General features: G+C 40.2%; 3 protein-coding genes across 4 annotated transcripts in view; 1 reads left to right on the top strand and 2 right to left on the bottom strand.

Annotated features, from left to right (window-relative positions):
- The first annotated feature begins 8,122 nt into the window (after positions 1-8,122).
- Positions 8,123-31,720, top strand: LOC127646741 (C-Jun-amino-terminal kinase-interacting protein 1-like). 2 transcript variants are annotated; one of them, XM_052130601.1, is made up of 12 exons: positions 8,123-8,504; positions 12,685-12,790; positions 16,726-16,971; positions 20,349-20,430; positions 21,517-22,461; positions 24,005-24,080; positions 24,294-24,466; positions 27,436-27,539; positions 27,698-27,805; positions 28,084-28,154; positions 28,258-28,356; positions 30,004-31,720. In XM_052130601.1, the coding sequence occupies exons 1-12, from the start codon at positions 8,449-8,451 to the stop codon at positions 30,074-30,076; spliced, it is 2,139 nt and encodes a 712-aa protein (XP_051986561.1). In that variant the 5' UTR covers positions 8,123-8,448; the 3' UTR covers positions 30,077-31,720. The 2 variants fall into 2 exon arrangements, with proteins under 2 accessions (XP_051986561.1, XP_051986569.1); XM_052130609.1 differs by having other exon boundaries at positions 27,698-27,799.
- A 5,025-nt stretch (positions 31,721-36,745) lies between these two features.
- Positions 36,746-121,630, bottom strand: LOC127646638 (probable E3 ubiquitin-protein ligase HECTD4). The gene is made up of 76 exons (XM_052130406.1): positions 121,481-121,630; positions 111,487-112,079; positions 108,045-108,134; positions 107,484-107,611; positions 104,771-104,879; positions 104,273-104,411; positions 101,804-101,974; positions 101,220-101,412; positions 100,499-100,660; positions 99,940-100,053; positions 98,307-98,447; positions 96,771-97,000; positions 96,388-96,530; positions 94,043-94,113; positions 93,852-93,957; positions 93,578-93,698; positions 93,093-93,221; positions 91,595-91,719; positions 91,326-91,479; positions 89,558-89,658; positions 89,226-89,430; positions 88,608-88,727; positions 88,249-88,353; positions 86,469-86,632; positions 84,412-84,657; positions 83,991-84,183; positions 83,768-83,872; positions 81,823-81,911; positions 81,274-81,443; positions 81,030-81,165; positions 79,293-79,437; positions 76,541-76,707; positions 76,250-76,396; positions 73,991-74,175; positions 73,757-73,910; positions 72,391-72,671; positions 71,987-72,176; positions 71,791-71,872; positions 71,509-71,711; positions 70,644-70,779; positions 68,846-69,028; positions 68,577-68,741; positions 68,267-68,436; positions 65,654-65,769; positions 63,549-63,652; positions 62,988-63,149; positions 60,150-60,298; positions 59,954-60,033; positions 59,600-59,763; positions 58,865-59,102; positions 58,605-58,741; positions 57,451-57,577; positions 55,760-55,897; positions 55,469-55,605; positions 54,722-54,882; positions 54,359-54,540; positions 53,961-54,166; positions 52,529-52,659; positions 52,015-52,220; positions 51,604-51,783; positions 50,145-51,487; positions 49,357-49,564; positions 48,958-49,181; positions 47,538-47,683; positions 47,222-47,325; positions 46,714-46,837; positions 46,375-46,565; positions 46,144-46,290; positions 44,650-44,769; positions 44,371-44,526; positions 44,103-44,206; positions 43,784-44,005; positions 41,134-41,300; positions 40,767-40,962; positions 40,398-40,620; positions 36,746-40,268 (listed from the first exon to the last, which is right to left on the bottom strand). Exons 1-76 carry the CDS (start codon positions 121,625-121,627, stop codon positions 40,132-40,134), a joined length of 13,338 nt encoding a protein of 4,445 aa, XP_051986366.1. The 5' UTR covers positions 121,628-121,630; the 3' UTR covers positions 36,746-40,131.
- An 11,640-nt stretch (positions 121,631-133,270) lies between these two features.
- LOC127650613 (uncharacterized) overlaps positions 133,271-144,179 on the bottom strand; it is a 16,249-nt gene continuing 5,340 nt past the window's right edge. The window contains exons 2-4 of the mRNA XM_052136132.1: positions 137,544-137,676; positions 137,192-137,326; positions 133,271-134,136 (exon numbers count right to left, since the gene is read on the bottom strand). Of these exons, the coding sequence (XP_051992092.1) occupies positions 133,506-134,136; positions 137,192-137,326; positions 137,544-137,676 (899 nt within the window). The 3' untranslated portion in view covers positions 133,271-133,505. The remainder of the gene's footprint in view (positions 134,137-137,191; positions 137,327-137,543; positions 137,677-144,179) is intronic.

The following is a 144,179-nucleotide window of genomic DNA, read 5'->3' on the forward strand; positions in this document are numbered from 1 at the left end:
TTGCTTCTGTCTCTTTATGTAATCTCAGACTGACACGATGTTCATCATTTTTTCCTATCGACATACTAAAGTAGCAGATATAAATAACCATCTTAAGACAAATGCTTTTGTGAAATCAACAAAAGCTTTTGCACAGTACTGTATGTATGTACATGGGGTTTATTTCTAAAACAAAAATTAGAAAAATTTTAGTCCATAGTATGTGCGAATGGTGAGCTTTTAAATTTTAGAGTTAAAAACTTGCAGGTGGAAGCCCAAAAATGCCTTTTTTTTTTACTATAAATGCTCCTCCCTGCCCAGTAGGTGGCGATATGCACAAAGAATGCGAAGAATGCGGAGAGAAGAGTGTTTAGGAGGGCTGTTTGACAGGGGTGATTTATAGTAAAAAGGACAGCAATATTGATCTGTTTCTAACCCACACTTATCATATCGCGTCAGAAGACATGGGTTAAACCACTGGTGTTTTATGGATTACTTTTATGCTGACTTTGTGCTTTTTTTGAGCTTCAAAGTTTGGGTCACCATTCACTTGCATTATATAAACCCACAGAACTGAAATATTTTTCAAAAAATCTTAATTTGTGTTCAGCAGATGAAAGGAAGTCATCTGGGATGGCATGAGGGTGAATAAATGATGATAGAATGTTTTATTTTGGGGTGAACTGTCCCTTTAAAGAGTGTGCGAACTGATAAATGTGCTGTTTGCTGACCTCTACTGGTTATGATTTGATAGTGCCCTCTACTTCCAGTGTACAACACCAATGCTTTCATATACATAAATGCTCAGAAATGCATTTGAACTGCAATGCAAGTGTACAGCGAAACATGTTTTACTTATGTGATGTGTATTACTTTTTCTTAGGGAGAAAAAAAGAGATTTTGAAAAAGTATTTGTGTGATTATGTAAAAGTCGAGTATCTAAACAAAAAAAAAAATACAAATAGCAAATATGAAGATTTTACCCTGTCTGCTACAGTAGTTGCAGAAAGATCCCATTTAGGTTTTAATGGTGGCGTCCATTCTGTCCTGTTCTTTTATGCCTGCAGAGGGCGCCCTGTGGTTATATATTACAACTTAACTTCTGTCAATTTGTTTTCTTTTTTTTTCTTGAGTAGGCTCTGTGTAGTATTCAAGTTGGCTATTGACTTCAAAGGCATTTCTAAATGACTTCACCTGACACAGCACAAGTTGCCTCTAATAAAAGCTTTGTTTCAATGGATTGTAGGCAGAGCCGTTGCTAGGTTAGGTTTTTTTTTAATTATTATTATTATTTTTATTTATTTATTAATGCATATGAGCATTTCATTTGGGGGTATTGAAGGATTCAGAGAAAATAATTTTGATTCTAGCTCATAGTGTTATTAGCAAAACCGAGTGACCTAGCTTGCTTTAAAATTACTTTGATTCAATATTTTCAGTAAAAGTATACGAAATTAAATATTGTTGTTCATCCAATGTTATACTGGAGCATGTAAATCAAAATCACGAAATATTTAATCTTATGTTCATATAGTGAAAAACAGCCAGGAAATATTGCCTTTATTATTTTTTAAAAGATAAACATTTAAAATATGAAACATTTCTTGGTTCCTCTGCCATTGCTTGCCATTCCAATGCAAAATACATAAATATCATGAGATATATTTAAATATTAGGACTGCACCATTATATTGGCCACCGATATTAATTGGCCAAATTAAAAGCACTGACATGTTGTTATAAGCATGAAAACGGCGATATGAAAAACTGATGGCTAATTTATAATTAATTATCATCACACTTTGAGTTCAAATGTACAATCCAGAAATAATGATTGTGCAGAATAATGCCACAGAATGTAGAAGGGTCGGCACTCCTAAGAACATGTAATATTTGACTTTTATTCTTTCTCATTCTGACATTAATGAGGAAAAACCACCATAAACGGACGTGACTGTTGTGAAAGCGGCACTTACCTATACATGATGAGTTAAAAACATCCAAAACACTTTGAAACCTGCAGATTTTGACTTTTGAGACATTAATATGTATCCAATTAGGCTGCATGATTAATTGAGTTAAGATTGAAATCACAATATGGTCTTGCGTGATTACTGAACCTTGAAAGGCTTTAACAATAGACCGCATTCAGCGCTTCTGTCAGCGCTGCGTGAGCAAGCGGCGCCCTCTAGCGGTTGCATTATCCTTGATCTATTGTACCACGAAAGAACATAAAAGGCAGTTTTGTTCCTTCGGTAACTTTATTTTTCTATGATGTGGTTGACATTTTCGTGGAATTGTCCAACATATGCATAATATATATTTGTGATGTTCTATTAAATACAGTACAAACGTGTCAAATGTGCGTTCTTTTGTTGTGAAATGCAAAAACAAATGGAAAGTTGTTTTGGAAGTATAATCATCATGCTTTGATATCAAGTCATTTTCCAAATCTCTTAATTATCTCTTTCATTGTGGCTCAAAATTTTGGCCTGTCATGTGTTGAACAGATCCAATCCATGTTCAATGGAAAATATTATCAGCATCATTTATATTAATCCCTATTAAATATCATCAGGGGATCGTCACGTGACCCAGAGTGAGATGGCTGCCTGAGTTCTTTGCTCCGCTCAAATTTTCAAATAATTAATATTTTTTTCCTCCAAATTCTCATTTTTTCTCATCGAACAGATTTATAACCATGTCAGACACAACTTCTGACAAAGGTTTTCCTATTTTTGGCACGATGCGCTCGCAGAAGGCTAAAGAAAAAGATAAGAAGTCGTCTACTCACAACGCGTCTTCGGCTGAATCTGAGGTTAACTGATTTTTTCAGAAATAAAGGCCAACGGATCGAGGCTCGATGGAATTACTTGTCATCTGGATGGGATAGCCAGTTCACTGTCTTGCCTTCAGAATTCATTCGCCGCACTCACCGAGAGAGTAACGGGCGCTGAAACTCGCCTGGAAGAATCTGAACGGAGGATTTCGGCTGTCGAAGATTCGGCAGCAACTACTGAAGGGCAGCTGGCAAGTTTGAAGTTGATGGTGGATCAAATGCAGACAAAGATAGACGATCTTGAAAACAGAGGTCGCCGCAAGAATCTGAAATAGTGGGTCTGCCAGAGAAAGCTGAGGGCTCCGGACCGCTCTCGGCGTATTTGCGTGACATGATTCCGAAATGGTTAGATTTGTCTGCTGACTTTCCTGCACTGGACATCGAGAGGGCCCACAGATCTCCCACCTTCGCATCTAACAACCCGAATTCAGCTCCGAGAAGTATTTTAGTTCGGTTTCTACGGTTCACTGATAAGGATGTAATTCTGAGGGTGGCACTTAAGAAGACGGTTAGGTTGCACAATGGCTCAGAGCTTCGATTCTACTCAGATTTGCCAGCGGGCCTGCTGCAGAAACGCCATGAGTTCGCGACCGTGAGTAAAGCTTTGGCTGCCCGCGGTCTGTACCGTGGGTTCGCTTATCCGGCCAGGCTCAGGTGTCTGCATAACGGAAAGATTCACTTGTCCGATGACCCGAAGTCAGCCAAGGCTTTTTTGGATTCCCTGGTCCACTAATTTTGACTTCGGTTTGAAATCTAGCTACACCCTGGTTTCTGGAGGAAAAATTCTGTTGATTCCATTGGACATGTATGATAAGTTACCCTTTAAGGCAATATCCAAAATGTTATTACTACCCACGCAGGTTTACAACTTTTCATATACCTTGTATACCTGGCTGGTATGAAAGGGAAGGTATTTTATTTTATTTCAAATGTTTATTTGTTTATTTTAATAATTATTATCTCAATGGTTTCTTGTATTTCCGTTATATGTTTATAGTACATAGTTTAGTGGAGCGGGCCGTGACGGGGCTGTATAACTTGGTGGTAGTTTGTTATCAGCTGTTTCAAGGTTTCTTATGTTATTTTGTGACTTTTTGACATTATCTGTGCCTCATCGTTTGGGGATGGGGCCTTGGGGGGAGGGTTTTACAGGTTCGTTATGTGTTTTACTTGTGGTACACTTTTGTTCATATTTGGTATCTCATACTGACATCATTTATTGTATGTCGTTGCATGCTATCATTCTTTTGACTTCATCTTGTTTTTCTGTATGCAGAACGTTCTTAAATTAGTAACTTGGAATGTGAAGGGCATAGGTCATGTAATTAAGAGGAAGAAAATTCTAAGGTTCCTTAAAAAGGAACGTGCATCTATAGCGCTATTACAGGAAACTCATTATCTGATAAGGAACATATGAAGTTGAAAAGAGACTGGGTTGGTCAGATTTATTTTTCTTCATTCTCATCAAATAGTAGGGGTACTGCAATTCTTATTCATAAAAATATTCCATTCATTCTCGAACATGCAGAATATGACTCTGATGGAAGATTCGTGTTGATTTCTGGTTTTATTCTTGGAAGACATATCACTGTAGGGAATGTATACGCTCCAAATATAGATTGCCCCAATTTTATGTCATATGTGGTCTTAAAGTTTAATCAGCTTTGCAAGAACACTGGATTTTTGGGAGGTGATTTCAATTGCGTACTTGATGGAAATTTAGATAAATCCTCACCCCGGGTTTTAATTGGTTGTAAATCCTCGCATATTTTGCGTAATACTTGTATGGATCTTGGTCTGGTGGATATTTGGAGAGAGCTGCATCCAAAAGACAGGGATTATACTTTCTACTCTCACTCTCACAACTCTTGTTCTAGACTGGATTATTTTTTCATACATTCTGAGTGTATACATTGTGTGAGTTCTTGTCATGTTGGCCCTATTGGGTCATCCGATCATGGCCCCGTTTATTTAAATATTGATATTAGTATATCAGTCCAGAAATCAACCTACTGGAAATTCAACACTTCATTTTTAAGCAATACCGATTTTTGCTCTGATTTTAGACAGAAGGTAATTCAATACTGGCAGGATAATCAGAATTCGCCTGTTTCCGCCGCAATAAAATGGGACGCTGCCAAAGCCACAATGCGAGGCCACCTTATTGCTCATGCTTCTCTGATGAAGAAACTTAGAACCCAGAAAAGGGAAGAATTGGAAGCTGAAGTAAATTTGCTGGAAAAACAACATAAAAGATTCCCAAATCAAGATAATTGGATTTTGTTAAATAATGCCAGAGCCAAGCTTAATCTAGATCATACAGAACATGTTAAAAAGTTATTATTTTTTAGCAAACAGCGGTACTACGAATTTGGAAACAAGCCAAGTTGCCTTCTGGCCTTCCAGTTAAAAAAAGAGCAGAACGAAAGAACCATAAAAGCAAATAAGACGTCTGAAGGCAGAATGACCTTTGATCCCCAGGACATTAACACCATTTTCTCTGATTTTTTCAGAACTCTTTATACAACTGGGTACAGTGGCTCCAGTGAGGATTTGCTGAATTTTCTGCATGAGATTCCTCTTCCTAGTATTTCGGAAGATGCTAGGGCCTTTTTAAATTCCCCTTTTACCAAGGAAGAAATCTGGCAATCTATACAATCAATGCCAAATGGTAAAGCTCCCGGCCCAGACGGGTTTCCCTTAGGATTTTATAAGCAATTCTGGCCCGAGCTTTGTCCAATTTTAATATATAAGCAATAAATAGTCTTTTAGATTCAAATTCGATGCCTGAATCCTGGTCATTGGCGGTTATCAGCCTGCTTCTGAAAAAAGACAAAGACCCAGTGAAATGCTCCTCTTATCGCCCAATTAGCTTACTAAATGTGGATTATAAAATTGTAGCAAAATCTTTAGCTCGGCGGCTTGAAACTGTTTTACCCTGCATTGTCCACCCAGATCAAACAGGTTTCGTGAAGTCCAGATACGGCACTGATAATATTCGAAGAGTGCTGAATATTATAGATTATTTAAATGTTTCCAAGGACCCTGCCTTCATTATATCCCTTGATGCCGAAAAGGCATTTGATAGGGTGGAGTGGCCTTTTCTTTTTGCAGTATTATAGAAAGTAGAACTAGGATCTAATTTTATCAGTTTAGTTAAACTTTTATATTCTAATCCTATGGCTCAAGTTAACACTAACAAAGTGTTGTCTGACAGGTTTTCAGTTAGCAGAGGCTGTCGTCAAGGCTGCCCACTCTCCCCATTGCTATTCTCTTTGGTTATTGAACCACTGGCTGTTGCTGTGAGAATTAATGCTAACATACATGGTATTAAAATAGGTCCAGGATATAAGATTTTTCAGGATATAAGATTAATTTGGACAAATCTCAAGCTCTGTACATGCATGTTCCCTGCGAAGCTGTTTCAAATTCCCCCTTTCATTTAGCAGGTTCTGGATTTCAATATTTGGGAATCAATATCACACCTGATGTGGAAAATCTGTTTAAAGCCAATTATCCTCAGTTAATTACAAAAATTAATCAGATTAATTAAATTAATCAGATTGGTCAACGCTTCCAAATTCTTTTTTTGGCAGGATTAATGTTATAAGAATGAATATTCTTCCGAGATTGAACTTTCTGTTCCAAAACTTGCCATGCTACTTAACTACAGATTTTTTTTAAATGATTCATTCTTCGGTTTCAAGGTATATTTGGAATCATAAAAAACCCAGACTCAAACTTTCGGTTTTGATGAAACCAAGGGAATTAGGTGGGGCTTCGCTCCCCAATTTTCAGTTATATTTTTACTCTGCCAAGTTAAACACGTGTTAAATTGGTTTCTTAATAGATCCGATTCGCGCTGGACTGGGATTGAATCTTCAAGATGTTTTTCTAAATTGTTATGCTCTCTGCCATTTATTCATAATATACAAAAAAATTGAATCTCTGACTAATATTTTCACTGTGACTAATACTCTTTTGATGTGGAAGGATGTTAAGAAATATCTAGCTATTCCAAATAAGCTGTCTCTCAAGTCTCCTATCGCACTCAATCCTGATCTTCCCCAACCCATACAGAATATTGGTCTTCTGACCTGGAGGTTGAGAGGAGTGTCGGAGCTTGGTCATTTATTTGATAATGGTCATTTGAGGTCATTTCAGTCATTAAGGCAGGAATTTAACCTTCCCAGTAATGATTTTTATAAATTTCTTCAATTATGGCACTTTTTAGAGTCACACTTAAAAGAAGGCAATATACGATTTTATTTGACTGAAATGGAAAAGCAGCTTTTCTCTTCATTTACACTTAAGAAGAAGATCTCGGAGTTATATGCATTGCTGTCTAATGTTTGTCCTTCAACTTTTGACTCTTTGAGGGTAATATGGGAAAAGGACTTAGGATCTAATTTCAGTGACGAGGAGTGGTTATCTGTTTGCACATGTGTTTTCCCTAAAGGTGTTTCAATTTCGGCCCATGAACAAAATTATAAATTTATTCACAGGACATATCTAACTCCAGTTCACCTTCATAAAATGTTCCCCAATTCTTCTCAATTATGTTTCAAATGCAGGGCAGACACTGGTACGGTGATGCATGTGTTTTGGGATTGTGATAAAATTAAAGTTTACTGGAAGGAGATCCACAAAATTACTCAAAAGATTACTGGAAAGATGTTTGCACTGTCTCCAAATGTATATCTTCTGAACTGTAAAGCTGGTCTGTGCCTTGATGGTGACAAAGAAACTGTACTGAATTTTTGTTTATATTTAGCAAGAAAATGTATTTTACTTCTATGGTAAACTCCTCAGACACCCTCAGTCAATATGTGGAGTCAGGCCGCTACTCTTCTACCTCTAGAGAAACTAACATATGATCTGCATCAAAGGTCTGATGTTTTCTAGCGCACATGGTCTTCTCTGTGGAACTGTTGTGTTATTGTAAAAAAAAAAATTAAATATCATCAAATCACTGATACATTATTAGATATAATCTTTTAGGTATATCGTCCAGCCCTGATCACAACAAATCATCCATGTCCTGAATAGTGTAATCTCTTTATTACCATTAATAGTCACTCTATGTTTTCTCTTGTTTTCTTTCCACGGTTACCACATTGGAGGTATTGAACAGATTTAAGCAGCACCCACACAGATACAACACAATCCTCCACATCTCGCTCAAGAGCAGAGAGAGAGAGAGAGAGAGAGAGATGCAGGGGGACGGGGGATGCTGGAGAAAAGGAGAGAGGAGGGGAGATGTGATGCTATTGGCTGGACTGCATGATATGCAGGAAGGCACCATCCATGACAACACTGACTCTGCAAGCATTTATTTTCACATTACTGTTTCTGTTCATTTCCTATTCTAAATCCTATAGCGATGTAGTTGAACACATAATGAGGGGAGAGAGATAGAGTAATAAAAAAATGCAGGATTTGTCAAGTGGACGAGGATAATATACGTCACATTTGTTTACTGGTAAACAGTGAAGGGAAAATACTGAAACTGCATGTGCTGTTGTCATCTGAATTTCATCTGAACTAACATACGTATTTGAGTGGCTCACATGGCCAGCACAGAAATATGACAATCTGTCAGCACAAATCCATGCTGCATTGCACACGGAATGGACTCCAATGGTGATGAAAATCAGGAATGGACAGAGGACCAATGGGAGAAATGGTAGGAGATTGTTTTGTTGATCTTCAAGTTTGAAATTCAGGAGTAGAATACATTGTGCCAGAAAGAAATTGCAGCGTTAGTGTCTGTATTATGGTTAGTACCATATGCATCGTCTAATGCTATAGTGGAAGAGCATGGTGATAAACAGTGTGCCTTAAGGTCATTGAATCTGCATACACACTGCAAAGTTTTGGGAGGGACAACTGCTTTAAAATCAGGTGGAATCCCCTAAATAATAATTCCTTGTGTCCATGTGTACACTGCAGCAAAATGCAGCTATATTATGTTTAATCTTGATCTGTATGCACAGTTTGGTTATTTACAAGACTGAAATCCACATTCTAAACCCGAATTCTCTCCTAAGAAATCCAGGTAATGACAACCTCATTTTAGTTAAATCAACATACATTTATGAGTCATTTAGCAGATGCTTTTATCCAAAGCGACTTACAAATGAGATACATGACAAGCAATTTGCCATTCAAAACTCAGCAATATCTTCAGTATCGCACTGCCAAGTTCTCAGAGTGGCTGTAGTAGATGCTAGTGCAGAAGAAAGACACAGACAAGAATTATTTTGTAATTGTTAAAATTAGTAGTATTTACCAGAGACTAAAAACTAAATGTTCATCAGCAACATGATCTGGAAAAGCAATCCCAAAATGAGCCACTTAGCAATTAATCTTTTTCCCAGTGTGGTGGATTTATCGGCATTGAAATCATAACAAGCAGGTAATTAACAGTTAAGTATAATTTTAATTACAGATTTGGAACGGATGAGGATGATGATCTGAGAACCCAAGTGCAGTTTATTCATAAATCCTCAACATGAATCCTACAAACATGACATAGACAACCAATGACGAGATTAAACTAATGAATATAACACCACTAATAAACAGGAACCAATAATAAATATGATAAAAAGATAACAAGACACATGAAACTCACATGACAGGAACAAATGAGGGGAACAGGAAGTCACATGACCAGAAACAGGGACAGGAGGTTAACTAATTTCAAAATAAAGGCATGAACAAAACATGAACAAAAACACATTTAAACATGACAATTAGCTGTAGTAAATATACATAGTAAAAAGGTCTTCATTCATAGAATGTGACATACACAACGGGAAGTTAAGCAAAGAAATGTACGATGCTCTGGTACGGACAAGGCTTCAAGAACTGGCTTGTTGACCGTGGCAGGCATGGACGCCGGCTCGTGGACCGTGGCGGGAGTGGACGCCGGCTCGTGGAACGTGGCGGGAGTGGACGCCGGCTCGTGGAACGTGGCAGGCATGGACGCCGGCTCGTGGACCGTGGCAGCCGTGGACGCCGGCTCGTGGACCGTGGCAGGCGTGGACGCCAGCTCGTGGACCGTGGCAGGTGTGGACGCCGGCTCGTGGACCGTGGCAGGAGTGGACGCCGGCTCGTGGACCGTGGCAGGCCTGGACGCCGGCTCGTGGACCGTGGCAGGAGTGGACGCCGGCTCGTGGACCGTGGCAGGCGTGGACGCCGGCTCGTGGACCGTGGCAGGTGTGGACGCCGGCTCGTGGACGTGGCAGGAGTGGACGCCGGCTCGTGGACCGTGGCAGGCCTGGACGCCGGCTCGTGGACCGTGGCAGGAGTGGACGCCGGCTCGTGGACCGTGGCAGGCGTGGACGCCGGCTCGTGGACCGTGGCAGGAGTGGACGCCGGCTCGTGGACCGTGGCAGGCCTGGACGCCGGCTCGTGGACCGTGGCAGGAGTGGACGCCGGCTAGTGGACCGTGGCAGGAGTGGACGCCGGCTAGTGGACCGTGGCAGGAGTGGACGCCGGCTCGTGGACCGTGGCAGGCGTGGACGCCGGCTCGTGGACCGTGGCAGGCGTGGATGCCGGCTCGTGGACAATGGCAGGTGTGGACGCCGGCTCGTGGACCGTGGAAGGAGTGGACGCTGGCTCGTGGACTGTGGCAGAAGACTCAGATGTGGCATCCATCATGGGAGTGCCGAGTCCCTCATCATCCACTCTCACAGTGAAAGACGAACCGGTCAGCACCAGGGCATAGTCCAAGAACTGAGCCAGAGTCTATTGAATTTTGAGCATAGAAGCTCATTTAAGCCTAAACGAAAACAGTCCTTGAGAGCTAAATAACTGAAAGCCACATGCTCGCATAGTCCACAAAAATAGACTACAAAGTCTTCAATGGAACGAATCCCTTGACATAAATGCAGAAGTTTAACTGCTGGGTTCATTCTGGCGGTCGTGTATTCTGTAGCATCTTGGCAGGACAGGAACGGACGAGGATGATGATGTGAGAACAGAGTGCAGATTATTCATAAAACCATGAACCAAACAAATGTGAACATACAAAAGAAAACCACGAACCAAACAAACCAAAACAAGAACCATGAACTTGAATTATGACGAGGAATTGACAAGAATAAAAAGTACCAAAATGTAACAACAACGTTACAGGCAATACACGACAAGAGACAATGGCAAAAAGTAGGGCTTAAATACATGGACATGGGTAACCACATGACATAGACAACCAATGATGGGACTAGACTAATGAATATAACAAGACTAATAAACACGAACCAATAATAAAACAGAACTGATAATGAGATAAGTCACACAAAACCAGATTCTCACATGACAAGAACAAATGAGGAGAACAGGAAATCACTTCCTTTCTACGTCTGTTGACCGTTGGACCATTCCAAGTTCTCTCATTCATTTCAATAGAAGTGACCCATCTCTGATAACATTCCCATTCATCCTAATTGCATGCTGCCATCTTTGCCAATCTCCACAGCTGTACTGTAAATGTCATGTTCTCTCTGGAGCTGCAAGACATCCTGACAGCTCTGGTTGACACCACAGAAATGTGCAAATGGTGCATATAAGTCATCGTTGAATGATCGTATTTACGAGTTGAGCGCAAATGAATGCCAAATGTTACAAAAAATCTAGAGTTGCCACAAACTTGCAGCAAATTCACGCATTGAAATGAACTATACAGCAAACTCTTCATTGTCGCCAAAGTTTTGCTGCAGGTTCACCAAGAGCTGCAAACTTCTGGCAACCATTTCCAGAGAATCACAATCTCATTTGCATGTGAAAGTATCGAGCGGCGAATTTGCGGCAAGTTTGCAGCACATTTACGGCAATTCAAGGTAAAAAAAAATCGTAATTATCAGTGGTAAACTCTGGATTTTCTATGAGCCAGACTTTCGGAGTTGGGAGCGTGTCGATCAAGAATCATGGCGATGGCAAATTGGCAAAAACTCTAGAGTTCTGGCAAACTTGCCACAAATGCGGCACTCATTCTTTTCACATGAGATGAGCTTGCTATTCGCTGCAAATGTTTGCTAGAAGTTTGCAGCTCTTAACCGGTAGTGGTGAACCTGCAGCAAACCTTTGGCGACAAGGAAGAGTCGAAGAGAACGATGAGTGCCGAATATGTGTCAAGTTTGTGGCAACTTGATTTTTTGTTAGGGATAGTGTGTGCAACAAAACTATATTTGTCAACATCATGCATGGAGGCATGAGAACAATAAAATAGATAAAGCATTAATTACACACTTAATGATGGATTTGCGCTTCATGTTGTTGCATCGGTGCTAAAAAACCTCAGCCGATCCGAATGAAATTTTCATTAAAAGGGGTGTTGTAGACCTAAAACAATCTGTTAAATTGAAGAATAGTAAACCTTTGAATCTGACTACGTTCGCAATTGGATTCAAAAAGTGCTTTTATGAGTTCCAAGTTGATTGGAAATTACACTATTCTTGCCACAAAAACCGAATTCATGCAAACCAATGACAACACGCATTATTAAGGGTATCGCACTGTATATTTGGGCTCATATGTTCTTTCATGACATCCCATAAATCAAAAAATAATATAACATTATCGAATTTGGTTCGATGCTCGCGGTGACTTTCTTTGTTTCTTCAATATGAGACGATTGACGCTCTTCGCATACGCATGCGCTACGAACGCACATCACATCAAATGTTCAACTTCATAAGTACGAACGTCCCAGGAGGACTGGAATGCAGCAACAGTCCCAAACTCTTGACTAGCAACGACGGGAATCGTAAAATTGTCTCTAGTATTGACTATCGTTGTAACCTGAGTTTTGAAGTATGTACTGTATAACCGTGAATATGTTTTTACTCTGTCGACAGGCTGACTCATGACATCGGTTTGGATGAATTCGAAGATGAGGATCTGTCAGAAATAACAGAAATCACTGATGAGTTTGTGCTCAGGGGGCGCAGCTGCTACATCAAAGTGAGGAAATGGTTTCTTAAAGAGATAGCTCACCAATAAATAATATTATTCCAGAACTTCCTGTAATAACCATTAGGGGTCACTGTGTCTCACCTTGTACCTCTGGTAATCGAGGAAACTGGGCCAGATTTTTAACACACCCTGTGCTGCATTCCTCTTACCTCTAAATACAGTATCTCTTGGTTTTATGCATCCACATTGCCATTATATTGAGGGAGAAACTAACATCTATCTTGAACTGTCTCATGAGGTAAATTGTGGCCCATGTCTTTGGGAAAGCCAAAGTTGTGAAGTAATTGGTATTAACCTACAACTGTTTCCTGGAAAATAATGAACAGGGAATCTGTTTGGGAGAGCCATGGTTTAATGAGACTTCAGAAGCTTCTACCTCAACCACAAAAAGGTTTATTGGGAGCATGACACTACTCATTGGGGATATGGGTAAACAAGGCTTTGATTGTTTTTATGAAGTTTTTCTAAATGCTTTCTCTGACTTTCTGTAAATGGGATTATCAGAGATAATCACCGATCTGCAGCACCGATCTGACCTATTAAACATCCGTTTCATTTTATCTGAAGAGGAAATCAAAATATTATAAGACAATTACATCCTTGTTAATCAGATCTCTGAGTATCTTGTTCATGAGGGCTTAAAAACACTCACTGATACGCCTCTATAAGAGTCAGATATGTACGGTGGCCCAGGGGTGCACACACATATTAGACAAGACAATTAGTGAAGCGAACAAAAGTTGAAAACAAAATGGAAATAAACCACAGCAAAGCGAAATTGAGCCAAAACAAAATGGAAATCAGACACAATGCAACCAAATTAATCCTCTGTGTTGTGGCCTAATTTGATTGTGTTGTAGTTCATCTCCAATATGTTGTGTCTTCTGTTGTGTTTTGGCTTATCTCCAATGTGTTGTGTCTTCTGTTGTGTTTTGGCTTATCTCCAATGTGTTGTGTCTTCTGTTGTGTTTTGGCTCATCTCCAATGTGTTGTGTCTTCTGTTGTGTTTTGGCTCATCTCCAATGTGTTGTGTCTTCTGTTGTGTTTTGACTTTTCTCCAATATGTTGTGTCTTCTGTTGTGTTTTGGCTTATCTCCAATGTGTTGTGTCTTCTGTTGTGTTTTGGCTCATCTCCAATGTGTTGTGTCTTCTGTTGTGTTTTGACTTTTCTCCAATGTGTTGTGTCTTCTGTTGTGTTTTGGCTGATCTCCAATGTGTTGTGTCTTCTGTTGTGTTTTGGCTGATCTCCAATGTGTTGTGTCTTCTGTTGTGTTTTGACTTTTCTCCAATGTGTTGTGTCTTCTGTTGTGTTTTGGCTCATCTCCAATGTGTTGTGTCTTCTGTTGTGTTTTGGCTGATCTCCAATGTGTTGTGTCTTCTGTTGTGTTTTGGCTGATCTCCAATGTGTTGTGTCTTCTGTTGTGTTTTGGCTGATCTCCAATGTGTTGTGTCTTCTGTTGTGTTTTGGCTCATCTCCAATGTGTTGTGTCTTCTGTTGTGTTTTGGCTGATCTCCAATGTGTTGTGTCTTCTGTTGTGTTTTGGCTCATCTCCAATGTGTTGTGTCTTCTGTTGTGTTTTGGCTGATCTCCAATGTGTTGTGTCTTCTGTTGTGTTTTGGCTGATCTCCAATGTGTTGTGTCTTCTGTTGTGTTTTGGCTGATCTCCAATGTGTTGTGTCTTCTGTTGTGTTTTGGCTGATCTCCAATGTGTTGTGTCTTCTGTTGTGTTTTGGATTTCTCCAATGTGTTGTGTCTTCTGTTGTGTTTTGGCTGATCTCCAATGTGTTGTGTCTTCTGTTGTGTTTTGGCTGATCTCCAATGTGTTGTGTCTTCTGTTGTGTTTTGGCTGATCTCCAATGTGTTGTGTCTTCTGTTGTGTTTTGGCTCATCTCCAATGTGTTGTGTCTTCTGTTGTGGTTTGACTTTTCTCCAATGTGTTGTGTCTTCTGTTGTGTTTTGGCTGATCTCCAATGTGTTGTGTCTTCTGTTGTGTTTTGGCTCATCTCCAATGTGTTGTGTCTTCTGCTGTGTTTTGGCTTTTCTCCAATGTGTTGTGTCTTCTGCTGTGTTTTGGCTTTTCTCCAATGTGTTGTGTCTTCTGCTGTGTTTTGGCTTTTCTCCAATGTGTTGTGTCTTCTGCTGTGTTTTGGCTTTTCTCCAATGTGTTGTGTCTTCTGCTGTGTTTTGGCTTTTCTCCAATGTGTTGTGTCTTCTGTTGTGTTTTGGCTCATCTCCAATGTGTTGTGTCTTCTGCTGTGTTTTGGCTTTTCTCCAATGTGTTGTGTCTTCTGCTGTGTTTTGGCTTTTCTCCAATGTGTTGTGTCTTCTGCTGTGTTTTGGCTCATCTCCAATGTGTTGTGTCTTCTGCTGTGTTTTGGCTTTTCTCCAATGTGTTGTGTCTTCTGTTGTGTTTTGGCTCATCTCCAATGTGTTGTGTCTTCTGTTGTGGTTTGGCTTATCTCCAATGTGTTGTGTCTTCTGTTGTGGTTTGGCTTATCTCCAATATGTTGTGTCTTCTGTTGTGTTTTGGCTGATCTCCAATGTGTTGTGTCTTCTGTTGTGTTTTGGCTCATCTCCAATGTGTTGTGTCTTCTGTTGTGGTTTGGCTTATCTCCAATATGTTGTGTCTTCTGTTGTGTTTTGGCTCATCTCCAATGTGTTGTATCTTCTGTTGTGTTTTGGCTCATCTCCAATGTGTTGTGTCTTCTGTTGTGTTTTGGCTGATCTCCAATGTGTTGTGTCTTCTGTTGTGTTGTGTCTTTTCTCCAATGTGAAAATTCTTATTCAAAGTTATGGCCAGCATCGTCCAATCACTGCCAAGCATGTTAAAATAAAATTAAACATTATACAATTCTGAATCTATGTACTGATTATCATTGCCCCATGTCTGCCAAACATGTTGAGTGGCCCAAACATCATCTGCAGCCTGAAACTGAACTTTTGATGGGATTTTAGGAGTGAATGCACTTAACTACATAGAGAGCTATAGGATGCACCCTTGTTCCCTACGTAGTGAATGACTTAACCTCCAGTGTGCTGTCTCCAGTATGCTGTCTGAAATGCACCTTATTTTCATCCTAACTCCATATAAACTCTCTGAAAGCAAAATGTTTCAGCTTTTGGATGAAGCCATTTATTCTCAATGTGAAAATGCACTGTAAATAAAGGGTTTCTAAGGAAAAACACGCCAACGTACACATTAGTGTACATTGTGTTTAGCAGCGTGACGTTTCATGATAAATCGCTCAAATGTTCAAAAAGGGCATATAGGATGAAACTAGAGACTTCAATCTTTTGACTCATACAGGTTTCAATGTAAAACCTGAATTAGGTTTCTCCACTGTGTTCAGCGCCATGTTGTTTTGTCACATGACTCAAAAGTTTAACCCTTCACTGACAGCCCAGAGTGTCCTGAACTCAGATCAATTGGTTTAAATTTAATTCAAATTATGCGTTGCGTATAGGGAAGCCAAAACACAATGTCCACGCATGTGTACGCGGGGTTAATATCTTGTTAAATAATGCATTTTCAAATGTGATTTAAGTCCCAAATACTTTTTAGGGCCAAGTGTTGATTCTAAAAGGGCCAAAATGTTTCTTGTTATTGAAAACATCGACAGTGAACAAACTTATATTTGACTTATTTAGCAAAGAGTTGCACACGACTGAAGCTGAACTCAGTCAGAGCTGCATGTGTTAGTGTGTCTCATTGTGATGCAGTGTGTAAACAGGCAACATGAATAGTCTTTGTATCACACCCCTCCCCCTGTCTCTTGTTCTCTCAGCTGAGCTGGCACTGAAAATCCCACCGCCTGATGTCATCTCTGGTTCTAATGGTTCACTCAGTGGCCCCCAGTCTGTCCTCTTGCTTTATCATTCACTCTCTTGTTTGGTTGACAACCCATCTGTCCAATCCTTGTAGGATCATGTGAAGAAGGCGCCCAGTAGTGGTCTGGAGGAGATGGAGGCGGGAGCAGTGGCTCAGATCCAGTCAGAGGAACAGCCCATACATCTCATTGACGCTGTGGACAGGACTCAGAGAGGGGCCTGTCAACACGACAGCAAAGCACCTGCTATGGATTCACCTGCTCTTCCTGTCACCATGGATACCTACCGTCCAAAAAGACCCACCACTCTCAACTTATTCCCGCAGGTACCCCGCACGCAGGTAATGAACACTGGCGGACAAGTGTGTACACTTGGGGGCAATGATATTTTTGAACCTAAAATCTTGATGTTGATTTAAAAAAAAGTTCATGGACATGCTATTAGAGGTAGACTGATATATTAGTTTTACCGATTAATCGGTGCCGATAGTTGCTTGTTGGAACTATCGCTTATCTGCAAAAATATTTACATTTCTGCATTTGGCAGACGCTTTTATCCAAAGTGACTTACAGTGCACTTATTACAGGGACAATCCCCCCGGAGCAACCTGGAGTTAAGTGCCTTGCTCAAGGACACAATGGTGGTGGCTGTGGGGATCCAACCAGCAACCTTCTGATTACCAGTTATGTGCTTTAGCCCACTACGCCACCACAACCACTCCTGCAAAATTATGTGATGATATTTCGACAAAAACAAAACCGTGTGGCCAACGCTGGTAGATATTAGCTATAACAGCTTGGTTCTACAGTAGAACATCGGTCTTCAGAGGTGAAATAAAACAATAATTACTGACACCTCATGGTGGTTATCCTACTTCCCAGTTCTGAAGTGGTAATTACGAGTACATCGCGTTCACAAGCTTTGATGTCGGAAAGAACAGGAAGCATGGACGATGCCAGGTTCACACCATAATACATATCACTTAGTTATCTTGCAGACGATAATGTAATTGTGGTCAAATACAAGCTATTTTCATGGTGTAAAAACGTACAACACGCATAGAACGGTTGCTGTTATACATAACTGAATATGACCAAAACAGTAAGCATTAACAATTAACTGTATTTAGAAAAATGACCAAAACCTGTCTTACATACAATTGAAGCAAGGGCATGCAAAGGACAATGTGACTTCATATGTCTCTGTGATGAGGAGGAGGGCGTGGCTGGGCTGAATCAGCTGATCAGCGGGAGAGCGAGATAAAGGGGAGCCAGAGGCGCCAGTTTGAAAGAGAGTGAGACGCATGTGGCCGCGCTGCATGTGTGTCTATTTTTGTTTTGTTTGTTTTATGTTGAGTTTTTCATTAAACTTTTATGTTGACCATTCAACCGGTTCCCGCCACCTCCTTCCCAATCCCTTACCCTGTTACATTGGTGCCGAAACCCAGGAGGGATAAAAAAAATGCAGGACGGGCCTTGATTTTATCCTTACGGAATTCCATACCAGAAATTTAGATTGCAGTCAATTGTGAAGTGTATGGACATTTTTGTTCCAGGAACCGCGCCATATTTATTTGAGCATTTTAGAGGTATTCCAATGGTAAAGTGTTTTTAATTTGCTATTATTGCCATAACATTTATAACATTAACATTGAATTGCATTGTTAAGAATTGGCAACATTTTTGAAAAGCCTGCATTATGTTCAACAATAGCCTAAAACAACGCCAAAATAGCTATTTGTCTACTAGGGCTCTATTTTTGTGAGTGTACAAAGCGCGGCGCTACACGCAACAACGATACACCTTAGCAACAATGCTAATTCTAAGCACAATTTCCGCTCCTTCACAACAAGTGTGTTCGTGCTATCTGTGGGTGTATGTGCGCAAACTGTGGCTACATTGTATCTTAATGAAGTGGCACAAAGCACAATTTGCTATTTTCCAGAGAAATCATTCATTGCGCTAAGACATTCCAAAAGCAGGCCTGTTTTCAGTGTAAAGTCTGAAATCAGTTCCTGCATTTGCAGTTTGGAGATTCCACCAGTGTGTGGTAATAAAGTTCATGTCCAAACTCTGAAAACTGAAGAACCACAGAATTAAATTGCACTTGACCCAGACCGTAGCGCATCGCCAAACCCATTTGCGCCTAGACTTAAAGCATACTTGCACGACAATACAAAAACTTCATGGCCATGTCAGTTGACTTCGTGCTTATGACGCAAAGCACAGCGCCTCGCTTAGCTCTAGCGCTTTTAAAACAGGGGACTTAGTTTATATTATCTAATAGCTTGCATGGCCTAGGTGACATCAGGAAGTAGTTTTCAGACGCAGAGCAAGTTATTACATTTTGATGAAATATTACAAAGACAAACTTTTTATTCTTTGTAATAATGTGCTCTAACAAATAGAAAAAGACGTGGAATGCCTGTTAAGAAAATAAATCGGGTCAATTTTGATTTCATGGTTACTTCAAATTGATGCAACAAATTTCAAGGTTTTTTGGCCTTGAGATACTTTAAGAGGTACTGGTGGAGAAAGGGCTATTTACAGATATAAAGAGAGAGGGTATAAGAGTGTGAGAAAGGGAGAGTTTGCAGGGTGGCATGGGTCTTTAAATGCAACACACACACACACACACGGCACAGACAAAACACTGCTGTTTTCCACTGGTTTGTGCTCAGTTTTGTGTGCCTTATTTAAAGCTGAAGTGTGTGACTTTTTCAGTGTTAAAATACATTCTCCAATCGCATCTTAACATGCAGAGACAACAAATAGTACTGCAACCCGCTCATTTTCTTGAAAACTGTAAATACTGTGTCTCTGTGGCGCTATAAAAATTCCTTTGTTTTGATCGACCAGTCATAAGAGAGACGATAACATTGACTCGACCAATGGCGTGGGTTGGGGGCGGGACTATCTCTTTGTTTGACCAATGGTAGATGGAGGGCATATTCAGAATGTGGTAACACTTTATAATAATGGCACGGTATAAAGTATTTGTAAAGTATTAGTTTATAATTAATTCATTATTTATAATTCATTGTTCCTGCATTGTTTATACATTATTAGACTTTATTAGACATGGAGACTGCAATGGCAAGCTGTACAGTGAAACATTTTATGGACCTACAGAGCTGAGATATTCTTCTAAAAATCTTCATTTGTGTTAAGAAGTTAAGATAGTCCCGCACAAAATTCATGCCATTGGTTGAGCCAATGTTGTTGTGCTGGGCTGGACGGGCAGCCCAAAAATATGTTCTAATAGCACCACAGAAACACAGTGTTTACAGTTTTTGGGGAAATCAACATAAAAAATGGCTCACTAATAGCTATCTCTAGATCAGTCCCTGCGCAGTCTGCTTAGGGCAACAACTCCCTAGGGGGCACCATCTTACCCTAGGAGGGCACCAGAAAGTCCACCGGCTGCCCTTACTCACATGTTATACTTTATTCAAGGACCCGAAAGCACAGATGATCACTTCACGCTCATATCACACCATCCATCTAGAACTCTGCATAGGGCATCGATTTGGCCAGCCGTGGCCATGCTCTAGATATTAAGCTGGGATACGAGAAAGCATTTTTTAACCTAAAATATTTACACATTTCATTTCTCTCTTTTCCACTTAACCAAGTAGTTAAATTGCTCTTTCTTTTACAGGTGTTTGATTTTATTCCCTTACATCATTGCTCAATGTCTGTTGTGTCTCCTTTACAGGACACTTTAAACAACAACTCATTTGCAAAGAAGTTCAGTTGGCAGGAGAAAATCTCTCAGTCCTCATCGCCCCTAAAAACAGGTGAATGTAGCGTGTCCCTGTTCACTTTGCAAACCTTTATTCTCATCAGAAAAGTTGACATGACAGCAGTGTGACATGAAATACTCCATCTAAAATTATATATTATTATATTTTAAACAGCATTTGTTATTATTATGTTGGCTTGACCAAGTCAACATACTGTTTTTCTGCAGACTTGGTTTAGGGTTTTCCCAAAATCCCTAAACCAAGATGAAAATTATCCATTGTAACTCCTTATAGAGCTTTCAAGCTACATTCTCCAAATTTGGTACAAACCTTCAGACTGTTCTGACATGGGTTGCTGTCTCTTTTCTAACTGATTGGACTAATGGCTTTTCTGTAACAGAAAATCAAATATCCCATAGAATGGGAATATGGGCCAAAACTCCAACTGACTCTAAGAACACCCTTGCAACACCTAGCAACCAGCCAGAACACACTAGCAATCAGCTAGAAAAGCCTAGCAACGCATAGCAACAACTAGAACAGTCTGGTAATGCCTAGCAACCAACCAGAGCACCCTAGCAACCGCTTAGTAATGCAGTGTAAGGCCTTTATAACCTTTAAACTTAAAACTTTTGAACCTACTCAAAACAAGGTTTATCAAGCCAACATCAAAGTTTGTCTTGAAAAAACATAACTTTACCAATATAGTTATAATATGGTGGCCAGTTACAAAATACATACAATATACATTATTCCTATATATATATTCATAGAAATGTTTGACCTAAAATCTTGATGTAAAAAAGGCTTTGTCATTTATAATAGTTTAGTTGAATATAATTCACTCATGACAATTATACTAACTGTACAGTATGGTTGCATGACATGATTTGTTTATAGTGACTGAAGGATAGTTTGGCACAGGACGTGAGCTTGATTCAGCATATTCAAACTTTCACTCACTCCGTTGTCTAAATGGCAAAAGGCCAGCCATGTTTGGCTGCCAACTACAGTCATGTGAATTTGATTTAGCCCAGTCATCAACAAATGTTTGAATCCATCTAGAATCCATGTAGCCAAACAATGGATCACCACAATAATGCATATTGATGTTTTTTCCCTCAATTCTGTATAATCCAGGAGAGTTGACGCCATCTCGCGAGCACATCTGTCTGAGTGATGACGAGAAGCTCCAGCAGCTCAGCAGTGGAAGTCGAGTTCATCTGAAAGACTGTGGCACCTCGACTGACAAGCCACCCATCAGCTACTCCTCCAAAAAGACTCTTTCTTCTGCCCCACCTTGTAAAGCCAGCGTTCACCGAGAGGCAGGCCACTGCGAGCGGATTCGTTACCACAACGATGTTCGTCTTGAAGCTACAGAAGAAATATATCTGACACCAATACAGCGCTGCACAGAGGCTGTGGAACACGAGAGAACCTCTGCGCTCACCCAGGTCATCGAGCAAAGGCCGACGTCTGACAATGAAGCACCACCACCGTATGAGCCCCCTTTCCATGAGCAGATGATTCCCTCTGTCAGAGAACAAGAGGAGATGCTTCAACCGCCTTCGTATTCCTCATGCGTGGAAGCGTTGGCAACTCGAGATCCTGACAGCAGTGGTGAAGAAGTCATCGGAGATCTGTGTTACAGAGATTGTGGTGCTGGAGAGACTCATGCGCCTCACGAGAGCATGCCAGGACCTCTGATACACTCCGGTACACTTCGGACGTCTGTGAGCAACTCGGATGCAAGTGGACTGTCCTATGATTCTGTGAAGTACACATTGGTTGTGGACGAACACGATCAGTTGGAGCTGGTCAGCTTGAAACAGTGTTACCGTGGCTACAGCAATGACAGCGATTCTGCGACGCTCTACGATAACTGCGTGTCCTCTCCGTACGAGTCGGCGCTAGAGAAAGAGGATGAGGATGAAGAGGATGAGGATGAAGTCAAGGGAAGAAAACCATGTGGGATCCAATGCAAAGCTTCAAGCTGCCCTTCAGAGGACTCCACACATGAAGCCGACATTCAATTTTCTCGGAAATTTGTTAATGTTTTCATGAACGGCTACTCACGCTCTTCCAGTAGGTGTTTTGTTGCATTGCAAATACATTTTGTCCTTTTGATATCCTTTGAAAAAGCCATGGAAAATCATGGAAAATCAAAATATATCAATGAATTTATCGTTTGTTCAGATTACTGGATACATAGTTGCCAAGCTCATGAAAAACCTGGAAATGTCTGAAAATTTGTAGGCCTGGAAATGTCACGGAAATTAGTTCAATCATAAAAAGACATGGAAAGGTTTTGGAAATTCCTTTTTAGTGAATATGCATTTTTGTAGTTGAAATAGCTCCTTGGCAAAAATTGCTCTTCATTAGTGCGATTTCTGTAAATCCTTATCCAGTAATGTGAACAATGGAACGATCATGGAAAAGCCATGGCAATATCATGAAAACATGCAGTATGTGACAAAACGTGAACCCTGTGGATGAGGATTTTTAGAAAATAACTTTATAGAGATCACACACACAATGAGAAATTTCCAGCAAATTCAATATTTTAGAGCAAAGCATGACAAAAAAGATAATTGTATTCACTATACATATTTGCATGATGTTTCCATGACATTTTGAGATACCATGTCTTTCTCAGGCCTTGAAACAACATGATCTCATGAAAAGTTGACATGTTGCTTACGGTTCCCTGCCAAGTTCATGCAATTTTGGATCAATTCAAGCATAAACAATTTTCCCTCTAGTGCTCCCTCGAGACACTGGTTTTGGGATCGTGGGAACCAGGAAGTAATCACGTTGCATAGTCAGTGACGAGCTCGATTCGGAGGTTACATTTTTTTCCACTGACGGTTAGGTTTAGGGTTGAGGTTTGGATTAGCCTGTTTGGTTAATAAAACGTGCATTCCTGCTGACTGTATTACAGCATTTACAACTAAAAATACAGCTTGTGTTTTGGCGCCAAACTGTGGACATTTACATTTACATTTACGCATTTGGCAGACACTTTTATCCAAAGCGACTTACAGTGCACTTATTACAGGGAAAATCCCTCCGGAGCAACCTGGAGTTAAGTGCCTTGCTCAAGGACAAAATGGTGGTGGCTGTGGGGATCGAACCAGCAACCTTCTGATTACCAGTTATGTGCTTTAGCCCACTATGCCACCACCACTTCATTTCACCTGGAAACTGGAGGTCACTCATACCCATATGTTCAACAACACTTCCAGCTTTAGCCACTGGGGGCAGTGATTCAAATTTCTGTAAGCACAGACCGATTTCAGCAGCAAAACGTTTAACCTACAGCAGGGACGCATTACCATCCGGGCCAATAGGGCCAGTGCCCAGGGGTCCTTGACTGCCCGGGGGTGCCCTAGGCTTTAAGGCTGCGCGATCTAGTGTGGTGATCCCACCCGCTTGAAAACCATTTTGGGCATAAACCACGAACCCCCTGTCTACATCCCCCAAGAATGTCGATTTTCCACGTGATCATGTTGAACTGTCCCCTACTACACTGTTTGTAGAATACACTTTTATCACAATAAGAAAGCCGTCTGTTGAGTATGTGAAATTACACTGACTTATACGTTGTCGATGCCTTTGATCATTGCAGGTACAGAATCGTTTGGTTTATTTTCTTGCACAATTAATGGGCAGGAGAGGGAACAGACACACAGAGCTGTCTACAGGTAATACTGAACATTGGCAAACCAAGTTTTCACTTAAATATACTAATACTGTATGTTTAGATGATCGTCAAATAGATAGAAAGTCCTGACTGGTGGATGAATGCAAGGCCACTGGAGACTGACACACAAAAGCTCTTTTATTTGAGCTTATGTTTTTCCATGGTGTGAAAGGGCACAATCATTTCCTCAGGACTCGCTGTTTGTTTTTGTCAGATTTGTTCCTCGTCATGAAGACGAGCTGGAGCTGGATGTTAATGACCCTCTGTTGGTGGAGGTAGAGGATGAGGATTATTGGTATGAAGGCTACAACATGAGAACAGGAGCACGCGGCATCTTTCCTGCTTATTACGCCATTGAGGTCTTCAAGGAGCCAGAGCATTTAAAAGGTAAAGTGGTGGACGACCAAAAAATATATTTTCTATTAAGTCATGCATACTGCCGCGGTCGCTTGGCTAGCCATCACTGGATGATATATTGTATATATGTGTCTTGCATATCGCCTACAAGAAGTATTTTCCATTGCAAGTAGGGCTGGGAATTGCCACAGACCTCCAGATTCAATATTTACAACAATATTTACTGGTTAAAAGGTACCAATTTAAAACTACTAATTGACCGGTTTTCGCATTGTCTGAGCTACTAGTCGACTAATCAGTGTTAAGGAACCCAAATATAAGGCTTCATTATGTCCATGTTACCCTATCAGAAGTGTTTCGTAAGGATATATGGATGCTAAGAACAACCCTTTAACAAGGTAACTGATGGATATTGTACAATTAAATAGGCTAATTAACTATAACTTCTTATCCAGCAAAACTATTGAAGCAAAGAGACACAAAATGCTCCAATACAAAAATAAATTTCATTGGAGACAATTTTAAAATCGTTTGTCTCAAGAATCGCGATTTGTAACAGAATTGCTTTTTTAGCCCCACCCCTAGTTACAAGTATGTCTTTTTGTGGTTTGACAGCTTTAATGAAATCTATTCAAGGCTACTTAATAAACGTCCCTATTTCTAATTGTTCAGTTTGCACATTTGCACATGTTTCATACACTAACCTGCACATTCAACGTCACTTTGTTCGTTCTTTAAGAAGTGCAAAAACGTTTTTGGCCGTTGTGTGTTTGGTGACTAGATTCATAAGTTTGGACTTCCACCCGCACCGCATTGAAATTGCCTTTAGTAGAAAGTACAGTACATGTTATATCGCCCCCTTGTGGACTCCCAAAGCTATTACGCCAGACGACACTAAACGGAAGACTGACTGACATTGAATTAGAAAGCACACAAATTAGTCTTCAAATTTAAATGTCAGCTAATGTTAATATACTGATGCCTTAAAACTTTATCGAGAAAATATCATGCTGATCAGTATATGTACAGTGTATATACTGCATATATACACACTGGTGGCCAAATGTTTGGAGTAATGTACAGATTTTGCTCTTGTGGAAAGAAATTGGTAGTTTTATTCACCAAAGTTGCATTCAACTGATCACAATGTATAATGTGAAACATTACTATTACATGTTCAGAACTTCTTAAACTACTTCAAATAATCCTCCATGTGCTGCAATGACAGCTTTGCAGATGCTTGTTATTCTAGCGGTCAGTTTCTCCAGATACTCAGGTGACCTTTCACCCCACACTTCCTGTAGCACGTGACCTTTCACCCCACACTTCCTGTAGCACTTGTCATAGATGTGTCTGTCTTGTCGGGCACTTCTCACACACCTTACAGTCTAACTGATCCCACAAAAGCTCAATGGGGTTCAGATCCGTAACACTCTTTTCCAACTATCTGTTGTCCGATGTCTGTGTTTCTTTGCCCACTCAAACCTTTTCTTTTTGTTTTTCTGTTTCAAAAGTGTCTTTTTCTTTGCAATTCTTCCCATAAGTCCTCCTGAGTCTTCTCTTTACTGTTGTACATGAAACTGGTGTTGAGCGGGTAGAATTCAATGAAGCTGTCAGCGGAGGACATGTGAGGCGTCTATTTCTCAAACTAGAGACTCTGATGTACTTATCCTCTTGTTTAGTTGCACATCTGGTCTTCCACATCTCTTTCTGTCCTTGTTAGAGACAGTTGTGCTTTGCCTTTGAAGACTGTAATGTAAAATCTTCAGTTTTTTGGTAGTTTCAAGCATTGTATCGCCTTCATTCCTCAAAACATTGATTGACTGACGAGTTTCTAGAGAAAGACGTTTCTTAATTGACCTAATACTGACCTTAAAACCTGCCAGTCTATTGCATACTGTGGCAACTCAAAAACAAACACAAAGACAATGTTCAGCTTCATTTAATGAACCAAATATCTTTCAGCTGTGTTTGATATAATGGCGAGTGATTTTCTAGCACCAAATGATCAGTTTATCATGATTACTCAAGGATAAGGTGTTGCAGTGATGCTGCTGTCTAGATTTGATCAAAATTACTTTTTTCAAATAGTGATGCTGTTTTACATCAGTGATGTCCCGACTATTGTTTGTGATCAGTTGAATGCCATTTTGGTGAATTAAAGTACCAATTTCCTTCCGAAACAGCAAAATCTGTAAATTATTCCAAAATTGAATAATTGTTAATTATTAATCAGAAAGTTCACAGTTAATACTATTAAAAATGTAGGATAAAGATTTTACTGAAACATCCACACAAGAAATGTTTGTTTTGAAACGCATTAATTTTGCTACATTAACACCCCTCACACACACTAGAACGGCCTTTTCCTCCACCAAAAACAGAGCGTTTCAAAAACACTCTCCAATACTGCATACTTTGGAAAACAATCGTGTTATAAAACTTAAAGCAGAGTTTTTAAAAATGAAAACAGATTAGTGTGGACGTGGCCTTAATTTGCTGCGTGCCATTCAGTCTCGAGCACAAGCGAGCACTCGTGGTTTCTAAGTTCACTCTTCTGATCACGAGCACATACGGACGCAATCGACTGCTTTGTGATGCTCTTTTAGCACAATAAACATCAGGCGTTTGAGCAGAAGATGTCTAAAAAAACTGGGCAGCACACAGACAATCCGCGAGTATCGTGCTAACAAGGAAATTACGTGTCACGAGCATTGCGCATGAAACGTAGCGACATGTGGAAAACCGAAGTGCACAGGCCTTTAAAACGTGAACGTGTTCATCATAAACATGCTTAATCATTTTTAGAAATTGAGTAACTTAATGACCCTAGAATAAGTGTTATAAACATAGTAAAGTTTATTATAAATCTGGAAATATTGCATGATAACCTTGTTATGTATGCAACTTCAAAGCCATTCTTGAATCCAGTCTTCTAGTAATTTAACTTTCATATCTGTTTACATTCTCTCTCTCTCTCTCTCTCTTGTTTTCATTAGTAATAAGTTCTCAGTGGGTTCAGCAGTACAGACTGAAATTTCTTGGCTCGGTCCAAGTGTTGCATCACAAAGGCAGTGATGTGCTGTGTGCAGCTATGCAGAAGGTTTGTATAAGATATACACAGACTGAAAGTTAACCTCAACTCTCCCGTTCTTTATAGGAAACAACTGGGATATTACCGAAGCATGCATTAATCCTTACAATGATGACATTCAAATATTCTTCTCAGGACTTAAAATGACTCTTAATAATTGGTTCCAGATCGCGATCAACAGGAGGCTGATGGTACACTATAATCCACCTTCATCTTGTGTGCTGGAGATTAATGTCAAGGGACTGAAGCTCACAGTGCAGGACGATTATGTAAGAGTAAGAAAACACACAATCACATTTATACAAATGAAACTCTCTGATGAAAGTAGTGCAAAATACTTCAACTATAATGTTAATTTACAATAGGGAAGTAAACAATCTGACAAACATACTGTGCATACTGCTGGTATCTATATAGCTTTGCCTTTAATTAGTCTCAATAATTACTGTATTATGAAATTAATTAATGCATTAATTAATAATATGGGCATGTTTGTGAATATATAATGCAAAAATGGTCATTTTTATAAATGTGTGTTTATTTGTCTCCACAGAGCCGCCAGTTTAGTCACTTTTTTCATTTGAAAAATGTGTCATTTTGTGGCTACCATCCCAAAAACAGAAAGTAAGTCAAGCATGTTCTCGCATCCTTTGAATTTAGGAATCTGACTTTAACTTATTACCGTTACGATTATTGTTCTGATTATTTTCTTTCATTGTTTCTGCAGGTATTTTGGTTTCATCACAAAACACCCCTCTGATGAGCGATTCGCCTGTCACGTGTTTGTGTCTGAGAACTCCACTAAACCGCTGGCAGAGTCTGTGAGGTAAGATGTCATTTTTGTTAGTAAAAGGGCCAAAAAAAAGAGCTTTTAAAGGGATAGTCAATGGTGAACGAAACTTTGAAGCTCCATAAATCACATAATGGAAGCATAAAAGTAATCCATGAGACTCCAGTGGTTAAATCCATGTCTTCAGAAGAGATATGATAGATGTGAGTGAGAAACAGATCAATATTTAACCCTTGTGTGACCTTCGGGACATTTACACTGTAATAGTTACACAAAATAGTCACACTCGGGACCTTCAGGGCAAAAATGTCCCCATTGAAACTGCAATATTTGATCCCAGTGTCATTAAAGCATAACATCATGAATTCTGTGATATTGTGCTTTCATTACAGAGGCTTCACATGTGGCTTCAAAATTAAATATTATTTTCCACCAGATGGCGCCATTTTTACATGTTTAGCCTATGGAGCAAATACAAGCTTTTCCCCTATTCTCAGTTTGATGTATTATAGAGCACAGCAGGACAACTGAATAAATGCAGCTAACATTGTGTGTATGTGTTGGTATGAATGTCAGAGTGTGTTTTGTGTGTGGGTGTATTGAGAAATGTGTGTGTGTGTGTGTGAAAAACATCAGTGTCATTATGTAAACAAACTGGCATTTAAAGGGTTAAAATCCTGAAAATGAATGAATATTTGGTAGTTATGATCAGGACTGATGTTGGTTAAAGGTGAAGTCATTGAAAGTGGCAAATAATATTAATATAAAATATTTTTATCGCAGTATTTTGACGATGACAAGTCCTGAGTGTGTGTTTTTTTTTTTTTCATAAATCTGACACAGCACGAAAAATAATAATGCATCAAAATCAAGGTTGTTGCTAATCACTGACATATCCCAGACTGTGATAATTCCCCCCAAAATTTCCCCTTAGCATTTAGTTTATGGGAAATAATTTTTTTTTTTTGTGTTTTTGTTTTCATAAAAAACAATGGTGGCATTATGTAAACAAACTGCCATTTAAAGGGTTAAAATACTGAAAATGAATTAATATTTGAGTTATGATCGGGACTGATGTTGGTTAAAAAAATAACTCAAAATAATATTAATATTTAATATTATTATGGCAGTTTTTTAAACACGGACATATTAGTCCTCTAAGGTCCTCCGAGTAACTTTTTGTAAATTGACGCACAATGGTTGAGTCCTTTTTTACTATAAATCTCCACCTTTGGGCAGACCGACCAGTAGGTGGCGACATGCAGGAAGACTGAATCACCAAAAAACAAAAGACGACGAGCATGGACGTGAAAGTGGAGATTTATAGTTTGTTTGAAGCGACTTTCCTTTTCCGATGACATCACCAGGTCCAAACTGCTATTCAGGCATAGTTTTAGGTTACTGTTGTAGCTAACGCAGCCTTCAGATGAAAGTTTACGGCAATAATTGCAAGTAGCGATATATTTGAGAAACGCTCTCGGGGGGTAAAATTGACCTCCACGTCCTGGATAAAAAGCCCCCTCAAAATAATTTCACATTGAACATTGCGGCTCATTCAGAATGGGGACAGAACGTCTGAGATCAATAGAGAAAATGCTTTTATTTTGTCTGTGCAAAGCTACTTAACATGCCTTTAAAAGTGTGTTTTATTCACATCGGTTTATTCTCTGTCTTCATAAACAGGAAGGCGTTCCACTTATACTACAAAGAGTTCGTGGAGGTCACGTGTCCCACTGAAGATATCTACCTGGAATAAACACCATCACCTCCCCACTGCAATGAGCTGCACAGCGATGTATATAATAACTACACTACAGGAATATATGAGACATAATATCAGAAGTTAATCAAAGACTAATATGAGGAAGAGAGATTATATGCACTTATGAATTGATGGATTTAAGGAATTTATCCTCTGATCAAGGCACAAGAACTTCAGGAGAACTAAAAAAGAAATATGATACGATGTTAAAGAGGTTATTTCCCAGAATGCCGAGGATTTCCGAATGGTTTGCGAGAGTGATTTTACTGCTTTTGCTCGCGTGTGTTGTGGCTCTGTATTTGCTTCAAGCTTAACATATCGAGATTTTTAATAGCACAAAATACACTGTGTAAAACACTACAAAACTCATTAATGTTAACCAGTTGAGATAGTCGAACCAAAACCATCTTGTGATGTCTACGGTACTTTACAGGTTTACCAGCATAAATCATTTCTGCCTGTAAATGTACAACCGATTTATGTCCATGATTATTATTTTGAAATGCCGAAAAACTTTTTCTGCTCTAGTTGGTCACCAAATAAAAAGATTTAATAAATAAATAATACTTATATATATATATATATTATATATTGTGACATGATTAAGAAGTATTTAAAATTCGGCTCTATTTCTAGGTCACTAATGCATTAATGCACGCTGTCATTAAAAGAATATTCCGGGTTTAATACAAGTTAAGCTTAATTTGTGGAATAATGTTAAATAACCAAAAATACAGGGGGTCTGGGTACCTCAGCAAGTATTGACGCTGACTATCAACCCTGGAGTCGTGAGTTTTAATCCAAGGCGTGCTGAGTGACTCCAGCCAGGTCTCCTAAGCAACCAAATTGGCCCGGTTGCTAGGGAGGATAGCGTCACATGGGGTAACCTCCTCGTGGTCGTGATTAGTGGTTCTCGCTCTCAATGGGGCGTGTGGTGAGTTGTGCGTGGATTGCGAAGATTGGATGAGTCTCCACATGCTGTGAGTCTCCGCTGTGTCATGCACAACGAGTCACGTGATAAGATGTGCAGATTGACGGTCTCAGAAGCGGAGGCAACTGAGACTTGTCCTCCACCACCCGGATTGAGGCGAGTAACCGCACCACGAGGACCTACTAAGTAGTGGGAACCCGGAATACTCCTTTAAGACTCTTCAATATTTTGGTACCTAAACGAAATAAGCTCATTTGTGACATGTGTCAATGCTCAATATACATGTTTTCACAGGTGGATTCAGATTTTGAATGGCGGATATACTGAATAATTCAGGAAATACATCATTCAAATACAAGTCTCAAATATCACCACATGCTAACAGGTGTAAAGCAATTTTCCTTTATCGTGTTACTGTGTGCATGGTCAAGTATCAGATCAAGTCATTTACAGTTGCCGCTTACGTCCCTCTCCCATTCATAATTACAATGGTAATTGTTACCAAATCCAGAAGACACCACAGTGCCATGAAGTTCCCTCTGAAACTCTGAGTGACTCGGAGTAATACATGTTCTCCAGTAGAGATGCCTCTTCACCGTTGAGCTGTGTGAGGTCACCAGAGACTCTTATCCTGAGGTCATTCTTGTAAAAGCAAGTTTTGAGCTTGAGTTATGTGCAAATAATGTGTGCTCATTAAAGGCTTGTTCAATGGAATTTTTGAATGTTGGACGTTAATTCAACTAAATACAGATATTCCCCCACCTCAACCCAAAATCCATTGCCAACACCTTTGACCTAAAGCTCCTCACACAGTCAGAACATTAAGGCATGCATTATGTCAATCCATGGTTCAACACCCTACACAGATCATCTTAAATCATCCTTCACGGTCAATTAACGTGAGCGGGATTTGTTCTGTTTGGAGTATGAAAGCGTGGCTTTGCATTGTGGTGTGGCTGGACGTTATTCGTTTTTGGTTTGTCAATCCTGATTCTTTGAGCCGGAAAAAGTCAACTGGCTGTTCTCTGATTGTCAGGTGTTGTTTGTTGTGTCCGATAAGTGAGTGTGATTGCACGTTATTCTTACACCGATTACTTAATAAACCGACAACATGTGCACGGTCATGCAAACACATATAACGGATTTCCTTATCGGTCATAAATGGCGAAATAATACACCAATTGACATTGGTAGATCTTTGCCCATCACAGTCAATCCATGCACTACCAGTCAAAAGTTCAAACACACCACATTATAATTATAATTACAAAAATAAAAATAATAGAATAACAGACCCTTCGATCTTAAGATATATATATATACACATACAGCCGTGGCCAAAAGTATTGGGAGTGACATAAATGTTGTGTTTCTGCGTCAGTTGTTGTGGTGTTGATTCACATTGCAGCCTCGATTATTTTGCAGAGTGATCAGATGCATTTTAAATAATTGCAAAAAGCTTCATCGGCCAAAAAATTTTACTTTATCACAAAAACCCAGATTTCACAGTTTTTTGGCCGTGGCACAAAATGACCAGCTAACATCATTTCACTAATCATATCAGCAGCACCTGGGAAAGTGTGAACGAGTACTAGTCAGGTGACATCACTCGATCATTCTGATTGGATTATAAGAGCAGACTGATGCTATAAAAGGAGGGAAGAAGTGCTTCCAATACTTGTGTTCTTGTTAGCAATGGTTATCTCTAAAGATAGACGTGCAGCCATCATCGCTTTGCATTAAAATGACCACACATGCAAGGAAATTGCTGCAAAGAATATTGCACCTGAAAGAACCATTTACAGGATTATCAAGAACTTCAAGGAGAGAGATTCAACTGTAGTGAAGAAGGCTTCAGGACATCCCAGAGTGTCCAGCAGGCGCCAGGACCGTCTCCTCCTGAGGAGTCAGCTACGGAATCGAGTCACCACCAGTGCAGAGTTGCTCAATAGTGGCAGCAGGTTGGTGTGAGTGCATCTGCACGCACAGTGAGGCGAAGACTTTTGGACAATGGCCTGGTGTCAAGAAGGGCAGCAAAGAAGCCACTTCTCTCCAAGAAAAACATTAAATACAGACTGAAATTCTGCAGGAAGTACAAGGATTGGACAGCATAAGACTGGTGCAAAGACATTTTCTCTTATGAAGCCCCCTTCTGACTGTTTGGGACATCTGGGAAATCGATAGTCTGGAGAAGAAAAGGTGAGCACTACCATGAGTCCTGTGTCGTGCCAACAGTGCAGCATCCTGAGACCATCCATGTGTGGGGTTGCCAAAAATAAATGTTTTTTTTTTTTTTTAGGTCCTGGCACAAAATGACCATCTAACATCATTTCACTAATCATATCAGCCACACCTGGGTGTGAACGTGCACCAGTCTTCTGCACCAGTCTTCTGCTGTCCAATCCTTGAAACTTCCTGCAGAATTTAAGTCTGTGTTTGATGTTGTTCTTGGAGAAAAGTGGCTTCTTTGCTGCCCTTCTTGACACCAGGCCATTGTCCATCCATGTGTGGGGTTGCTCTTCATCACAGGGAGTGGGCTCTCTCACAATTCTGCCCAAAACACTGCCATGAATAAAGAATGGCATCAAAACGTCCTGCAAGTGCAACTTCTCCCAACGATCCAGGAGCAATTTGGTGATGATACGTGCATTTTCCAGCACGATGGAGCACCACATCACAAGGCAAGAGTGATAATGAAGTGGCTCGGAGATCATTACATTGACAGTTTGGATCCGTGGCCAGGCAACTCCCCAGATCTTAATCCCATAGAGAACCTGTGTTCGTACATGCCTAAATCCGCCAATATTTGTGACCATCAGCTGGAGGAGATAATGGTGGTGAACTTTAAGAGATTATTATCTTTTGAGACAATTAAATTAAATAGAAACAATAATATAATGTTCATCTGAAACAACGTGCTATTAGTTAAGTCTTATATGTGTGACTTTCCTTTTTAGGTAAATAAAGTTGAATGAACAGATACACTTGTGTATATCGAACAGGTTTTCTTAAAATGACCATAAGTTGAATTTACCTTAAAAAGCATGATGCAAAAATGCTACATATATATTTTAAGTAAATCCAACTCATTTTATCCTCAGTGCAGGAAAGTGTGTACAGGTCTGAAGTTAGCACAAATATTGCTAAAGTTTACTTCTTTCACTGACATATAAATATACTTCATCCACGATTCATCTTCTTACGCCAGCGAGTCTGATGTGTGATTGAAGTTACAAATGTTTTAGGATTGTTTTCTGCTCTGATTTGGTCACAATATTACAAAAATGTCTGTGATGATCCCGTCAGTATGAATGTAAGAGCTGCTTTTAACTCAACCGAGACATTTCTATTAGTGTATATGACTAATATGTTTCCATTGTAGTCTGGTGGTGTGAATAAAGTCTGCTTCATAATATGACGACGTGTTTTTTATTGACTAACATTAGAATACACATTATATAGGACTGTTCATTGATGTGCTAGTGCTTTTATTTATGAACCTTTATACAGTCAGGGTGTATTGAATTTAACATCGCCCTATGTGCATTTCCAGTTTAATTGCATCCCAATCTTTTATATTCTAAATATAAATGACACGTGTACAGATAAGAGACATGTCTGGTGACATGATATTGCTCTGGTAAGTATAAAGCTGCATCACTTCTTCAATATATAGAAATCTCAATGAGTCAATCGCTCAATAAGATACTGAAAGACATAGTTTAGCTTTCTAAAGTTAAAAGTTATTTATCGTGCAGTACACGTGATGAGTGTCGAACTTTGGCAACACTTCAATGTAGGAAGCAAACATCCTGTGAAGTATAACACATTACAGCTTGAACCGCATTTAATCCAGCCTGTTATCAACCTGTTATCAACACTGTTCACTCAGTTATCTTAATAACAGGGTTGAACTACATCTAATTCAGTAGAGACATCTATCCTTAGTCCTTATAGCCAGATAGTATGTGAAATAACCAATGTACACAGTAATAAAGGATCAGAAAGGAGTGGAAAAAACAGCCTGTGTTTTGGGACATTGTAGCAGGTTTAAGCTGGTCATGAGCTGGTCATGAGCTGGTCCCGAGCTGGTCCAAGCTGGTGATGAGCTAGTCATGAGCTGGTCCAAGCTGGTGATGAGCTAGTCATGAGAGGTCCAAGCTGGTCCTGAGCTAGTCATGAGCTGGTCCAAGCTGATCATTAGCTGGTCATAAACTGATAGAAGCTGGTCATTAGCTCGTCCAAGCTGGCCAAAAGCTGGTAATGAGCTAATAATTAGCTGGTCATGAGCTGGTCCAAGCTGGTCATGAGCTAGTCACATATATATATATATATATATATATATATATACATATATATCCTATAGATCGATCAGTTGTGCAAATAAATAAATACTATGTGTAAGTGCTCTTTTATTGCAAAAGGCCAATCTCAAAATGCTATTTTATTTGGCATGATTTGACCTCTTTAAAAGGTGCACTCAGTAATATTTATGTGTGGAGTTTACTACGAATTTATTTTGTAAGTGAAGACGCTGACAATTTTGCGACAGTTGGGTGTCGGTATACGGCTCTCTCCATTCATTTGTATGGTATCCGCAAACGGTGACTTACTGTCGTAACATGCGTGAACAGGCAAAGGTTGTCATCGCGGTATACAAAGATCTGATTGAATGTAGGTCAAGTTGAGAATGTGCATTAACTGAACCAGCCAGTCAATTAGCGTTTTTTTTTTTTACAAGCTAAAGACGCACAATTTATGATCCCATTGTGTCAGATTTTACTGCTGATTTGGAATTTGTTCATTGATCATAATCTTTGCCAACCGTCTTTCCCCATTCACGTCGAGAGGAGTTGTACTTATATGACGCTTGTTTACTTAGAAAACAGCAGCCTCGACCGTTCCAAAACGGAGTGAATTGACTCGCCTTAAAAGAGCTTTGTTCAACCACTTTTGAATTCCAGCAGGAGGCGCTCAAATGAAACACGTGTTTTAAATGACGTTCTGTGTCCTTTTTTCCCTCCTCCGTTAATTCTATATCCATTTATAAACGGCATGGTTTGAAATAGGGTTAATTTTCAAGCATATTTTAATTTGGAGTGGTGACATTCAATATGCATTCATACAAAGATTTGCCAAAACTTGCAATGACCCTACAATACATGGACTTGTCAGTAAATGCACAGTCAGAATGAGCAGATCTATATATTGTCAACTGCACACCAACATAGAGGTAAAAAAACAGGAGCTGATATTAAAAATAGCTTTACATATTTAACACCGATCTAGTAATCTGCTTAAATTGGCAAAAACAAGCCATTAAACTATTTACCTCAGATATAATGTAAAAAGCATGACTAAATGAAGACTCATGCGCTGATATAAACATACAATGTGTTTTTTTCTGCAGTGCATTTCACGTAATGCTGCCAATCAAGAACGATATGCCGATAAATAACTCATTTGTGTGTTCCTCATCTCTAGATTCATAATTTAGATCAATATCTATTGCGTAAGGGTTGTTTTGGCTCATGACACTCACCTGTGATTGGCTGGATGGTCACTCAATCAGCCTAAAGTAACAAAACGCAAATAATACTGTACACAGATCCACCATTTTGACTCACTCTTTAAAGAGTGCGGGGGACGTGTCCCCTACGTCCCCCGCAGCTGCTACGCCCTTGGATTGGCGTAGCACAGAAGGACACTTAAGACACAAGGAGACACCGTCCTGTAATACATCAATATTTTATTATTATGACACAGAAACTCCTGAACTGAAGTTTTTTTCTTGACCTCTGCAGATTCATCAGTATTATGTTCCAGATGCTCAGAGGTAAGACAGGATCAAGTTAATGCAATCATAAATAATTGTAATAAATATCATCAAGTAAATGTACAACACGTATTTCACTGCATTCAGCGTTTGTGCGGATGTCTGTCCAACTCTTCGCCCGAGACAGCGAGACAAATGAAAGGACTATCTTTGATAGCAGCAGTTGACCATAGCAGATTCGCAAAAGAAAACACTCGCGCGCGCACACAAGCACGCACGCGCACACACGCACGCGCACACACACGCACACACACACAACTTCATAGTGCTGAAATGGTGATATTTTGAATAAATTGCAGTAGATCAAGTGCGTCTGTAATTATAGCTACAAATTACTCAACTCAAAACGCTATTATTTGATTCACCAGAAATAAGTAATATTACAACTGACTCCCAAAAGAACGCTGGAAATCCTTGAAATAACATCCAGTTTATATATTTCAAATCTATAACGGTATAAACTGTATAGACGGACAAAAATGTCAAAAAAAAAAAAAATCAAAGCAAAATGAATCTTTTCAAACGGCTCTCCTAAAACAATTCCTTTTTCGAGGGGATGAAATGTTGATATTAAAAGAAATCGAATGCCAAACTAAAGCAACATGTTCAATGGCACATGCATTGTAGGGATTTACATGCAATGGACGCAAAATCAGTGCGATCGTGTAATATAGTCGGCAGTCTAAAATTGTGTCGGTTTGGCAAGCATAAACTTAGCACCACTCAAAACTGAAGATTATGGCAGAAAGGGTTTTACGATCCGTTTACAGCAAACTTCTCTCCTGAATCCACTCCGATACGAAAAGAAATGATTTAACGCTCTCTTTAATACCACAGCTTGTACTCGATGCGATTACCTCCCATTACAAACTGCCACTACTTATGCACCTCTCACAATATAGGCATATATTTGTGTCTTTAAAGCCATCTTGCTATGTACTGTTCAATGTCTTAAATATGCGAGACCACATGCAGAGTTTATTTCCTGGCCAGAGCTTGTAGCGATGAGAAAATCATCTCTAAATGGATCTTATGTAACCTGTCGAGAACATCGTCACCACTAAAATAAGAGAATATTTTGCATTAAGATGTTTTGCGTTTGTGACATTGTCGCAGAAGTTAAAAACATTTGCCCCAAATTCTCATTACTGTAATGCAAACAATGCATGTGATGTGACATTTTAGTAATACTTGTTGAATTGTCTTTAATCATTGTCTAATGAGAATTACCGAAATAAATCTCAATAGTAAAACATCCATTCCTGTTAAGGTAATATCGGTAACACTTTACGATAAGGTTCCTTTTGTTAACAACCTTCGTTTATATGAACTAACAATGAACACTACTTAATTAAATAAATAGGTTGTTAACAATAATTAAGTGTTTACTTAATGTTAGTTTCAACATATGCTAATACATTTTTTTAAAAATCAGAAGCTGTATTTGTTAACATGAGTTAATGCACTATGAACTAACATGAACAATTGTATTAACTAACACAGAAGAAGATTAATAAATACTGTAAAAAATATATTGTTAATCGTTTGTTCAGGATACCTAATGTATTAACTAATGTTAACGAATGGAACCTTACTGTAAAGTGTTACCGTAATATCAATGTGATTTCCCTCCCCAAACATCCTGGTAATGAGAATGTGATTTTCTGTCACATTAACATCAATGTGATTTTTATTTTAACATTACGGTAATGAGAATGTGATTTTTTTTACATTACGGTAATGAGAATTAGATTTTTCATCACATTAACATCAATGTGATTTTTATTTTAACATTACGGTAATGAGAATGTGATTTGTTTTTCATTACGGTAATGAGAATTAGATTTTTTTTGTCACATTAACATAAATGTGATTTATTTTTACATTACGGTAATGAGAAAGTGATTTTTTTTTTCATTATGGTAATGAGAATTCGATTTTTCGTCACCTTAACATCAATGAGATTTTGTTTTATATTACGGTAATGAAAAAGTGATTTTTATTTTTTATATTACGGTAATGAGAAAGTGATTTATTTTTTTCATTACGGTAATGAGAATTGGATTTTTCGTCACATTAAAATCAATGTGATTTATTTTAACATTACAATAATGTGAAAGAGATTTTTCAGTCACATTGCAGTAATAAAAATGAGATTTTCTTTTGTCAGATTAAAGCAGTGAAAATGTGATTTTTCACATTACGGTAACAAAATGGTATTTGTCACATTAAAGTAATGCAAATGTGATATTTTTTTAACATTGCATTACTGTGAAAGATATTTTGTAGTCATATTGCAGTAGTGTTAATGTGATTTTTTTTTCACATTAACAATAAGAATGGAACTCTCACATTACGGTACTGAAAAATGAATATTGTGTCACATTAATGTTGTGATATTTTTAAATCACATTACAATAATGCAACTGTGTTTTTTTTCACATTACGGTAATGAGAAAATGATTTTTTTTGGTTACATAACTGATATCAATGTGAGTTTTTTTCCCCATAACGGTTAATTCAAATGGGATTTGCTAAACTCACATTAAAGTACTACAAACGTGATTTTTTTTCCACTCAACAGTAATGAGAATTAGGATATTCACTTACAGTAAAGTCAATGTGATTTTTTCACATGACAATACTGAGAAAATGTGCTTAATTGCCATGAAAACAATGTCACAATGCAAAAAAACGAAAAGAAAACAAAAATGACCACTTTATGCAAAATTTAACTTTTTTTCTTTTGATTTTGGCGTGAATTACGGCCTAGACCTGTTCTTGACAGGTTTCGTGACATTCACCCTAATGTATTTTGAAAGATGCATTTATAACTTTTCAAGCCACTCTTTAAGTCTCTTTCTAAATCTAAAAATGAGCGTCATCTCCCTGAATGAAGGTGCATCAACAATCACTGTCACAAATACAGAGGAGGTGATTGAGGCACGCAGGAAATGAAAGCATGAATGCGGAAACAGGGAGGTAACGGAGAGATTAAATGTCAAGGATAAAAAAGGGAGAAAAGAAGGTGCCACTTTCTTCACCTTTGTTAATGATGTCAATAGTACACATCATCGATTTATAAAAGTGTGGCTTTCTCTACACCACCATAAACTCACTGCCGTTCACGAAATGAAGCGTTCGTCTTTGTAAAGGCAAGTTGGTCTGGACTGTTCGAGTTCCTTCATGACAGTTTGATGTTCCTCTCTCGAACCAGAAGTGATGTTTGAGGTTGTGTGCCGAGTCTCAGATGGGCTTAAACGTTCACGTGGGATTTCAGGTTTAACCGCTGAGAGGATCCTCACGATAGTGGATAGCGTAGCGCAACTTCTCCAACATCACGTCCAGGGACGAGTACTGAGGAAGTTTCACCATGAACATGCAGGTCTCCACGCGAATGTAACGCAAATCTGGAGAGCCTGAAACACACAGAGTTAATAAAACGGATGCTCTGGTCCAACAACAAAGAAAACGGATCAAATGTGCAAACACTTTTGTTGCTGCAGTACAACAGTCCTTCAAAGACAGAAGTACACTGTGAGACTCACCCACTGCTCCATCGGGTGGCGCTATCTTCATGGGGTAGGGTGGCACATGTGCTGTATCAGGACCACCGTCTTTACAGGGGCAGGTAAAGGGAATTCGCTCCTGGTTGCAAGCGAACTTGATGAATTTGCTGAGCTCCTCTTGACTAAACATCTCCAGCGCGGCCCAGAAGAACTCAATGTGCTGGTCTGTCTCCATTAGACCCACCTGATACATCGTGTGAGCCTAAATCAATAAAGAAAAGGAGAATGAGTTGAAGTTCTGATGACGGAACTAGTAACAATAAGCCGTTTGTAGTTTAAAGGAACAGTTCCTCCATAATGTTTTGGCCAAACTATCCTTATTTAGTGGTCAAATGAACAGTGTTTCACCTTCAGGAACTCCAGGTTGATGTCGGGCAGGCCGCAGGTGCGCAGCTCCACCTCTGTAGGACTCAATAAGGTGAGGAGCTGCAGTGGGATGATGGATCCCAAGCCTGCACGTACAGCCGACATACACTCCACATTCTGCAGCTCTCGCAGGCGTAGATCACGCACGGCCCGCACGTAGACGTCTTTATTCTCCCAGCTGGACAAACACATGTTTGAGATCATCTCTGACATCATGTACGTAATGAGACCGTCAATGATGAAGTGTTTAATGCTCTTTTGTTGTAACAGCATCACTGTAAACACTCCGCATCCGTTTCAGGGGCAAATATCACATGACATCTCTGTTTGAGGATTACAGGCCTCTCACCTGACGGTGATGTCTCGTCCGCCGTGGCACAGCTCCACCTCCTCTCCGGTCATTGTGATGTAGGTGAAGGTGCAACAGGGGCGACTCGGTGAATCTGGACTCTCGCCCATGTGACTCTGTGACGACACTTCAGCACACAACGCTTCCAGCTCCGCTTCATCTGCCAACTGATAAATTAGGGTTAGCACACTGTTGCGGTTCATAATTGGGTGAATCGTACAAAAACATGTCCAGGTCACGTTCCACCTCAAAATCAATAAAATATATTAGCATGTAGACTTGTAGGGGTTAAAGTAGCTCAGCGAGTATTGACAATGACTATCACCCCTGGAGGCGCGAGTTTGAATCCAGGGTGTGCTGAGTGACTCCAGCCAGGTCTCCTTAGCAACCAAACTGACCCGGTTGCTAGGGAGGGTAGTGTCACATGGGGTAACCTCCTCGTGGTCGCTATAACGTGGTTCTCGCTCTCGGTGGGGCGTGTGGTGAGTTGTGGGTGGATGCCGAGGAGAATAGCCTGAAGCCTCCACACGCACTAGGTCTCCATGGTAACACACTCAACAAGTCACGTGATAAGATGCGCGGATTGACGGTCTCCGACATGGAGGCAACTGAGATTCGTCCTCCGCCACCCGGATTCACTACACCACCACGAGGACTTAGAGCGCATTGGGTATTGGGCGTTCCAAATTGGGGTAAAAAAAAAAAAAAGTATAATCATTTGCAGACTAAGTTTCTAAATTCCAGAGTGGAAATGACTTTTCAAACCTTTTTTAACATAAATACAAATGTATGTATCCCTAATACACACAATGTAATAATATTTATACTTTTTGCATAATTTGTCAAAATAAAAGCTTGATTGGAAATGATGCCCAATAAAACATATTCTGCATATAAAGTGATATTTACCTTGATTTATCTTTGGTTATTAAATTAAATCCAAACATCACTAAATTAATCTCAAGCATGAAGGTCTAAACAGAAACTTTTGTCCACTTGGTAAAAGAAAACTTATACGAGGCAAAATTGTTTGTTGTGGTGGAAATGACACCACAGCTGTGTGACATTTGTAATCAAATAATAATAATACGTATCATTTTCACAAAATATGTACTAGTTTGTTTCTTTCACTCTTTGTTTAGATTATAATAGAGGTGCAAAACCTGTAAATAATTAAATGCTAAAACAGTAAAAATATACTTGCATAAAAGCCATTTGAAATGTAACAAAAATAAATGCAGAAGGCCTGATAGAAATGTACAATACAGCTTATATTGTATATTAAAATATAGAAAGCATATTAATACTTATAGAAAGTATATTAAATATAAAGCTTATATTATATATATATATTTGGGCTGTCGATTTAACACATTAATTCAGTGTGATTCATTTGACAAGAAATAACGCGCTAAAATAATTTACGCAATTAATCGCACCATAATACGGAAAATTCCTGAGAAATGCTTGTAGTACCACCTATTTACTCCAGAGGGCAGTAAGTGAAATTTCAGCTGTATGAGCAACACACAGTTTATACAGTGAACAAACACTTCAGCAGAACAACACAAACATGTGTTACATTCTTGCATTCAAAACACTTGAATGAGCACAAATGCAAACTAAGGGAACTCAAGATGTGTTTAAAGATTGAGTATTAAACTATATTTAACTTGACACAGTGACCTAAACATTTTATGTTTATGACGCAACACACCCAAGAAGCTACACAAGCATGTCTGACGCAGGTGTAAATTGACGGTCCTTAAACAAGCCCTCATAATACATCTCCAACTGATTGATAAATTCACTTGTGTAATGGATTGATGTGAACTGTGTGTCAATGATTGACTTATGATCAATAATATGGTAATAATCAATACATTGTATTCTAAAGCTGCTTTTTGTATCTTATCAATGATGAACTCTTCTGCCACAAGAATGTAATGCATTTTAATTATCTGAATATTATTTATTATATATATATATATATATATATAATATGAGGGGCTTTCTCAGCAAATATTTGTATATGCGATTAATTGCGATTAATTAATCGGGACACCATGTAATTAATTAGATTAAATTTTTTTATCGATTGACAGCCCTAATATATATAATTTTTTATTTTTATTGGTACATGAAAGTGCCCAAATAGACAATATAGCGTTAAGAAAACTAAGACAATTTTTTAGGACCATTAAGATTGTTCTGCATTGTTACATTATTTTGACATTATTATCTCATAATGCCTTTGGTTATAATTTGAGTTTGTTGTCATTCTCAATATATATATATATATATAGATTCAATTGTTTGATTGTCATTAGATTTCATTACTGCTTTATTACATTATTATTTTAATTTTTTAAATGTAAAGTGCCATAAATGAATGACAGTACAGCCCGTGCACTACCATGATGTGTACATTTGAACTTTCTGCATTATGTTAAAGACAGTTTGGTGGAATATGAGCTTAACGGTCATAAAACCCCTAAACACAGGCTTCGTTTTCTTAAAGCAAAATATCATTCATTTATTTTGCTTTTATTATGAAACATAACGTAAGTTCATGTGGACATTCCCCCTGATTGCAGAGGTGTTTATATATAATTAACATTAATACACAAACAAAAATACACCGTCTTACAATCTCAAACTTCTTGATGTAGTTGTAGGTGAGCAAGTCGGCTTCCTGGAAGTCAGATTCTGGGTCTAACGCCTCACCGACCAAACCCTTCCAGAAGGATCCGAGCAGATCGAGAGGTAAAGGGACGTCTGCTCTGATGGCGATTCCCAGCAGCTGACCAAAGAAATGGAGCAGCTGCTCCTCAGCGTATGTGATGGGACAGGGCGTCAGGATGTACTTCCCCTGAACAACACAAACACAACACAAGCTGTTTATAGGAGAGCGTTCTGTATGATGGACAAAATGCGTTCATGTGAACAGGTCAGACGCACAGACGCACCTTATTGCGGTTTGCGGCAGCGCTGGGACAGGGGAGGAGCAGAGACAGAGCAGAACTCTGCAGCTCCTTACACACCTGCCACAGGAAGTGACGAAATGAACCACCTGAGGAAAAATACATCCTTAATAGCGACTAGTCATTCAGACACTCCATTAACAAGCTGATAATTAACTAAACCAGCCATCCCTAGTAAAAAGCATTTCGACATGAATGTGAATGTGTTTGTTTAGCGATTCAGATTTTGGGTATGAAACTGTTTAACACTGACTGGTGCCGTGCACCTCCTCCCCAGTGAATCGGATGTTGAAGGCGTAGGTGGGGTCTCCTCCACTGGCAATCCGAACACACAGCTGAGACGAGGGGACACATGACAGCTGCCGCGCGGCCTGACAGAAATATGTGTTTTCTGCTGCGCGCATCTCGCCTGCACACACACACACACACACACACACACACACACACACACACACACACAAATACAGCAGAACATGAAGAACCGATCGTAGAAACGATCTTTAACGTGTGTGTGTCGCTTCAGTCTCATTACCTCCCACTATCTCCAGCGGGTCGAGGGTGATTTCAGGTGCAGCGTGGTCCACAGTTCGCTGTACTGTCGCATTCAGCACTCTGTTCATGACGGTCACTTTGGTGTCGTAAAAAATAAGACCTGCAAACACGGACAAACGTGAACAAATATTTATGAACTTTTCCTCAATTTAATAGCACAAATTCCCTAAATGTCCTACATGACATCGTGCATGTATCCACTAGATAGACATTACCCTGAGAAATGGTCATATCTGGATACATTAGTGTTTTCAGGTTTAGTTTTATTACGGTACTGAATGCGTCTAACCAGATTAGCATATTAGCCAAGTAACACCATGATACTGCATCACCACGGTGCAAGTACTGTGAGATACAGCGAACAAAAATCATCTTCTGAGAAATATCTTGATCTCTTCAGCCTTTTGACAATATTTCATTCAATATTTATGTATTTGCTCTGAAATGGCATTAAACATTGTTTAGCTATCTTTTTAAATGCTAAAATATTTTTCAACAAAAAAAGCAAACCCCCCCCAAAACCAAACAAACAAACAACCCAAGCAGAAAAAACACACAAAACAAAGCGAATAAAATAAACACACACAACCAAAAACAAAATCAACCGAAACAAAAATTAAAAAAAGCAAAAACAAAACACAAACCAAAAATAACAAAAAAGCAAAACATAAAAGTAAAAAAAATATCAACCCAAGCGAAAATCAAAAAATCAAAAACAAAACCAAAACTAATCAAAGTAAAGCAAAAAAACAAAACAAATAAAACCAACCCAAACAACAAACAACCTAAGCACAACAAACAAAAAAAAACATGTAAAAAAGTAACAAAAAAAACACAAAGCAAAAAAAACTAAAAGCTAAACAATAAAACAAATCAAAAACAACAAACAAATAAAAGCAAAACATTAAAGTAAAACAAAAAACTAAAATAAAAAACAAAAACAAACAAACAAACAAACGAAAGCTAATGTATATTTATGTAGCCGCTATGAAATGGAATAAAATATTGATTAGATCCTTTTCAAAGTTACTTAAACAAAAAAGCAAAAACAGACCAAAACAACACAAATAAAAAAACTAAACACAAACCAAAGCAAAACAAATAGAAAAAATGAAATAGAAAATAAAAAACAAACAAAGCAAAAACAAAAACCAAAGTAAAGCAATAATTCTGCATTTGCCTTTTCATGTAATAATGTTTTCAATGATCCATTTTGAAGCGTCATATTCCATGAGTGTATTTGTGAATATTAGTCGAATTGTTTCATTCTTTAAAATGTCTTTAACTTCATCAAAATAAAACTAATTGTGTTATAAACATTCAATACATAAACCAGCCCGACATGCTACATGTCCAAAACCATTAAATGTGCTCATACTGTGCCATGCTGCTTTTTGGTACTTTTCTGTTTAAGCACTGAAGACACGAGCTGAACGATCAGAATACTGCAAGGCCAGTGTGTGCAGGGACTGACCTTTGACCTCACACAAAAGTGTGGCGATGCTGTTCTGATAGGTTTGTGTTTGTCTCAACTCCACCAGGGGCAGGAAGAAGCTCTCCAGTGTGCTGTTGAGGGACTGTAGCAGAGCAAACCGCAGGCGCAGACTCTCCACTGGAACACCTGAGCGAATGACATTAACATGGTTTAACATGGAACGCTTGTGCAAACATCTGAAAGCACATCTCAACACGAAGTCAGACTTGCCTAGTAAACAAGCGACTTGAGGGTCAGCGGTATCTTTGGCGTCCAGGTAAACTTCATGTGGATGCAGACGGGCAGGTGTGATGGCCAGGTGTCGGCAGAGACGGTTTACAAACTGGACCAGCGCAAAGTCCATCTCAAAGCTCCATTTCCTGCTGGCTTTTTGAGCATGACGCGAGTCGATGCAGGTGCATCTAAAAGAGCCGTTAAACATGCCGTTTTGGCATTCAGACATTTTTAAGAGTTAACTGAAGTGAACAGATCCTGCACTTTTCGGGGCCACTGTGTCAGTTTAGGAGAATAAATTAGGCCTTTTCAAAGAGGCACAAAGAAGGTACAAACCTTTCAAAGTGCAGGTCGTAACCACATGCCAGGATGGCCCGCCAAACACTGCGAATGTCCTGTTTGGCCCGGTCTAGAGTGAACTTGTGGAAACCCTCCAGAGTCAAAAACTTCTCTTCTGGCACTGTTGGGTTACAGTAACACTGAGATGACATTTTACAAATCACAAACTCCAAAAGCATCCACACAAAGCTAAAATGACCATGTACGGGGTTTGGTTAACACATGCACATCATACAGAAGAGATCCAGATAAAGAAAACGTGACCATTTGTAGAGAAGCTTATTCTGAGAATAGGAATTGTGGCAGGGCGGAGGGCGGTGCCGGGTCGTGATCCTACACACCCGGTCCCGTATTAGACTCATCAAGCCTTCGAGAGGGATAAAGGTCGACTGCAGAGGATCTTTATCCCTCTCGAAGGCTTTATTAGCCTAATACAGGACCGGGTGTGTAGGATCATGACCTGGCCCCACCCTACGCCCTGCCACAGGAACATTACAGTAGTAACCTTCTAGTTTTTTGGCGGGAGACTTCTCCGGGTCTTTCTCGTCAGGTTTAGTCTTCTCAGGAGATTTGGGCTTGAGGACCGGTTTCTTCTCACTTAATACGGTTCTGGAGAACCAACATTTAACCGTGTTATCAGGACAAACAAACTAATACTGTATTTTATGGTATGACATGAAACACCATGCACCGTGTTTAACTTTTGCCAAAATGTTTCAATGGTTAAGGCACAAAGAGTCGTTATGATTAAAGTTTGGACTCTTACATGTTAAATGGCACTGATTATGTATGAGCAGAACAGGAAGTAGGATGGTACTCACCTAACGCTGTTAAGCATGGACTTGTCTTTGCTTGGAGGTTTGGTGATGGGTCTCTTTGTGCTCACTACTTTACCCTGGTGCTGTTCTTTACCTGCTTTGCTGTGCTTGTTCTTGTTGGGCTTCACTGTGCCATATTTACGGAGGATCTAAATGCACAAATAACCAGGATTAGTGATCTGTGCTTTGGCCCAGTATTATGTCTATTCCACTCAACTGTGTACAAAGACAGATCAGGAGTTCCCAACAAAACAAAACAAAGTTAAGTAAAACAAACATAAACAAACAAAACAACAAAAACTAGTGGTCGACCGATAGTGGATTTTTGCCGATACCAATTCGATGGTGTAAAAGGCAGATAACCGATTAATCGTCCAAAAGTCTCTTCTTACTATGACGAGCGCAGACAGGGGCAACAAGAGTCAAAAATCCCAGATACGTTTTTTTGTTCAACCAAATTCCAATAATATCCAGAAAAAAAAAAATATATATATATTTTTTTTAGGTGCATAACATACGATTTTTAACAATAAAAATGCCTCAAACACACCAGGGACTCTTATTTTGAAATTATGTAGTCTTGGCTCCATTAGATTTCTATATTTTTAAGTATTTACCAAATTAAGCTTTTCATAGCCCATATATTGACCAGATAAAGGGTTTTTATTCATATACATTTCACTAGATGAAGAATAAGGTTAAATATTATTCACAAGTTGGAGACACAATGTATGTGCTGATGGTGGTCGTTTCCATGACGTCTAAATTGTCTTTGCATGCCCTCGCTTCAGTATAAACACTTGATAATCAAAATAACAAAATATGCATTGAAGTGAGGATAAAAATATGTCTGAATACTGTTAATGCTGAAAGATTCAGAGACAGCAAATCCCCACACGTTTGTTTTTAATTTCACCTCTAGATGCCGCTGTTAACTAGCAGAACTCAAGTGCCAGGAACAGAGGAAGATGGCGGACAGAGCTGGACTTGTCATCTGGCATACCGGGCATTTTCCCGGTGGGCCGATTAGGGGTGGACTGGCCATGGGGAGAACCGAGCGGGCCAGTGGGTTGGCCGCGAAACGCGATAAGCTAAAATGAGCCGCCGCGCTATGCAGAATGGACCACAAAACAGCGCCGCGATATGCAGAAAAGAACAGCGAACCCCCCGCTCAACAACTTTGTAAATCCTGGGGCGATTTCTCTTCCCAGTCCAGCCCTGATGGAGGAATAATAATAAAAAAAAAAAAAACACTATCGGCTTAAGTTTATGCCGATACCTGATTACTCTGTGCAACTATCGGCACAGAGTAATCGGTCAAACCGATATATCGGTATACTTCTAAAACAAACCAACATAAAACAAGACATTACAATAAAGTAAACGCAACAAAAAAACTATATAAAACAATGTAGTATGTCACCTGTGTCAGCTGGTCATCAAGCACTTTCTTTGGAGGTCGTACGTGTGTGAAGAAGACATGTAGCAAGTTCCCAGGTGTCTGAGAGTTGATCTGCTCTTTGCTCAGATAAATGTCGGATACTTTCACCGGCTTGGTTGGTGCGGGACTCAGCATTTGCTCTGCGTATGTACAGCTCTTAAAAATATCTGTGAGCACATCACGTGCCCCGGGAACCAGTTTATCTCCTACAATAACAGCACAAAAAACAGAACTCTGATATTCTGCCAATAAAAGGTTTGGCCCAGCAAAATCAATATCAAGTGAAAGCAAATCCTTGTAACAAATATATGGATGAATGAAGTCTAAAATATTTGTGTATGTTGGACCGGGAGTGCCTGTAATGAACAGGAATCAACCAACCTCTGATAGATTTCTGCTGGAAATATTCCTCAAGAGCAGAACTTCCTTGTGTGTCAAATAAGCTCTGATTGACACTGGATGCGGTGAGAATCTCCTCATTGGTCAACTCCATTAGCTCCTCCTCCCTTTCCAGATTGGAAAGGCCAATGAGATCACTGCTGTTGAAAAGACTGGCACGAATCTTTTCGACTTGGGCCCGAGCCCTGACCTAGAAGGCAAAAAAATAAAACCTTTCTAATCAAAGTACCAAACTTGACCCAATATTATTTGAGATATAATTCCAAACTTGGGAGCTTCCCAGTGCCACTATTAGCTCCAAGTTTGTCTTTTCTTTTGCCTATAACTTGTAACCCTTTAAGAAAGATTCACTTATGAATGGTGTTTGCATGTGCCACAATGCTAATGGGTGGTTGCTAGTGCATTACTAATGTGGGATGTCTATACTTTCCACATGCCGCTACGTTTCGAGTAGTGCACGTGACATAGATTCCGTCATCAGCACAGTATGTGCGTACCATCCGAATGTAGTCCAGTTTTTCTAGACACAAAGATAGTCCGCATCTGTGCGTATTCGCCTGCTGTTCGCTGTACGAAAGTGTATCCACAAAACAGCCGTATGGGCTCACAGTCTAAAGAGCATACTCTAAAAGGCTAAAACGCGAGACCGTGCTGTAATGGCATGCAGAAAAACAAAGTATACTAGCTTTAATATAGTAGGTTAAGGGTTTTGAAAAACTAAAACCACTATAATGTGGAGTGTGTCAAGGCTTATTGCTTTATTCACCCACCTCTATCACAGCGTAGCCTTTAATGGGTCGTGTCATAGTGGCACTTATGTCTGGCGAAGCTACAGTGTACATGGTAATTCCATCTGAGACCGACGTTGTTGCTCCACTCTCCAACTGCTCCACAAGGCTACCAAGACTACCTTGACTTCCGGTGCTACAAAGGGACACATCCAGGCTTTCCTGACTGGATACTGTGTGGGGATCCAGGGGTGCCTGCGGCTGGGAAGGGGCTATCTGAGTTGCTAATGGGACAACAAGCAGCTCTTGATCTGCTGGCAGTTCACCAGCAACCCTGGAGGCTCCCTGAAAAGTGCTGGATATGTGGCTGGCCGAGGCCGAGGCACTCATTGCACTGTTACTGTTGGGACTTCCTGATGTGCTTGACGGGGGGCACTCTCTCTTTACATCTAGGGGAACACCTGGAGTTTCAGGTTTGGCCTTTTTAGGGTCCTCCTCCTGAACCGGAATAAATATCTCGTCCTTGAAGAGACCCCCATGTGCGTTGCAAGCTCTTCGAATTGCGTTGCGCACCACGGCTTCCTCCAGGTGAGTCGGGATTCCCGAGAGCACCAGCAAACGACTGTGAGCAGTGGATCCAACCAAAGCTTGGCAAGCATCTGCGACAGCATCCCCGGTGACACCCAAACCCTGCGGGTCTTTGTTAGCAAGGTGGCGTAAAATCAAAAGCAACGTCAACCCACGGTGGAACCACAACATATCTTCTGGCTTGCCTCCGGTCATGTTGAGTAAAGCACTGTCACTTTCGGAAGGTCTCGCGCTGCCACCGGAACCATGTTTCCCTGAGACCACAGCAACAGTTGCACGGTCACGCTTTAGTTTTACCTTCTTGCGCTTTGAAAGCAAGCTCGGACTTTGTGGTGTCTGTCCTGGTGAAGAGGACGAAGATGATGAGGAATCGCTAAAGTTGGCGGTACTAGTTGACGAGGGGGCGCCCACTGCAGATGCTCCTGCTCCCGTACTGAGGGGCAAAGTCACTTCGGCAACTGCTAAACACACCTCCATCAGTGCATGGAAGTAGGTGGAGAACCGACTCCGTTCGCCGGCCAGCGCAAGCGCTCCGCTGCTGCCCGTAGAGGAGGTGCAAGAACCGCCACTAGCTAGGCTCCAAATCTGGGTCTCATGGTCGTAAAGTTTTCGTAGTTCGGTTTGGAGAACCATGAGCACCGTCAAGCAGGGGCTGAGAAGCAACGTAATGGGGCTCGACAGGCCAGATGGGCTCTTGCGTCGTTCAAAGGCGTGGATTTTACGAAGAAGCTCTGCAAGCAAGTGGAAGATTAGCTCCTTGATACAAGGAGCAAGATCGGTGGTCCACAGAAGGCCACCTAATGGAAGAGAAGTTTGCAAGTGTGAAACTGAGAATTTCTCCAAGAATGTTTCATTGGAAATTGGGTGAATTGTACAGAGATACATCAGGGTCAAACAGAGGAGCATTTCTTACCTAGCAACTCAACAACCTGCAGAAGTACAGAGGTGGGCACCGTGTCCAGCTCATCTTCAGAGCGTTCACTGGTTTCCCCAATGGTGTAGGTCAGCAGCTGCTCAGCAAAAGCCATAGCCAAGGGAAACTCGAGAGGCAACGAGTGCAATACCAGCACTGCACCAGGATGGGGTGACACACCTGCAGACGGGGTACCAAGATACGAGATGAAGGAATGCTCCGGGTTCAAAGCAAGTTCAGTTCTATTACCACCAACAATAATTTCGACTCCCTCGGTTTGTAAACCATCGTTATTTTTTTTTTTATATAAAAACTTTTTTTAACATTTTCTTTGGAGCAATGCCTGTTCATATTTACAAACTGAGGGGCGAAAACAACGTAACAAAGTAATAAAATGTTGTTTTGACATGCCTAGTTTGACGTGCACTTTGTCGGTGGGGATGATTAAGCTGGGATACTGGTTGGCTGTGGGTGGAGGCGTGAGTCCAGTGTTCGATGGTGAGGCGTCCAGTGGGTAACACACGGCTTCCATCAGATTCAGCTGTCCATTCCGACGCACCTTATGACCAAGACCATACACCATGATGCGAGCCCATGGAGCCTTATACAGGGAGGAGCTACAAGGCAAGGAAGCATTACGAGAGTATGGATATAAAATATTCAGATTCGTTTTTACCAAGGTCCCTTAACAGGCTGTGTGGCCCATTTCAACAGATTTATTAAATTAACCTGTAACAACATAATGCAGCTTTGCAAATAGATAGTAAGTGGACCAAATAGAAAACTAAAAATGCTACTTAAGTGTAGAATAGGGCCCCTTTAAGGTCTTATCTGTGTAATTTTGATAATGATACTTGTCCAACTGATTATTTATCATTCCTGTTTCTATTCAGAATTTAGTTGAGTTGTATTGACATTAACTCACTCTTTACGACAGCCGAGTTGGCTCTCTTTGCAAGAGACGACCACAAAGGCAGCGCCAGGGAAGTTGACGTCTATGCTGACCTTAGACTCGGTGATGGGTAATTCTTCCAGTGTGAACTGCTCAGGTGCACTCTGAATGTACAGCAAACACACAACAAACAGGGATTTCAATAACAAATCTGCTGGGTACTACAGAACAAAGCTAGTTAAATTGTAGATGTAGAAACTTGCATCGTCAGCAAATAAATCATGTCTCCAGCTTTATATCTTGTATAAAATACAAAAAACCCTCATTTGGTGAAATATATGTATATATATATATATACACACACACACACACACATATATACATATATATATGTATATATACACACACACACACACACACACGTGGTCACCGTTGGTTGACAATTAGTTTTTTGCTGGTTTCACACACTCTATGGCTGCCGATGCCCTCTTTGCATGCGACCGAATCTTAATATTTTCCATCTATTACTGGGATTTTGGTTGCACAATAAACTTCATCTTGGATTTAATTTTGGATTCTTGAAGCCTCTATGTCTGCGCATGATGTAGTAAGGAAAGACTTAAGAAAACATAGTAGTTTTAGACAACAATGTACATTGTTAGACAAAATAGTCGTTTGATGTCATTTAACGTAACATGAGATCACTTTAAACGCTTTATGCAGCTAGATTATAACGTGATTGCTCGTGACTTATTGACATATGTCACAGTGCTTTACGCAGCTTTATTAAAACGAGAGTTCTTTTTTTTGTGAGTTAAAGATGGATTGAAATGAACAGAAAGGTGAGAGAGGTGAAGTCTTGCCCCATTATACACCACAACAAAATACATTTTTGATTTGTTTTTGTATTTCTCTTTAGCAGCTGTACTGCAGAAGAAAAACTGTTTGTGGATTTTTGTGCAGTGAATTTATGTACTGAATTAAACTTATAAAAAGTACTTTTTGTTTTACTTTATTGTTAGTAAGCATGTTTAATACAACCTTTTAAGTTGGAGCACAAGCTGAATAGTCTGTTAAGAGCTAATGATTAATCAATGCAATAATCTCCCGAATAATCGCTCTAATAATCGTTAGATTTGTTGATTATCAACATGTTTATAATTGTTAGTTGCAGTCCTACATTCTATAAATGGATTTTTAAATCTATAGTCCAATTAATCGGATATCAACCATTTGCACTACATTACATTTCTGCATTTGGCAGATGCTTTTATCCAAAGTGACTTACAGTGCACTTATTACAGGGACAATCCCCCCGGAGCAACCTGGAGTTAAGTGCCTTGCTCAAGGACACAATGGTGGTTTCTGTGGGGATCGAACCAGCAACCTTCTGATTACCAGTTTAGTGCTTTAGCCCACTACGCCACCACCACTCTCCCACTATCAGTCGACCTCTAATCAGTACCTGCAGGAAGCAGCAGATTTGTTTGGTGAGTTCCAGCAGACTGTCCTCTCCCTGATGCAGAGCCCTGCTGATAGCGACTGTCAGCCACTCACGGATGTTCTGTGTGTTTCCCTGATAGAAGAGCTCTGTGGGAGAGCAGCTCTCACCCTGAAGCTCATGTAGAACAGACTGAGCCAGCAAAATGGAGCTACAACTGATCCTGCCATCTATAAAACAACCGCACACAAACTGTCAATCTGTACATACTGTATGTATGTTCTTATGAAACATGCTTTTCCTAATGAAACAGGGGTAATGCAGTTTGCTAAGTTACAAAGCGTGCGCGATATGATGCATCCTTGCTCCTGTGACACTGAAAGTTCTAAACAATGTTCCTCAAAACATTAGTGTGACATCACCTGGAAGGGGCGGAGCCAGCAGCTGATTGGACAACAGCTGCAGGTGTTCGAGGGTGATGTCACGCACGGCAGGAATATGGAAGAGCCGAGTGAACGTGTGAGGACTCTTTGGTGCAAAGATGTTGAGCAACGCCATACGACAGTACAGACGTGCAAGAGCGCTCTCACAACGCAACAGCTCCCTGAAACACACACACACACACACACACACACACACACACACACACACACACACACACACACACACACACACACACACACACACACACACACACACACGACTGAATATCAGCTTGATGTTTACAGCAACACGTGATGCTAACATGTAGCATCCCTTCAAATCTGTCTTTACATCTGGATTACCTGTGTATCTGTATGTTGCTACTGTCCAGTGACACCAGGCCGTTGGCTGCAGCTCTGCGGGATCCCGCTGGTGGTCTCTCCAGCATCTCAATGGGGTACCAGTACCGGACCAGCACACCCTCACTGCGCAGATATGTCTCCACCTGCACCAGTTCATTTGCCTAATAACACAAACTTTCTGTCACACATACCAATGCGAGGAAATTGAGAAAAGGACATGCAGTCCTGTGCAAAGAAGTTGTAAGCACTTGTGAAAAATGTGGCATAGTGAGGATGTCTTGAAAAATAATGTTGTAAATAGTTTTCATGTTGTAGATGTTTCAAGCTTCTTGGAGAATTCGCCACAGTTCTTCTGTCTATTTAGTCTGTCTCAACTGCTTCTGTCTCTTCGTGTAATCCCAGACTGACTCGATGATGTTGAGAATAAGGATGTGCACACATGGTTATTCAATTCGGTTATTCTACACATGCAATAGAGACCTTCAACCCGAACTCTGTGAGCTCTGACAAAAATGGGCAAGAATGGGCAAGTTGTGTTTTCTTCACTAGATGGTTATTATGTCTTGATTTGAATCTGTCACGGGATCACATCCCAAGATGCATTATGTTAGAATACATACTTAAGTTTCCGACTTCCTCGCAAATGTTATCCACTTGCCAAAAAGCACATAAAACAGGTGTATTTAGGAGGGGCCACAATTAGAATTGACATTTTAAAAGCTGGATTTGACTGAAGCTGATACTCACGCAATCTACATCCAACACGACACCATGTAAGCCGAACGTCTTCATCATGCCACGGATGGCAAACTTGGGTAAAGCCGTGCCACCTGTGCTGCTAACGGTGTTGTTGCCCTCTGGACAGCGGATGCCCACCGTCAGACCTGATGCATTAATAGTCACAGAGAGATTTTTGCTTCATTGGTACCATATAAATGGTGTCATTGACCTGTTCACGTGGCAAAATTAATAAATCACCCACATAGAAAAGTACAGAGAACTGTCAAATCTTTGTGTTTATGTGTGGTTTTTAAGGACCTTTGCGGACTTTGTCAATGGTGAATTTATTGGCCTCATCTTTGATGTCCTCGATGGTTGGGAGGTAGAGATCACGGGGAATCCCTCCATTCTCTTCATACAGGAACTCAACTGTCTGACGCGCAATGTCCACCATTCCTGCCAACACAAAAATCAGCTCTATCAAAATGATTCACATTAAACACAACCTGCTGCACATGTCGATAACAACTCAAACAATATCATCTCTTGATCACTAGGACTCAGTTGCCTCCGTGTCTGAGACCGTCAATCCGCGCATCTTATCACGTGACTCGTTGAGCGCGTTACCATGGAGACGTAGCACATGAGAAGGCTTCACGCTATTCTCCGCGGCATCCACGCACAACTCACCACATGCACAACCGATAGCAAGAACCACATTATAGCGACCACGAGGAGGTTACCACATGTGACTCTACCCTCCCTAGCAACCGGGCCAATTTGGTTGCTTAGGAGACCTGACTGGAGTCACTCAGCACACCCTGGATTCGAACTCGCAACTCGAATAAGTGTCTTTACTTGCTGAGCTACCCAGGCCCCCATACTTTTTATGTGTAGGCAGTTATGTACTTAATGCTCAGTGATCACAGATTAAGTTTACAAATCTATATTAAACCAGGGAGACTATTTACTACTGGCTTTACAAACTGTTACTAATAAATCACTAAAACCTTCGATTAAAGACCGCTGGACCCTCTATTTGAATGTTTTTGGCTTCTTTGCACGTTTCAATTACAATAAAAAACTGTAAATACATAATAAACGTCAAAGAAAAGAAATAATAACTCAAACATAACGAAGAAAATTAAATCGCTTCAGCTCAGAAACGATTATTAGGTGAACTTTGTGTGTTACATGAAGTAGATGAATAATTGTAAGTTCCTTGAACTTTGTCTTTGCTAATTTTTAGATTTTAAGTAATATTAACTCAAACGATCAAGTACAGAACTGAGGTTGTGGGGAATACCCATAAGCCCTTGCGCTTGAATACTGTAATAATTTAAGCATGTTTATTTGGTCAAAAATAACTTCATTAGTAGTGAAATCTTATTTGTGTGACATCTTTAAGTAAATAAAATTGAATGAACCGATACATTTGTGTATATACAGTATATCACATTTTCTCTCGTTATATTGACATAATATGAGTATAATTGAATTTACTTAAAAAGAAAGAAGAAAAGATTCTACATTTATATTTGAAGTATTTTTTACAGTGTAATAACTTTAAATTGTCTATTTAAAAATGGCAGAAAATTCATTAGTAAAAATGTAGTAAAACCAATACTAATTAGTCATAATTATGGTCTTATTATATTCATTTATATTTCAAAACCACCAAATAAATCAGTAAATTGTTCACTTTAGAAAAGGGGGTCCAGTTGTCTTTAATAGAAGATGTCTGTAATGTATTAGTAATTAATTAGCCAATACTAATTAGTCGCAATTAGTGGTTTAATCTTCACTTGTAAACTTGATATAAGATGGACCTCTGAAATGGAGTAAATTATGGATAGCATTACTCCACATTCAGTTCATTATTAATTACTGTCTTATTCATCCTTAACTAGTGCATTATTGTAGACCCTTAAAATAAAGAGTTACTTGACGGAAAATAAAATATATATATTTTATTTTTATAAATAAATAAATAAAAAGTGGACACTCACCCAGTTGCAGGGCTCCTTTGATCTGGTCTAGTCCAGACTTCCTCTCCGCTTCATTCCTGAAACGCCGGCGAATGGTTGGAAAGACTTTGGTCTCCCACGCTTTCACTAACAGCGCATAATGATCCTCCTGTAAGAGGACAAAGAAAAAATACACAAAAACATGTATCTGTGGAAGTGTAACAAGTGAATGTGTAAATTAAAAATGTGTATTAAATAGGGATGCAACAATATTACACTTTTGGCCAATAGCAATTTGAACAAAAAATTATGCCGATACCGATATTTTGCAACTTGCCTTATTTTGTGACAGTTTTATCAGGAAATATGCATTAAAAATGTACAAAGGCTTTTTATTGTTTTAACAATAAATAATCCAAATGGACATGGATTGGATCTGTTGAACCATATGACACGAACAACATTTTAAAGAGAGCCACCCATCCAGATGATCTGTATATGACAGAACATTACAAACTCATATTATGCATATGTTGGGCTAAACTGCTAATAACTGTAATCAGATTACTTAATTTTAAAAGTAACGCTTTACACTCAACACTGGTTGGGCAATTATACAGAAATGTCAACCACAACATGGAAAAATATAAAGTTAAAATGAAGAAAAGGCCCTTTTAAATTGTATCATGGTGTAATGGATAATGGATATTGCCGTCCAGACCAGTAGAGGGCGCCGTTTGCTCACACAGCACTGACTGAAGCGCTGAAATGCATCCTACATTTTTAAACGCAGCCTTTTTAGGTTCAGTAATAGTGTAAGACCATATCGTGATTTTAATCTTAACTCAATCAATCGTTCAGCCTTAATGGATACCATACCAATGTCTCAGAAGTCAAAGTGAGTCAGAGTTTTGGATAGTTTTACCTCACCATGTACAGTTAAGTGCCACTTTCACAACTGTCATGTTTGTAATGCTGGTTTGTCCTCACTAACGTGAGAACAATCATTATTTCTGGATTGTGCATTTGAATGCACAGAGATTTAACAAAGTGTGTTGATAATTAATTATAAATTAACCATCGTTATTTAATATCTGTGTTTTTGTGCTTAGAACGATCTGCCGATGGTATTCATTTGCTCAATAAATTATTAAATATTTTTTTTTTAAAGGGCAGGTATGGATTATCTTCAATACCCTAGGAATGTCTTCATCATCTTCATCATCACTCTCATCATCAGCGATGGGTGGGGGGTGAACGTTTGGTCCCGACACCACCAGATTCTCATAGCTCAGCTCTACCTTGTAGTGGCAGGAGTCGTCGCTGTTGTACTCTGTCAGTTAAATAAGACCCATTGTTATTCATTTTCTATTTACGCTTACAAATAATCTTGATAGAAGCTAACACTGCTCAACAACTGAATCAAGAAATGAAAACAGCATGAGTTGAGACTCACGTTGTTGCGCAGTGACGACAGCAGCGATCCGACATGGCGGGCCGTGAGAACCAGAGTCAGATGCCACGCTAGTGCCGGCGTCATTGTCGCTGTCAGATGCCATTGCAAACGGCAGAGCTTCAAAGTTAGCACTGATCTCCTCTGAGAGATCCATACACAGATCCGCAGCGTTCCGGTGCGCCTGACCCTCTGCATATGCAAATAATCGACAGCCGAAGTTTGCGTGAATCTTCGTATTCTGAAACATAGAGGATGAAGAATTAAATGAGTTTATAAAAACAGGTAAAACTTTGTATAAATCTATAATCCATATAATTATACATTTATAATTACACACACAAGACACAACATTGCATATATGTAATTAGATAAATTACCTACTATCTATGAGTATTGTAACAGAGCCATTTCCTGTGCTAAAAATGTGTGTTTTAGGCTTGTTTATAGTTAAAGTCCCTCTTTATGCGCCAAATATAATGTATTTTTTTTCTGATTATTACTGGGATTTTGGTTAATCAATAACTGCATCTTGGATTTTAGGACTCCTGTGCCCGTCATAGTAAGGAAAGACTAAGACCTTTTTTTAATTCTATAAATCAGTTTTAAAAACTATCGGCCGATGAATCTTTTATCGGCATTTTCAACACTGTAGTTATCCACTATCAAATGACCTCTAATAACTCTGGGCATACAAAAACATATTTGGAAAGAGGAGGTTGTCATTGGTATGCACACCTTCTTCTGAATGTGCACTACAGGCCACATGCCTCCAGCAACGTCCTCCAGATATGGGGTCAGACGCTGTCCGCCGTAGGTGAAGTAAACTCGTCCTTTAGGAGGCTGACCTGGAGGTGGAGGAGTTCCTTCTAAACGCTCCCAACCGATACCTGCCACATCACCTGTGTCAAACACAACAATGAAGAGATGTGAAGGTTACACATTAACCATAAGGTTAACATGCACTTTAAAAGTTTGATTTGAGTCAGACTGAAGCACTAATTTGTCAATGTCATGCAAAAGTTTAGTCCGACTGAAATCATCCCAGTCCAATTTTTTGCAAAGTTTTGAAAGATTTTTGAAACAACTCACCAGGAAGTAGAGCCACATCCAATCTCACACTCTTCCACTGCAGCAGACTGGAGCCATTATAGTGAACCGCCCGCCCATTACTGACAGGAAGAGACAGCATAACAGGGTGGAAATAAAAAAGTTAGGACAGGAAGTTGAGCGAGACAGAAAGAACATCTGGACAGTTAGTCACATGAAAAGCAACGTGTCTCAGTACTTGTGGAAGAGGCAGGTGCCGACGGGATTGGTCCAGGCACCGTCTCTCTTCTCTGCCTCCGGAGAAAAGCCGAAGGATACTATCGGGCCGCTATCATCCTCTGAATCTCCATAGGAAACAATCTCGATCTCCCAGTAAAAGGATGGAGCCTGAAAATCAGAGAGAGAGAGAGAGAGAGAGAGACAGAGAGAGAGAGAGAGAGAGAGAGAGAGAGAGAGAGAGAGAGAGAGACAGAGAATCAGGGTTAAGAAATATACAGAACAATTGGTGCAGTCAAATTTTGTAAAGATGACACACCACAAAGAATAATTTCACCCTCACTTTTTAAGTTTGGGGTTCTTATTATGCATCCCAAAGATGGCATGTACTTATCAGAAACGTGACTGTTATCCAGTACAGTAATGTATTTCTATTTGAATCCAGCAAAAACATATTACAGAAAAATTTGATAAAACACATGCAAATAAACAACTGTCAGGATTGCCCTGCTATACTGTGTACACCAATCAGAGAGTCTGAACATGGGGAAATTAATGTTTTACACCTGCAGTCTCGAAAGACCCCAAACACACGTTGTTTTACACAAACACATGATAAAACACATGTTTTACACATGGAGGACGGTTGAAGTGTTTTATCAAGTAAAAATGTAGTTTATAATCAGTGTTCTTAAGATAAATAAAAGTATCAACCAGCAGTGGGAGAGGTGAGGTCACATCAGCTACTTACTGGGGTACCTCAGGGCTCAGTGCTTGGGCCACTTCTCTATATACACAACATTACTAGGACCCATCATTCAGGCATATGGTTTCTCTTACCACTGCTACACCAAATGACACACAGCTCTACTTGTCTTCCCAGCCCGACGACACCACAGTGACTGCTCGAATCTCTGCCTGCCTGGCAGACATCTCAGCCTAAATGAAGGAACACCACCTGCAACTTAGCCAAGACTGGGCTCCTTGTTTTTCCAGGTGCAACTACAGTATCGCCTTCCAAAACGGTCAGAAATCTAGGCGTAACCATCGATAGCAAGCTAAATTTCACAGACCACATCTCAAAGACTGCATGATCATGTAGATTTACATTCTACAATATCAGGAAAATAAGACCTTTCCTCTCTGAACATGCCACATAACTGCTTGTTCAGTCACTTGTTATAACTAGACTGGACTACTGTAACGCTCTTATTTCAGGCCTTCCTGCATGTGCTATTAGACCTCTGCAAATGATCCAGAATGCAGCAGCACATCTGTTCTTTAATCAACCAAAGAGAGCACGTTACACCACTCCTTGTCTCTCTCCACTGGCTGCCGGTTGATGCACGTATTAAATTCAAGTCTCTGATGTTGGCATACAAAACAGTCACTGGGTCTGTTCCAGCATACCTAAAATAATTTCTACAGAGCTACACTCCCACCAGAAACCTGCGGTCGGCTAAGGAACGTCGCCTTGTTGTACCAACACAAAGAGGCACCAAAACACTTTCCTGGACTTTCGGCTTCATTTATATTTATGCATTTGGCAGGCGCTTTTATGCAAAGCGACTTACAATGCACTTATTACAGGGACAATCCCCCCGGAGCAACCTGGAGTTAAGTGTCTTGCTCAATGACACAATGATGGTGGCCTTGGGGTTCGAACCAGCAACCTTCTGATTAACAGCCCTGTGCTTTAGCCACTACGCCACCATCACTCCATCATAGAAGCTGAATCACTTTCTGTCTTCAAAAAACGGCTAAAAACATCTTTTCCATGAGCAAAAAAAAAAGAAATTTCCTTGTTGCACTTAAATCTGTCTTGAATACTATTCTGATGCTAGTGAAACTTTGTAATATGGCACTTTTGTACCACTGTCTCCTTAAAATGATTCGCTTATGTTTTCCACTTTTGTAAGTTGTTTTGGACAACAGCATCTGCCAAATTAATACCAGATATTTAAAATGTAAAATATGTTTTGGATTTTTTTAAATAGCCTTGAAGCCTTGTGAAACCCCAAACAGAACATGAGGGTTAATCAAGGACAAATCAAAGGGGGTATTTATACTTGGACAAATCAATGCGTCTCCGCCAAATGGATATAAATCCAATCGGACACACAAAAACTCTTCCTGCAGTTGTCCGTCAAAATAAAAGCTCAACGGTTTTGAACTCTTTGATTTAACTGGAACGCATAGAAGTATGTTATTTATATAATAATAAAACAAATAATCAATGTAATATTATAATATTACAATAACATAAAATTCAAGTTATCTGGGCTCCAAAAAAATAATGATTAGATAAAATAATGTTTTGTTTCAGTTTCGTCAGTGATATTTATCAAATGAATAAAGTAAAAAGAATTGTCTCTCCTACAACGTGCATCTGTTTCATAATTTTCTATTATTTATTGTGGGACGTGAGCCCTATGCAAATACTCGGTAACAGATGATATGTTCCCTATGCTGACGTAGCGCTGTTTGGGCGGAGACATTTTTAAATATGTGGCTTGAATGGAATGAGTCTCAAACCACCACCGGAGGTGTTTTGAGTTATTGGATTTATATCCATTTTGAACACAACTTGGGTGGCATTTACACTTACACGGATAACTGTCTGATCAGCAAAAACTCATGAAGTGACCAAATGTACACTAGGGGTGTAACGATTCAAAATTCTCACGGTTCGGTTTGTATCATGGTTTCGGTACGGTCAAGCCATGTTCAGAAGAAAAAAAATATGACTGACAAATCCAAAGTGAAATTCCTCTCCATGCACTCAACAAGCAGAACATCACAAACTTTGAGTAGATCTCCATCTCTTCTATCGCATATAAAGCCTGCAAAGTACATTTACCTGAACAGGTACAGGTGAAGTGGCATATATGAAGGTTCCTCTGGGAAGACCTCCACCTGCACTCGGATCAGCCAGAAACGTCACAGAGGTCAAGTGTGAAGAGAACATACAGGCACGTACAGGAGGAAAGACTCGTGACGGACACCACGTGATTTCCTTAGGCTGTCGAGAGAGATGAGAAATCGGTAGTTCAGACATACAGTGACCCCAAAAAATATTTGGCCACTGAAGTCACACTTACAATTACAAAAAGAAGGTTTTGTTAAAATGATCAAACAATAAATATAGTTTTGAGATGAAGACATTGGGAGCAACTTGGGGTTCAGTGTCTTGCCCAAGGACACTTCGGCATGTGGAGTCATGTAGGTTGGGAATCGAACCGCCAACCCTGCGATTAGTGGCCGACCCGCTCTACCACCTAAGCCACAGCCGTCCCATACATCCACACCAGTTGATTAAGACTAAAAATGGTCAGTTCTGAGAAAAGCTCAAGCAACATATGAGCGCAGATGACACTTGCTTAATAACACGAGGTAAAGAGTTAACAGAGTTTTAACTTACCTGCCGTTGGTCTGTTTGTAGTGGTGGAGGCGGTGGGCGAGCGCAGTCCCGATATAACATCCTAACTCTCTCACACTGAGCTTCAACCATGCCTACACGCTCTCCTACACAAACACGCACACATTACTACAGTTAAATGTAATATAGTAGAGCACGGGGTATATAAAACATGCACATATACAGTGTTAATCAGTTTTGTCAATAACACAAATATGGAGCACAAGTTATATGGACTACTATTTTGATGATCACAATATGATTTGATTGTATGGAAAAGAGCAGCTTGGACATTCTACAGTATTCTAAGCTCATGTTTTTGTTTTTTTCCTCTGTGTTGCTCTGATGCAGGTGCTGGAGGATTCTCCAGCTTGGTTCTACAGTACAGACCATCTCAAGGATGTAAACAATAACAAAGGAATTATAATGCTACTGACCTTGAAGCACTTCTGGTATCATTACCGGATTCTTTAAATAAGGCTCTGAGTTAATATATTTTCTCAAAGAACATCAAATGTTTACCAGAAGTGACTTATTCAGACGTGTTGTTGATACGGAGCATCTACGCGAGAGAGGCGATCGAAGTGCGTCGTAGTTTTATTCACTCACAATTATTGGTGAGATCGGGAATATTGGATCGCTACTATAATAATCAATGAAGCCGTTCAACGAAGCCGTCTGAGCATTGTAAAGAGCGTTTGCACGCAACCATCAAGTCTCCGTCATTTCAAAATAAAAGTCTTTTTTTTTTTACTGATTATAATTGGTATTTTTGTTGAACAATAAACTACACCTGGGATTTTTTTCATTTTGAACTCTTGTAGCTTCTGTCCGTGCCTGTCATAGTAAGGAAAGAATAAGACTATATTTTTTTAACATTCAATAAATGGATTTTAAATTCTATCAGCCGATTAATCGGCCAATTAATCGCTTTTCCGCCACCGTAGTTATCAGTATAGGCAAAATCCACTTTCAGGTCAACTGGCTAAGAACAGCTCACTTATGGCACTTTTCTCAACTCTACTCGCTTCACTTTTCTGAGCTTGCATTTTCACTGCAGTTTAGTGCCGCCTCAACATGGATGTGATTGTAGGCTGATCGTCATAGTTGTGCCACCTCTACTGCCGTGACATCATCTTAAACCTGACACAAAACAATAACACGAGCGCTAGCTGTTAGCTGCTAGCTCATTGTGCTGCATAAAGCAGTTGTTGCATGGTGATCTTACACAAGTGTAACAGTTAAATTGGTCTGTAGCCAATTGGTTTGTGGTTCCAGTAGCTTCTCAACTAAATAAAGTGAAGCTTTAGAGTACAGAGTTAACGTAACAAATCGTACCATTCTCCATCGTGGATCAACGCCAGTCCAGCGACACTCTCCCTCCCATTGCTCGCCGGTTTAGATAGCGTCCATTTGGTCGAACCACTTCCACTTTTCTTTGATGGTTCTGTTGTCACTTAGAAGATTTTTTTTTACTTTTCCCTACACTGTTGATAGGTCCGGTGGTAGCCGTGTGCAGCGAACAGCTGAGACACTTCCTGAAAGACATTTTCGTTTCGCTCATCGCTAACGAGTGGACCGACAGCACCTCGTTTTTTGACCAAGGCATGGTTTTGCGCACAGCCGTTTCTTTTTACAATTCAAAAGACGCGTGAACAAATAATACTGCTATCGCTGTAGCTAATTTTAAAACTAGCCGGTTGATGTCCGTGTCGAAAATCCAGTGACGCTAGTAGTGACGATTCTCCCTGACCAATCAGTGATCTGCAGGATTTTGACATCACATTTAGTATCAGCTCGGCTCGCTTGGAACCTCGACCGAGGTGGTACTAAAAAAAGTACCAGGTACCATCTACAGTGGAAAACCCCCAAAAAGCGAGCAGAATTGTGTCGAGCTGTACCGTGCAGTGGAAAAGCCCCATTAGGCAGGAAGAGATTATCTGATAATTACTAATGATTTCAAAGACATGTGTCTAAAACAAAGCACCTCCCTTGTTTTTGTCTACAAGTAAATAAAGTTACAATTTATTAATTTGAATTATTTTACCATTGTGTCAATTTTTGTATGTTGCACTCCTATCATGTGTTATATTGGTTAGAGCACTCACCAGGACTGCACTCTTGAGCAATGAGGTTGAGCACTTCAACGGCAGCTGGACACTGTTGAATAAACTCCTCACAGAATGAACTGTCTTCAAGCAGCTGCGCCATCACCAAACACGCTCTGACACACGCAAAGACAATTAACACAACATACAGATTCAGAGCTTCACTGATCAAACATTTTCACTTCTTAAAACCGTGACTACAGTTCACATTAAAATCATATTTCACAGTAGAGTTTCCAAAAGTAATCAATACGACTCACTTTATTCCAGTCTTCTGAAGCCCTTTGAGCACTTTGTGTCATGAACAGATCAAAATGTCTGTTTTTACTCCCAAACCACATCATTTATTCCCTCCCGAGGGCAGAGGCCAAATCAAATATGGTGATTACGGCATAGGCTAGACGAGTCATATCGATTACTTTTACTGTGGTTTTGTTTTTACCTTTTTAGAGCTTGACAGACCAAAGTGCCTCTGGAAAGAAACCTCTTAAAGTTTTTGGATTGAAACTTGTTTGGGTGTAAAGAGTAGCTGCTCTAGTTACGTTTGATATGGCGCTTTAAAAATTATAAATTTTTCACAAGTCAGCATGCTGACAAACAACGAAGATGGCGAAAGCATTGAGCAATTTTGTCTGGACGGACGATGAGGTTGCTTTATTACCTCAAGTGACCCTGGACTATAAATCACGCCACCTTTTTAAGGACCCCAACTGGTGATCTCATGTTGGTCTGTTCGCCCTGGAGGTTAGGACGAAGTTCTCGAAGTTCATGCCTATAGACTGAACACGTAACACGCGTGTGCATGACGTCATCGTTTTCACAAATTCACGTTTTTGTATGTTTACACGGAGACGATAGTGCCATCGTTTTCATGATGTCCACATATGTGGATTTTGGGACATTATTCTCTCCAAAGTTGAAAAAACATGTTTATTATTGTTAATAACGTTCAACATTAACATATCTGTTCGCTTCATATTTTTCGGTTGGTATTATTTAAAACTGTACCACTTAGGGGCCGTTTACACGACGACGTTTTCAACTAAAAACGGAAAGCTTTTTATGCGTTTTGGCAGTTCGTTGTCACGACAATGCCGATTTGGGGCCTGAAAACGCATACTTTTGAAAACGGGTTTCATAGTGCAACATTTTGAAAACGATGCTGTTATCGTCTCCGTGTAAACATACAAAAACGTGAATTTGTGAAAACGATGACGTCATGCGCACGCGTGTTACGTGTTCAGTCTATAGGCATGAACTTCGTCCTAACCTCCAGGGCGAACAGACCAAGTGTGCCGCACAAGCACTCAAAAGTGAAGCCAAAACGTCTCGATCGCCCCCCGGTGGCTGGTCCTAGTATAGGTCATAAACTCCGCCTCCCCATGTTATTCAACGGGACGTGAGACCAACTAAACAATTAAATTACACTTCACATATCTTTTTTCCAAAGATAGTTTCTGTCATTTACTGTCGTTTCTATCACGTTGATGTCATTTCAAGTGTTTGTTTTTAGTTATTTGATGCTATAAAAACGGTGCTGTGACATCATGATTGACAGCTGTGATTGACAGGTTCTCTGAGTGAAGTAGTCACTGAAGCACCAACAGACTTTTTTCGGGATATTCGGAGGACTGAGGAGATTGGAGCTTTAAATTTAATATGTACATTTCTATAATTAATTATTTCACAAAAGTGCAGGGGCGTGTGCTGGCAATTGATTCAGCGAGAGTGAGGGCGGGGCCTTGATTTCGCGGCTTTACTTCCTGCTCACTACTGCGCCTGTCTGGTCCCGAAATCGCAACTGCGCAGACTCGAGTCCCAAGATGTCAGTGCCATATCGGGACACTGGCGGCTTCAGTTCTCACCAATGGAAAATAGCGAAGGGGCGTCGTCCATCTTTTTTTACAGTCTATGGAACAGACCAACATGAGATCACCAGTTGGGGTCCTTAAAAAGGTGGCATGATTTATAGTCCAGGGTCACTTGCGGTAATAAAGCAACCTCATCGTCCGTCCAGACAAAATTGCTCGATGCTTTCGCCATCTTCGTTGTTTGTATTCGCCGCTCTGTGGAAGAATGCGTATGTGCGCCGGCGCGTACTGTTTCTTTACAAAGTGACATCGCCAACTACTGGCCTGGCATGCATAATGCAGCGTATTTAGTCGTTTTCGCGGATCCGTGGGAGCGGGGATCGTTTTTAAAATGTTCTCGTCTGTACGTGAAACCTTTCAAAAACGCAAAGGAACAAATTTCAATTTTTAGTACATCGTTGACATGCAAACGTACCCTCAGTCCTGTTGTCCACTTTTGTGGAAACACATTTTTAGGAAAATTATTTGCTCTACAAAAAAAAAAGCTTTTTTTATTTGTAGGTGCTTCTTCATAAATCAAAAAGGGAAATAGAAAATGCACACAACGGTCACGCTGAAGCAATAGCTCACGAATTGCACAACAAAAAGATTCATAAGAGTCTCATAAGAGTCATTTGTTAGTGAATCAAATGTGACGTGCTTGTTTCATTTCATGGCTAATCACATTTAATTCAGACTGCACACACAGACGCTCACAACTGATTTATTTTGCCGTGGCGCTAAGAAACGTAAAAATCCTGACCTGGTTCTAATCTCGGCCAGAAGCCGGACGACAGCCATCACAGGACTGGATCCGTCTCCAGACGCAGGGAGAGACGTGTGGATGGACAGACTGCCCTCCTGAGGCAGTAACATGGACTGCACCGCCTGCACGACCTTCTCTGTGATGGACAGCTTGTGCAGCGGCAGAGCCTGGCAACAAATACACAGAACATGTCAATACATTGTTGAAAACCAAAATGACCAAATCTGTGAACTGGACACAAAAGCAATACTGCTGTACAAATGAAATGACATCAACACAGTTTTCTAAACACGTAAGGTGTGATTACCTCAGAGCGTGGCGTACAGAGGCGAGATATGGGTACAGTCAGGATATCAGAAGCTTTGCTCGAGCGCCGGTACTCACAGGAGGGAAACTTCACTGTGGCGATGCCCTCCTGTTCATTAATTGATATGACCACACCAACACTGTCTAACACACCCTTACCAACCACCTGTCAGAGACAAAAACACACAAATAACACCATTTAAAACCAAAAAAAATCCTCAAATAAAAAACAAAGCACAAACAAAATGCAATTTCTCCCAAGGGTCTCACCTGGACTTCAGAACCGATCTTGATGGTCTCCTTGAATCCACCTAAAGCACAGAGAGCCGCTACGGCCTGTCGACCAATCGCCTGCAGCTTAGCCAACTTCCTAACACTGCTGTTCCCGCTCTCTAGAATGCTGTCAGCGTATTTACCCAACTGAGGGATGAACATCAACGCTCTGGACAACACCTGAACAGACAGAGAGAGGTTAGGTCCAGAGCAATCCATATTCAATTAAATTCATCAATCGGTCCGAGATACATTATAGGGGATTTTCAAAGGACACGTCAATGTACACTTGCATCAGAGGGACGCTTTTGTGTCACGTCCTAAACACAGTATTTTTAGGTCTCTGTGTCAAGTTAAATGTAGTTTTAAACTTATAAAAACACGTTGAGAACCCTGCATTCAAAGTTGCGCACTGTAGAGCAGCCCAGAAAGAGCACGTCCACATCTTGTGCTGTCACAAGTGTCAAACAAGCCTGAGTGTGTTTTGTTCTCTGTACAGCTGCGTGTGGCCTACACAGCTGGCATTTCGCTTACTGCCCCCTGCTGAAAACAGGTGGTACTTCAAGCTTGAATTGCACTCATGGTTAGAATACACCATTTTACAGTTTGGGAACCGTTAATTGGCTTAATATTTTAATAAGATTTATCTGATTTAACGTGCTAAATCGTCAACACTACTATGACTCAATTACAATTACTACAAATAAAACATTTTCCCATTTTGTTTTCATATTTTTGTTCATCTCGATTTTAAAAAAATGTATTATATTATTTATTATCATTTTATAAATCAATGTTTTTACTTCAGCAAATATCCTTATAATAAAAACTGCAATTTGCATACAAATTAAATTCCCACATTTAATATTTTCAAGAAACACCGTTTGCATCAGTGACGGCTTTAAGCACTGCAGTCAGGTACGTTTGGTAGACTCGCTCAAGATGATGACAAATCATTTAAAAGTGTTATTTTAAATTTTTATTTAATGATATATAAAAGTTTTAATGGCAACAAACAAGTGAACACAATAATTCTATTATACGTACTATTTATAATAACACATAATACACCAACCCACCGATATATTTAATTTATTTAAATTAATCCAATATTTTATACCATTATACATTCCCTCTAATTATATCAGTTTGCGCCTGTTCCTCACACAAATCTAATGTAGGACTTCAGAAGTCTTGGAATATAGTGCTCAAGTAGTATGGACTACTTTTATGATGCTTCTTATTACTTTTGGAGCTTGACTGCCATAATTACTACCCACTTGCACTCTATGAAAAAGAGCAGCTACGAGATTCTGCTAAATATCTCCTTTTCTGTTCCATGGAAGAAAGTCATGTGGGTTTGGAACAGAAAAGTGAGTAAATGATGACAGAATTCTCATTTATTCATTATTATTAAAAGCCCTTGAAATACATCAGTAATTCATAATGTGCACAAATTACCTCCAGAAGTTGCTAAAACTGTTAAACGTGTCTCGGGGATGGATTATGACTTGCACAGGCCCTGGGGCCAATTCTCTCCATGCCCCCCCCCCTTTCCAATTGTGGTTTTCGGGGTTTCGTTTTCCTGCCCAAAATTTGTTGAGCTGGAAAAATTTGAGTATGTTGTTCATGCCCAAAAAGGTTTTCGATGAGGGGGGGGGGTCACCAAACTAGATTGCGCAACCTTAAAGCCCAGGGTCCCCCCAGGCAGTAAAGTGCCCCCTCGTAGTCAAGGGCCCCTGGGCACTGGCCCCATTGGCCTGGTTGGTAATCCATCCCTGACGTGTCTGCTCACCTTCTCTGCAGTGCTGGTCCATATCTGAGCGGTGTTGGATTCAGGTGCGGTCAGAAGACTGTGAAGCAGAGCGATGACCTCAGCGGCCATACTGTTGGCCACGTGACCACTGATGAACGGCCGCACCGGATCTGACCTGTGTGAGAGAGGAAAAGGCTTAGACATGAGACAAACAAACACAAGAATACACAGCTGGACAATTACGAGGAGAACAATACTCAAATTGTTTGAGATGGAGCATAGCATGCCACACTGCAGGACAATCTTAAAGGGACAGTACACCCAAAAATGAAAATTCTCATCATTAACTCACCCTCATGCCGTTCCAGAAGTGCATGACTTTCTTTCTTCTCCAGTATACAAATGAAGACTTTTAGAAGATTATTTCAGCTCTGTCGGTCCTTACAATGCAAGTGAATGGTGACCAGAACTTTGAAGCTCCAAAAAGCACATAAATGCAGCATAAAAGCAATCCATAAGACTCTGGTGGTTTGATCCATGTCTTCAGAAGTGATATGATAGGTGTGGGTGAGAAACAGATCAATATTTAACTCCTTTTTTTAACTGTAAATCTACACTTTCACTTTCACGTTATTTTGCGATTCACGTTCATCATGCATATCGCCACCTACTGGGCAGGAAGGACAATTTATAGTAAAAGAGGACTTAAATATTGATCTGTTTCTCAACCACACCTGTCATATCACTTCTGAAGACATGGATTAAACCACTTGAGTCATATGGATGACTTTTATGCTGCCTTTTGTGTGGAGTTTAGTTGACTTGCATTGTTTGGATGTACAGTGCTCAGATACTCTTCTAACTAACCACAAGTATGCATCGTATGCATCCTTTCCTTTCTTACCGAGCTAGTTCAGCGTTTCTCTCTCGGCACACCGTAGACTGAGCGGTTTTCTTCTTGTCTCCTGTTGTGGCTCCTCCGGAGTTTTCTTGTCCGGTGCTCTCTACTGGAGGTCCCACACTGACGATGAGTCCAGACTGAGCCCACTTATTGGCTTTCCTCAAAGCTGAAGACGCCTCCTCTGTGATCACCTCACAATATCCGCTCTGCAGAAACAACCACAGCGGGAAATAAGAGACCCTTTAATGCACCAAGAATCAATGCAAGCTGTAAACAAGAGCTGACCTTCGTCATGTCTCGATCCATCTTCACCACCTTCTCCATGTTTGCTCCAGTGCCCAGACGGAAAGGCCGACCCTCTGAACTGCTGCAAGGTGTCACACAAACACTGATGTCAACCTACACTCTACACTCTGAGCTCTTCCAAACCTGATTCCATTGTTACAGGTGTGTGATGAAGGGAGCGGTCCCGTGTCATTACCTGAGTAACGGCTGCAGCACCTCATGAGACGACTGGTCTTCTCTCTTATGGATGAAAATGGAGAGTTTGCCATCCACGGCTTCACCCTCTTCACCGGCATCTCTGTCAATCTTGGCGCTACTCTTTGGGCAGGTGCGAGAGAGACTGGTGTCCGGCTCAGATGAGCTCGGAGAGAGCAGAGTCTGACAGCCTACGTGTGGAGATTTATAAATGACCGACAGATTACAATCTACAGATTTAATTAAACACAACCCCTTCTGACCACTCATATCTGTTTAAGTCTTGCCTCATCTACTATTTAGGTCACTAGAAATTATATTCATAAGTTGAGCAATTAAGAATAGCATGGTATAAAAGCCTTGAGACTTGACTATGTGTATATCCAAATCATTCCTCTCTCGTACCTGGCACCACATAGTCTGCCAGTTTGGCCAGCAGCAGTGACGCGATACAGAAGGCCGGGTCACTGGCGTCCTGCTGCTCTGCGTCCAGAGCGTTTGTGGAGTAGCTCCAGGAAGGAAGCGCTACATTCCCACAGTCCTCCACACTCATGAGAGGCAGCGCTGCGCGGCATAACTGCAGGATTATGAGCACCAGTTTGGGTGACGGCCGCTGGTCCAGCAGCAGAGACAGAAGCTTCGACACACAGGCCGGCTGACTGAGGATCGTCTTCCCAATGTTACTCCTTTTAAAGAGATGGGCAGTATAAAAGTTCAGCACATCATGAAATGAAGTAAATCTTGCTGAAGTAACAGTTAGAGGTTCTTAAACCTGAGCTTAGTATAAAACTAGGTGAGGTGATGGTGAAGTGGAGTGTTGAGGGAAGATACTCTGAAATGTTAGTGTGTCAAGCTACACTAAAGTTAGCGACACTACATGGCTCAATACACTTAAGCTATTTAGGTGGGCAATATCATTCTAAACATACTGTGTAACTATCAGATGATGTGATTTAGTTTCACAATCAGATCACAAAAACAATGAACAACTCAATCAGGGCGACAACACAACTAAAACACAACTAGTAAACAATTTATATGACTCATCGTAGCCAAAAACCGTAATGAACAGCATTGACAAAATAATCAACAAATCATTTATTTGAATTGTCTGTCTGAACAAAGCAGTTCACTAAAATGAATTGGAATTCCTAATGCTACAGAGGTGAATCAGTGAATCATTTAGTTGAACTGGTTCATTTATAAGTACTGTCTGAATGAAGCGATTCACTACAATGAATTAGACTTCCCAACGCTATATAGAAGTGAATCAGTGAATCGTTTAGTTGAACTGGTTAATTTATAAGTAATGTCTGAATGAAGTGATTCACTCTAATTAATTGGAATTCCCAGTGCTACATAGAAGTGAATCAGTGAATCCTTTAATTGAACTGGTTCATATGCAAGTACTATCTGAATGAAGTGATTCACTCAAATGAATTAGACTTTCAAATGCTATAAATAAGTGAATCAGTGAATCATTTATTAGAATTGGTTAATTTATAATAACTGTCTGAACTAAGTGGTTCACTAAAATGAATTGGACTTCCCAATGCTACATAGAAGTGAATCAGTGAATCATTTAGTTGAATTGGTTCATTTATAAGATCTGTATGAACAAAGCGATTTATTGAAATGAATTAGACTTCCCAAATGCTACAAATAAGTGAATTGGTTAATTTATAGGTACTGTATGAACATTACAATTGAAGAAGAGGGTTTGATTATTTCCTCAGCTCAAAGCTGTATACACAATACAACATGATATTACCTGGAGAGATCGTTGAGTAAACTGAGCACGTCCTGTAGAGCATCATTCCCGGCTGCTTGATTCCCGCAGCAGTCTGTTGCTCGAGCCAGATGATTGGTTAGTAAGCTGGACACCTGACGGGCCAGTCCAGAGTGCACTGCGTCTGTAGATCCACCTGTTCAAGATCAGCATTACGGTCAGTCGTGTCTAACAGTTGTGTAGTGGTTTTCTTCAACTGTTTGAATCTTTCCTCACCTTCAACTTTCTCCCACTCAATGCAGCGGTTGGCTAGCACCTGAAACGCCGCCCACGCCATAGTAGCTACCTTCTGTTTCTTCGTTTGCTTTTCGTTTGAGCTGCAGTCCCTCTGACTGCTCAAACTACACAACCGGTCCATGAGCTGAACCAAACCACTGCGAACCAGACACTGTTCCTCACTCCTGCAGAGACAAACAAACACCACCATGATCACATTTAAGCTAAATATTACAGTTGTCAAAAGTAACACGCTAACGCTGATGTGTCCACACCACAAACAGCGATTCGTTGTCAATGATCAAGTGTTGGAGAAATTGAATGTGCATTGTAAAGAATCCACAACCTATAGGGACATTGGGAAATGTTTAACGTTACTTGAATTGGTGCTATTTTAGTGCATTTCTATCTTAATACTGCAGAAAATCTTTGCTTGGAAAATGTTAAAAGCATTATTGTTACATTTTGTTTTCGTTTTCTTTCCTAAGAAGGTACTAAATGCCTTTCGCCATGAAAAGAAAATGACTATACATTTTAGCACTTTCAAAATTGACGATTAATCGCGATTAACTGCAAAACCTTGTACGATTAATCGTGATTAAAGCAATTAATCGACTGACATCACTAGTAAATATTCCTTTTCTGTAGATATCATGAAACGGCTTGACCAATGCATTGATTTTTGTTTCTGTGTTGACAAACTTCTTATTAAAACAAGTTAAGGATGGAGATTTAAAAGAGTTTTAAAAACCAATAGCCTTTAATTTACATCACAGCTCGGCAAAACCATGATTTGCATCTTGCGATCACTACTATATGGGGGTATTAGGGGGAGGGACAATCTCATTCTGGAGAGCATTTGATTGGACAAAAATATAAGTGCACCCCTGACCAGGAGATGATTGATATTTTTTGCACCAAGTACATTTTAATTTAGCAAATATTAATATTACGTTTTCCTTCAAAATTGTTCACATTTTTTCAAGTTTCAGTTTATAGTATATTTTTACTCTTCTTGTATGTTCTGGAATTTTCTGGGTTCATCAAGTGATGCTAAATTGACAGCATTTGTATAATTTTTTGACTTCTAGCTCGTTTATTTGAAATAAATAAATAAATAAATAAATATAACGCGATTGCAGTAAGGCACTTACAATGGAAGTCCATAAATGTTTGAATGTTTCAAAAGTATAGCTACAAGATTCAGAAAAGAAACATTAAACATGTTAACATGATTTAAGTGTGATAAATTAGTTTACTAAACTTGCATTACGTTATATCCATTATTAACTTTGTTGTCATGACAACACAACACCGTTAAACCCGGTAATCTGATAAACACTGTAAAGCAAGTATCGGACTTCATCACACTAAAACCACGTTAACATGCATAATGAGTATTTATGGATCGACCCCATTCACCTTCACTGTAAGTGCCTCACTGTCGCAGACATTTTTTGCATTCTTAAAAAATCAAATAAATTGAGTCAAAATAACCATTTTATACCACATAAGCTGTCGATTGAGCTTAACATGTATTGAACCCAGAAAATTCATTTAATTTTAGGGTTGTTTGGACAGCAAAAGTAAACAATTAAGTCCTTTTTTACTATAAATCTCCACTTATACATTCTTCTTTTGTTTTTGGCGATACACATTCTTCGAGCATGTCGCCACCTACTGGGCAGGGAGGAGAATTTATAGTAAAAAAGGACTTAAATGTTGATCTGTTTCTCACCCACACCTATCATATTGCTTCTGAAGACATGGATTAAACCACTGGAGTCGTATGGTTGACTTTATTCTGCCTTTATGTGCTTTTTGGGGCTGCAAAGTTCTGGTTACTTGCTTTGTATGGACCAACAGAGCTGAGATATTCTTCTAAAAATCTTCATGTGTGTACTGGTGAACAGTGAAAGTTTTTTGGGTGAACACCACGTTAAGTTTAAGTTGTTTAAATACTACTAAATTGACTTAATACCATTAACAATTTTTCCTAATTTGACATGATATGGTTTCATTCAGTTCTGCTTACTTTCTAAAGGAAATTGCATTCACAATATGATGTCATCACAATTTTTGGCCAGTTTGCCAGAAAGACTGCCCATTTTAAATGCGTACGTGTGCTAAAAGTTCATTACACTTACTTATAGATAACTTCAAAGCTGCATGACAGACATGAACTAAAAAAAGTTTAACAATTAAATCAGCTGCATGTCCGGTGTGTGAGACAGTGGCGATCTGAAGTGGAGCTCTTGCCTGGTGTAAGGGATGGTGCACAGCAGACCGATGCTGTTAGCGCAGGCGATGGGGTAACGGGCACACAGAGACACCACTGATGTCATCGTCTCTCCAAACGCTTCCTGCACCTGCTCCATCATCCCTCCACATGTCAGCTCCTCGATTCTACACACAGAGTCACAGGGAGAAACTTGTAGAATCACAGAATTTGTATATTAATTCAGCAATGGACAACACAGCTCCAAACACACATCATTAAAATGAAGTGTCTGGGATAGAAGTCTTTTAAATACAATGTGTTTAATGTACCTGGGCCCACCCTGCAGCACCATGGTGACTGGGCCAACCAGATGGGTGACTCCTCCCACCCGAACTGCTGCGGTGAGAAGCTCTCTCATGTGAATCAGCGCCTGCTTCCTCGTGCGACCTCTCCTCCAGCGCGTCTGCGCAGCTGATAGAAAACTGCTGCTGGACACCTGCAGTCACAACATAATTACAAAACATGTGATCCCCTTTTCTACCAATTTGGAATGCCCAATTCCCACTACTTAGTAGGTCCTCGTGGTGCAGCGGTTACTCACATCAATCCGGGAGGCGGAGGACAAGTCTCAGTTGCTTCCGCTTCTGAGACCGTCAATCCGCGCATCACGTGACCCGTTGTGCATGACACTGCGGAGACTCACAGCATGTGGAGACTCATGCTACTCTCCACGATCCACACACAACTCACCACACGCCCCATTGAGAGCGAGAACCACTAATCATGACCACGAGAAGGTTACCTCATGTGACTCTACCCTGCCTAGCAACCGGTTGCTTAGGAGACCAAAAGGTGGTCTTATTATACAGAAATATTCTCTAAATATTAAAAAAATATTCTACAAATGAATAAATAATACTGTATATGTTTACAATCTTATCATGAGCATAAATCTTTTGTTGTTGTCCTAATTTGTAAGCATGTATTTCTGGTTCTGTTTGCACGATGTCCTTGCAAAAAGTCTAATCTCATTCCAGTAGATAGCAGCAAGTACGAGGCAAAAAAAAAATGTTCTATCACCTTCCACCCCAATATACAGATTTGAAATGTAGGTGGCGCTCTAACACAGTGAGCCCACACACTATAGATATCTATTCTATTTTGTATCGCATGCATGTTCCCCACGGTTTCATTGAACATCTCGGCCTCTGAGTGGACTATAAGCTCAATCTAGGGGTTGTTGTAAAGCAATAAAGTTTTTTATACGTTACCTTATTAATTATAATTTATTTATTATTTATGCATTAGTTTGAGAAGCAATGCAGACACAGTGTACCATGAAACCTTGAATTATGAAAGAGCCTGTGTGTGTGATAACCATATGGCTTCTAGCATGCAGCTATGCGAGTTATCAAAAACATGTCATAGCTTAGACTTACATATACAGAAGAGAATGGGGGATGTATAAATGTTTTACAGACAAGATTGGAGAGAATACAAATGGAGGAGAGCCAAGAGGAGAAGCCGTGTGGCTAAGAGGCCCCGAACGAAGATTAATATTGATTTTCCGGAAACTTCAGATTACATCATCGAGGTAATATCCCAACTTGGAGAGACTGACTATATAAGGACAGATAAACTGATTCAATTTTGGATTCGACATCGATTTAGGTTCTCTCCCCAATGCTACTATAGCTCAGCTGATATTGCAATTGACATAAAAATACCATTTTAATCTTATTTTGATAAAGTAATCACAACCAATAAAACTGAGGTTTGAAGATTGCAGATGGCCTCCCAACACTTTGGGTTTGAGCCTTTGGGTTGAAGATATCCACAAAGGGGTCTCAATCCAGATTGGAAGTAACAAAGGTCTAGTTGTTTATACTTTAGGGTAGTTTGACTATCCTTATCTGCCCTGAGTAAACAACAGGATAGAAGGTGTGTGCACCGAGCAACAGCGGAGATCCTCAGATTCACGATGATCCATAACATTTGTTTATCTTGCTTTTTCTGCTGGACTACAATTTTGTTCTGGTCATCCGAGATATAACACTGGATTTTTTTGGTTACCAAGCAAGCTCACAGACAAGAAAACAGCCGAAGGTAACAGTTGATATGGAGTTTTGGAGTACTTTGGGGCTTACAGAAGCAGTGATCAGAGCTGACATATGACGTTTGTCTTTGTCGTCTAACAGAGATCATATTTCAATTTGTGATACTTTTGGTAATCATTCGAACTGTTATGTTAGGGCAACAAAATACACTGTACATGTCACAACCTGAGGATGAGAGCTTTCATTTGATATATAACTTGCCTATTTAAGTCATATGTGAAACAATTTTATATTCACATGCATATTTATACATTGTCACCTCTAGGTGGCGCACGTTTGCGACCAACATTTTAAGTCTTTTTGTCATTTGTTTGTACCATAAATGCAAAAATGATAATATTCCCTGAAAAGTTAAGATTCTAAGCTTTCAAATGATACCAAGTAAGAGTGACTTGTGTATCCGGGGACTTTCCAAATTTAAGCGAAAACTTATTGCGCGCATTTTTCCCCGCAGACAGATCGGTAGTGTTAAAGGGGTTAAAAGTCAATATACTGTTTGTTTTATTTCCATATCGTTTAACATAAACCTGTCACTGGCAAACAGTCCACAGCGAACAATTCTGCAATCAGGGCTGACAATCTGAGGTAGACTTAAGGGCCGTTCACATAGAATGTGATTCTTGAATTACATCTGTGCGGTTTTTTAATTGTTGGTCCATGTATGCATTGTTTTTCTGTTCTTAAAGCTTCTTAACGGAATAGTTCAGTAGTTCAGAACAGTAGTTCTCTCATCATTTACTCACCCTCATGCCGTCTCAAACTCATTTGACTTTCCTTCTTCTGCGGAACACTAACGAAGATTATCCGAAGGACATATGATGTGTGTTTGTCCATATAATGCAAGTCTGAAAAGTCTTCCGTGGAAGCAATAGTCGAACGAGTTTGAGACAGCATGAGGAGTCAATGAGAGAATTTTCATTTGTGGGTGAACTACTCTTTAAGAGGTGTGTGTGTGTTGTCTTACCGCCTGGTCTGGAGTTGTTCCTATGAATGCAAAGAGCTGTCCCAGCAGCACACTGTAAGTGGGTTTGTCTTTGCTGTCTTCAATGGCCAATGATTGCAGGATAGTGAATGAGCTGCTGCGGTGACTGGAAGGATGGAGACGCCTCCTACACAGACAGCAAGATAAACAACACAGAGTCTTTCAAATCAAGTAGAAGATCGATATATTGGTATTACCAATTAATCGCACCGATAGATCGGTTATTGAAAAAAAGAATATGTCAACAGTGTCCTCCTCTGGCTGTTGCAGATATCCAGAGAGCGGCTGTGGCTCAGGTGGTAGAGCGGGTCGGCCGCTAATCGCAGGGTTGGTGGTTCGATTCCCGGCCCACACGACTCCACATGCCGAAGTGTCCTTGGGCAAGACACTGAACCCCAAGTTGCTCCCAATGGCATGCTAGCGCCTTTTATGGCAGCTCTGCTGCCATTGGTGTGTGAATGGGCAAATAAGTCACAGTGTATAGCTCTTTGAAAACCACTAAGGTTAAAAAGGCGCTATATAAGTGCAGACCATTTACCATTTATTTAGCACTGGAGTTACTCAATGTCACAAAACTTAAACTTGGTTAAGAAAGAATTGTGTTTTAAATGGTAGATAGCAGTTTCTTCTGATTAGTCATCCAATTTTAGTAATTTATGTGCAAATTAATAAATTGTTAATCTATTAAGTAGGAAATAGGGGGCCTGGGTAGCTGAGCTGACTACCACCCCTGGAGTCGCGAGTTCGAATCCAGGATGTGCTGAATGACTCCAGCCAGGTCTCCTAAGCAACCAAATTGGCCCGGTTGCTAGGGAGGGTAGAGTCACATGGGGTAACACCCTCATGGTCGCAATAATTGGTTCTCGCTCTCAATGGGGCGTGTGTGAGTTGTGTGTGTGGATCGTGGAGAGTAGCATGAGCCTCCACATGCTGTGAGTCTCCGCGGTGTCATGCACAACGAGTCACGTGATAAGATGCGCGGATTGACGGTCTCAGAAGTGGAGGCAACTGAGACTCGTCCTCCACCACCTGGATTGATGCGAGTAACCGCGCCACCACGAGGACCTGCTAAGTAGTGGGAACTGGGCATTCCAAATTGGAAGGGGATCAAATAAAAATTAAAAAAGCAAGGAAATGCAACCACGAATGGCATATTAGCAAATCGATTGTACATAAGGGACTATTTACTCATAGTGCTCTGCACGGAGCCGGTCTATTATTGTAGTAGCGCGATGGAACAGAAAAACAAAACTAACTGTGATTGGTCGTTTATATGTCTCGACGTCGTCTTCATGTGCAAGCAGGCGATTCTCGGCACCCTCACGGCCTTAAGAAACAAATCGGCCAAACTGGAACATGTATCGACCGATGCCGATCATAAAAAAAAATTCTGAATATCGATTTTGCCGATATATCGGTCAACCACTATTGGAGTCATCATAAAATTCAGTTTCAAAGTTTTTCAAAGACAATAACATTTACTATACTGGTATACTAGCAGCAAAAGCAATTTAATAAAAGACAATTACATTTATTAAAAACATACATATTTATTCCAAGTAAAATAGTTCATTAGCATAACTGTAGTCCTTTTACACTTCAAGACAACGTAGAAACTTCCTGCATTAATACAGAATCTAACTGATGTGCGATCACAGATGTGTGTGTCCACTATTTTTTTTCACATGGTTCAACTTGGTGTCCAATGAGGTGTCCTACCTTTGTGCTCCATGTGTGAACTCTACATCACTGTTGGCAATCATTTCCAAATCTGAGGGAGCGGACATACTGCGCAGAAAGACGGGCTGCTTCACTATAGGAACAATTGATTTAGCGTCTGATACCGACTTACAAGCTGTAAACAAGAAAAAAGGGACATTAAGCATCTGAGTGTGTTAATGTGTGTGTGTGTGTGTTAATGTGTGTGTGTGTGTGTTCATGAGTAAAAGAGCGGGTGAGTTACCTGGAGTGGATGTTGGTGTTGTTGTCAGACTCTTGCACTGTGGTGCTATTGTCACATGTAGCAGGAGTTCAGAACGGTTTATCAAGCTCTTCACTAGCGCTTTGGTTTTAGCCAATGGAACGGCACTTCTTGACTGTTGGGTGGAGTTAACCTCGTGGAAAAACTTTTCTCTGTTTTTTTTTTTTTTTAAACAAGTAAAAAAAAATATGACAAGACAAAAACAAAATATAAAAAAAAACAAAAACAATACTCAAGATGAGACAAAAAAAATAAATAAATAAACAAAACACAGAAACAAACAAAACCCCCAAACAAAACCAACATCAAAATAAAATGCAAAACAAATGAACGACAAGACAAGAAATAGAAAAACAAAAAAAAGACATGACAAAACAAAACGAGACAAAAAAACAAACAAAACCACAAAACGTCAAAATCAAGATAAAAACAAACACGTATGTCAGTAATCAGTATTATTTACAACTATTGAACAATTGAATGAACGGCTTCAATGTTGAAATCAGGAGTTCAGATTGGTTTCACACATACCCCAAAGCCATCACAGCATTTTCTGGATTGGTGCAGTCCAGAGGAACATCCTTGATTGGACAGAGAAGCTCCAGCTCTTTCAGTTTGTTCTGTGAGACACAAGAAACACCAGTTCCTCAAGGTTCTAGATAACTACACTAAATAAAGATTGTGACGGTCAGATGAATCCATCGAAACAATGCAGTAACTGCAGGAGATATGGTGGCCCAGTAGTGTCCTTCACACTTGCATATCTGATAACCATGTAAGGTTGCAAGGGAACATTTACAGTACATTCAGAAAGTTTTCAGACCCATTCATTTTTTTTCCACATTTTGTGTTGCAGCCTTTTGCTAAACTGTTTTAAATTATAAAAAAAAAAAGTGTCAGATCAATCTACACTCCATACCCCATAATGACAAATCAAAAAAAGTATTTTTGATAAATAAGAAAATGTTGAAATATCACACAAGTATTCAGACCCTTAACTCAGTAATACGTTGAAGCGCCTTTGGCAGCGATTACAGTCTATTTGGGGATGATGCGACAAGCTTTGCACACCTGGATTTGGGGATTTTCTACCATTCTTCTCTCCAGATCCTCTCAAGCTCTGGCAGGTTGGATGGGGACCGTCGGTGGACAGCCATTTTCAGGACTCTCCAGAGATGTTCGATTGGGTTCAAGTGCGAGCTCTGGCTGGGCCACTATAGGACATTCACAGAGTTGTCCCGTAGCCACTATTGTGTTGTCTTGGCTGTGTGCTTGGGGTCATTGTCCTGTTGGATGGTGAACCTTCAGTCCAGTCTGAGGCCCTGAGAGCTCTGGACCAGGTTTTCATTAAGGATGTCTCTGTATTTTGCTGCGTTCAGCATTCCTTCAACCCTGACCAGTCCCCAAGTCCCTGCAGCTGAAAATCACCCCCACAGCATGATGCTACCACCACCATGCTTCACTGTTGGGATGGTGTTATGCAGGTGATGAGCGGTGCCTGGTTTCTTCCAGACATGACGCTTGGAATTGAAGCCAAACAATTCAATCTTCATTTCAGCAGACCGTTAAGCCTTTTCTCACAGTCTGAGGGTCATTTAGGTGCTTTTTTTTTGTCTTGCACTAAGGAGAGTCTTCTGTCTGGCCACTCTGCCATAAAGTCCAGATCGGTGGAGTGTTGCAGTGATGGTCGTCCTACTGCAAGTCTCTCTCATCTCTACACATGAACTCTGGAGCTCAACCAGAGTGACCATCAGGTTCTTGGTCACATCTCTTACCAAGGCCCTTCTCCCCCGATTGCTCAGTCGGCCAGCTCTAGGAAGAGTCCTGGTTGTTCCAAACTTCTTCCATTTAAGAATTATGGAGGCCACTGTGCTCTTGGGTATCTCCAATGCAGCCGAAATGTTTTTGTAGCCTTCTCCAGATCTGTGCCTCAACACAATCCTGTCTCTGAGCTCTGCAGGCAGTTTATTTCACCACATGGATTGGTTTTTGCTCTGATATGCATTTTCAGCTGTGAGACCTTATATAGACAGGTGTGTGCCTTTCCCAATCACGTCCAATCTATTGAATTCTCCAAATAAAGTGTAGAAACATCTCAAAGATGATCCAGAGAAATGGGATGCACCTGAGCTAAATTTCAAGTGTCATAGTGAAGGGTCTGAATACTTATGTCAATGTGATATTTCAGTTTTTAAATTTGAATAAATGTTCAAAGTTATCAAAACTCTGTATTTTGTTTTGCATTATGGGGTATGGAGTGAAGATTGATTTAAAATTATTCAAAGCATTTTTAGCATAAGGCTGCAACAACAGAATGTGAAAAAAATGAAGGGGTCTGAATATTTTCACTGTAATTTATGAAAGCAAAGTGGCTCTTGTAAAGGAGATTCTTTCTGGATTTCATTATAAAGGGACACCTGAAAATAAAAAGCATGAACATTTCAGATCAAAGCATTATGGTTTTCACTCCACTTGCCTCGAAGTAGTGATAGTCGTGGAAGAAGGGCGAGTTGTTCTCTAGTTTCCCCTGTTGAGCTTCATCTACCTCATTCTGCCATTTCTGCTCCAGTTCAGCAACACTCTGAAATAAACACACACACACACACCAAGGTAAATACTTCCTCTTCACAACACACTACATGAACAGCCTCCCACAAACTCTCTCTCCCGTTGCACACTTGTAACTGTGCAAGTCGTACTTGTAACTGTCTCTCCATTGCATTGATCTTCTTGAAGGTCTCAGCCATGATTTTGCCGAGCAGATTGTGCTCCTCTCTGTGCAGCTCTCTGTACTGGAAGTTGACCAGTGACTGCAGCGCATCCACCAGACCCAAATGTTTAATAACGCACGACACGATCACCTCCTCCATGACATCAGGACGAATCACCTCTCTGACAACAACAGACGAAGAGCAAGATATCAGCAAACATTCAGTGCTGTTAAACAATCACTTTATACTTCTAACGTATTCATTCAAAATTTGGAAAAATCAAACTATTGACTGGTAGTGGCATTACATCAGCTGTCAGCCTCCATGCTCTCTAGATATCACCGTATCAGTGTAGGACAATGAAAAACCCCAATGGCTAAACTGCTGAGGTGCAGAATCATGCGCTTACTTGATGCTGGGGCGGAACTGAGGGCGGGCCCTGCCGGACAGCTCCCTCAGGCGACTCATAATGCCCGAGGGTAAGTGTATGCGGGGCAACTCGCAGCAGGCGGCGGGCATCGGGCCGGGCGGTGGGATCAGGATGTCCGATGGATACGTGAACTCGTGCTCCTCATCGATGGTTAATGGCAGAGGGGATGGAGAGGGTGTGAGGGCGGGAGATATCGCACCATTGGCCTCAACCTGCCACTGACACCTGACAGACAACAAGAAACATTAAAATCATATATTGAGTTACATTAATACTAATTAACTTGGCATGTATTTTTATAATAAAAATGTAATATTTTCTCTCACAAATTAAAGGCAGTACCCACAGAAACTACCATGATGTATACAAACTTTACATTTAATTAGAATACATTTTTCATCATTACAGTAATCAGATTTGTTTATTTATCTTTTTGTTTTTGAGTTTTATTTTCCAGAAATAAAATGCAATTCTTTTTTTAATGATTTCAAATGTTCTCAAGGATGTTTTCATTACTTTTTTAACAATATTTAAGCAATATCACACGAGCAAGAGTGCGATATGGCCCTACGTCAGCACAGCTGTGACGGCCAATGGTTGTAGGTAATCACAGCAGTGCTGATTTTGCACGATTGCGAGTGTGATATTGCTTATATACAACAGTTAAATTAACAAGTACATTTTTTAAAATTAGGAAAAACTGAGTACGGTCATAAAAACGCATTTGTGCAAGGAACTTCTTTATTACACGACCGATCAGAATCTGCCATTGCTGGTTCAAAACAACTGATGCGTCCAAACCTTCATTAGTAATTCAAAAAGTTCACTTCAGGAATAGTATCAAGGCTTGTGCTATTGGATAAACAAGGATGTGTGTGTGTGTGTGTGTGTGTGTGTGTGTGTGTGTGAGAGAGAGAGAGAGAGATATGGAGCATGTGCTGAGGATACCTGTTGCAACACCCAAGCAGAGATGCTGTCAGCTTTCTGAAGATCAGCTTTCTCAGTGGAAAAATAGTGTCCAAGCAGGGGTATTTCTCCCTATTTGGTGGTAGCCGGTGCGCAAGAGTCGATCACTATAGAAACAGCAATGTCCTCCGCCATTTTAAACAGCAGCCATTGTGTAATTAATGAGTCTGTCTCAGCTGCGATGAGCCGTAATGCTGAAGTTGTTCATTTTAAAGCCGTTTAAAGCTATTTTCCAACTTTAGTTGTGCAGTCATAATACGAGCGATCACAAAGAGCTGTTTTATGTAAACAATGACTAACGGATTCACTTCACGTCACCTAACTGGCTCATATTACTCACAAAAATGATCTTTTTCCACCACCTGCTGGCTAACATATGTAATGTCAAAAATAAAGACAAACATTAGCTCCTAACAGATCTGCACTGCTCTTACACTTTAGTTTAGAATGAACACAAGCAGAGTGAATCACACACAGTGAAGCATCCCAGTGATGATGGTGTCAGACCATCACTGCTCATGGAACGTCTCTCGTCCAATCAGATTCGAGGACCGGAACTAACTGTTGTATATTACAGTTTAACTTATATAAATGTTTATTATAAAAAAATCATAAATGTAATAATTTTTTTTTCATTAATTGGAGGCAGTAACACAAATACTACCATGATGTATATATATTTTACCATTAATCTGCATTGCAGTAATCAAATTGTTTTGCCTTAAGCAGTAATGGGGAATTAATGAGAATTTGGGGACATAATGAACTTTATTGTCCTGAAAATATTAGCATTTTGTATTCTTATTGTTCTCGATGGTTCTCGTAACTTTTTATCTATAAACCAAATAAATTTTTATAATAAAAACAGTAAAACTGTTATAACTGTTTCATACTTCTTTCTTTTGATTCTGGACCAATTAATGACAAGAAACGACGGTTTACCAGCTACGATTTTAAGTTAATATCATCTGCATTTTCCAGCCGGGTTTTCACAAACACATTTATTGGTTCAGATATACCTTGTTTCATTGTTTACATAATTTAAAACATCTGTCTGTACAGCAGCTGACCTCTGCAGTAGTTTGGAGCAGAGCAGGTCCCGGCAGGCCTCCTCCTCTCGTGTGATATCAGGGCCGTTATAGAGGATTCGCAGCATCGCGCAGGCCAGCACTGATAAACCCAACGCTAAATCGGCCAGAAACGGCAGTCCACCGGACACATCCTCTGACGACTCCTACAAACAAAACACGTTTAACTGAGACACTTCTGAAAGAACAGCAAAGACAATTCAGGTAATACATATTTGTTAAGGGAAAATACATTAACATAGCATTCATGTGAATGGCACTTTCTGGAAAAGGCCAATAACCGATACATTGGCTGGTAGTTTTTATAAAATCAGTTAATACAATGTAAGTTCTTAGTCTTTCCTTTCGATGACGGGCACAGACATAGAGGCCACAAGAGTCCAAATTATGTCAGATCCCAAAATGTTAAGGACTGTTACATTTTTTTGTAATGGGGAAAAATCATAAAGTAGCAGGATGTGTGAAACATGTAGGACACACCTAAAAATTATGTTTAGGTAATTAATGTTAGTTTAACTCTAAATAATATCTCAATTAGTGACCGATATATCAGCCAAGCAGATTAATCGGACGATATTGGACCATTTTGTGATTATCGGCATTGGACGATAACCGTGTTTTTTTGGCGGATTAACAGAAGTGTTAACTTTCCTTTGTATCAGTTCCAAAATCTACCAATCTCTAGATTTGACAACGGAGAGTCAACGCTATCTGTTTTCTTGTTCTACATTTAAGCAAATTTGAGAAATATTGCACAAAATAAGTTTGTTTCACCATAGCAATTTAGTGTTCATCTGATCTGCTGTTGTTAAATTACATATATCAGCATTTATATCGGCCATCCTGCTCCCAATAATATCAGTATCGGCCATATTGGTCGATCTCTAATCTCAATTCAACATTGTGACTTTGTTTTATGATTTAAATGGTTGGATTCAATGGAGAAGCTCGAGAACTCTGAGGTGGGACAGACCAAAATTACAATTTAATGGGGGTGATACAGGCATCTCATGATTAAAACTAGACTTAATATGAACTTTTCATGCAAGATTAATTTTGTGTTAGATAAAGGTTTCTTACATGTATAATACATACTAGATCTCACCAAAAAAAAAAAAAAGGGATTTGTGCCTTTAATGCTTAAAGTAACAGGACACTAGTGTACCCTATTCATAGAAAATGCAGATTAATATATTTTGAGGATTCAAACATTTCATTAAATTGCAAAATTGAGATAAATTAATGTAAATCTTGTAAATTCTTTCCACCATTTTTTTTTTTCCAAAGCGAATTTAAACGTTCAAATTATAGGTAGACCGATATATCGGTTTGACCGATTAATCGGTGCCGATAGTTGCTTTTTGGAACTATCGTTATCAGCAAAAATCGAAGGTGATAGTTGCCGATAGTTTTCTCATCATTTTGACATTTCAAAATAAGAGTCCACGATGTGTTTCGGGCTTGTTTATACTTAAAAAGTCAGTGTAATGCACCAAATCTTCCTTTTTTTCTTGTTATTTTGGGAATTTTGGTTGAACAATAAACGGCATCTGAGATTTTATTAATTTGGACTCTTTGTCTGTGCCCGTCACAGTAAAGAAAAAAACAAAGAATCTTTTTTGACTTTCTATGAATCAACATTAAAAACTATCGGCCGATTAATCGGCATTTCCCACCACCTCAAGTTATTTTTATCGGCAAAATCCACTATCGATCGACCTCTAGTTCAAATCTTTCAGCTCAACAAGCCTGTGGTTTGTACCTGCGCTCGTACAGTACATGAGAAACCCCACATGGCTTTATCAGGAGTGTTGTGTTCACGGCCGCTTCTCATCTCAAAAGAGAACGTCACAGTGTCTCCTTCAACCTGAACAACCACAAAGACATCGGAAAATCTGAGAACACCTTTTATGACTGGAAGATTGTGGTTTGTTTCAAAATGCTGTATGTGCTGTCCTAAGTGTGAACAAGATTAAGAGTACTTGTTTTTATTCATTGTATGTGCTGTTAAACCATTAATAGATTAGGAATAGAACAAATTACAAATACAACGCTTAAAAGACAGTTAATGGACATTTCAATGGGATGCCACGTGGTGTTACTGTATGTGCTTCTCCTCACCTTGACCAGATCTTTGGGCCAACCCGTTCCTAAGACACTCCGACTGCCATAACCCATGGTGTTTCCTCCATACTCGCTCACTTTACGGCTGTTTGTGTTGGGCCCGGCATAAATCACCAACTGAAGAGTGAAAAAAGAATTCAACTTTTGACGCTGACTATCACCCCTGCAGTCGTTAGTTTGAATCCAGGGTGTGCTGAGTGACTCCAGCCAGGTCTCCTAAGCAACCAAATTGGCCTGGTTGCTAGGGAGGGTAGAGTCACATGGGGTAACCTCCTTGTGGTCGCGTTTAGGGGTTCTCGCTCTCAATGGGGCGTGTGGTGAGTTGTGTGTGGATCGTGGAGAGTAGCATGAGCCTCCACATGCTGTGAGTCTCTGTGGTGTCATGCACAACGAGTCACATGATAAGATGCGCGGATTGACGGTCTCAGAAGCGGAGGCAACTGAGACTTGTCCTCCGCCACCCGGATTGAGGTGAGTAACCGTGCCACCACAAGGACCTACTAAGTAGCGGGAATTGGGCATTCCAAATTGGGAGAAAAATTCCCAATTTTATTCAAATAAAAATTCAACTTCACACTTTCGATCCACTACAAAGAACTGGTATTCAACACAAACCTTGTCGTAGTCGTATTGTGAGGAGCAGCGAGGGTCAAATCGCAGGTAGAGACAGCGCGCGCCAGGAATATGCACCGTATCTTTAAATTTGTAGTTATCTCGCACAGGATGAACAGTTTCCACCGTTTTCCCAGCAGCCCATGGGGCGGGAATCTTCAAGCCGGTCAGAAAGCCAGGCTCCTCTCGCTCATCCAGAATCTGAAAACTGAATTAAAAACACAACTACATTTGATATACGCTTCAATGTTATGTATGTTTTCCTAATGGATGGACACAAAGAAGCTTGACACGTACATTGATAAGTACATTTACAAACGGTATAACGAACACACCTGTCATTTAACGAGGGTGGCTTGGATCCTTGATTCAATGACCCACTGATGGTTGGAGAGTCATCAAATAACGGTGAATGTGTCTTTAGCAGCAAAGCCGTCTGTTGGATTTAAAACCGAGCAGTCAACTTTAACAGCAGCAACTGGTTATGACTTATTAATCAGAACAAAATCTCAATATACAATACTAACATAGTGAACAAAGATTAGCGATCGATTTTATCAGACTAAATACATTTTAACATATACATTGTTTACGTCTTGTGGCTATACTTTTGAAACAATGAGTACTTTAACGTTATTTAAAATGGCCCCCATTCACTTATTTATTATTTATTAAGAATACAAGATGTGCATCAAAAAAGTCATGTGATTAAATAACCCGTTCATAACTGGACTAACCAGCGAACCAATCATTGCTCGAGTCAGCCTGAAATATCAGAGAATGTTTGTAAATGCGATTAATCGTGATTAATTCATCGGGACAACATGTAATTAATTCGATTAAAAAAAATAAATAAATAAATAAATATATATATATATATATATATATATATATATATATATATATATATATATATATAAAAAAAGGAGGGATGATTTGAAATACATTTTTGTGGTAATCAATATTATGCCACAAATTATGTTGATTGCACCTAACTTGAACCCGGAATATTCCTTTGAATAATTTCAGAGCAAACACAAAGAAACATCTTGTTCAAAACCCTCTTAATCTTTTGACATATAAGAGTTCATTGAACTATAAAAACATAATGCAAGTTTCAGAACTGAAAACTTCCTCAATAGAACAAGAGCATTCATTTAAACCAGGCTGTTGAAATGACCCGTTTGGAATTTGTGGAACTTGTGACATCACAAGGACCAAATACATCTGCACATGACTGCCTCAGCAAGACATCAATGCCTATTTATCATCATTGCACCCTTGGCCCCGCCCACTGGTGCTCATGTTCAGTCACAGGTGAGGAGGAGAGAGATGGGCCTGTCATGAGAGACTCATGTTACACAGGACACCTTCATCTGGAATTCAAAACATTTCTACACTAGACGAACAGCTTTGACCATTTTCATGCATCTCGTGCCTCGTTTAAAAAATGCAATGACAAGTTAGATCTCTAAAAAGGAGACCGCCGCTCTATTTAATTCAGCTGTGCTTATTCTTGCTGTTTTGAAGGCGTCCTGGATCATTTTTCCACCAATCTGTGCTACATTTATTTATTTGTTTGTATTTTGTAAACATGCACTAGATGGATGTCTTTGATCATATTGATGCATTTCGGCCATGCGAGCAGCACAGAGAGGTACAAGCGCAATTTTTTAAAAATTCGGCTGCTGCCACTGACTGGGAGAAACACATGCCGTTCTGTGTAAACAAACCCGGAAGACAGAGTCTGTGCTTTGGCCTGTTGAAACCAGTTGAAGCACCCAAGATAACTATATTAAGAAGGCTGCTTTTTACCCAAATGTTTAAATGTGCTCTTAGGACAAAGGTATTATTCATGAAAGTGAGGTTGGGGCATGTTGTCACATTTTTTTTTTATCAGGTCAGGTTGTCTGTGTTTTGAATGCCACAGATTTAAACTATTCATTAATTACAATATTTGCAGACCAAAACCAATTTTAAATGTAATAAATCTACCCCAATAAATATTCAGTGGAGTAAAAAATGTGACAACTAGCCCCAGTCTCCCCTATATATCTGAGACACTAAACCTAGATTAACGTCAGCTCGATTAGTCACACTAACCTGACTAGTATAGAGGACTAGTTGAACTAGCTGTGGCATGAGTGCATCAGCTAGTGTAAGGGTCTGCAGGTTCGGATGCATCAGTGAGGTTAACAGAACCGGCAGCAGGTGACCCAACATTGTGGCTTTGGTCATCTGCTCGAGTCCTCTCAGTCTACACACACACACACACACACACACACGAGAGAAAGATTTCAATGTGACTGAAAGTGCTTTATACTAATGTACAACATACAAGTAAAGCATCAGCTACTGACACTAAAACGCACCTGTTCTCTCGATCGCTGATGGTGCTGTTGATGAGGGCATTAGTGACCTGCTGAAGAGTCTCCAGCACCTCGTCACATCCAACCAGGATCTTAGAAGCCAATGACAGGATGCTCGTCTGCAACTCCTGAGGAACGAAAATTCAACACACATGTTCTTTGAAAATATAATGTAAAACAGCTACGCAGGGCAAGACATCGATAATTGCGATGTATTTATGTATCTAATTATGTACGTTTCCTTCGTTTCTCATCATGCAATGTGAGGTGTGATATTAACCAAACAAACAAACAAATAGTGGTAGACTGATTTATCGGTTTTACAGATTAGATGCTTTTTGGAACATTATTAACAAAAATCTGCAGCAGTAAATTATAATTTTTTTCTTTCTTCAGTGTTCCTTTTAGGTAAACTAGCATTCATAATGGCGGAAATCTGTGAGGAATAGAAAACATTTTTAAACATATAACCCACAAATTGGATTCAGAACTGCATGATATACCAATTAATCAATCTAATTAATAACAATCATTTGCAATTAATCACACATAAAAGTATTTGCTGAGAAAGATAATTGAAAAAATTGACGATTTCAATAAATATGTAATTAAAGTAATATGCAATATAAACCTTTTTCAGATAATTCAAATGCATTATTGTGGAAGATGAGTTAAGCATACACAATACAAAGTGGCTTTAGAAGTCAATATACGGTTTGTATAATTTCCATATCAATTGAATAAAAGTCAATTACTTGCTTACAGTGCACTGAAACTAGATGTTGGCCGATAGTGTATTTTGACCACACCGATAACTAAGGTGGTGGACAAGCAGAATAACCGATTAATACGCAGATAGTTTTTGAAATACATTTAAAATAAATGTTAATTGTTTAAAAACATATTAGTCTTTCCTTAATATACAAAGCCGTTCTAACTGCAGAATCCTCCAGCCACAGAGAAACATGGAGGAACAAAAACAAAAAACTAACGGCAAAAATCGGCATCGTTTTTTTTGCCGATAACAGATAGTTCCAAAATGTATCGGCACCGGTTAATTGGTCAAACTAATATAACCGATATATCAGTCTACCTCTAACTGAAATCCATTTAAGAATCAATTTAATCAAACTCTCACACAGGACACACTTTAAGGAATTTTAAAACAAAAGAATAAAGCAAATAAGTATCGGCACCGATTAATCGGTAAAACTGATATTACCGATATAACGATCTACCTCCAACTAAAATCCATTTAAGAAAAGATTCTGTCAAACTCTCACACAGGACACACTCCAAGGAATTTTAAAGCAAAAGAATAAAACGAAAACGGTTTCATTGCGATACTGCACAATCAAGATGTGTGACTCAATGAAAGATGAATATTTGCTGTAAAATACAGAACAACCGATCACACTATAATGAGCAGTTTATTGATGAGCAGCATTAGTTGACATGAACCATTCAGAGCACTTGTAGGGGTTTTAAAGGGGATGTTTACCTGTACCTTCATTGTTTCCCCCTGTATGGAGCTGTCGCTATCATCACTGTCATCAGGATGCAGCAGGACGGTATTACTGAGCAAATGATTCTGCACAGCCATTAAATAACGCAAGCTCGGTGATGCTACCTGTTAGCATGGACACACAAGTGATAACAGTTACATAGTGATACAACAAACTGTTTTAACTGAACACCAACAAGACAGAAGATATAGAAAAAAAGACACAAAAGACTAAAATCTTGAATAAATAAATAAAATGTACAATTTTGGATGTACCATATAAGCAGGGACCAAAATAAACACTCGCCAATCAGCCAATGCCAGTAAAAGCTGGTAAATACAATTGATGCACTTCATGTGCCTTCGCATCATTTGGGCTTAAATGTTCAAGTAATTTTTGAAAGCAAAAGCCAATCGAAGTTTTCACATATAATTCAGCCACATGAAATAAATCAACCATAAAAGGCAATTGATTTTCATACAGGCACAGTGGAAAGCAGCTTCTGGAGTTCTTCTTTAGAAACGGTTCGACATTTGGTGATGAGGAGACACGACTCGCGCACTACAGTCTTCAGAATACACTGCAACAGCTCGTCTTTCAGTCTGCAGGGAACATGGGAGAAAGTGACTTGAGACGTACGTGTGCTTTATTTGAAATAAAAAACCTCTTAGAGCAAATGTTCGTTCTACACAAGACTATTAAAGATCCTGTGAAAGATAAACTGGAGTTTTGTAGCTTTAAGTTGAACCGGTTACCTGTAGTGGTCATCGTCTTCACTACCAAAGCGGTTCTTCTGTAACTGGTTAGCGAGGTTGTTTAATATAACATCACGTAACTGAGACAAACCGCTGTTACGCTCTCCTGTGGAGAAAATCACGATTGGTTACTGTTGAATTATTATTCTCAATACTCTGTACATTAGTCCTCATATTTCTGTGAATCTTACCTTCAGTGAAAACTAACTTCAGCAGGTTGTTTAACTCCAACTCACTCTGGTACAAAGTGTTCAAACCCGAGCTGATGAGAAAAATGAGGCGGAAACTTAGAAAAAGATACATTTGCTTGAAAATTAAAACGTAATATTTTCAGATAATATTTATTCCATATTCTTTAAAATGTCTTTGATCTTTCTTTCCTCAACAGAAATGTCTTATTTAAAGCATTAATACACACACACACACACACACACACACACACACACACACACACACACACACACACACAATCAAAATGAATTAGGTTTATGATTACAAATGGCACAATTAGAAAACATTCCCTGTATTTGGTCAGTTCGGATCAGCACTTTATTTTAAGAATGTGAAATGTCAGAATAATCGTAGAGAGAATTATTTATTTCAGCTTTTATTTCTTTCATCACATTCCCAGTGAGTCAGAAGTTTACACACACTTTGTTAGTGTTTGGTAGCATTGCCTTAAAATTGTTTAACTTGGTTCAAATATTTTGGGTTTCCTTCCACAAGCTTCTCACAATAAGTTGCTGGAATTTTGTCCCATTCCTCCAGACAGAACTGGTGTAACTGTGTCAGGTTTGTAGCCCTCCTTGCTCGCACATGCTTTTTCAGTTCTGCCCACAAATCTTCTATCGGATTGAGGTCAGGGCTTTGAGATGGCCACTCCAATACCTTGACTTTGTCCTTAAGCCATTTTGCCACAACTCTGTAGGTGTACTTGGGGTCATTGTCCATTTGGAAGACACATTTGTGACCGAGCTTTAACTTCCTGTTTGATGTCTTGAGACGTTGTCAATATATCCACATAAGTGTCCTTCCTCATGATGTCATCTATTTTGTGAAGTGCACCAGTCCCTCCTGCAGCAAAGCACCCCCACAACATGATGCTGCCACCCCCATGCTTCACAGTTGGGATGGTGTTCTTTGGCTTGCAAGCCTCACCCTTTTTCCTCCAAACATAACGATGGTCATTATGGCCAAACAGTTACAATATTTATTTCATCAGACCAGAGCACATTTCTCCAAAAAGTAAGATCTTTGTCCCCATGTGCACTTGCAAACTGTAGTCTGACTTTTTAATGGTGGTTTTGGAGCAGTGGCTTCTTCCTTGCTGAGCAGCCCTTCAGGTTATGTGGATATAGGACTCGTTTTGCTGTGGATATAGATACTTGTCTACCTGTTTCCTCCAGCATCTTCACAAGGACCTTTGCTGTTGTTCTGGGATTGATTTGCACTTTTCACACCAAACTACTTTCATCTCTATGAGACAGAATGCACCTCCTTCCTGAGTGGTATGATGCTGTGTGGTCCCATGGTGTTTATACTTGTGTACTATTGTTTGAACAATTTATTTTTGAAGTCTTCACTGATTTCTTTTGATTTTCCCATGATGTCAAGCAAAGAGGCACTGAGTTTGAAGGTTGGCCTTATAATACAGCCAAAGGTACACCTACAATGGACTCCAATTAGCCTATCAGAAGCTAAATTAGGCTTGACATAATTTTCTGGAATTTTCCAAGCTGCTTAAAGGAGCAGTTAACTTAGTGTATGTAAACTTCTGACCCACTGGAGTTGTGATATAGTGAATTAAAAGTGAAACAATCTGTCTGTAAACAAAAATTACTCGTGTCATGCACAAAGTAGATGTCCTAAACAACTGGCCAAAACTATAGTTTGTTAATATTAAATCTGTGGAGTGGTTAAAAAATTAGTTTTAATGACTTCAACCTAAATGTGTGTAAACTTCTGACTTCAACTGTATATACACTGGTGGCCAAACGTTTGGAATAATGAACAGATTTTGCGGTTTCGTAAGGACATTGGTACTTTAATTCACCAAAGTGGCGTTCAAGTACCAATTTCCTGAAAAAGCAAAATCTGTATAGTATTTAAAACTTTTGGCTACCAGCGTATGTATTATTTATGAATATTTAAAGATAACTAATTATTTCATCAATATATATTGAATTATTGTTATTTGAGGGCTTTCTCAGCAAATATTATGAGTGATTAATTCCATTTATTAATCAGGATACCATGTAATTAATTCGATAAAAAATTTTATTCGATAGACAGCCCTACGTATTATTATATATTCATTTATGCCGTCTCCAGATGTTTAAACCACTTTGAAATTTTTTACTTTAAGCCCCAGAAAAAAATATCAGGATTACTTTGAAGTCAGAAACTAAAAACACGCTCATGATAAATCTGGTCTATTCAAGAAATTGTTCTGCTATTGACCCAGTAACAAGTGATCTGTAATCAAATGAAGATTTGAAAGCTTCATGTGCAGAGAGTTGTGCGGATGGGAGTTCACCTGATGGCGTGGCACACTTCTCTCTGTATTTCTGGTTGTATCTGATCAAGAGGAGCCATCAGTAACTGCCACAACAACAGTCCAGAGCGCCTGATACTGTCCCGATTCTGCTCCGAATTTGGATTGAAGAACTGGAACACCACCTGCAAGAGTTAACATCCACATTTCCAAAAAGTACACACTTTCTCTTCCAGGGAAAAAGACCTAAACATATGAAAGACTTCTCATACATTCCATTTTATGTCCAATAAAATGCTTTCTAGAATGAAGCTAAAAAGTGAAAGAAGCAAAACTGATGCAGGTATGGATGTTAAAGCTAAGGGTGAATAAAATCTAACAACACATGAAGCTTAAACAACTGACCCCACTAGTCATAAACACACCTGAAAGACGACCAGAATGCATCGGATGATGCACGTGTCACCGTTCACCATGGCCTTCTCCATGACATCACATATGGAGCTGAAGTGACACGCCTCCATGAGCTGTTTTCCGACGAACGTCCCCAGATGTAAAGTGCTGCTGGCTGCGAGCAGGTTGAGCTGGTGGATGCACATTGCGCCGACATGATGGAGGAGCTGGTTAATCACTTCAGTCGTGTCAATCATTTCCTCTGTCAAAGAGTAATAGAAAAACGAGAGGAAAACATTTGCAGGGTTCCCACTCTTTTCAAGGCAATGTTTACCAAAAACATTTCAATGTGCCCAACAAGTGTAGCAATGCTTTGGTGGACACGCTGCCTTACAGAACATTTGAATGATGGTCGTGGCAGGAATGTGTTAGCACAGTGCATCACACCCTGCTGCGGTTCACCGTCGAAAGTGCCTACACAATGGTCATGCGTGCGTCAGAACTGGACCTTGGAGCAGTGGAACAAGGTCGCCTGGTCCGATTAGTCCTGTTTTCGTTTACATAACTTGGACGGCTATTTACCTGGGGAAGTGATGGCACCAGGATGCACTGTGGGAAGACGACAAGCCAGTGGAGGGAGTGTGATGTTCTGGGCAATGTTCTGCTGGGAAACCCTGGCATTCATGTGGACATCAATTTGACATGTGCCACCTACCTAAACATCATTGCAGACCAGGTACACCCCTTCATGGCAATGGTATTCCCTGATGGCAGTAACCTCTTTGAGCAGGATAATGCGCCCTGCCACACTGCACACATTGTTCGGGAATGGATTGATGAAGAGTTTATGGTGATGCCCTGGCCTCCTAATTCCCCATATCTCAATCCGATTGAGCATCTGTGGGATGTGCTGGACAAACAAGTCCACGGCGGCTCCACCTCGCAACTTACAGGATTTACAGGATCTGCTGCTAATGTCATGGGACCTTCAGGGGTCCATGCGGTATCTGGCACCAACACATTAGGTGGGTTGACGCTGCTTTGGCGGCCCGCAGAGGACCAACAGCATATTAGGCAGGTGGTCATAATGCCCTCATCGGTGTATATATTTTTCCAATTAAATCACAGACTTTTGCAGTTTATCACACTAGGACATATTGCAAATTTGATATGATTACTTGTGCATTTAAACATGAATTTTTGTCCAAATATGTCAAATATGGTTCGTGTTTTCCACATACTACATCTGGTAACTGCAGTATAAGCAAACTCCAATTGTTGAATTCCTATCCCATTCCTTCAAATGAAGATGGCAAATAATCAGAAATACAATATTTTTACTCAGCCCCTAACCATGAGATATTAAAATCCACAGCACCACAAGAACTGTATGCGAGTAATATTTGCTGTTTCTGGCTGTGAATCATGTGAAAAATGTAATTATGAATGTTTATGTTGCAAAAACACTGACTTAAGCATTATAAATTCAACAAAAATATATATGTACAAAACAAATCAATCAAAGCATTGAAGTTTAAACATGGGGTTATACTTTCGACATTGTGTACCTTTAGGCTGTCTGCTGACGTGGCTCACGCCAAGCCGTTGGCATACATGATGAAACGCCTGGTTTCCAGGGTTACACCACTGGTCCATGTAATCACTGGAGCACGTCCAGATTAAGTTGTTAAGAGCATCATAACAGGCCCCTAAAGAAGCCGTGAAAACACACCATCACTCCTAAAACACTTTTAAAGGAGCAACATGTAACATTGAAATCAAGCGTTTAAAATGGGTCCTACAGTCCAAATTCAAAATATTGGAGAGAGTTGTTTTCCCTGCCCCCTCCTCCCTAAACTCGAAGCTCACGCGGGTTGCCGGGTTAAGGACACGCAACAGGAATGAGGAAACTGACAATGGCAAGCTTACAGCCTTACACTGTAAGTTGATCAGCTAATTTAAATGGCTGTTGCATTGTTTTCAGAGAAGACAGTATCTCAACTTAGCATGTTTCCTAAATCTCTGATAACATATTATGATACTTTTATGCATTAGTACAGTAACTATATTACATATTGCACCTTTAAATTAAATTTCAGATAAGTTTGAGCACAGAAGAATGAAAAACAAACACGTACATTTAATGTGTCTGTTTAGATCTGAAAACTTTTGTATGTTTGAAACTGGGCTCATCTGCAATAATTCTCTAAATATTGACATCCAGATGTTTTCATGATGTTTATGATCTAGACTCTATACGAATTTACTAATTTTAAGATGTTTATCAGAATTTTACATACAAACTATAACATAATGCTTTTCAGATAAACATAAATTGTCAAACAAATAACTCCGATTATGACGATTAATTGCCTGTTTTAGGGCTTTCACAATTAATTGTCATTCTTAAAGTGTACATGTATTTTATCCACCTTAAGAAGTAATTTATTCATATTTAACTTGCGATCATAATAAAATTAGGATGTATGATTTCCTTTAAGGCTTTAAAAACTTGACATGAAAAACAAAATATTTCTGAATAATAATAATAACAATAATAATAAGTCTCTCTTTTTGAACTTTAGTCTTGGTGCAGTTTACATTTACACTATTGGAATCCAACCAACATGAATAGCTATAATATTATATCATACTACATACTGAAAACCCTATAAGTTGACTCTACTCAAATGATTGAGTAAACTTGTTCCCTCAATTAAATTGAGTAATGGCGTCTCCTAAACTTGTATAAGTTCACTTAACTTGGTGTTCATTTTGCATGAACTTAACTATATAAGGTAACTAGATGCAAGTAGACTTAAATCAGATTGAAATATTGTTGTTTCTACTTAAGTTGAACCAACTCAAATTTTGATCGTACAATAACGCGGCTCAATTTATTACAAATATTATAACAACAGATTTTTTTTTTTAAGATAAATAAGTTCAAGCTGCTTGGATAACTTAAGAGTTATGAGCCCAAATCTTGACATTTCAAGTAATGTTTAAGACAACTTGATTTTTCCAGTAATGACAACATTAGGGTTTACAGTGTATTATGCAATGCGTGCATAACTTGGGACAATAAATGCGGTTATCTCAAATAACCCCGGTCAGACGTTTATTTAATGATCGCAAAAGCCACCACAAAGAACTTAATAATAATCCATTGAGAATAAAGTATGTTTACAGTATTCTTACCTAGCCCTGCGACCTGAGCTCCACGACCCAGAGAACTTCCTGGAGCATCTATGAGGTCGGCACGATTGCTAAACTGGCCATCAGACAGGTTAAACACCAAACTAGATGCCAAGACTAGTGAAGACACAAGAGAAAGAAAGGGCCCAATGTTTGTTCTGCACATAAAACACATCTTAAAACAGTAAGAACTTATTGGGCGACTACCTCAGAAAGCAACGATGTTTCTTGGCAACAAGTCTATAAATATTTTTCAAGCAGACATCTCGGTCATGATTTCCTTTGACCAATTTCATGTTTTGAATGTAGAAATGTATAGCAAGATATAAATACACTGTTCATCCAGATATTATTTCATAATTTCTGAGGAAATTCAATCAATCCAGTCCTTGAAATAAATTCCCAACGGTTTATCGCCCACTATTAATCGTTGCGTTTGATTTGGTTGTAATGAGGAAAATGAGGGTGCAAGAATGGGAGCATGATGTAAATGATCATTTTGATACTTCCAATGATGGACTTTAGTACAAAAACTGCTTGATTGACTTGTGATCTGACTTACTCTTCAGAGAGGAGAGGCCACTGGAACCACCAAACAGAGAACGTGTGGCAGAGTTGCCAGATACACCAGGAGCAGGTGTCAACATCACCAGATACGTTCCACACACATACATGGGCGTTTTCCTCAACGTTTTTATGGGCAGACCGCAGCTTGTATTAACTACTGGATCCAGAACAAAACAGAATATGATCAACACTGACACTTTAAACATTGCGGGATTACAGCACAGCGGAGCCCTGATGGGTCTTGGGTTCAAACTGGAGTGGTGGTGGTGGCGGCATAGTGGGCTAAAGCACATAACTGGTAAACAGAAAGTTGCTGGTTCGATCCCCACAGCCACCACTACTGTGTCCTTGAGCAAGGCACTTAACTCCAGGTTGCTCCGGGGGGATTGTCCCTGTAATAAGTGCACTGTAAGTCGCTTTCGAAAAAGTGTCTGCCAAATGCATAAATGTAAATGTAAACCAAATCAATCAATTAACTATAGACTCACGTTGAATAAAAAAAGGTGTCTGCTAAGCAATAAAAAAATATAGAGTATACAAAGAAAATTAATGTTTCATATTCAATTAACAGGTGTATATGTACACTTTTTATAAATGTAAATATAAAATGATTTGTCACTATGCCACCACGAGGACCTAGAGCGCATTAGGAAATTGGTATTCCAAATTGGGGAGAAAAACCCACCAAGGCACATACAATAAAACAGCATCATTACCAGACTGCTCCTCTTTGACGGGGTTGGTGATAGCGGATCCGGTGAGCGCAGCCAGCGTGGAGGAATGGGAGGCCCGGAAACGAGACATACGGCTCAAAAGCAATTCATTCAGACACTTCGATGACTCGCCTTCCTTACGCGATAAAATTACTCGTTCTTGAATTGGACTGGCCACACACACACCAGACTCGGTCTGAAAAAAAAACCTTGTTTATTGAACACTCATTAACTTAATTTATGTTTACTAACTATCACATAGATGTACCATTAATCAGTGGTATCATTGTCAATGAAAAAAGAAAACGAAATGATAAAAGAGTTTTTTATACTGAAATGAAAAGCACATTAAAAAACTGAAACTTTAAACTTATAATATTTTAGGGAAATGAAAATAAATGTGTTTTGACTATAATACTAAATATACTGAAGAACAACAGTCATTTAGTGAAAAAACTACATTAAGCTGAAAGGACAAACTGAGAATTAATAAGCAATAAAAGCTTGATTATAGTAATGTTACAACGAAGAACATCCTGAAAGTGTGACTTCATTGCAGTCACCATTTCTTTAGCACAGGTCCATACCGTTAGCTGGAAGACATCCATGAAGACAGAGTGTCCTTTCTGAGTCTTTTCATTGAGGCTAACGGGTGACCACACCCAGTAGAGGTAGGTGCCATCAGAACACAGGCGCAGTGTAGTTAGAGAGCTGCCCGCTGGGAAGTGATGGTGGGGCATTGCAATTACTTGACAAACCTGAGACAGAGACAGAGACAGAGAGAGAGAGAGAGAGAGAGAGGTAATAAAGTAAGTCGTACACCGGACGAGAAGCGCCATGTCACGTCTCGGCTAGGACACGGCACAGGAATCAAACACGGAAAGTCGATGCGGTTCAGGTGGCAGACAGTACACACAAAAGCTACCTTCATCAAGAATGAACAAGGCTAGAGTAAATTATATACAGCCTTTGATAATGAGTTTGGCCCAATTTAGCAACGGCGGCGGTGTGCGTACATTCATAGAAAACAATTGTTTTTCGAATTTTAGAACGCACCATGTCGTCCGCCAGACGCATCTGGTGTGCAACCCCCTTAACAGCTTCCATATGGGCATGTCTTCCTCTTTGGGGACTTTTAGCTCTGTGGATTTCTAGATAGTCATGTTACAACACATGTATTTACTTTGTCTACTAACAATGTCCAACAGTGTGTACACATGCATCACAGGAGTGTTATTGGATTTTCTTCTGAAGACATGGAAATTTCCACCATCTCAAATTCAGTTTTGTGTTTACTACAATTCTGTGTAGGAAATGTGTACTGCTATTAGGGCTGAAACAATTAGTCGTCGTTATTGACAACAAAAAATTTTCAACAAACATTTTCGTTTGATGTAATTTAACGTAACATGAGATCACATTAAACTGTAATGATGAAGTGTGAGAGCAGCACTGCAGCTCGTGCAAGACTGAGGAGAGGAAGAATTACACAGATCACAGATGCACTCTAAACTTTCCAGACAGCTTCAGGTGATGTAGATCACAAAGTACAAGGGAATTATACAAAAATACAAAACAAAAGCACTCTCGCCGTCGAATAAGTGGAGCTGGAGCTCTTTAAAGGAAACACCCTGACGTTACATCTTTAATAAAGTTCAAATAATACAGAAGCAGATCATGTAAATAACTACAAACTCCATAATTGGCATTTTTCTGTGCTGTCAGCGCCTCTTCTATGAGGTGCGTGAATGTCCCGATCTAAGGGGGAGAGACTGAAACTGCACCCGGCTGATGCACACTCTGTCACGGGATGCTCGTCCCAAGAGCGTACACACTTAATGCAGCCAGACTATAACGTGATTGCTCACCTTATTGAATCATAATAAATGTGTCACTGTGTGTTTCTTATCGTGAATAAAATTGGCAATACGCAGCTTTATTAATACAATAGAGTTTTGTTTTGTTTTTTCAAACATCACTTGCGTCATATTTAATCTTAAGCACGCACTCCACTGACACTTTTGCCCATTTGCTAATAATTCACTTTTGAAAAAAACTCAATTGTTTAGTGTGGTGGAAATTATGGCACGACTGTCCCAGTCGTAAATTCTGCAATGTCAATAAAAGTGTATTGTGTATTAAAATAATGTGTTTATTTCACTCTTTGTTAACATGATCATGTTTTAAAACATGTAATAATTTTTATTTTTCAAGTCTGGGTAAACTAAAATCTTTCAATTAAAAGGCATTTGTACTAGAAGTTTCTTCTATACATAACAAAAGTTTAATAATCAACTCCTGGAACATTTCCTGTTGAAGAAACAAGGCAAGTTTAAAAGCTCCAAATTTGAAAATGGCACATATACAGTTCATGCACTCAAAACCAATTTCCATAATTTAGAATTTGATAAGAAATCTATTCGGTCAATTCAAACTAAATTTGGCCCGTATCAAGCGCACCGCCACACAAAAAGTCACAATACTTTCAATTTGTCCCAACACTTTTTTCAGATGCAACAAATACTAAAAGCTAAAGTTTGGACTGTCCCAACATGGACGCCAAATGTTGTCAAACTCATGAGTTTTGATGAATTAAAATTCCAGATGGAGGTGTTCAAGATACAGCGACAATTGGGTCAAATTTGGCAATTAATATATTATTATAGTGGCTAACTATAAATCTATAACTACAAATTACAAAAGTAAAATTGAGCCATTTACAAGTATATATAAACCACAGTTTTGTACATGCACTTTATTTATCAACACTAATTTAATAGGACAGCTCCATATTGTTTGTAATGTTGTCAACTAATTACCCCAACTAAGCAAAGAAACAACTAATTAGCAAGTAAAAGTGTATATATATATATATATATATATATATATATATATATATATATATATATATATATATATATATATAAGGTATTTGAGCAATGGAAGCTGCACGTGCTACTGAGTAATGTAGTGAAATCATCACTATTCCTGCATCACATGGTCAATCTGAAGGCCTGTATGAAGTGAGTATAATGTACAGGATGACCAACTGGTACCTGCAGTGTGAAGGGGTCAAGAAGCTGACACAGCTGATGAGGTTTAGTGTCAAAAGTCGCAGGACGATGAAGCAAACAGCCACTGCTGTGCGCCAACCATCCCGCCTCCAACTCCTCATTCCGACAGTACACAAACCCCCTGTGAGGAAGTGTCGAAGAAAACAAGAGCATTTGAGCACTGAAAACGGTGAATATGTGCAGCATTCGGTCATAATATACTAAATGTAACATCTACTTATTACAAAATAATAAAAGACACTCAACTGCACAATACAACTAAACAATTTAAGATACTCAAAAACCAAAAGAAAAATACATATATATATTTTATAGTATATTAGGCAGGTGGTTTTAATGTTGTGGCTGATCGCAGCTAATTGAGTAGAGGAACTGGAAATAAAGCAGAATAATTTAAGAGACACAAGTAGGCACGATGTTACGGGTACAGACAGGACAACAGCCGGGAGGTTGAGACAGGATTATGTAGTCTAGAGTTACCTCAGCGTCCCATGCAGCCCTGAGCCCAGCTTGCTTAAGCCTTTCCCAAAAGAGTTTGTTGTGTAGAGATAGAAACCATCTGTAGCCAGACTGCGTCCCAGGTCTGTATCTGAGACACGCAAAGACAGAGAAAAAGACAGATAAGCAGTTAAGAATGCTAAGAATGAGATGCACCGAAACAAACTTAAGAGTCATGCATAAACACAAAAAAGAGTTTTGAGATCACTTCTTACGGGAATATTTCTATCGTGTTCCAAACACGCTCTAATATTGAGCGTTGAGTGGTCCAAACATCATCTGCAGCATGAAACTGAACTCATCATATTTTATGAGTGAATGCACTTAGCTGCATAGGAAAGTTGTAGGATGCTCACTTGCTCCCTATTGTTAGTGTTATATGTCTATTTATAATCTTACCTTGTTTTATATTATGTGTCTCACTGTAATGTTCTGTGTGCACTTGTTTCTCTTATTACCAAATCAATTCCTTGTGTACGAGAGAACACTCCAGAGAACACTCGACAGAACACTCGACAGAACACTCGACAGAACACTCCAGAGAACACTCGACAGAACACTCCAGAGAACACTCGACAGAACACTCCAGAGAACACTCGACAGAACACTCGACAGAACACTCGACAGAACACTCGACAGAACACTCCAGAGAACACTCGACAGAACACTCGACAGAACACTCCAGAGAACACTCGACAGAACACTCGACAGAACACTCGACAGAACACTCGACAGAACACTCCAGAGAACACTCGACAGAACACTCGACAGAACACTCGACAGAACACTCCAGAGAACACTCGACAGAACACTCAACAGAACACTCGACAGAACACTCCAGAGAACACTCGACAGAACACTCGACAGAACACTCCAGAGAACACTCGACAGAACACTCGACAGAACACTCGACAGAACACTCGACAGAACACTCCAGAGAACACTCGACAGAACACTCCAGAGAACACTCGACAGAACACTCGAGAGAACACTCGACAGAACACTCCAGAGAACACTCGACAGAACACTCGACAGAACACTCGACAGAACACTCCAGAGAACACTCGACAGAACACTCGAGAGAACACTTGGCAATAAAGATCATTCTGATTCTTCTTCTGATTCTGATATGTACAAATATTTTAGTAGTTTAAGCAGTTTCTTCACCCTTCACCAACACCGACTTGATTACGTTATTCACAGTTCGTTAAGGGAGTAGGTGGTCGCTCTGAGGCACGTTTCGTGGGCTTCGTTAGCAGCAGTTCTCTGATTGGTGACAATGGACAATGGGAAAAGTAGTTGGAATTCCACAATCAAAATAAGATTTTTAAACAACGAACTTCAAATTAGGCATATGGATGGCTTCAACTGAAGCATAAACCATAGATGAACAACCTCGTAGCTCGCAGTAGGTCTTCCTCTAAAGGTTTATTTTCTTTTCACTTTTTTCTCCCAATTTGGAATGCCCAATACCCAATGTGCTTTTAAGTCCTTGTGGTCACGTAGTGATTAGCCTCCATCTGGGTGGCGGAGGACGAATCCCAGCTGCCTCCGCATCTGAGACCATCAACCCGCACATCTTATCACGTGGCTTGTTGAGTGCATTACCACGGAGACATAGCACGTGTGGAGGCTTCACGCCATCCACCGCGGCATCCACACTCGACTCACCATGCGACCCACCGAGAACGAACCACATTATAGCAACCATGAGGAGGTTACCCCAAGTGACTCTACCCTCCCTAGCAACCGGCCACAATTTTGTTGATTAGGAGACCTGATTGGAGTCACTCAGCACACCCTGGGATTCGAACTTTGAGTCCATGTGGTCACGTAGTGATTAGCCTCAATCCGGGTGGCGGAGGACAAATCCCAGCTGCCTCCGCATCTGAGACCGTCAACCTGTGCATCTTATCACGTGGCTTGAGTGCGTTGCCATGGAGACCAAGCGCCTGTGGAGGCTTCACGCCATCCACGCTCAACTCACCACGCGCCCCACTGAGAACAAACCACATTATAGCAACCACGGGGAGTTTACCCCAAGTGACTCTACCCTCCCTAGCAACTGGCCCAATTTGGTTGATTAGGAGACCTGGTTGGAGTCACTCAGCACACCCTGGGATTCGAAGTTTGAGTCCTTGTGGTCACGTTGTGATTAGCCTCAATCCGGGTGGCGGAGGACAAATCCCTCCGCGTCTGAGACCGTCAACCTGTGCGTCTTAAGTGCGTTGCCACGGAGACATAGCACATGTGGAGGCTTCACGCCATCCACCGAGGCATCCACGCTCAATTCACCACGTGCCCCACCAAGAACGAACCACATTATAGCAACCACGGGGAGGTTACCCCAAGTGACTCTACCCTCCAATTTGGTTGATTAGGAGACCTGGTTGGAGTCACTCAGCATGCCCTGGGATTCGAACTAGCGAACTCCAGGGGTGGTAGCCACATCTTTACCACTGAGCTACCCAGGCTACTTCCGGAACCACATTGTTGCGCTCTACTCACGGTTCCAACACTTTCTGACCAACCAAATGCCATGACTTTTCCATGACTTCAACTTTCTAGTCATTTGAGATTGCTGGATACAGCTTTGTAATAATCATCTTGATTCAGGTTGAATCGTTAATGATGACATTTTTCATTTTTGGGTGAGCTATCCCTTGAAGTACGTTAAAAAGTAAACATGCCATACCTTTACTGTCGGCTCCTGGTGCACTGCTATCTGGGGTGGGCAACATGTCCTCAAAGCCCCATGACACACTGTGTTTTCCACCTAGTAAACATGACGGTGAGCCTGGACCTCCTTCAAGAAGCAGCAATCTGTAAAGGAGAGAACACAACTCAACTTCAAACTTCCTTATACAATGTGTCCATTCTCATGCAAAATCTGTTGCTTGCGAGGACTAGAATAGTTTTTAGTTCGTTCATTTGTTGAATCGTTGTCAGATATGCTATAAATGGCTATGCTTAGCATTTAAAATGTTTATGGCTGTGGCGTAAGGGGGGAGAGTCCTCTGAGATGCCCCGCCCAAACTTTGTTTCAATAGAAAATACGTCACAACTGAGAATAAAACTCATCAAGCTAATTCACAGGCTCTTTAAAGCAAAGCTGCAGAAAATATTTGGCCACACAAATCGACTAGCTGGTTAATGGATGACTTGTGGACAATCCTGACCTTCCTAAGGGTCACTCTGTTAAAAATTAAACTGGACAGTTTACGGAAAATGAAATGGTACGGCTGTTACATCTCACCTGTAGAGAACATCAGCCACTGGCAGCTGGCCCAGATCAGTCTGTTTCTGCAGCAGGTGAACAGTATGGATGAATGTTTTGAGGGAACCCCTACAAACACAGACAAGAACAATAGTACACACTGAACACACTTAAAGAAACTCATTAACATTTTAAAAGCAACTACACTAGACAACATACTCTATGCAAATATAGTCCCTTCATGTATGGGAATGGTATCGGGACATTCCTAAAAATTAGAGGTGTGAATCTTCACTGGCCTCACAATTGGATTACGATTGAAAGGGTAACGATTCGATTACAAAACGATTCTCGATGCATCACGATGCATCTTGTCCTTAGAAAAAAATTAACTGAATGAAAACATCAACATCTCCCGAACAGCTGCCTCGACGTTATTTTCTTCTGTGTTTTCCCCGTTGTGTGCAAATCAGTGCAATAATGGGCGCAAGCTCGTCTTTCATGTTGTTTGTTGGCTTGTTATCACGAATAAACTCGCCCTTTGCTATGTGCGTGGGTTTGTGAAAGAATTTCAGGATAGGCACAAATGGTCATGTGTTTGATACAGCTGGTCTGCAAACAATCGTGTTTGTGCACTTGACTTTAGTGTACGCACTTAACTCGCGTCTTTGTTTCCATATCTGTCTTTGGCGCATGCCACTGCTCTGCTGTGATTTAAACCGAACTCAGAATCAATTTTGATTCTTTTGAGAATCGATTCAGAATTGTTTCTGATTCTTTTGAGAATCGATTCAGAATTGTTCATGATTCTTTTGAAAATCGACTCAGAATCGTTCATGATTCTTTTGAGAATCGACTCAGAATCGTTCATGATTCTTTTGAGAATCGACTCAGAATCGTTCATGATTCTTTTGAGAATCGATTCAGAATCGTTCATGATTCTTTTAAGAATCGATTAAGAATCGTTCATGATTCTTTTGAGAATCGATTCAGAATCGTTCGAGTATGAATAGCGATGCATCGTTGAAACGATTTTTTTCCAACAGCTCTACTAAAAATGCTTTAATAGGGTCTTTAAAGCTTTTAAGCTTTATTTTTCTGAATTTCTTACCGACAGTTTTTTTCAATTTTATCATCAAAATGGTATCTAAATACATAATTTAATAAAAATAAAAGTAATTAATTTTTAACATAATATTGTATCATTTTCATCAAATGAAGTGCTTATATACAGACTCTCACACCACAATCCAAAATATAACACTGGATTGAATTATTTAATTTTTTTAAAATAGTGCTGTATAACAGAGCATCACAGATGTGAGATATTATATAAATAGAATATAATTATCAGTAGTAGTATAGTAAACATTACATCACTATTCAGTAATTATACAGTATATTTCTGTCACATTTATTTCCATTTAAACTGAGCTTTTATTTTGACGTAAAGCCCTTTCCGTTTCTGTGTGTTTTTCACAGTACCGGTAGTTTCTTACTCCTAGAAAAGCAGGTCACTACGTGACCTAATGTGATTATTAAACAGCAAAAGGACGCTTTTTAATTAAGTAAATATAATGTATGTGCCCAGTGCAACAAAGTGAATTAGTGCTCTGCTCGCTGTCATCCGCTACAGAGCGTGCTCCAATCATTCACAAGCGCTCAGCACATCCAAACTAAATATTTATTAGGGCTCAGTATTGCCAGCAACCTCACGATACGATACATATCACAATACATATATTGCGATACATCACAACATCATATTCCGATTTCCTAATGATTCACTCAATTTCATTCCAATTCATATTGGTATATTTCAGTTATGCCCATTTTTACTTTCAAATTAAAGAAATATGTCCAAGTATTAACATCAATACAGAACACATGCTAAAACCTGGTACTGTCTCTTTAAGAACAGGGACTTTAAAGGGACAGTTCACCCAAAAATGAAAATTCTCTGATTATTTACTCACCCTCAAGATAACCCAGATGTGTATCTTTGTTTCTTCACCAGAACACATCTGAAGAAAACTTGAAAATATATCTGCTCAGTGGGTCCTTAAAATGCAAGTGGATGAGATTTCTCATTTAACCTCCAAAAATCACAGACAATCAGCATAAACGTATCCATATGACACCAGCTGTTAAATTCATGTCTTCTAAAGCAACACGATCACTTTTGGTGTGAAAAGATATATATTTAAGTACGTTTTTAAACTCTAAATCATGCTTCCGGACAGCAGCAGGATGCCCGTGTGACGTAATTGCATTGGCATTTGAAACGCATGAGACCTGACGCACATGCAACACAGCCGGAAGATCAGCGCTGTTTACAAGTGAGGAGGAGGAATGCTGTACAGTAACTTGATTGGTTTTGGTTTAGACTGTATCTGTTTCTTTACTCACAATGGTGTGTTTGTGTGCCCATCCTGGACAGAGTCTCAACAGTGTGGAGAACGTGAGATTACGTCTGTAACATGCCAACGCGAATACGTCACACGAGAGACCGCTTGGACTCCAACCTCTCGTGAAGCCTAACGGAAGCGATGCTTTAGTTTAAAAGTACTTAAATATTGATTTCACACCAAAAGTGATTGTATCGCTTTAGAAGACACTAAATTAACCGCTGGAGTCATATGGTTGACTTCTGTGCAAACTGTCTGTGATTTTTGGAGCTTCAAAAGAGAAATCTCCATTCACTTGCATTTTAAGGACCTGCTGAGCTGAGATATTTTTCTGTTTTTCTTTAAATGTGTTCTGGTGAAGAAATAAAGTCATACACACCTGAGATATCATGAGGGGGAGTAAATGAGAGAATTTTCATTTTTGGGTGAACTGTCCCTTTAACGCAAATCGAATAGAGTCGAATGTCCCATTAGAATTATGTGTTGTTGTTTTTTTATCAACGACTAACTGTAAAGACCAAAGAGGGAATTTTAAGAGACATTATAAATGACAAATGGATAACGTGGATCTCATCTTTGGACACACCAAAGATGATCCCCTTTTCTCCCCAATTCCCAATGCACTCTAGGTCTTTCTGGTGGCGTTGTGACTCGCCTCAATCTGGGTGGCGGAGGACGAATCTCAGTTGCCTCCGCGTCTGAGATGGTCAATCCGTGCATCTTATCACGTGGCATCGTTAAGCGGGTTCACGTGGAGACCTAGCGCGTGTGGAGGCTTCACGCTATTCTCCGCGGCATCCACGCACAAATCACCACGCGCCCCACCAAGAGTCAAACCACATTATAGCGACCATGAGGTGGTGACTCTACCCACCCTAGCAACCGGGCCAATTGGTTGCTTAGAAAGCCTGACTGGAGTCACTCAGCACGCCCTGGATTCGAACTTGTGACTCCAGGTGTTGTAGTCAGCGTCTTTACTTGCTGAGCCACCCAGGCACCCTGTGAACTATGCATTTAATTAGCAATAATAAAGGCTTTAAGCTGCACAGGAACTGTCAGACTTCTGTACTCACCTCGCACACGCGAGAGCCACTAATGCAGCCGCTGCATTCTGTCTCTGCTGCTGGGTGAGTAGTGGTCGTTCCTCCCCTGCGCCCTTTAGTTCCCCGCTCCCCTCCAACCAGGAGCACAGTAACCTCTCCAGGCCGTTGAGGCAGTCTGCAGGCTCCTTGCCGAGGCTAAGCGGCTGGCAGTCGCGCAAACAGGCGAGCAGGACCTCGGCGGTCACGCCGCAGAGCGAGGGGTCGTGTCGGGTTTGCGACTGCAGTAGTGGAAAGACTAACAGCAGGCCGACGCGTGAGGTAAACGGTGCCTGATCGGAGCCCGTAGGCATCGGCGGGTGATGAGGGTGGTGATGATGTTGCAGGAAGCCCTGTCGCTTCAGGAGAGCCAGCGTCTCATCATCAGCGCCTCCGCTACTCCCTGGCACCCCTCCTTCATGCTCCTGCTGCTCTTCCAGGGCGAGCTGTCGCTGTGCACCCCACAGTCCACGCAGCGCATTGAGACGGTATTCCAGCAGCCTGGCGTAGGCGTTGCTCTGGTTTCCACAGACGGCCCGCAAGCGCTCAGCTAACTCCACTGGATTCTTGGTTTCAAAGGTCAAAATCTGTAAAAGCATAATTCAATCACATTAATAAAAACTGTGGGATTGAAAATGTATTACTGACTGTTTTCTTCTAATTAATATTTCACAGGGATGCACTAATTTGAGCATTTTTGATACGGCATCAGAGAATCAAAGGAAACAATGTGCACTGAAAGATCTCTGAAGCGACTATCCACTCCCATGATGCACTGTGAATGACTCAATCGAGTCGGTACCTGTATGTGTACATGACTGTATTTGTCAACTTTGTGATAGGGTCTCAATTTTCAATATTATTTTTTGGAACCCAATAAGGGAACATTGTTACTAAGAAATTACAGTATAATGGAAATATACTTTTATATAATATTAACATCAACAACAACTATTATTATTGTTACTATTAATAATAATATAAAACAGTACCTTTTTTTATAATATTTTCTTTAACCTTTGTTTGTTTGTTGTGGAGTTGACAATGGTCGTTTAAAGGGACAGTTCACCCAATAATGTAAATTCTCTCATCAGTTACTCACCCTCATGCCCTTCCAGATGTGTGTGACTTACTTTCTTCACCAGTACACAAATGACGAATTTTGGAATATTTCAGCTCTGTTGGTCCATACAATGCAAGTGAGAGGTGATCAGATATTTGAAGCTCCAAAATCACATAAAGGAAACAAAAAAGTAACCCATAATACTCCCGTGGTTTAATCCATGTCTTCAGAAGTGATATAAGTGTGGGTGAGAAATAGAACGATATTTAAGTCCTTTTTTACTCTAAATCTCCACTTTTACTTTCAGATGTAAAAGTGAAACTAAACATGTGCCACATGCGACTTTCATAAGTAAAAGTGTATGTATGGAGTGGTGGTGTAGTGGTCTAAACCACATAACTGGTAATCAGATGGTTGCTGGTTCGATCCCCACAGCCACCACCATTGTGTCCTTGAGTAAAGCACTTAACTCCAGGTTGCTCCGGGGGGATTGTTCCTGTAATAAGTGACTCTGTAAGTCGCTTTGGATAAAAGCGATCTGCCAAATGCATAAAAGTGAAAGTGAAGATTTAGATTAAAAAAAGGACTTACATTTTTATCTGTTTATCATCCACACCTATCATATCACTTCAGAAGATGTGGATTACACAACTGGAGTCTTATGGATTACTTTTTTGTTTCCTTTGTTATTTTTGGGTCTGATCAAAAATCAGAAAGTTCTGATCACCATTCACTTGCATTGTATGGTCCAACAGAGCTGAAATATTCTTATAAAAATCTTAATTTGTGTTCTGCAGAAGAAAGAAAGTCACACACATCTGGGATGGCATGAGGGTGAGTAAATGATGAGAATTTTTATTTTTGGGTGTACTGTCCCTTTAATGTAGCGAAATACTCTCACACACCCTTCTAAAAAACCTGGTGTTATGAGGTTGGGTCATTATAAAAATATATAATGCATGTTTGCATGTCCATTGACTTTCAGTCATGAAAAAGATTTCAAATAATCAAAAAACTCATATTTAAAAGGTGCCCTTTTAAACCCTAACCTTTTATTAAATAATATAAAATGGGGTTGTCTATATATTGTTTACACATTTTAAGGTCAATGTTCAGAGGATGCACAAATGTGAATATAGTGAATTTCCACCATGTTGCAAACTTTATTAACATGGTTTCACATGGTCCATTTAAATGTCACTGACATTACATTGTTTAATGTTCTTGTGAAAGATTTATTGAAAACAAAATGAATTGTGTGATAGATTCAATTTAGTCTGATTAGTGTTGTATGTTGTGTGATGCTATTGACACCATCTTACAAAATGCATGTTTTAGGAGAATGTGTAACTGGTCTTATTGCCACTGGTGTTACAACAACCCTTGCTTCATTCTTAAAACAGAATTATATACTAAAATAAAGAATAACAGTCAAGCTGTCCTCAATGAATAAGATTATGTCAAGATGTTAAAAGCACTTAGTGGGCAAAACTGAGCAGAATTTAACATTTAAAAATGTTGTAAGTCAGAAATATGGAAACAAAAGGCTTTTCTATTGAAGACTTTCACTGGATTTATTTAATTTATTCCACATTTTGTTATGTTGCAGACATATGCTAAAATGTTATAAATTATTTATTTATTTCACATCAGTCTACACTCCATACCCAATAATGACAAAGCAAAAAAGAAAAAAGGAAAAACTGAAATATCACATTGACATAAGTATTCAGACCCTTAACTCAGTAATACGTTGAAGCGCCTTTGGCAGCGATTACAGTCTTTTTGGGGATGATGCGACAAGCTTTGCAGACCTGGATTTGGGGATTTTCTACCATTCTTCTGTGCAGATCCTCTCCTGCTCTGTCAGGTTGGATGGGGACCGTCGGTGGACAGACATTTTCAGGACTCTCCAGAGATGTTCGATTGGGTTCAAGTGCGAGCTCTGGCTGGGCCACTCGAGGACATTCACAGAGTTGTCCCGTAGCCACTGTTGTGTCTTGGCTGTGTGCTTAGGGTCATTGTCCTGTTGGAAGGACAGCTGAACCTTCATTCCAGTATGAGGTCCAGAGAGCTCTGGGACAGGCTTTCATTAAGGATATCTCTGTATTTTGCTGCATTAGCATTCCTTCAACCCTGACCAGTCCCCAAGTCCCTGCAGCTGAAAATCACCACCACCATGATTCACTGTTGGGATGGTGTTATGCAGGTGACGAGCGGTGCCTGGACTCTTCCAGACATGATGCTTGGAATTGAGGCCAAACAGTTCAATCTTCATTTCATCAGATCAGAGTATCTTGTTTCTCACAGTCTGGGAGTACTTCAGGGGGCGGTTGCACCAGCTATACGCAAGTTACAACTTTGCCTAGTTGTGGCATAAATGGGCACCAAGTCACAATTTACGAATTAATAAATATGGGAACGTTGCACCATTAAAACTTAGGTAGAACGTAACCTGACATATAAACTAAATATATACAGAAGCCTCCGACCAGGAGTAATGCATGGAATAATAAAGCAGACTCATTTAATGACATATATGAAATCATATAATGCGTAACAGGCTTCCTTTTAACATATATGGATGTTGACAATTACACTCGTTTACATTTACGAGATAGAAAAAAAAAAAACAGACTTTTAAGCGGCTCTTCAGCATGAAACCGATCTAACGGTGCCATTTTCAGGGTGTGTCGCCCGGTGTCAAGTTTCAACATATTCATATATATATATATATATATATATATATATATATATATATATATATATAGGATATTAAATTAACAAAATGTCTATTTTTCCAGCCTGTTGTATTAGCATTTATACATCACCCCTTATTTATTTTAGATACAGTTCCTATATATTGTTATTTACACAGGGCAAATACAACATTTATCATATCTACTTTTATTACGCGTCATATTTATTGGGGATATAATTTATTACAGCTGACAGTTACACGAGCAAACAAGGTTTGAACATCAACCGTAACGAGATAAAACTGAAGTTCACAAATTTTTAACAGTTCTGTGTACAAACTTGAAGGCTTTTAATTGGATAAATACAAGTAAACATCATATTATGCGACTACGCATTACTTAACAGAGAGCTTATGAGCTACTAGTTAAGTCTTGCCTTAACAGGTGGTGCAACCAAATTAAGCACAGACTAAGTTACAAACTAACTAGTAGTTACTAAGACCTTAGTGTGAACTTTACATCCCAAATTAAGTGAGAACTTACACACAGCTGGTGCAACCCTACTTGAGGAGAGGCTTCTGTCTCGCCACTCTGCCATAAAGTCCAGATCGGTGGAGTGTTGCAGTGATGGTCGTCCTTCTGCAAGTCTCTCTCATCTCCACACATGATCTCTGGAGCTCAACCAGTGTGACCATCAGGTTCTTGGTCACCTCTCTTACCAAGGCCCTTCTCACCCGATTGCTCAGTCGGCCAGCTCTAGGAAGAGTCCTGGTTGTTCCAACCTTCTTCCATTTAAGAATTATGGAGGCCAATGTACTCTTGGGAACCTTCAGTGTAGCCTTCCCCAGATCTGTGCCTCAACACAATCCTGTCTCTGAGCTCTGCAGGCAGTTCCTTTGACCTCATGGATTGGTTTTTGCTCTGATATGCATTTTCAGCTGTGAGACCTTAAATAGACAGGTGTGTGCCTTTCCAAATCACGTCCAATCTATTGAATTTGCCACAGGTGACTCCAATCAAAGTGTAGAAACATCTCAAAGATGATCCAGAGAAATAGGAGGCAAAAATCTGTTTTTGCTTTGTCATTATGGGGTATGGAGTGTAGATTGATGGGAGTCTGAATGCAATGTACTTGTTTTGTTTTTTATTAAATAATGTGAAGTTAAATATGTAGCTTTTTTTGTTTCTTTACACATAAATGTGTACTCACAATCAATTCCACACACTGAGTTATAGATATTCTATATGGTATCGGATCTAGGGATGGGCACGAAGGTTTCCCCTGTAGGCAGTACCACCACGTACGATGAGAAACAGTGCTGAATCGTTTTGTCTGCACACACCATCTCATTGGGCGCAAGCCCAAAATGTTGATGTTCAAGTCTTCACAGCCAAATAATGATTCAAAGACGCTGTTTGTGTTTTGCTGATTCTTTAATAAGAACAGCGACATCCTGGACAACATTTAAGTCCCCATAAGACTTACTTCCTGAAGTACAAGATCAAGAGAATGATTGCATCAATACAGCTACAATGAGTGTGGGCTTATTCTCTCAGCCGTGCCTGAACACCAGACAAGCGGCCTGACCTGTTACTACCACTGTCAAAACAGTACCCCAGAAGACGACGGATTGAAATGTTGAGTCTCAAAAACAGGTCCTTCACACTTATTGAACAGCGTTTCTGCAGTAGTGCATTTATAAAATCCTAAATGACAAATGTGACTCAAGATTACAGTCAACATACAGAAGACTGCAAGAAAACTGCTCTGAGTGGTGAAAGTTGTGGTGGTGGCGTAGTGGGCTAAAGCACATAACTGTTAATCAGAAGGTTGCTAGTTCGATCCCCACAGCCACCACCATTGTGCCCTTGAGCAAGGCACTTAACTCCAGGTTGCTCCGGGGATTGTCCCTGTAATAAGGGAACTGTAAGTCGCTTTGGATAAAAGCGTCTGCCAAATGCATGAATAAATATAAGTGCTGGTGTCTGTTTGTACAATCCGCTGTCAGTCCATAGAAATCACCGCCTGAGGGTTTTTTCTCTGAACACAGTGCGCAAACTGGGCTATAATCTCGTTCTGGATTGTGTTGCTCATCCAGTTGTCTTCTCATCACCCACTCTCTTTCCATCTGTAGATTGCAGGTCCGTTCCAGCATCAACTTGCCCAGCACACCGTCATCAGTGGCGTCAACTCTTAAAGATAGACCCTTTCGTAGTCTGGTAAGCATTCTGGCGGCATCTTTGTAAATTGGTGATTTTTTTGTGCCAAGTAAATTTTGATGTGGCTTTACGCCAGTTGGAAAAGCCTCCGTCCACAAAAAGCCCATCCATCTGCCTCTGCTGGTAAGATACGTTACGTTTTTGCTCTACGGCTTGGCGGCATGCGAAGCAAAACACGCAGTCCATCTTCACATCATGTCAAGTTTTGTCTTCAAAACTTATGCTTGGAAAATCATGGTTATGTGGTTGACAGCGCTGCGTTAATGTTCCTACCACTCCTGATTTTGTTGTGGTGTTGATGAGATTTGCAGAGGCTTAAGTGTTGACATAGTGCTGCTGGTGCTAGCATTAACATCTCGCTCACTTGCGGTTCAGAGTAAGCAGCTCGAGTGAGACCATTGTCAACAAAAGTGCTTTCAGACTTGGATTCCTAGTTCCTGTAGCATTGGTTATAACAGCCTATGATATACAGCTCTGGAAGAAAATAAGAGACTACTGCAACATTTGTATTTATTATTTATAGGTATGTGTTTGAGTAAAATGAACATGTTTGCTTTATTCTATAAAGTACTGACAACATTTCTACACAGCCAGGTCAATCAAGGAGTGAATAGAAGAGCACTAGATCAAGACCCTGCCATGGCCAGCCCAATCTCCAGACCTGATCCCCCCCCCATTGAAAACCTCTGGAATGTGATCAAGAGGAAGATTTTGACCAGTTGTCATTTTCTGCAAATAAATGCTCTAAATGACAATATTTGTATTTGGAATTTGGGAGAAATGTTGTCAGTGCTTTATAGAACAAAACAAAAATGCAAATTTTACTCAAACACATAACTATAAAAAAATAAATCCAGAGAAACTAATAATTCTGCAGGGGTCTCTTAATTTTTTCCAGAACTGTATGTACATACGGTGTATGTAAATGTTTATGCCATCCTTTGAGTAAAATGTGTTTACTTTGAGCACTCGAGCACAAAAACTTACCAAAAAGCCCATCCCTGAAAATAAACAGTAACAAATTATCTGCGAAAATATCGGCTGCAATTCCATTATCGGTGTGATAATAGTATTTCGATTTTCCAGGTTATAGGCCAATAATATATTGGTCGCCGATATATCATGCATCCCTAAATAAAAGTAATCAAGTGGTTTAATCCATGTCTTCAGAAGCAATATGAGAGGTGTGGGTGAGAAACAGATCAATATTTCATATTACTATAAATTCTCCACCCTGGCCAGTAGGTGGCGATATGTACGAAGAATTAAAATCAACAAAAACTGAAGAATGTAAAAGTTGTAATAAAAAATGTCTTAAACATTGATCTGTTTCTCACCCATATCTATCATATTGCTTCTGAAGACATGGATTAAACCACAGATTCCTTTTAATCATACTTTGTGCTTTTGGAGCTTCAAAGATTTGGCACCCATTCACTTGCATTGTGAGGACCAACAGACTTGAGATATCCTTCAAAAAATCAAGGATATTGATTAAGATATTGAAAAGAGAATTGTCATTTTCAGGGTGAACTGTCCCTTTAATATGATGTTTCAGATTTATTAAAGTGCAACAGAAAAAACACAACATTTGTCAACAATTGCAATTTTATTGTTTTGACCAAATTGTGAGGCCTAGTTTTAGTTATTTACATATACAACTAGAATGCACTGACCATCAATAGTGACCCTCCTAATCCACCCACTGTCTGTGCCATTATAATGGTACTAAAGCACGTTCCTTTGCCACCAACAGTGCTGGGTAAGTTACTTTCAAAAGGTAATTAATTACATCTTCTACAGTGTAATTAGATTACTGTACTAATTACTCTGTCTGAAAAGTAATTGCATTACTTTATTTACTTTATTGTAATTGCATTACTTATGTCTATACAAGGATAGACATAAACCTGTTCTTTTAATTCTTTCAAATAAATCATATAAAATCAACTAAATTATTCATGACCTGGCCAAAGAATTTAACCCTTGTGCGACCTTCCGTATATTTTTGTCTTTTTCATTTGAGTTTTTTTCGATCGTTTTGGCCGCGTTAATGCCAATGGCATACATTTTGCCAAAGGTGTGTATTTCTGGGGGGAATTTTGATATTTCAACCTCAGTTCCTATAATACACTTATAATACACTGTGTACACACAATAGTGACACTCAGGACCTTCATGACAAAAATGTCCCCATTGAAACCCATTAAAACGGCAATATTTGATCCCAGTGACATTAAAGCATAAAATCATGAATTTTTATGATATTATGCTTTCATTACAGATCCCTGGCTTCACATGTGGCTACAAAATATTTTTTTTTTTTATATTTTCCATTAGATGTGCCATTTTTCTCATGTTTAGCCTATGGAGCAAATACAAGCTTTCCCCCTATTCTCTGTTTGATGTATTATAGAGCGCTGCAGGACAATTGAATACATGATGCAGCTAAAATTGTGTGTGTGTGTCGGTATGAATGTCAGAGTGTGTTTTGGATCATTGTATTGAGAAGTGCGTGTGTGTGTGTGTGTGAAAAACATATGTGGCATTATGTAAACAAACTGGCATTTAAAGGGTTAGAATTCTGAAAATGAAATAATATTTGATAGTTATGATCAGGACTGATGTTGGTTAAAAAAAATTATCTTCTTGAAAGTGGAAAAAAATAATAATAAATAATATTTTTCTGGCAGTTTTTTGACATGGACATGTTTTGCCCATGTACACTTTCCGTCTCACACAGTTGTGCGAGCACAGCTTTGAAAGTATACCTCATGCGGACGAGCGTGAATGGACGAGCTTACAATTATTACAATTGCTTTGTAATACGCTACCAGACATTAGAGGGCACACCGAGTCGTGTCATTTACAGGACATCCACTCTGAAGGATGAAGAAGAAAAACTGAGGATTTGCCATTACAGGAAGCAAGAACAACAACAAAACGATGAAGGATATGTTCTTCGGCTACCGCTTGACAGTACAACTGTGCGTATTGCCACCTAGTGGACTCCTCAATCTCAACAGTCAACCTTGTGCACGCGCATTTGTCTGCGCGGACAGAAAAATCAGGCTGTGCGCGGACACTCCTGATAACGAAAATAACGTCACGCTGTGACGTGGACTGTGGACAGGCGAAGTATACTTTGGCCTTAAGGGCCTCTGGGTAAATTTTTTATTGACGCACAAGGTTTAAGGGGGCAGCGTTAAATTAGAAAACATACATTTTACCATTAGATGTTGAATTTTGATTTTAAATTAACTTTTGTTTTATGTAGAATTGTGCTGTAGTCTATACAGTATGTAACGCAATTACATCAGAAGTAACAGTAATGAAATTACTGAAAATTAAAAGTAATCCTTCAGATTACTTTTCCAATGAAAATTACTTAATTACTTAGCAACACTGGCCACTAAAACATGTTATGTGTTATTTTAGATCTGTATAATTATTGCAATGCGTTTGTGAACGGTACATTGCAAGGAGACTCACAATAATCCAATATCGATCGCTGTAGTTGTACTATTAATAACATTTTACCGTCAAAAACACCGACTTAGCATGTGTGCTAAGCTAAGCTAACGCGTCAAACCCCCAGAATGCCCTAAAGCACAAAACCTGCCGGATAGATCACAATAACAAGCTCAAGACGGCGTGTCACGTTAATAGACCTCGTTAAGGTTACCGGAGCTTAGTCGGTATTTGTTGACGTTTGTGTGTATTTGATGCAGCTCGAGACGGTCCTCGCGTGCTAGTAAACAAACATCAGTGACAAGCGCACAGTGCATGTTCTAATACGCTTAAATACATTATTTACTTTTAGAATGACGATCAAAACTCATTATTAATTTCGCTTGCCTTCCCAAACGCCCGTGTTGGCCGAATATTTCGGAGTCCCTGCGCCGTGTTAGCTTGACACCACGATTAACTAGTTGAAGTTGACGGATAATCTCACGGATCACAATACATATGATCGTTTAAACAAATAGATGGAATAAATACACACCTCCTGCTCACATTCGCCTTGTTCGGACAGCCCGATCTCACTGGGCAACTCTGCCAGGTCCGTGACCCGAATGAGTCCATCGTGAAGGAAAATCGTCTCTTCTTTCACTGACAGCCACTGGGAAGAATCCACGGCACCGGATCCCATCTCTCTCTCCGCCAAGAAACAGGACAAAGTGGTCAAACATCAAAATTCAGAGCGCGATGGGGTCCAAAATTCAGTATGAGCCGGCGACAAACGCTCTAGTGCCAGTAAAAACGCATCATCAGTGCGCGTCAGATGTACGACGCCCATGCGAGGCCTCGCGGAGCTCTTCGGTTACCGCTGCAGATCGATTCGGCAGCATCCGCACATTTCAACGGACTCGGGTGTTTTCGGATAGGTAGGTGTGACACTGGGAATCGGGTGTTTTCGGAGACTCGGGTGTTTTCGCAGAGGTAGGTGTGACACTGGAACTCGGGTGTTTTCGCAGAGGTAGGCGTGACACGGGGACTCGGGTGTTTTCGGAGAGGTGGGTGTGACACTGGCACATATGTATGTGTTTCCTCTGTATTTCGACGTAAACTTGCCACAATTGCATCCATCTTAAATTTGGTAATTTGGAATGTACTCGAGTCATTCCATAAAAGCAGTAATCAGAAATCTGATATATTAATTTGCAATTAATTTGTTAAACATAAATTAAATATTCATATGTGGGTTTCACTTAAAGAAGTGACATACATACATGGAACATATTTAAACAAAATACTACAAAACCGTTTTTATATGTAATATTTAACCAAATACTATCACGTACTTTCTGTAGGTGCTCATATGAACTTTAATATATATATAAAAAATTATATATATATATATATTAAAAAATATATATATACATATATATATATATATATATATAAAAAATAATATATATATATATATATATATATATATATATATATATTTATATATATATATATATATATATATATATGTATAGGCTATATATATTATATATATATATATATATATATATATATATATATATATATATATATATATATATATATATATATATATATATAATTTTGTGTGTTGTATTTTTTATATATATAATTTTAAAAGCCTATATATATGATTTCTGTATGGGATTTGTGTCTAGAACCATTGTTGGGTAAGTAACTCTAAGAAAGTAATTAATTACTAACTACTAATTACATCTTCTACAGTGTAATTAGATTACTGTATGTGACGAGGAGGAGGGTGGGGCCGGGCCATGACTATGCACGCCCTGCCCCCAGTCGGGCTAATCAGCCGAGGAGAGGGATAAGTGTCTCGGAATGCGGCAGTTCGGGAGAGAGAGCCACATGCAGCTGCAGTGTGTGCGTTTATGTTTCATGTGTTTTTGTTTTCATTAAACATTATTTTGACGGCTCAGCCAGTTCCTGCCTCCTTCTTTCCCAACTTTAACCATGTTACATTGGTGCTGAAACCCAGGAAGGAGGAGGGATGTGCTGTCTTGGAGTCCTCCCACTACCAGCCTACCCAAAGGAGCAGGCCATCCGCCGGGGGACAAAGGAGGAATTGCTCAGGTCCGCCCGGGAAGGAGGGGCTGTCGTCTGCCAAAGATTTGGGAGTGGCTGAGGGGCGGGCGTCGACAGCGTATCTGGGCTCAGGCGACAAGGTTATTCCTCTCTGTCTCTCGCGGTCTCTCTCTCTCTCTCTCTCGCTGTCACTCTGCTTTGCCCTTTCCATCTCCTCTCCTCTTTTTTTATTTCTTACCTCCCCTCGCCCCCCTCCCCAGCCCTAGGTCCAAACACAGTTGATTAAAGAAAACGTAAAATACATATACGTTTAAGATGGATGGATGGATAGATTTTTTTATATGTCAAAAGGCCTCCTATGTCCCATACATATATATTATGAATGTAAAAAAATTTAAACAAAAAAACTGGACTCCGCTTCAAAAAGAACGGTTGATTGTATCTTTAAATATTCATGTCCAAGTGCCCCCAACTGATGAAGTCTTGATGAACTATCTGAATCTTTTGGTAGAACATCCCTCAAACCCCACTACTTCGGTCTCTAGGCCCACAATGTCCTAATTCTCACCCAGCTTTGAAGAGACTTTATTTACTTTTTTTTTGTACAAATGCTGCCAACATGGTAAGTTATATAACCATTAAAAATATATATATTATGTAATTTCATAGCCATATGACTACTGACACCATGTAAGCTACATATAATTATCCAGACTTTTGCTGGGTAGGAACTGTAGAGACTGGAGCTCTTGGAACATTAATTGAACACCCCCGCACTAGGGGACTCAGAGGGCTTAGAGGTCAAGGCACTAGGGGACTCAGAGGGCTTAGAGGTCAAGGCACTAGGGGACTCAGAGGGCTTAGAGGTCAAGGCACTAGGGGACTCAGAGGGCTTAGAGATCCAGGCACTAGGGGACTCAGAGGGCTTAGAGGTCAAGGCACTAGGGGACTCAGAGGGCTTAGAGATCCAGGCACTAGGGGACTCAGAGCGCTTAGAGGTCAAGGTACTACATTTACATTTACATTTATGCATTTGGCATTTATCCAAAGCGACTTACAGAGCCCTTCTTACAGGGACAATCCCACCGGAGCAACCTGGAGTTAAGTGCCTTGCTCAAGGACACAATGGTGGTGGCTGTGGGGATCGAACCAGCGTCCTTCTGATTACCAGTTTACCAGTTATGTGGTTTAGAGGTTTAGAGGTCAAGGCACTAGGGGACTCAGAGGGCTTAGAGGTCAAGGCACTAGGGGACTCAGAGGGCTTAGAGATCCAGGCACTAGGGGACTCAGAGGGCTTAGAGGTCAAGGCACTAGGGGACTCAAATGGCCTAGTGGTCAAGGACACAAAATAACGCATTCAAAAAATGTACGCAGTTAATCGCACCATAATACGGAAGATTCCTGAGAAATGCTTGTAGTACCACCTATTTACTCCAGAGGGCAGTAAGTGAAATTTCAGCTGTATGAGCAACACACAGTTTAAACAGTGAAGAAAACACTTCAGTAGCAACAACACAAACATGAGTTACATTCTTGTGTTCAAAACACTTGAATGAGCACAAATTAAAACTAAGGGATCTCAAGATGTGTTTAAATATTGAGTATTAATCTATATTTAACGTGAAACAGTGAACTAAAAATATTATGTTTATGACGCAACATACCCAAGAAGCTACACAAGCATGTCTGATGCAGGTGTAAATTGACAGGTCCTTAAACAAGCCCTCATAATAAATCTCCAACTGATTGATAAATTCACTTGTGTAATGGATTACTGTGAACTGTGTGTCAATGATTGACTTATGATCAATAATATGGAAGTAAACAATACATTGTATTCTAAAGCTGCTTTTTGTATTATCAATGATTAACTCTTCTGTCACAAGAATGTAATGCATTTTAATTATCTGATTATTTTATATATATATATATATATATATATATATATATATATATATATATATATATATATATATATATATAATTGTTAAATATTTAAAGATATCTATGTATAATTATATATTGATATAAATATGTATAATCATTATATAGTGAATTATTGTTATATGAGGGGCTTTCTCAGCAAATATTTGTATTCGCGATTAATTAATCGGGACACCATGTAATTAATTTGATTAAACATTTTAATCGATTGACAGCCCTAATATATATATATATAGTCCCATGGGTTCAGATGACAAAGAAATGTAGGATACATTTAAAAAGTTGTTTACATATTTACTAAAGGGGCTTTTACACTGGACACAATTTTAAAAGCATTGTTTTGAACTTGACACAAAATGAGAAATGCAAAAGGAGACTGTTTGAAGAATAATTATGCTGCTATTTTACATGCAACAACAGGACAAAAATCAAAAAGGATAACAGAGGGGCCTGAGTAGCTCAGCGAGTATCGACGCTGACTACCACCCCTGGAGTTTTGATTTCGAATCCAGGAGTGACTCCAGCCAGGTCTCCTAAGAAACCAAATTTGCCCGGTTGCTAGGGAGGGTAGAGTCACATGGGTTAGCCTCCTCTTGGTCGCTATAATGTGGTTCTCGCTCTCGGTGGGGCGTGTGGTTGTGCCTCCACATGCACTACGTCTCTGCGGTGACGCAGTGCTCAACAAGCCACGTGATAAGATGCGCGGACTGACGATCTCAGACACGAAGGCAACTGAGATTCGTCCTCCACTACGCCACCATGAGGACTTAGGGCATATTGGGAATGAGGCATTCCAAATTGGGGAGAAAAGGGGAGAGAGAGAGAGAGAGAGAGAGAGAGAAAGGACAACAGAAAAAGTTCCATAAAAGTATCAAATATGTAGTTAATTTGTCTTGCGCAATACATTTTCTCTCCTCTATTTGGCTGCAATGGCTGTTTGGCTGAAATGACGGTTCCTCTGTTAGTCTCAAAAATCACCCTTTTACGCCATTTCAGAGCAAATCCACATAAATATTGTGAAATACAGTATATGGTGGAATTGCTGAAAAAAATACTATGTAGACCCGCCCCGAGCAGGATTCGAACCGGCAAAGGGTACAACCCCTAGCATCAGTTGCTAGCGCGCCCTTTGGGGCCAGGGGACTGAGGTTTACACATACCGCACAGCTATCACAAACCAGCTGGCTCCCGTCAGACATAGATATCATTTTTTCCGTTATATTGCCCAGCCCTGCCAGCATGCAGCCACAAAAAAAATAAACACATTCTAATTTGAGCAGCTGGCATTTAGATGCCTCCTGTCCTTTAACTGATGTATCTGTTCTTTCAGAATTGAGCAGAAATATATTTTTGGCATTCAAACTGTTATATCCATAAGTCACTTGGACATTTTAATCTGGTCTAATGGAGACGTGTAAACAGTGTGTCATCAGTATAAAAATGGCAGCTAAGTCCAGGTTTCCTATTAATACCAGAGAACATATTAGAGCAGCGATAAAGAACCTGTGATGACCTCAGCTCTGTGGCATTCCAAACATTACTTGCCTTAAGTCATATAGCCCGTCATTTACAGATGTACAGTCATATGAATCTGACACATAAGCCCACAAATACCAGTTATGTTTTTTAAAAACAAATTCCAAAATAATGATCTGTAGTGTTGGACGCAGCATGTAGATGTACAGAAGTACACCATGGATAAACATTTCTGACTCAAGGGCGTAGCTTTGGCTTGAACATTGGGTGGAAGCCCCATAACCCCCCCATGGTATCTACGCTCCTGTTCTGACACACCAAATATGTTTCTAAAAATATATTTGATCATATCTGTGGTGGGAGAGAATATTCACTGGGCAAGTAAATATCTGGCCCTAAAGAAAAAAATCTTTCTTGTTGAATCTTGCAGAATGATCAACATTGATCCTAATCAGTCATTTTTGTTATATATGTGAATGTTCACATCTTCAACATGTAAGATTAAATTCACAGTAATGACAAGACTTGATAAAGAAAAGCTCTCTGGCAAGCGCTTCAAATTAAGTTGACTTTCATCCTGCAAGTAAAACTAAACATACCCCGCTAAATTACACTTCAGGTGAGAGTTATATACAGTAATATACTTGAAGCCAAATTTCTGTCTGGCATATAAAAATAATCAAAAACAATGGCCTCAAGGGTGTAAGCTGTTACCTCCACCGGTGATCTTTGTAGGGTAAAGCCATTTATGAAGCATATTTACCAGGCACAGCCAACGAAAAAAAAAACATAAAAGAGTTTAAGAACTTATAATACTCACATATTGCATAAAACACATTTCAATTCATAAAAACCAAAATATTACACAAAATACCTATAAATGTTGACGGCTTTGATTTGCCATCAACCACATTTTTAAAACCACCATGACTTGTTATATCTTTTAATACTATAGGAAGTCTATTAAAGTCATGGGTTCCTCTAAAAGCAAAGGATAATTGACTGAACATACTTTTTCTCAATGGTATGTCACAATCACCCCTTGCACCAGCTCTTGTGCACCTTCCTGTTATTTTATAAATGTACTCCTTGAATATGGGTGGAGCAACCAACATTAAATCAGCAAATCGTATCAGATGTTCTCAGCTTCAAGTTTCAGCAGGCTTCAGAATGGACTTACATGTTTGTGTAGTCATGCAATATGTATGAAGAATCATAGCACTCATGAATAACACCGCTGCATCTTTTGTCGAACTGTTTCTAATGAATCTAAAGTTGGCTAGATTCACTGTATTCACAACTTTCTGCACTTTTTTAAAAGAAAGCTGAGAATCATTTATTATTCTTAAATATTAAAATTCTTGTACTATATCAAGCTTCTGTCCCTGGATATATACTTCTAGTGCAATGTCAGAATTTGCTCTTTTTGTAAAGAACATACATACTGTTTTCTTGGCATTGAGATGCAAACATGATTTGGTAAACCATTTTGAAACTTGAACCAATGTGTTTTGCATGTATGTAAATAACAGCATCATCAGCATACATTTGACAGGTAACATCCAAAAGACTATCATTTGGAAGATCATTAACATACAAACGGAACAACAACGGACCTAAAACAGACCCTTGCGGAACTCCAACATTAGAATCTAAATATACGGAGTGGTGGTGGCGAAGTGGGATAAATCACTGAACTGGTAAGCAGAAGGTTGCTGGTTCGATCCCCACAGCCACCACCAATGTGTGCTTGAGCAAGACACTTAACTCCAGGTAAGTTAAGGAGTTAATAAGAGTGTCTCTGTAAGTCGTTTTGGATCAAATGTGAAATGCATAAATGTAAATATTCCGATGTTGTGTTGCACACTCTTACACACTGTTTTCTATTCTCTAGCTAAGATTTAAAACACTTGATTGCACCAACTGAAAATGTTCAATTTGATAGCCTAGCAAGTAATATATCATGATTTACAGTGTCGAATGTTATTTTTTAAAAATCAAGAAATATCTGTCTGTAATTACAAATGTCTGCGTGATTTCCAGATTTATAAATCGGTGTGACAACTCCATATTTCCATAATGTGGGAAAAATTCCATGCGTTATTGATAGGTTCATGACCTGAAAGGACATTGTGACAGGGCGGAGGGCAGGGCCGGGTTGTGATTATACACACCCGGTTATCAGGCTAATCAAGCCTCCGAGAGGGATAAATCCCGATTGCGGACGGTGGTGCGACGAGAGAGAGATCATTAACGGACATGTCCGTCAAGTGTAAAGCAGTTCAATGAAAAGGTGGAGGCGAGAACCGGCCTGGAGATATTGAAGGGTGAGGGTCAAAATCCCTTGGCTCTTCAGATATATCAATACATATATATATATATATATATATCCTATATATATATATCCGATATATATATATCCGATATATATATATATATATATATATATATATATCCTTTTATATCAATATCTATCTGTATTCTGTTGCTTAACTTCTTTAATAAAGTGATGAATTAACTATATGCATGATCACATAATCAATTCTATTTTCTTATGCATAATTGAAATATACTTTGAATCATATGTGTGTTGAATGTTAATTAGTCTCTTTTAGGAACATTCCAGAGTCTCTCTGTCCTGCACGTCGGCTGAAGGTCTTTTGGGGGATAAGCTTATCTGTGATGCTCTCCAGCCTCTCAGGGGAGGGGGCCGGGGGAATGCGTTAAACATGTGTTCCAGATGTATTCTGTGTTTGATTGTTACCTTTCCATGACTAATTATATGGTTTTAAGTCCTATGTAATAATACCTGAATAGTAGAAGTGTGATTTTCTCTTATTATTTCTTTAGGGAAGAAATGTATGTTATTTCAACCCTCTCCTCTGCCCGAGGAGTGAATATTTTATCTCTCTGTTTTGGTTCAAATGGCCTGATAATGTTGTGCTCTGGCTCTCTTGTGCCCAGAGAAGAACTGTCGCTTGTCAGTGTTTTGTGTGTGCGTTTGACCTTCTACACAGTTTTTGAACCCAGGGATGCACACCAGGCCGACTCGAAGACGCCCCGCGACCATCTGCGAGGTCAATTCAGATGTAAATCTCGGGCTCGGACGACAAGTGCGCTGATTAATGTTGATAGGCCGCATAGCTGTCTATATGTTGTGACTTTATGGTCTTTTAGCCAATCAGGAGTAATATAATGGAATGTACGTCCTTGCAAATGGTATAATTGATGTAAGATTTTGAGTAAGGTACGAGTTGGCTTTCGATCTCCTCGTGAGACTTTGCCGCTGGCTCTACCAATTTCACTGCAGACTATACTTCAGTAAATTTTTGACTCTTTTAATTGAACTTCTCGACTCCTGGTCTTCTTTCTCCATATCTGGTCCGGATCATAACTGTTATACCCCTAACAATATAAACAATATTTTAATGATCAACTTAAACAAAAGACAAACACACACACGATCTCTCTCTCGTCGCACCACCGTCCGCAGTCGGCCTTTATCCCTCTCGGAGGCTTGATTAGCCTGATCTGACTGGGTGTGTATAATCACAACCTGGCCCCGCATGACCACGATGACACTGTAAAACAATATTAAAAATTCTATTTAATTTACAGTAAAAAAAACCATCATAAACTTGATATTAACCTTCTGAAAGTGTAAAAATCTGTGTTTTACTTTATATGGTATTGTTACTCACTATAGTAATGACAGAAGTGTACATGATGACATGAAGTTCATCAATAGTGGCTCTTCAGGAGCAATAAACATGTAGAGACACAAACACAAACACCATCAGAGTAACATGTGAAATATAAATTATGCAGTAAACATGAACTAATCCACATCAAATGTGACACAGAACACCTCAATGTACGTAACTGATATTAAAAATAAGAAAAATAACTATTCCCATAAAATGTGATGAAATATGATGGGTCATGCAGGGAATTGTGGGAATGCCGATTATTGCTTTTTACTGTATATTATATTATTTATTTATTATGATTAATTTTCACAATAATTTACTGTTAAAGTGCATGTGCTCTCTTGTTAAACATAATGTACATTTCTACCATTAATTATACTGGAAAGTCATACTTTTTACATCAAAATATTTTTATTGTAAAAACTACTGTATTGTCTTTTCAACTATATATATATATATATTTTTTATTGTATATATTACAGTTAATAAAATAATGTTTCTTTTTTCTGTAGCATTTTTAAAGTTTTTTAATGTTAAAATGACATTTATACAGTATATTCTCTAATTTAAAACACTTTGTGAGAGCATTAATTGAATCCACCACAGTATCTGTAATCACACCATGATCATGAATACGTTTTCCTTCCAGCTCAACTTCTGTCTCTCTCTCCGGCTTTTTATAAACTCCAGTTTGGTTTCTCAGCTTTTCCCATATCAATTTTACATTTCCTCTTCCTTCCTCTAATGTAGTAATATAACATTTAGCTTTATCTGTTCTGATTTCACTTATTGCTTTATTGAATTTCACTTTTTATGTCCCAATCTAGATTTAAGAAATAGTTTCAATGCATTATGTCTTTGTTTCATGATTAACCAGATGTTTTAATTCAGCCATGGAAGATGGTCGATAAATACCAATAATTATAAAAGACATTTGTGGTGAGAGGGAAACATCTAGACCTATACATTCAAGATCAAATTCCCTGAATGTGCCCTCAAGTTAAAGCGACTGCAGCTGCATGTGCTTTAAAGCTTGCCTTTATAAATCTGGTTGACAGGTTTCTGTATATAAATTACTTTTACACTGCCAGTCAAAAGCCTGGACACATTTGACTGAATTTGTTTCTAATGAAACCCTTTCACCTGTAGAATTATGCTAAAAAGCTTGAAGTAAGGTTTGGAGTGAAATACTGTATATATGGTGTGCTTATGTATGAATTATACATTTTGATGTATTATATTTAAGGGTTTTTAACCTGCGGGTGCGAGAGTATCTGCGAGATTATTCATTGCATGAGTCAAGACTTCTGAAGTCGTTCAGCAAAAAAGATTTGTTCAGTCACCATTTCTGCAGATTACACATGCCTGTAGGTGGCAAATAAGCATCTTTTATGTGTTATGAGCGAGTCACTGAATCATATTAGCCGTGTTTCCACTGTCGGGCCAAATGAGGGTAAGCTAATGCATACCAAGACCAGTTATTTTCCCACTGCCACTTCCGGAACTTCATCGTGCCTCCTCGTGGCTCCCTCGGGGCCAACGGCCAAGCACCTTTGGTCCGCCGATTACCCTTGGGCCAAAGAAGGCCAACTGGGCATTTTTCCATTCAAGTCGGAAGTAGGATATTCCTACTTGATATCTCCGATCTCCAACAATAAAGGTATTCCATTGCCAGATGCCTGTAAGAAGATATTTAAACAAACAAAACTGCCAAAGCTGTCTCCTAGCAGCCCAATTGATAAACGCCACGTAGTGGGCTAAAGCACATAACTGGTAATCTTAAGGTTGCTGGTTTGATCCCCACAGCCACCACCATTGTGTCCTTGAGCAAGGCACTTAACTCCAGGTTGCTCCGGGGGGATTGTCCCTGTAACAAGTGCCCTGTAAGTCGCTTTGGATAAAAGCGTCTGCCAAATGCATAAATGTAAATGTAATAAGGTCTTCTGGCCCAATGGTGAGAAAGCAGAGCGGTTTCTGTTTTGCGGCTCGAAGTCTGAGGCTATTGACCCCGGCTGACCAACTGATAGCCATGGCTTGCACTGGCCGATAGTGGAAAAGCGGCTATTGATTAAGTTGAATCATTAACAAACACTGAAATTTCAATGATTGGTCAGCATTATCACAGGAAGTCAGCATGTTGCTTCTGGATTTCCAGCACCCTAGGATTGCCATATTATGCAGACTCACCAACAAGCCCCATATCCTATCAGACATTTTTGCATCGGCTCCCGTATGTTTACCTTCCCCAGTGGCTTGACCGGTAGCATGTTACGTCTGCAGTGTTGGAGACATGGGTTCATATCCAGGAAGCGTTGTTCACATAATCAGCAACAAGCATTATTCGGAGGTAGCATTTTTCCCTCTAACATAACATTTTTACTCATGGTTAGGTTTAGGTTTGGGTTGCAGGGTTCATTTAATAAAACATGCATTCCTCTTCGCTTTCTTACAGCCTGTACAGCTTAAAACAACTTGCTTTTGGCACCTCTCCATGGAAAACCAAGCTCACACACGCCCATAAACCCAACAGCACTATCCTCTTTGGCCACTGGAGGCAGTGTTTCATATTTCACTAAGAGCTGACCGATTTTAGTTAAAGAAAAGTCAATTTACTGTTTCCGATTTCATTGTGAGATCAGTCTAGTTTGGTAGGTGTGGGCCAAATACAATATGCAAAGAAAGCTAGTTGCCTGATTTGACAAATCCACTGAAAACGTCTCAGTGTACCATCTGTGTAATCTTTAGAATAGGCCAATTGGTTACATAGCTGAGCCAAGATATTCTGGACAAACATAAACATCTAATTCACATATACTGCATGTCAGTGACACTCAATGTCTGGGCTGCGGTCCAAATCCAGCCCCCCACAAGGTTATAAGTGTCCCGCCCACCACAATCTGGTTTTGGTTTGTGAATTGAGTTGCCTCGATTAAGATGTCCAGATTCAATAAAAACGTATATATTTTATTTTTAATTAATATTTGACTTATATTAATTGCATCATCAGAATATGCAAATAGGCTACCAATATCGCTGATTGGTGAAGGCTCGTTTGTGACTAAGGCGTAGCTGTAATTCTCAGAGACTCTACTGTACATTTTAAAGACAAATGCATATGAAATATCATTAATCAGTTTTATTTGTATCCCTGGTCAACAAGCATTGTCTAAAGTGACCCTCTTAAAGGGTATGTGCACGGACAAGATTCCTTATACAAGGACATCCCAAGATAAATAAGACATTCTTTACACAATTTCAACAATATTTTCTCATAGTTTTCAAAATTGTCTTTTGATCCAACAATGAGAAATGCCATGTCTTGAAATGTAAGCTTATGAATCCTTTCTTCTGTGATGTTTCTCCTGGTAGTCAAATCCTCTTGGAGGTTGAAACGGACCGTGATGGCTTTCTGGATCTTACTTTCGATTGAGCTTTTCTCTTTTTTTTCTTTATTCGAAAGGTCTTTGCTCTTGATTTAGCTGACATTTGTTTTGCCTGAGTGTTCACTGTCTTTTGACCCAACAGGAATTTAGTGTCAGATGTGGTTGAAGGTGAACCAGTTACACTAGCTTTGAGTTTCCTTGGGGTGCTTTGAAGAATAGTTTCCACATTGTACTTTTTAAATGTTCTTTTCTTCACTCTGTCCCTTTGGGGAGAAGGGGTTAAGGTCATGAACGAGCTTGTCAGTGACTTTTTTCGTCCTTTTCGAGGTCCCGATGTTTTAAGTTTCTTCCGATTGTCATATTGGTTCACTAAATTTTTACTTAGCTGAAAAGTGTCTACTCTGAGATGGTCTACTGGATCACAATCTTTCTTGTCCTGAGGCATCCTGATCTGTTTAGAATTAGACATTGTTAGTTTGCCATTAGGTGATGATTTGATTGGCACTTCATTGCATGACAGGTCAGTGAGGTCACTGTTCTCATGAGTTAGATTGGTAGAATTGTACGGCGTGGAATCTTTCAGCACTGCCACAGGTGCTAATTGTAACATTGTGCACCTGCAGGTAGAGAGTGAAGAGCTCAATTACACCATTATGCCAGTATTGCAAGAATGTAGACCTTACAAATTGTTAGTTACAACAAGATTGCACTGAACAGGTTACTGAAGGAATGTAAAATGGATGTGGTACAAACACAGATCTAAGGCCAGTATTGCAGAGGCATCCATGTACAGAGACTGAACGTTCTTAATAAATTGTTTGACATATTCTGTATATTTCAAAATTATTGTTATTCTGTGCCATAGGCCTAATATTATGGCAATATTCTGGGTTTAGAACAGGTAAAGCTCAATAGACAGCATTTGTTGCATAATGTTGATTACCGCAAACATTTATTTAGACTCGTCCTTTGTTTTCTTTTTTTTTTTCAATTTTGGAATGCCCAATTCCCACTACTTAGTACTTCCTCGTGGTGGTGCGGTTACTCACCTCAATCTAGGTGGCGGAAGACGAGTCTCAGTTGCCTCCACTTCTGAGACCGTCAATCCGTGCATCTTATCACGTGACTCGTTGTGCATGGCACCGCGGAGACTCACAGCATGTGGAGGCTCATGCTACTCTCCACGATCCACACACTACTCACCACACACCCCATTGAGAGCGAGAACCACTAATCGTGACCATGAGGAGGTTACCCCATGTGACTCTACCCTCCTTAGCAACCACGCCAATTTGGTTGCTTAGGAGACCTGGCGATGGAGATTACAGTGAGGCACTTTCAATGGAAGTGAATGGGACCAATTTTTGGACCTTTTAAAATGCAGAAATGTGAAGCATAACATTTTATAAAAGGCCTTTTTTTTTTATAACGGGATGGGCATTTTTCAACCACTTAACACAATTTTCCAACTACATTGAGATTCCCTTCTTTCATTGGTTATTTGAATAATGTCCATCGTAGTTTGAAAACGCCCACAGACTGGGAAATAGTAAATGGGCTACACTTATATAGCACCTTTTTTTAACCATAGAGGTTACCAAAGTGCTTTACACTGTGTCCCATTTACCCATTCACATGCACACTCATACACCAATGGCAGCAGAGCTTGGGGTTCAGGGGTTCAGCGTCTTGCCCAAGGACACTTCGGCATGTGGAGTCATATGGGCCGCGAATCTAACCGCCAATCCTGCGATTAGCCGACCCGCTCTACCACCTGAGGCACAGCTGCCCACAAATGCCCATTATTGTTCTGCAAAGACCTATACGTCAATTTGATCACACTAAAATCATGTTAACTTGCATATCGTTTATGTCGTGTGGCTATACTTTTGAAAAAGTGAGTATTTTAACGTTTATGGATTGGTGCCATTCACTTCCATTGTAAGTGCTTCACTGGAGTGATGAGTAAAAAATATATATAATTTTTTGTGGTTGTCAAAATTATGCCAGAAATGCTTTCAATTGAGCTTAACTTAAAATCTAGGAGTAGGTATAGCTGCAGGCCGGAGACCTCCAAATGGGGGCAGGGTTACTCCTTAAGGGGACGGGTCTACCCCATAAGGGGGTTGCGGCAACTCCAAAAGAGGGCGTCATTTCCACTCACAGTTAGGGTTAGGGAAAGGGTTAGGTTAGGGGCTCCCTATATCATTTCTGGTGGTTTGGAGCTACCTCCTCTTTTTAGAGCAATGCCTGCAGCTATATCCTTCTCCCCCCAGCGTCCCCTTACACCATCTACACCGGAAGCATACATTGATGCAACGCGCCGCAACGGCTCGAGGCTGTCTACACTGGACAGAGAACGTTCTAGACCATTTAATTGTCTTGTTGGTATAAGTAGTGCCAGTTTGTGAAGCAAACGATTTAATGGGACAACCATTTACTGTCGCCTTAATACGACGCACCACAACAGACGCTTCCAGTGTAGACAGCTTCATTGATTATAATGGGATCTATTTAATTTTGATGTGATGCATCACTCGCGTCTTTTGTAGACAGGGTGTTAGACCCAGCCATGAGTTAACCCAGAATATTCCTTAATTAAGTAGATAAAGCAACAGTAAATTTCTTCTCAGATATGTATTATTTTTAATAACAGTTAATAACATAATTCCTATTGGGGGATATAGTGAATAATATAACCACTCCTTGCTACTGTGACTTTCTAAGCAGGACTTGACTTGACTTGCTTGAGGTGCGCCACAGACTTGACATGTCTTGCTTTATTTGGTGCCCTGCAACTTCAAGACTTGAAGGTGTGGACTTGAGACTCCCACCTCTGGCACAATATGATAACACAGAAGTCAAAGTTCCTTCAAGGAAAGTCAGTTCACTCAGCGGCCATCATCGGGCAGCTATTATCTATGTAGGTTATAATCGTCATACAGGTACAGCTTCTGTCTGCTTGAATGCGGATCGAAATCTCCAAAACTGTTGGTCAAGAAGATTACATTTTAAAAAGATACTTAAAATCAGCAGTAAAAAAAGAATGGGATCACATATTGTGCTTCTTTTTAGTTGATGGCGCAAAAACTGTATTTTTCAAACCACATGTCTTGTTTTAGCTTAAACGTTAATAGATATAGCAATTCCTATCATCGCTATATTAAGTGTTAAGTGTTTTTCATCAAGTGGAATATACTGTATGTTCTGATTGGCTGTGATTGTGTCACATTGTGCAACAGTTTCCAATTCAGTGTGGATGGACAAAATGCACCTGTTTAGGACACATTTAAGGTAATGTATCTAATTGTTGAGAATCAGAATTTTGTCAATGACTAAAGCATTTTCCCGGTGGGCCGACACACTTTGGGGACGGTCAGGGACGGACTGGCCATCGGTAGAACCAAGGGTGCCAGTGTATCGGCTGCGAAATGGGCCGAATGGGCCGCGATAAGCTAAAATGAGCCACCGCGTTATGCAGAACGGACCACAAAGCGGCGACGCGATATGCAGACAAGGAGAGCGCACAACAACCCCCCCTACCCACAACAGATTTTGGGCCTGATGCCCAGGCCAAGTCCCAGGTGGATTTCTCTTCCCAGTCCAGCCCTGATGAGAATGCAATTAAAGCGTAAATAATTCTCAAATTCATCTTTTCATTTTTGCACTCACATTCCAAACCAATTAAACTGGATGCATCGTTTTCGTTGAGCCAACTCAAAGCAGCGAAGTTTAAGAACGTTGAAGAAACTGTAGCCGACCATGTTGGAGATGGTGTCATTGCCACTGTGAAGACACTGTTTAAATCTAACAGAGGAAAGACAACACAACAATTATTTGCATTGTATTTGCAACCACATATCAGAAGAATACTAGTGTCTTATGCCATGCCCACACAAGTCATATATGGGTGAAAGACTAAAGGAAAGGATGAGTTATGATACTTAAGAGTCTCCCCTGAGGTCCTAAAAAAATGACTCCCCTCTCTGGAATGTGAAAGACCCCACAAGCGCTCTGTGCTCACCTGTGGTCGCAATCACAATGGGAGATGGTGAAGAGGGTGGGGTTGAAGACACCGAAGTTTACAGAGAAGGAGCGTATGATGTGCTCACAATGATCGTGCTCTCGACAGCATCTATCTGCATGTTCAAACATACCTGGAAAATAAAAAAGTGTTGTAATAACTAATCACAGCATTCAGCCAGAACTCTACCATCGGCAACGATGAATGAGATGATAACGCTTACGGCCTATTTATTCTCTGCACAAGCTTACAAATCATTTTAATATGTAATATAGGTCAAACGAACACTATAAGTGGCACTATGAGGTGTTACACAATATTTGATATAAATGTAGTATTATTGGAGCCACTACTTGCACTAATGCTTGCATTAATATATTTAAGTTTGATCAACAAACTATGTGCATGAATTCCCAATAATTGAATATGTATGTGGGGATGCAGCTTGTATTGTGTCATGCTGTTGTGACTGATGTAAATCCATGCTGACTATGTCAAATCAAATCACTTTATTGTCACGACAACACCATATAAACAAGTGTAGGTGAGTGAAAGTCTGGAGTGCAGTTGTACACAACATTATAGATAAAAACAAAATGATATTCTATTCTATGGGAATTCTAATAGAATATTCCGGGTTCAATATAAGTTAAGCTTAATTGAAAGCATTTACGGCATAAATTAGATAAAAAAAGCAAGGGGCCAGGGAAGCGAGTACTGACGCTGACCACCACCCTTGGAGTCACGAGTTCGAATCCAGGGCGTGCTGAGTGACTCCAGTCAGGTCTCCTAAGCAACCAAATTGGCCTGGTTGCTAGGGAGGGCAGAGTCACATGGGGTAACCTCCTCGTGGTCATGATTAGTGGTTCTCGCTCTCAATGGGGCGTGTGGTGAGTTGTGCGTGGATCGTGGAGAGTAGCATGAGTCTTCACATGCTGTGAGTCTCCGCGGTGTCATGCACAACGAGCCATGTGATAAGATGCGTGGATTGACGGTCTCAGAAGCATATTGAGGTGAATAACCGCACCACAACGAGGATCTACTAAGTAGTGGGATCTGGGCAAACTGGGTTACAGTGAGGCACTTACAATAGAAGTGAATGGGGCCAATCTGTAAACGTTACAATACTCATTGTTTCAATAGTATAGTCACAATATTTAAACAATATGCATGTTAGCATCATTTTACTGTGATAAAATCGCTTGCTTACCTTTTCTGCGTAAAGTGAAATCCAATTTTACAACTTTGTTGCCATGACGACATAATGCCGTAAAACCTGTAATCTCGGTAAATGAAGATTTTGACATTTTTTTACACAAATAATACAAGATTTAACAGAAGAATTAATTTAAGTGTTTTTATACAATTATAATCTTCACATTTCTGCCTTTAAACCCTAATTTAAAATTTGGCCCCATTCACTTCCACTGTAAGTGCCCTATCATTGTACCCTCCATTTGTTTTGTTTGTTTGTTTTTTTTTTTTTTTAAAGAAAAGGAGGGTTGAACTTATTTTTTTGTGGTAATCACCCTGTTGGTTAAATTAAACTTGAAATATTGAAATATTGAAACCAGGAATATTCACTGCGGTCAAGCCAGCCGCCACTTCGAAATGAGCGGTCAAACTAGCCGCACCTATATTTCGTGGTGCGCGTATACACTGGTTATTGCGGTATGACCGTCAGAACTAAAACAAGTTAATTCCTGCTAAGGCAATTTCACATGCATTCATTTATTCTGTCTGTCTGTCTGTCAGAAAGAAAGGAAGACAGAACGAAAGAAAGAAAGATTTTAGCACACCTCACAACCTGTCACTGCATGATATATTGAAGTCCAAAATAAGAACCCCCCAAAACTCATATATTACCTTTTTGTCCATACATTCAGAAAATCATAAAAATAAAAGTCCTAGTTTCCACAGACCAATTTCACCTCAGATGGGGAGGACACCTTCTCAAGGTGTGAACTACAATGTTTCAGGACATTCTGATGTTGAATTCCAAAATAAGAGCCCCCAAAACTCATATATTAGCTGTTTTGTCCATACATTCAGAAAATCATAAAAATCAAAGTCCTAGTTTCCACAGACCAATTTCACCTCAGGTGGGGAGGACACCTTCTCAAGGTGTGAACTACAATGTTTCAGGACATTCTGATGTTGAATTCCAAAATAAGAGCCCCCAAACTCGAATATTAGATGTTTTGTTTACACATTCAGAAAATCATAAAAATAAAAGTCCTAGTTTCCACAGACCAATTTCACCTCAGGTGGGGAGGACACCTTCTCAAGGTGTGAACTACAATGTTTCAGGACATTCTGATGTTGAATTCCAAAATAAGAGCCCCCAAACTCGAATATTAGATGTTTTGTTTACACATTCAGAAAATCATAAAAATAAAAGTCCTAGTTTCCACAGACCAATTTCACCTCAGGTGGGAGGACACCTTCTCAAGGTGTGAACTACAATGTTTCAGGACATTCTGATGTTGAATTACAAAATAAGAGCCCCCAAAACTCATATATTACCTTTTTGTCCATACATTAAAGAAAATCATAAAAATAAAAGTCCTAGTTTCCACAGACCAATTTCACCTCAGGTGGGGAGGACACCTTCTCAAGGTGTGAACTACAATGTTTCAGGACATTCTGATGTTGAATTCCAAAATAAGAGCCCCCCCAAAACTCATATATTACCTTTTTTGTCCATACATTCAGAAAATCATAAAAATAAAAGTCCTAGTTTCCACAGACCAATTTCACCTCAGATGGGGAGGACACCTTCTCAAGGTGTGAACTACAATGTTTTAAGACATTTTGATGTTGAATTCCAAAATAAGAGCCCCCCAAACTCGAATATTAGATGTTTTGTTTACACATTCAGAAAATCATAAAAATAAAAGTCCTAGTTTCCACAGACCAATTTCACCTCAGGTGGGGAGGACACCTTCTCAAGGTGTGAACTACAATGTTTCAGGACATTCTGATCTTTAATTCCAAAATAAGAGCCCCCCCAAACTCGAATATTAGATGTTTTGTTTACACATTCAGAAAATCATAAAAATAAAAGTCCTAGTTTCCACAGACCAATTTCACCTCAGGTGGGGAGGACACCTTCTCAAGGTGTGAACTACAATGTTTCAGGACATTCTGATGTTGATTTCCAAAATAAGAGCCCCCCCAAATCTCGAATATTAGATGTTCCCCTTCTGTTGCTCTCTCGCGGTCTAGGGGTCTCTCTTGAGTGCCGATATCCACCTCTGATCTATGAAAAAAGGCCAATGAGAGTTGGCAGCCAGTATTTGCATGTCCCGCCCCCGGACATACGGGTATTAAATACGGGAGTTCATTCAGGATTTTTCTGAGGAGCCGGAAATGGTCTGGCCACAACAGTGGCTCGGCTCAGCGACGTGGCGGGGGAGACACAACGTCTCGTTCCCTCCATCAGGGAACGGAGGTTACATACATAACCTAGACGTTCCCCTTCTGTCGCACTCTCCACGTTGTGTCAGAGAAGCGACACTAGGGGTCCACTTATAAAGTGCCATGAGCTGAGCCGTGTACGTGAACTGCTGATACAGCAGCGAGCAGGTATTCTTACGTGCAGGACGACCAACTGCATCAGGCTGCACGTACCCTTCCCCAATGCCCCATTCAAGCCATCAGACTCCTTATCCTACCCTGGAGGGGGGAACAACGTGATGGCCGCCAACCTGGGAACGGGCCAGCCTGGCTGGGCCTCTTTTCTCTCTATGTTTCTCGCATAGAGCAACTACGGCCGGGGCCCTTACACGCATTGAGGGAAGGAGGTCTTAGCCCTTCTTTCAGGGCGGAGAAGACCCTGCGGAGGCCACACCTACCCGGGAGGGGAGGCAAAAAGTGGCAAATACATCAGATGGCCTAACTTAGGACCTATGTGGAAAAGTTGGTGCAGTGGTAGACCCAACCTCGTAGGGGGGGGGTAGCGAACAGCACGGCGACCGAGGCAGCTGTAACTGCCTAAGGGAGACACGGGGGTCCGCTCGTGAGGGGACAGTACCATGGCATTACACACAGGGGAGTCCGAACAGAAGGCCTTACCTGTGGAGCACCTATGCCAGTACAGGGTAACTTGACGTACCCGCAGTGGCTTGGGTCGGCGAGTTCCTCCGCTGAACTGCGGACCCACGAGGGCTAGGGAGGAGTCAACCAGCGACCCAAAGATGGGATCTCCTGGGAACGGAGGCGCACTGTTTTCCCTCGGTTGTGGGAAAGGGCGCTAGGCGCAAGCGATTCACCCGGTCACATCGTCAGCGTGCTACCAAGTTCTACGGGCTCAGACCTGAGAAAACACGGGACGATACTGACTCAACTCGGAGATTGCAGAATCTCGAAAAAGTGTTAGGTGTTGCCCAGCCCGCTACTCTACAGATGTCTGCTAGGGAGGTGCCCCTGGCCAGTGCCCACAAGGACGCAACACCCCTGGTGGAGTGAGCTCGAACCCGCAAGGGGGGGGGGCACAGCCTGGGTGTGATAAGCCAATGAAATGGTGTCGACAACCCAGTGGGCGAACCTCTGTTTGGAGACAGCGTTCCCTTTCCGCTGTCCCCCGAAGCAGACAAAGAGCTGCTCAGACCGTCTAGTGCTCTGTGTGCAGTCCAGATAGATATGCAAAGCACATACTGGACACAGCAACGAAAGGGCTGGGTCTGCCTCCTCCCGGGGCAGCACTTGCAGGTTCACTACCTGATCCCTGAAGGGTGTGGTAGGAACCTTGGGCACATAGCCCGGTCGCAGTCTTAGGATCACGTAAGTGTCTGCTGGATCGAACTCCAGGCAAGTGTCGCTAACAGAGAACGCTTGCAGGTCCCCGACCCTCTTGATGGAGGCGAGCGCGATCAGCAGGGCGGTCTTGAGAGAGAGGGCCCTGAGTCCAGCTGAATCTAGCGGCTCAAAGGGGGGTCTCTGGAGGCCCGTGAGGATGACCGAGAGATCCCAGGAGGGGAACAGTTTAGGCCGGGAGGGAGTCAGCCTCCGGGTACCTTTGAGGAACCTGACAATTAAATCGTGCTTACCAAGAGACTTGCCGTCTACCGTGTCGTGGTGAGCCGTGATGGCGGCGACATACACCTTGAGGGTGGAGGGGGACAGCCTCCTCTCCAGCCTCTCCTGTTGAAACACGAGCACTGACCTAACTGCGCACTTCTGTGGGTCTTCGGCTCGGGAAGAACACCAGTATGCGAACAGAGTATTAGTATCTATGACAGTCGGTGGTAGGCCGGCTAGATCTTCCGCGTCCCGTCCAGGGGCCAGACGTGGAGGTTCCAGAGGTCTGGGTGCGGGTGCCAGAGCGTGCCCCATCCCTGAGAAAGAAGATCCTTCCTCAGGGGAATTCGCCAGGGAGGGGCTGTCATGAGGAGCGTGAGGTCCGAGAATCAAGTCCGGGTGGGCCAGTAGGGGGCCACCAGAGTGACTTGCTCTTCGTCCTCTCTGACCTTGCATAGCACCTGTGCAAGAAGGCTCACTGGGGAAAATGCGTACTTGGGCCAGCTGTGCGCCAAAGCATCTGCCCCGAGGGGAGCCTCTGTCAGGGCATACCAGAGCGGGCAGTGGGAGGTTTCCTGGGAGGCAAACAGGTCTACCTGGGCCTTGCCGAACCTGTCCCAAATCAGCTGAACCGACTGGGGGTGGAGCCTCCGCTCTCCGCCGGGCAAGCTCTGTCTTGACAGCGCGTCCGCTACCGCATTGAGGTTGCCGGGGATGTGAGTTGCGCGCAGTGACTTGAGTCGCTGCTGGCTCCAAAGGAGGAGACGACGGGCGAGCTGTGACACGTGGAGGGAGCGTACTCCGCCTTGGCGGTTTATGTAAGCTACCACCGTGGTGTTGTCTGTCCTGACTAGGACATGCTTGCCCTGAATTAATGGGAGAAACCTCTTCAGGGCAAGAAAAACAGCCAGAAGCTCTAGGCAGTTGATGTGCCAGCGCAGCGGGCCTCGGTTCCACCAGTTTGGAGGCGTCGGTTGTAACCAGAACACGTTGGGACACCTGCTGCAAGGGTACTCCTGCCCGTAGAAAGCAGAGGTCTGTCCAGGGTTTGAAGGCTTGGCGGCAGGCAGTGGTAACTTTCACGTTGTGCGTGCTGAGGTGCCATGCTCGTCTCGGGACTCGAGTCTGGTACCAGTGCTGAAGTGGTCTCATATGCATCAACCCCAGCAGCGCAGCCGCCGCGGAGGATGCCATATGCCCCAGGAGCTGTTGGAAACGTTTTAGAGGGACCACGGTGCCTGGCTTGAAGGAAGCGAGGCATTTCAGCACTGACTGAGCACGCTCGTTGGAGAGACGTGCTGTCATTGAGACTGAGTCTAACTCCAAACCGAGAAAAGAGATGCTCTGGACCAGGGTGAGCTTGCTCTTCTCCCAGTTGACCTGAAACCCCAAACGGCTGAGGTGCTTGAGCACCTGGTCTCTGTGCACGCATAGTAACTCTCGCGAGGGGGCCAGAATGAGCCAGTCGTCGAGGTAATTGAGTATGCGTATGCCAGCTCCTCGGAGCGGGGCAAGAGCCGCCTCTGCGACTTTCGTGAAGACACGAGGGGACAGATACAGGCCGAAGGGGAGGACTTTGTACTGATACGCCTGGCCGTCGAATGCGAACCGCAG

The sequence above is a fragment of the Xyrauchen texanus genome, chromosome 1, assembly GCF_025860055.1.
Source record: "Xyrauchen texanus isolate HMW12.3.18 chromosome 1, RBS_HiC_50CHRs, whole genome shotgun sequence".
Classification (NCBI taxonomy): domain Eukaryota; kingdom Metazoa; phylum Chordata; class Actinopteri; order Cypriniformes; family Catostomidae; genus Xyrauchen; species Xyrauchen texanus.

Excerpts from the sequence above, each read along its gene's own strand:
- LOC127646638 (XM_052130406.1), bottom strand. The coding sequence starts at position 121,627 with ATGGGATCCGGTGCCGTGGATTCTTCCCAGTGGCTGTCAGTGAAAGAA. Across the intron at positions 52,221-52,528 it reads CAACTCGGCTGTCGTAAAGA|CTCCTCCCTGTATAAGGCTC; the intron begins GTGAGTTAATGT and ends CTTGCCTTGTAG. Across the intron at positions 47,684-48,957 it reads TTGATGACCAGCTGACACAG|ATCCTCCGTAAATATGGCAC; the intron begins GTGACATACTAC and ends TTGTGCATTTAG.
- LOC127646741 (XM_052130601.1), top strand. The coding sequence starts at position 8,449 with ATGGACTCCAATGGTGATGAAAATCAGGAATGGACAGAGGACCAATGG. Across the intron at positions 12,791-16,725 it reads GGCGCAGCTGCTACATCAAA|GATCATGTGAAGAAGGCGCC; the intron begins GTGAGGAAATGG and ends CAATCCTTGTAG. Across the intron at positions 27,540-27,697 it reads TGTGTGCAGCTATGCAGAAG|ATCGCGATCAACAGGAGGCT; the intron begins GTTTGTATAAGA and ends AATTGGTTCCAG.